The sequence below is a fragment of the Clytia hemisphaerica genome, unplaced genomic scaffold (assembly GCF_902728285.1).
Source record: "Clytia hemisphaerica strain Z4C2 unplaced genomic scaffold, Clytia hemisphaerica genome assembly, whole genome shotgun sequence".
NCBI classification, from domain to species: domain Eukaryota; kingdom Metazoa; phylum Cnidaria; class Hydrozoa; order Leptothecata; family Clytiidae; genus Clytia; species Clytia hemisphaerica.
The window spans coordinates 721,617-865,795 of NW_027103824.1; the positions used below are offsets into that span (position 1 = coordinate 721,617).

A 144,179-nucleotide genomic window follows, 5' to 3' on the forward strand; every position below is an offset into this window, starting at 1 on the left:
AGAATGGGCGATTCCAAAAAATTTCCATACAGGGGGGTGGACGAACCTTTTCAAGTCAAAACAAATTTCTAGGAAATGTGGAAAATTTAAAAAAATTTGCAAAAAGACCCTGCAAAAAATTATTTTCATGTCTTAAAGTGAGGCTGGACGAACTAATATCACGTCGTTTAAACCCTGGAAAAATAAAAAATACTTCTCTAGATCTCCTGAAAATTCTTCTCGGGTTACCCCCGGAAAAGTTTGTCCACCAGCCTATATGGTTATCAAATGGAATACACGTTTTTTTTTATAAGGAACCTTAACTTTTTCTCTGAGCCTGGATTTCCTTATTTTTACAGAGAATTTCAGCCTCAAAGTTCCTTATCGAGTTCCTTATTTACATAGCTGCTTGCTAAGTTTGGATAACCATCTCTTACTGTTCCTTAAAACTTGTTTTCTTTTTCTCAGCCTGAGCAGTTCCTAAACAATTCCTTATTTTTTGGACCATTTTTAGCCTCGAGTTCCTTATAAACGTGTTCCTTATATAAAAAAAACGTGTAGCCCAATATTCGAGCTTTTGTTTAATTAATGCATACCTGTGCTCTAGTCTATAGTATTCACTGATTTTGTAGTATTTAAAAATGTGTTAACGCTTGTGCAGTATCATACCTGATGAAGTTCTGAAAATAGAACGAAATATCGTAAACAAACTGTGTTGATTTTACTTTTTTGTTCACGTATTCTTTACACTGTATGCTATGATCAACTTTCAACTATTTTCTTTCAGCATTATATAACAAAGGTTTTGTATATTTCGATGTGCCGATCAAAGATACAGATTATTTAGTCGGTGAGTCCCATTAGGGTATCTCTTACCTCTGAAATTTACGTGTTTTTTGAATTAAAGAAATCGAAAATTGTAACGTGTTAAACACAATATCCCAAAACTAATTGTTTTTGCTTTCATCACAAAAAGCCATAGTAAAATCCCAGGTCTCCAAAGTGCACTGTAAGGGTCAATATAAGCGAAAGTGAACTGTAAGGGTGTAAAACGTGAGAAAATTTTGGAAAATCCGACCATTTTTACCCTAAAATGGACTAACATTTTTTAACTGGCAAGGGTGTCTTTTTTGCCCGAAAATACTCCAACAATTTTTTTACAATTAGTACCGCCATTGGAAAATTTCGTGATGAACCGTGTTTTGGGTGATTATATGGAAACCATGCTCTATAAAGTGTTCGTCTCAATCGATGAAGAAACCACCGTCGCTGAGGTAAAATCTTTTTCCACAAGGTTGACTCAAATCGATACACCTTATCAACCCTGCCCCTAAAAAGCCGCCCGTGCCGCCAAGGTTTGATAGGTTTCCACTGTATTTGTATATTACACTTTGACAATAGCTCGTAATAACCGTACCTTAAAACAAATGATTCCACAGAAACTTTCATATAAATTAAATTTCACTCTTAATACACCGGCCGCCGGATTCTCCAAAGCTTCACAAAAAAACACAAACACAAAAATTTGGAATTGAATTCTTGAAACTGAACTTGAACTTGAAACTTTGTGAAACGTATTCTGCCTTCGATGCGTACGGCTTGGCTCCCTGGATCTTTCCTTAGATAGTTTCTTGTCATAGTTTCTTGTCCGTAAATGTGCTAATCGGACACCACTGTCTGAATATTCTCAACTTTATAACATAACTAGTTGACGAATCTGCAACGATACGAAAACCCAACTAAAAAAACTAAAAAAAGTTTTAAAATCAATTACGGATTTGATAGCTTCACCTTAGAACATGTTCCCTGCTCTGTCGTTCCAATTTATGGAGAGTAACCTACCCTTTTGGGTCAGATTTTACTTATGCAACAACTCTATAGGCGGCTTTCAACAGCTTAGCTCTTCTTTTGTCATAACTTTTATTTTAGTTGGTAATTTTAAAAATTAATAGCGTCTAGAATGTTTTTTTTACTGACTCGTTAGAACGGACGTTTAAGAATCGTATTACATAATCGATAGTTTCATTATATTTTATCGATGTTTTTGACACACCCATATGAAGCAAACATTTTATGTACAATAAGTTTTGAAAGTTTTAGTTTTTCGTTTTCCTTTCACAGCTGGCACAAGTTCTCGAAATCGATCTTCGCTTAGTTAAGGTATGTTTACATTTACATTAAAGCCTATTTCGAACTGTAATCTTACGGTTAGATCACAAAAATCCTTTATCCACTCTCGAAATTTCCTACCTACAACCGACTCGTGTCGTTGATCCCTTGTCGCGTCAATCTATTTGCCTTTCGTTTGACCCCTCGATATGTTTGTTACATTGGGTTTTTCCTCCAAAAAAACTTTTCAAAAAATTTTCAGTATTTTGATAAGAAATTTTATGTGCTAGATAACAAAAGATAAGATCCCCTTAAATATGTGAAATACTTTCTGGGAAAAGCCCATTGCAGATGCAAGCCCAGCTTTTACTCTTAGGTTCCAAATAAACGGTCCCCCCACTTGTAAATTTTCGAAAATTTTCCAAGCCCCTCAGGACTCCAGGACCCCCGTTTATTAATTTTTAAGAATATTTTCAGCTATCAAAGATAAGGCCCCTTATTTTGCTAGCCATAATAGCCTGATTTTACCATATATTTACCTTATTTTTGGGTTTTCAGAAGTACAATTTCCAACCTCCTCCCCCTTTATTTGGAACCTAAGAGTATATACTTCTTTTGATTTCTTTAGACTGCAGTCTCTTTATTTTGTCGACTTGGCATCACACAAAAGAAGAATGATGAACAGGACGGAGGTGGGGGAGGGAGACAAGCTTCTAATTTAACCTTAGATGTCAGCTCTACTACTAGAAAGTAAGTCACTCTGTTCATTATAAGACTGGAGAATGAAATCTGAACTTTGAAGTGTAAAGTGGACAATCTTTCTGCACTTTTAACTGAAAAATAGATTATGGTTGTTGTCATCAAATATCCATTCTGAGCTTTAATGAAGATAAATTCTAAATTAAAAATCTAAATATTAAGTCTTTCCACTAAACTGGTAAACTAAGCTTAGAGCTCTTGTTATTATGGTGTAATTACATTTGCTCTAGTTTTGGAAGTGCACCCAATTTGCTGGATCTCGATGATTTTGGATCGGACAAAGAAAATGGAAGCATATCTCCAAAATCGAACTCGAACAATGATTTTCTTATCGAACCAGCTGAATCTGCAGGTAAAAAGTTTCGACTGTCAAAGGAATATTATAACTTTTGCGACCGTCTTCAATTCCTACTAATAAAACGAAATATAATGGAGGCCAAACTTAAAAATTAATGCCTTCTTTAATAACTGTGATATTTTTATTATTGTCCTATTAGTTCGAGAGCTGTCGGCCTTTTTATTAGGTCATAAGCCTCAGAATTTTAACCATCCTCAACGTGTTCGCCGTATCGAAAACTGTCAAAAAAGTTTTGTCAGATCGAATACTAGCGGTCTCTTTGATCTCCACGAGCCCAAAAAAGAGGTCAAAAAAGGGCTTAAATTTAGTCAGATCGAATACTAGCGGTCTCTTTGATCTCCACGAGCCCAAAAAAGAGGTCAAAAAAGGGCTTAAATTTAGGTCATAAGCCTCACGGCTAAAGTTTTACAGGTGATTAGTACAACCCTTAAGGACAATGAAAATCGAAAATCTAACCAAAAAATCCGGTTTCTTGACCTGGTCAGATGCCCAAAAAAGAGGTCAAAAAAGGGCCTAAATTTAGGTCATGAGCCTCATGGCTGAAATTTTACAGGTGATAAGTACAACCCTTAGGGACAATGAAAATCGAAAATCTAACCAAAAAATCCGGTTCCTTGACCTGGTCAGATGCCCCTGAAGTTGAAAAATTTGTGAATTTTCGGGGGGTCGAAAATGACCCCCCTCTTGGACGAAACTTTCTATAGCGTTTGATCTACTAAATATTTAGCGATGAAATTTGGACAGTGTGTCCATAACATCCAATTACACTTTGTGGGAAATTTATGTCATTATTTGATGACGTCATTGTGTCATAATTACGTCATCAGTTACTCAAAATGGCCAAAATTTTAAATTTTTCTTACTTTTTACTCATTTTAATTCAATTTTTTTATATATCTGATGCTCCCTTTTTCATTCTCCAGTGTGTCCATAACATCCAATTACACTTTGGGGAAAATTAATGTCATTTTCGATGACGTCATTGTGTCGTAATGACGTCATCGCCTGCTCATCAGTTGCTCAAAATGGCCAAAAGGGGAGTTTTTAAGTTTATCTTATTTTTTACTCATTTTTTCATAACAGATACCACTTTTTCGTTTTCAAGTGTGTCCACAACATTCAATTACACTTTGTGGGAAATTTATGTCATTATTTGATGACGTCATTGTGTCATAATGACGTCACCAGTTACTCAAAATGGCCAAAATTTTAAATTGTTCTTACTTTCTACTCATTTAATTCAATTTTTCTATATATCAAATGCTCCCCTTTTCATTCTCCAGTGTGTCCATAACATCCAATTACACTTTGGGGAAAATTAATGTCATTTTCGATGACGTCATTGTGTTGTAATGACATCATCAGTTGCTCAAAATAGCCAAAATGGGGACTCCTTTTAAGTTTTTCTTATTTTTACTTATTTTATCTTTTCCATTCTCCTGAAATCTTTGAAATGATAAATAACAGGTTGTTTGCATCGTTAGATACGGATACTTTACGGAACAGATCATCAATTAAAGTTTCAGAATTTCACGGGTTAAGACCTATGATCGTGAGAGCTTCTTATCATTAAGGTATCTGTAAATCTTAGTCGTACAATGAAACAATTTATTATGATGTGCTAAAAATTAGACTTCGAAAATTGAAATATCAGACTCGAAGCCATTCCCTTAGCTCGCTTTTTTATGATTCCGATAGCGCTCACGATTGTACCAACGTCTGTCGTTAGTAAGTGCCCTAAATCAAGATTACTTTAATTTACTTCAATTCGAGGCCCGAAGGGCGAGTAAGAAATCTCTTAGGTTGGAAAATGAAGCCACAAATTTCAAATCTAAAGTGCGTGACCCGCGTGGATTTCAGACAAACGCTGGGTTGATCCCGACAAACTACAACGTAGATCTTAAGGCGATCTAATGGCGATATAATGGTGATCTGTCATCTCAGTGTAAAATTCATACACCGTGATATTCACGGCAAGTTCTTCTAGTTCTTCGTACTCATAGATTGGAGTACGTCTATAATTAAAAAGCTATATACTCTAGTTAGTCACTCCATTAGTTACTCCACGATGACTTGAAAATGCTGTAACCCAGAGATGTATTACACCAATCCTAGTCTCATTTTCAAAACGCTCCCATTATTTACCTTAAGTGGAGAAATTTTCATGGAAAGGAATTTTCACGGAATTTAATTTCGAGTTTCACAGCTCAAAATTCGGAATTTTCGCGTAATTTAATTTCACGGTTAAGATAATTTTTGTTTACAATATGGCCTATTTTCTCGTTAAAAGACCAATTTTAGAGGTGATTTTTAAGTCTTGAGGATATTAGTGTTCGGCGGAATTTAATAACGTGGATTTGTCAAAAAACTGCGAAATTAAATTCTGCAAAAATTTCTTCACTTAAGTAGAGGTTCTGCATAAGGAAAGATTTCAATATTAAAGAAAAGAAACAGGTAAGAGAAAAAAAATACTGAATCACTGATTCAAAACTCGTCTGGCGTGTAAGAGGAAACCCAGAGCACCACTTCGTCTTTCAAACAGGCTATTTTTTACAAGCCCATAGAGATAACAGGAGAATGAAAAAGGGGTATCTACCAAATAAAATAGGTAAAAGTAAGAAAAACTTAAAAATGAGTCCCCTTTTGGCCATTTACTGATGAGCGACTGATGAGCAACTGACGACGTCATTTTAACACAATGACGTCATAAAAAATGGCATAAATTTTCCCCAAAGTGTAATTGGTTGGATGTTATGAACACACTGGAGAATGAAAAGGGGAGCATCTGATATATAGAAAATTTGAATTAAAATGAGTAAAAAGTAAGAAAAACTAAAGATTTTGAGCAACTGATGACGTCATTACGACACAATGACATCATCAAATAATGACATAAATTTCCCACAAAGTGTAATTGGATGTTATGGACACACTTGAGAATGAAAAAGTGGTATCTGTTATGAAAAAATGAGTAAAAAGTAAGATGAACTTAAAAATGAGTCCCCTTTTGGCCATTTTGAGCAACTGATGAGCAGCTAATTACGTCATTACGACACAATGACGTCATCGAAAATGACATGAATTTTCCCCAAAGTGTAATTGGATGTTATGGACACACTGGAGAATGGAAAAGGGAGCATCTGATATATAAAAAAATTGAATTAAAATGAGTAAAAAGTAGGAAAAATTCAAAATTTTGGACATTTTGAGCAACTGATGACGTCATTACGACAAAATGACGTCATCAAATAATGACTTAAATTTCCCACAAAGTGTAATTGGATGTTATGGACACACTGTCCAAATTTCATCGCTAAATATTTAGTAGATCAAATGCTATAGAAAGTTTTGTCTAAGAGGGGGGTCATTTTCGACCCCCCGAAAATTCTCAAATTTTTCAACTTCAGGGGCATCTGACCCGGTCAAGGAACCGGATTTTTTGGTTAGATTTTCGATTTTCATTGTCCCTAGGGGTTGTCCTTATCACCTGTAAAATTTCAGCCATGAGGCTCATAACCTAAATTCAGGCCCTTTTTTGACCTCTTTTTTGGGCATCTGACCAGGTCAAGAAACCGGATTTTTTGGTTAGATTTTCGATTTTCGTTGTCCTTAAGGGTTGTACTAACCACCTGTAAAACTTTAGCCATGAGGCTCATGACCTAAATTTAAGCCCTTTTTTGACCTCTTTTTTGGGCTCGTGGAGATCAAAGAGACCGCTAGTGTTCGATCTGACAAAACTTTTTTGACAGTTTTCGATACGGCGAACACGTTGAGGATGGTTAAAATTCTGAGGCTTATGACCTAATAAAAAGGCCGACAGCTCTCGAACTATATCCATCTGTCTCTAAACCTTTTTTATACTAAATTCGATCTTCGCGCCTCCTTTGTCTGGTTTAAAATCGTGCCTTCCGAGAACCTGAAGTTGATTAGATTATTCGCTATTTTGTACGACTTTCACCTTTTTTAGACATGACAGCTAAGAAGAGAATTGCTTTCCTGTTCGACTCAACTTTAACAGCTTTTCTGATGATGGGAAATTTATCACAGGTATTTTTTTCACGACAAATATGCGCCATATTTCTAAGAAGCCGGCTAGAAAGAATCGAAAGACTGTCTGAAAAACTTAAGATTACTGGACTCTCCATGTAAAATATCGACTATATTCTATCTATCCAAATCAAATTGTAAATTCTATTACTATTTGGTCATCAAGTCATTCTCGATATTATTAAAAAAAACTTTGCTAGGCTGCATTTGGATCAAACAAAATTTCAAGGAATATATTTTTCACCGTAGGGATTGAAACGGCACGCGGTCACCATGTTTGAAGTTGGTAAACTCTCTGATGAAACCATGGAAAACTTCGTCAGTGAATTGGAAAAGGTACTTTGACTTTGAAATATAGCTTCAATAGAATTATCCGATCTAATTGGTTCTTTTGAATGCATTCTTGCCAACGCACGAGAAAGATTGTTTTACTTAAATGACGTAAAGTTAAATGACGAAAACTTGAACAATTTTGAAATCGCATTTTCGAAAAACTAGATAACCTGTGCCGGGCTATTCTTCGGGGAGAAGACACGCGAAGCACGATACCATAGCCCGTAAGCGTTCGGAGGTGGTGCAGACTAGATTAATAGTTTATCAATTATTCATTCCTGACCACACATGCACTCTTTCTTTCTTTTCTAGATCGAGGAAGTAGCGAATGAAGGAGAAGCTCAACGATACTTTGACCATGCTGTGGTGTTGAAGAAAACGATACAATTCATCAGAAATAATACTGATTTAACCATCGATAGTGAAAACCAATCTCCAGGGCTAGGTAAAGTAACAAACTCTTTTGGCAAGAAAATATGTTACGGTTAGACACCATTCCTTGTCTGAGACATTATAAGCAATTTCAGAAATCAAAAATCGGTCATGGTAGGGGTGGGACATGGCCGGTAAAGTTTAACATTATTTTTTCCGATTTTCCGATCCGTAATTAAGTTATTTATATTTTATTTTGAATGCGGGGGGGTCAAAAGAAATCTCGGTGTCCCCGCCAGGCAGTTATATTTTCTAAATAAAAAGTTAATTTTTTTCTGAATGTTTCATTTTGTAGATTTAGTACGATGTGAAAGTATGAACAGTTTGGATCCTGGTGTTTGTGCAAGAATCCTGACAAAGAAATACAGGTTTCAAAGAACATTCTTCTGCATATATACTTTAATCGGATTAATTTTCACGATATTTAATTTCGCGTTTTCGCCAAAATAAGTCGTGGGAAATTGCTTGAGAATGCTGACTTGCGAAGTTGTGTTTTTAGCGCCAAAAACTACTCTCAACTCAACTTTCGGTTTGTGGTGATTGTTGGCATTTTTGGCTGACTTCAAGCGAAATTAGATACTCGCTAAAGTCTACAAAACCCCGATTCGCGAACTTGTTTTCAGAAAATTTTCTTTTTATACTATTCAAATTTGGGGTAGTCTTCCCTTGACCCTAGTTTCAGAGTGAGTTGCCAATTTCTTTGAATACCGTCACTTAAAAGGTTTTCGAAACAAGCAATCGTATTTCACTTCTTTTTAGTCTGCTGATATCGATGGCACCACTGAGCAATGAAATACGACCCATATCCAGCTGTTGGCCTCCACACATAGGTCCCGCAATTCCCGAGGTAATTGAGATTGCAAATGATGCTGTTTTTCGGTTCTATTTATTTATTTTACATTTAACGCGCTTGCAAGCTTGGAAGAGATATAGCAAAGATGTTTTGTTTTGATGAATAAACGCTGTTAAAGATCATCCCTGACATTTAGTCTTTCCCGATAGAACGCTCCTCCACCTATTTCTAGAAAGAATTTCCCATCACAAACATTCTAATTAAGTACCTTCTTTACCCCTCCCCTTATCTATTATTTCTTTATGTAATATGTTTTCAGGTCAACTCGGTATGGTTCAAGTTGTTTCTGTATTCCAAAGTAAAGAAGGGGCCACCATCTTTGCTGCTGGTCAAAGGAACACGTCTCTCAAGATTACCCAAAATATTTAAAGTACGTCTACATTTTGTTACTACATATCTATGGTAGCTCAGTCACTAGACAAGTTGCTTTTTCTAACTAAGGGTTGTTGGTTCTCAGGTTACTGTGAACTAATGTGTACTCTCACTTTACTCATTTTACATACGGAAACTTCAGCCGTTTAATCCCGTTTTCAAAACAAAATTTGAATGGTTTACTTTCCTAGTTTCGAGTACAATGCTTATTTTTTGCGAATTTGAGCCTCAGTATGCTTGTAAGAAAGAGTGTAACAGAGATCGATTAGTATAATCCATGCAGTAAGTATCGGGGAGCTGAGGGTTTATCTACTGGACTGTATCACATAGTAGCTCTCATCGTAGTCTAGACTCAAGTTGGACCAACATTCCCGATTTGAAAAATCAGGGCATAGTGTCCTCCAGGGTTTGTTCCCCCCACCAAATTCTTGATTTTTTTAAATCACCCCCCTCTTTTTTTTACCCCAATGACTTTTCAGTTTTTTAGTTTCCCCCTCTTTTTTGCTTTTTCCCCAGAAAATTCTGAAAATATCAGTTGCCCCCATATACCCGTATAAATTTCTTCAACCTGACACAAACGTAAAATTTTGCTGCAAACTAGACAAAATAGAACGAAAATTGGTTAATTTTTCAATCATGATCTAATCACATGATATCATTTGGACTGACCTTGGTTGCTGAGATAAAGTTGAAGTGATTTCATACCCTCCCCCCACCAAATTTGCCAACTATCGATGTTTTCCCCCCTCTTTTTTTTCCCCCTTTTACTATTCAAATTTTCATTCCCCCCCCCTTCACCCATTCAAAATTGGAAAATTGGTCCCCCCCCTTTATAAAGGGGGGGGGATGACACTATGTCAGGGTATGATTTTCTCTAGTGAGAAGGTGTCAAAAGTCTACAGTACCTTAGTTTCTCTTACATCTTATTTTCCTTTTGTAGAAATACGATCGTTTGTTGATCACAACGTGGGGACATGATCCAGCAGTTGTGGCCACTTCAAATGTTTTGTTCTCACTTAATGATGCTCTTACTCATTCACCAGTACTCGTGCAGGTAATTGGATTTTTTTTAAATGTGCGCTTCTTTAGCACTGCGATCTAGTGACCAAGGGAGTAAAACTTGGGTCAACCGATCCCATACGAGGATACTATGTATAACACCCCTGTGACCCCAGACCTCACTGGAAAATTTGTCCAAAATTTTGTCCCTGGTGGAAAAATATCCTAAAATTTTAGCCCCACTTGGAATTGACTCCCCACTCGAACTTCGATTGAAAAAATTGCACTCCAAATACATCCCCACAATTTTTGAATCCCCACTCAGAACAGAAGGGGGCCTTTGTTGATGCAATTTGTCTTCTAAGTTCAACTCAAAAGTTGATCAAAACTTAGAATCAAAAGATTTATAAACAAAATTCTTCTTATTCTCTTTATACACCAGAGGTTTCCTTCTTGTTTTTAATACCATAAGAAGATGATTAATAATTTTTTGATTTTTCCACTTCAGGCTCACGGCTACTTTTGTGAAGGAGAAACGCAAACCATTTCGTTTCCTTTCGATGACAAATATTTAACAAAAGATTCAGGTATATATTTCCCCTCAAACTCGTCCCTGTCTGTCGTCATTCCTTCTCTCGGGTACCTAATAGCCGTCCCCGCTAATTAAATTTTCGAAAATGTTCCACCCTGGACATACTTATTCAACCCCCCCCCCCATTATTAATTTTTGGGAAAATGTTTTTGAAAGCTCCCTCTTTTGTCCTAGCCTCCTTTAAAAAAACTTTCCAGCCAGGACATTCTTATTCCAACCTCCCTGCTTATTAAGTTTTGAAATTTTTCCAATGCCCCCTCCCACTTATTTCAACCCCCGGTCATTAGGTACCCGAGAGTAATATATTTTCGGAATAGTTGAGTAGATTAGCCCTGGATACCTCTAATTTTTTAATGTATGAAAACTTTGTAATGTATGATCATTACATCAGCTAGAACCAGGCTATTTAGAACAATTCAGCTTGTGATTGCTGAAAATATTTTCAAAAATAAATAAACGGGGGTCCTAATAAGAATGTGGGGGGGGTCCAAAATCAACATGTGGGGGGGTGACCTTACAGTAGGTGACCGGTGAAGGAAGGCTTTTCAAAGAACTTTCATTTTTGATTTTATGCGCTGATAAATAAACTAAATATTTTTGACCAATTTAGATTTGGAATATACAGAGACGATACAAAATATAAACCAGCAATTCGACTTATCATGTTCTTGCGGCTACGTCACTCTCATAAACACCGCTTCGTCAAAACATAGTAAATCGAGAGGCAGTATCGACCGTTTGAATAGCGACCCGGACATTATTGATCTCTCCCCTAACGATTCTTTTGATAACATTCAAAGACTAAATAGTAATAGTAGTAGTATTGATAACTTACTGGTGGAAAGTGTGGCGGTGAACGGGCTAAATAATGCAGACTGGATACCGTTGGAGTTGTGTTACGGAATTCCACTGTTTGACGACGAGCTAAATATTGAAGTCACTAGGAAGGTATTATGGAATGCTCTTTATATTTCCTGAGAAAATGAATTCGAAAAACACTTAGACCTTATTTTCTAAGCCAAAGATTTTTGAAATGATCTAAGACGTCATCTTTTTACAATATTCTTGAAAACTAGATCTGCTTTTCCTTTATGTAGCTTTCAAACCAAGATGCAAAGTTTCCTATATCTTAAATATTTCTTTTGATTTTCTCATTTCATAGATGGTCAAATCAGGCATTTGTCAACAGAAAAGGTATCACTTCAGTATCTGTATATATGGTTTTAAAATTACTTTGCGTTCAAACCACGCACGCTTACGTTACAAACTCTGTTCCGTTTCGTTCCCATTGAAATGGCATTTTTTGGCGAGATTTTGCGGAAACAAGTCTCTCCATGGATTGAAAAAACGTCCAAATTTTTAAAGATTAAGTCTCTCTAGGGGTAGATTTTCAAACGCTTGTTATAACATGCTCATAAATTTACCCCTCTAGGGTTTCACCGCTATATCACTCAAACATTATAGTTTCTCACTTCATAATATCACATTTTGTAGCACGTTCTTTCTTCTTTTACAGCTTGGATAAAATGACAAATAGTAATCGAATGCTTTCAATGGAACTTCTCAATTTTATCACGGAGTGGCAGGTACGAAAATGCAGTGTTCCATCTTTTTTCTTATACTTATTCGAAATTTTTCTGAAGCAACTCTTCGTTACTTTCATTGTCTATCGGTAAAGTAATCGCACACTTTTTAACGTTGTTAGCAATGATTGGGACTCTTTGGGAGCCTGGTTTTCAACTATTTGGAACACTTGCAAAAGACTCCGACTGCTTAGTTCGATATTTTTATTCTCCAGGAAAAAGTGTTACTGAAATTTTAGAATAAACTTTTACCTCCTGGAAAAAGGAAAAAAACTCGCTTAGACCCCCTGGAAATTCTTCTCTGATTACCCCTTTGAAATGTCCCTCCAACCTCTTCCCCCCCTGTATGGATATAAAATGGAATGGCCCATTTTTGGACCTACCGGGAGGTCCTTTAATTTGACCGTTGTCCGTTCGTCTGTTACAAGCTTTTCTCGGGATTGGCTCATTAGTTTTTTTTAATTTTTTGCACAATGATACAAAATGGCAATGCCTGAAAAGTGATGGAGCCCGATTTTTGAAAACAATTTTTGGGGGGCAAATTTGGGCCAAAAACTACCTAAAAATAAGGTTTTTTGGACTTTGTGTAAAATTGCTTCATTAGTTTTTCCTGATTTTTGGCAGAAAGATAGAGTGCAAGGTACCCTAAAATGTGGCTGAAGTAATTTTTCTCGGAAAATTTTTTTTCGTCGTCAAATACGGATTTTCGCAAATTTGGGCCAAAAACTACCTAAAAATAAGGTTTTTTGGACTTTGTGCAAAATTGCTTCATTAGTTTTTCCTGATTTTTGGCAGAAAGATAGAGTGCAAGGCATCCTAAAATGTGGCTGAAGTAATTTTTTTCGGAAAATTTTTTTTCGTCGTCAAATACGGATTTTCGCAAATTTGGGCCAAAAACTACCTAAAAATAAGGTCATTTTTTGGACTTGGTGCAAAATTGCTTCATTAGTTTTTCCTGATTTTTGGCAGAAAGATGGAGTGCAGGGTACCCTAAAATTTGGCTTAAGTAATTTTTCTCGGAAAATATTTTTTTCGTCGTAAAATACGAATTTTCTTTTTGGGGGGAAATTCTGTTTTACCATTTTCCTGTTAGCAGCTTTTCTCGGGATCGGCTTTTTATTTTATTTTTTTTCATTTTTTGCACAATGATACAAAATAGCAATGCCTATAAGTGACGGAGCCCGATTTTGAAAAAAAAATTTGGGGTAAATTTGGGCCAAAAACTACCTAAAAATAAGGTTTTTTGGACTTGGTGCAAAATTGCTTCATTAGTTTTTCCTGATTTTTGTCAGAAAGATAGAGTGCTAGGTACCTTAAAATGTGGCTGAAGTAATTTTTCTAAGGAAAATTTTTTTTTGTCATAAAATTTTCAAAAAAAGACGACCAAGTTACACAATGATAAAAGAAAATAAATCAGACGTTTTTGCATTGTTCTAAAACTTATTGTGTTTGCTCAATACCAATAGTAAAATATGTAGAATACCTACTTTTATCTGATATTGATCAAGGTAGGTCCATTCAGCATGTTGCTTGCTATTTTTTGAAACACTTACAAAAGACTCCGACTGCTTAGTTCGAAGTCTTAACTCAAAATCTTTATACTCTCCAGGAAAAAGTGTCGATTCCAGATAGTAGTAGTGGAGAAAAAGAACAACCAGTTACCTATCCAACGAAATGTATTGTATTCCAAAATGGTACCCTCGCCGCGTGGTCTTGACAAGACTAGAAGACCCCTGTCACATCACAAAGATGATGATGCAAAAATGACAATTTTACTTGAGACAGTAATATGATTATTTTCTTTTTTTATTGCGAAAAGAATTTTTACAAACTATTTTTTATTACAATGAAACGGAAACTCAAGCAGCAGATAATTTTAGCCCATCACTTGAAGTTGATAATTTTATTTAGAAATTGCTGATATTCTTAGTCTTATCTTGCCCCTATTATTTTAGCATGAAAATTTTTCAAATTATTGGGAAGTAAATAATAATTTTATATATTTTTTATTTGTTTTTGATTATTATATATAAAACCAATTTACCTGGTTTCGCTTGTTTTCGTTAGTTGCCAAAATATTTTTGTTCACCTTTCAATTCCGAAAAATCGCCTCCAATCTTAGTAAATAAAGATTTGAATATATTTTAGGACAACACTTTTCTCTCTGTCTTACTTCTCAAAAAATAAATTGTCTTCAATTTAAGATGGTCGGACCACTAATTTCGTATTACCAATACATTGCAGATTTTGTAAGCGATCGGATGTATTCCTCTCTTTCAATTCCCATGGGGGGTCACTACTGACCTTTGTTATGATAGACAAAAGTTTTCAAAAAATGCACTGTAAGGGTCTCCTGCGCCCAAATCTACTTAAAATTGGTTAAATTTATCAGCAATGTAAGGGTCCACCTTGATTTTTGTCCTCAATTTTTGTAAGTTTTTGAATCGAGCGCTTTCTCCCGTCTCGGACTTAATTGATGAGTCTTTAAAGGAGCGTGAACATTTTATGATCCTTCTTAAGGTCGCTACCCACTCAGCATTTTATGGTCGTCGAACAAGGCGCGCGGCTTAATTATTGCATAAATTACATAAATCAAGCCTTCAAAGGCTGTCGCCTTGAACGCAACAAGAGTTGAAACTTTTCAACTTTTTTCGCTAGGCTGTGCGGCTTCTTTATTGTTCTTTTTTAAATAGCCAATCAAAAGAGAAATTTAACTCTCTTGTACCGTGTGCAAAAAGATATCAACAATAGAAAAAGAAAAAATGTGCAGCATATCTCCCCTTTATTTTGGATCAGTGGAACGGGAAAAGCGTTCAGCGACCAAAGCGCCCGAGCTGTGCGCCTTGTTCGCCGACCATAAAATGCTGAGTGGGTAGCGGCCTTAAGGGAGTGTAATAATTGTTATTGAAAAAGCGATTTCACCGAATATATATTTTTCTTATATTTAGTTGTATAGTTACAGAAAGCTCGCTTTTTTAGGTAAAATATGACATGTTTATAGCATTTGAATGAATAAATTACTAAAGATAATTTCAAGTTAAAAAGAATAGGTTTTTAGTTATTTGAATGCAATCAGGCGAGGCCAATTTAATTTGTTGTTTTACGGGCCAAGCTGCCCAAAAAAAAGTCGGTCGGTGAAAAAATAAAAATAGAATTAAACCTTCAACAAGATCTCCCAAAAAGGCAGCAAAGACTACTACATCTTGATAAAAATGCAAAATAGAAAATGAAAAGGTCGAATTCATGGATAAAATGAACAATTGAACATAATATTCTCAAAACCTTGGAAAAACTACCAAAATTCTGAAATTTGGCAGTCTGTAAAGCAATGAAAATAAAAATTTATTACCAAAATCAATTTTATTTTTATTTCGATTTTCGGAATTTCAGGGTCGGTCCGGCCCGTAAAACAACTAATCAAATTGGTCTCACCTAAAAAGTTTCACTTTTACCTTAGGAATAAGAATAGGTTTTGGAACAATTTGAGGCTAAAAGTGTTGAATATAAGAACAGCGGAGTCTCGACAAACATTTAAAAGTGGCTGTCCCGGTCTATGAGTTTTAGGAGCTCGAATTCAATTATTTTTTACAAATTTCAACTTACAGATTTACAAAGGGAATTTTAAAAATTTTAGAGCATGGTTTTTTGCTTCCATTTAGTCGTCCAATATTCTTTTGTTTTTGAAATGTCACTTTTTTTCAAACAAGAAGAACTGTCCTATGGAAATCAGTACTTATCAGTTGATGATACATCGAAGATAAAATAGGAACCCTTTTGAAACAGTTGGTTTTTCTTTCATGATGTTTCATTAATGATTTATTGCATGGCCTAAAATAATGTTTACGATAGTCACATATAAATATCACAGTTTCTCCTCTATATGAACTGAAACATACGCTCTTTGAGAACTATATTTAGGGATTTTAGGAAATTTATAGACATTCTAAGATGTAAATTTGAGGGGTATAACACCGTTAGAAGGTGTTTTAGCATGTTTTACCAATTGAAGATCGTACAAATTCTAGATTTTAGATTTATTTGACTTCATACGTGCTTTTATAAGACATAAATATAGCTAAGCTACTGGCATCTGCTAACGAAATCGTGTTCCTAAACAACTTGTGGCTTTGTAGAGGTCCGCGATTCAGATTAAAGTGTATCTAGTTTTCAATGAGTGTCATGTTACGTCCATCCAATATGACGTTTTTATTGGTTTTGGAAGGATTTATTAGATTGACGTTAACTGTAGTTTAATATCCCTTTATATATATTCCCCCTTTTATTCTTTCTACTACGAAAAATCATTTTTCGGCTTTGAAAGTCAACTTATGCAAATTGAAGTGGGAATATTACATGCAGTACCTACGAGTAAGGGGTATATATGATATAGTAATAAGGGTATACAAATACAAGAATAGTGCAGTGTTTAAAGAAGCTGAATTTTAGTTATCCTTGGAATGAATGGATGAAGCCTAAAATACCTCGATTGCTCCTAGAATAGATAAGGCGAGGCAAAATTATTTTTTTTGTTTTACGGGCCAAGCTACCCTTTTGCTATCTTGGCAAAAATGCGAAATAGAAAATGAAAAGACACAAAAATTTGGGTCAAGCTAGAGTTTTTACAAGTTCTTTGATGACTCTGTTGGTCGTTAAATGTTGAGACAAACGATTTTATTACTTTTTCTAAAGAACGCGTCATCCCTTTTGTTTAAAAATAACCAATTAGTTAAGCATCTTGTAAAAACTCCAGCTCATCCCAAAAATTTCGAATTCTTGGATAAAATTAAAATTAAATATAATATTCTCATAATCTGGAAAAACTACCAAAATTTTTAAATTTTTTTGGCAGTCTGTAAAGCAATGAATGAAAATAGAAATGTACTACCAAAATAAACTTTATTTTTATTTCGATTTTTGAAATTTTAGGGTCGGTCGGGCCCGTAAAACAACTAATTAAATTGGTCTTGTCTAAGAACGATTTGGAGTCTCAAAGTACCATCAAAAGTAAGAACTGCCGAGTTGAAGAAACTTGTTTTTATAAAAAATGCATAATTGAATTCCCAAATGACTTAACAACAGAAAGGATTACAAAAACCATGGGATACATATCCCTTGATGGTAACATCATCTCAAGATGATGGTCAAAGAAAAATGAACTGAAAAGCTTATATTTGGATGAATGTTGTATATGCTGTTTTTTTTCATGGTTAGTTTATGCTATGGACCTCAGTTCGTTCAATGTTTGAAGGTCAGGTGGTGAAATGAACTCGGGAATTAACTGTAAAATTAGTTCAGATTTTGTTGATTTAGTTTGTCAATATGTAAGTATAAGGACTTAGCAGGGATTTGTTAAAACTTTAAAACAGTGCTAACTTGTGCTAACGAGCTCTTGATGAAATATTGGATTAACAAATAAAATGCTCTCGTAAAATAAATAAAAAGTGATCGAGAATGACTAATATATTTATCCGGGGGGGTACTAGGGCAAAATGGGTTACGGGGATGCTTCGCTGGTCAGGGTACCTTTTTGAACCTCCACGAGTCCCAGGTAGGATCGCAAAAACACCAAAATAGAAAAATCAGTCCCTCGTAGGGTGCCTATTTTTGGAAAATTTGGGGAAAAAGTAGAAAATTTTGGAATTTCAGTCCCATTCAGGGTCACTTTTTTCGCAAATTTCGAGTCACACGTAGGATCTATTTTTCGAACCCCAGCGGAGCACCCCCGTCGGTCGACAAGTACCCGGGTACCCCCCCCCCGGGTATTTATCTTGATTTTTGTGATTTGATTATTTTTAGCATTTTCGACTGAAAACAGAAAAACAAGTATTGACAATAAGTTGCAGCACAGAGCAGCGTTAAGCTAACATGTACCTACACTTAAGAAATTTGAGAGATCAACAAAAATAGGACAAACATAGATTTGAAAAGAAATATTTTGAACATTTAAATATGCGGGGTATATGAAAGACAGTTTAGTGAATAGTATCACGATAAGAAAAGGTGTCAAACTCTTGAATGTATTTTTATTTTGATAAGGAAAAAGGCTTTATGACAAAAAAATGGTTGTTAGTGACTTGAGAAAAAATAACATTAGTCCACAAGTGGGACGTAATAAGAAAAGTAGTTTGTTATTATCACCAAATTCTAAAATGCTCTCAGTGTCACCTAACGGCTCACCAAAAATGATTCGACAAAAAAGTAGCAGTTCACCTAACGAACTCAAAGTTGAGTTAAACGATTATCAATTGTATGGTTATCGACGAAATTCGACATATTTTACGAATGGTTCAACAAGTTACGAGAATGATTTCGAAGATGGCCAACCTGACTATAAGGAGCAATTTCGTCAGACAATGCTTCAAATGTATGCGGAAACTGGTCGACGTCGGAGCGGCCAATATGCTGATTTAAAGCAGCGGAAATTCGAGCAGCGCCTACAACGAAATGAATTATTGGAAGGTAAAGAAAATCAATCCAAGTTTTATTTCTTCGTCAAGTACATGGTCACGGAACATGAACATATTTTACAGTTGTTGATCTTTCTACCGTTGATATTGACTTCATTATATATCGTTTGCGTGGAGGAAAAACCCTTGTTTACAACTTGATTTACTTTGGCTGTTTGATAGAATTTACGATGTAGATAAAAAAAACTGAAGTCAAAACTTCAAGCTCCTCGTTTTCGGACTACAGTATATGGCCCCCAAAACGGAGACGGCCCCCCAAAACGGAGGTCATCATTAAAATGAGGATTTTGACTTGTAGATTTATCAGAATTAAACGATTTTTGTTTATTTTGAAAGAATGATGGTTAAACTTAAAAATGAGCAAATTTTTGCTGGTTTGAGACGGATTCAAAACAACATATTTGCGTCTAATGGAAATATTTTAACACCAAAATTAGATAAAAATTGCATATAACTTACTCTAGCTCCTTGGATATTGAAAATAAGTTATGAAAACTGGGTATAGGAAACTTTCTACACCTAATGCCGTTCAGAAAATGCAAATACATCTGTGACTTTAGAGGCTGGGACAAAAGATATAGCATCTTGAAGGTCAACCAGTATTTTGGAGCCCTAGAATCAGCATCGACAAAACCGAAAATTCTAAATATGAGAAAAAGCAAAAAATCTTGGAATTCTATTCCTATCAATTAATAGTTTATAACAAAAAATTGACATTATATATAAAATGTTTCGCTGAATCAGCAAAAACGGCAAATTCTCTCATTTTTTTGCAAAATATAGGAGAAAATATCTTTAAAGCTAAATTTTTTCAGTTTCAGTTAACCTTTTTTCTAAAATTTTCACAGCTTATTCCATACATGAATGGAACTATTTTCAAAAGAGTTTTGTTTTCAAAAACTTGATTAAGACGTTGTTAAATCAAAATTATCATTTTGAAAATTTCTAAATTTTCAGTTTGGACTTTGCAATATCGAAAATCTTGAAATATTTCATAAAAATCATAAATTTTACATCCATCGGGTCGTAAATTTAAGGGAGAACACAAATATGTTCATAGTTTCCCCCCCTATTACCACCGGGCTTAATAATTTGATTTTAGCTACACCTCCGTTTTGGGGGCCCCAAACCTGCATTTTGACAACCAGGGGTATACTGTAAAAATTTTATCAAATAAATTTATGCCCAAAACCCTCTAAATCATATTTCAAAACTATGGTCAAAATTTTGTATTCATATCTTAAAGATATCTCGAGAAATCGCTAAAATTTCAAACCTCCGTTTTGGGGGCCATTAGAAAAAAGTTACCTATCTTTAAGCGATTGAAAAATATTGTTGAAATTGAAAATTTTGAAAAAGAACTTCCAGGAAATAAAGTAGAGATGTTAAAGTTTTTGTAAAATCTCTTTTCCCCTAGATTTGAGAGAAATTTCAAATTTGATCACCGTTTTGGGGGCCACATACTGTAATTGGGAACTAAAGATTTAAACAGACAAGACTTTTGGTAGATTTATCGCATTTGTTCAAACTTATTTATGCTTAAAGCATCTTATAACTGTAAGTGCAATTCATTATGTAATTCATGTAAATAGAAAATCTGTTCTGAATTTGATATTGTAAAGAAATTGAACCTTAAACTAAACATAGTATTATTTTTGTTGTCCCTTGCGTCGGACAGTTGTTACTGTTTGTTTTTTTTATTTGATATTTCTCGCAGTGGAGGTGGAGTAATTCGATCCATTAAACAATTTTTTGATGTCGCCTTCTTGATGAAGCTTAATTTATGGTCAAAAAACTTACAAAATTCAGATTCCAAAGGCTAACCTGAGATCAGATCGTCATTGTTTTCTTCACACCACACTAAAGCTCTTAAGGGATGGGTGAAAACATAACAATCTGACGAATATGCAATCTCATTTTCTTGTTGAGGTCCGTGCATCGCCAAGAGTAGGCTGGGAACAACAACAAAGTAAAATTTAGTTTTTGACATTTCCGGCGCACAACAAGATTCTTGTTGTAGAATTCTCCGCGGAATGATTATTTTCCTCAGATGTTTAATCTTCAAGGGCCTTCAGTGGTTTACCGTGCCCGTAAGACAATTATGATCAGCTGTTATCAGGTTACCAAAGACCCAATGTATTGGGCCATTCTATTTTATATCTATAGACGGGGCACATTTCCAGAGTTCCCTAAAGAAGAAACTCCACGGGGGTCTAACGATATTTTTCCAGGGAGTTGGTAGCACAGATATCTGTAAAGCCCGAAGGGCTAGATTTGCAGCTTTTATCGAAAAGTGAAGCCTATGTTTGGAAGGATTTCCTACCAAAGTCACGTGACTAAAATATGCAATTTCACCGGTTTGAGAGATGTGAAATAGCGCTTACCGCCTACTTTTTTTGATCTCGTGCTCCGAAAACAATTAAAATGCTAGATCCTATCCATCGGCACGAAATTTAAAAAGTCAAATTTTAGCTTCACTTTTTTTTGCTGGAGAAAGCTTAAAGTTGCTTATCTAGCCCTTCGGGCTTAGATATCTGTGGTTGGTAGTCTGAATTGTAGACCTCTACAAAACCGCAGGTAGTATAGTATAAGAAGCACGAATTCGTTAGAGGGTGCAAGCAGCACCAACTCCCTAGTTGGATTCTTTAATTTGAAAGTTCCTGGGAATATCTGTATAATCATAAATTGGCTTGAAAAGGTTCGTCCAGGTCCAACTCCCTCTATGGTATTTAAATGGAACCAAGAGTTTGAGTCACTAAAATGGGGTAGGGTGAACATAAAACTATGCCTTTTGATTTAACAAATATCTTTTCTTCCCATAAATATAAAAATCTATCTGGAAATGGCTTTAAATAAAGCTAATAAAATTATTTCCTAGGTGTGGTAAAAATGTTAAAAATTCTGAAAAATTCACTAAAAACACCAAAATGCGTTAAATTCCCCGTAAAAATATCTTTCATTAGATAAAAGGAAAGATTTAGCCAATACAAATAAATTGTTATCCTAAAATTTCATTTTTCAACACAAATGAAAATAAACCTCATTTTAGTCCAACTGATATGTCAAGGTTAAAAAAATTCTCGTTTTTCTACAAGCAAAGTCAGAGCTCTGCCAAAAGAAATCCTTCACCATTCAAAAATATGACAATATTGTAATAATTAATTATTCATCTTCATTTATTTATTTTTCTTTTTGGATTGACGTTTTGAAGCAGTTTTCTCATTACCCTCGCCTGTCGACTTTGGAGCACAAATACAGGCCAACACGAGCAACCCAACACCCAAACCAATCAACGTCACGATCAATGTATCTTTTTCTGGCAATCTTTTCTCTTTGTAAGCAGCCTGAAAAAAAAAAAATCGCGAGTTATGGTTTGATCCACGTAGTATATAACTACTACTAAAGAATATTTTAGACGTGTCAACTTACAGGATTTCAGTGTTTTTTTTACCTTTTTTTGCAAAAAAAAGCCTTTGAAAATTGGGCTTTTCCAGAACAAAAATTTACCCCCACTGTTGAGGATATTGATATTTCGATATATTTCCACTCTAAAAAATATGCTCAACCCCCTGGATATCCTCTCTTATAAAGATGCTTACCCCTGGATATCGTATTTTTTACTTGAAAAGACACTTTACCCCCTGGATATCCGCTCCCTTGTAGATATTCAACTCCCTAGATATCCACTTTTGAACAAAAATCGTTGACCCACTGGATATCCGATATCCTCAACAGGGGGGCACGGACTATTTCTGGAAAAGCCCATTCTTAACAGGCCTATTCCAGCCTATTCACAAAGGTTTATGCTCGCGAAAAATTCAAAACTAAAAAATTTGTAAAAGTCTAAAAAATATCCTATATTGGTGGTATTTTTCGCTATTTTGTTACTTTCTACACCCAAACTACCGTCAGTTGCACAAATTTAACGGTAATGTTATGTCTAACCTTTTTGATAAAATTTTGACAATAAAAAATAAATGACCTTCATTTCTTTCACGAAATCCTCTTGCCACGCATCACTGCAAATAAAATGAGAAATTTAAGTGGTACAGGTACAGTATTCGTAGAACTACACCTCTGTCTCAGCCACTCGGTTAGAATTTCTTAGCAATTTAGAGATAAAATGAAGAAGCAAAAATTATAAGGGAGTTTGTCAAATCACCTTTTTCAATGGGTGGGAATTTACAATTTTGTCAACGTTTTAAAAAATTATATGGATCTAATTTCATGAAAGGACCTGAACTTAACGGAGAAAAATGACCCTGAAGATGCAAACTTTAAACAAACATACGATTTTGAAAATTTCGCGAGTTAGCATCGCAAAAAGGCAATTTAAAAATAAAAACTCTTACATAGCATCGATAGGTTTAGGAGGTCGATATCCAGTTTGGGATTGATATCCACCAGTGATAAAATTAGCGATATTGGATTGAGCTACCATTCCTTTGTACTCCCATTGAAAACCACTTCGAAAGCTGAAAAAGAAGAAGAAGAAGAAGAAGATCATATTGGAGTCATAAACTTCTTGAAAAATAAAAGCAAGAAAGAATCTTTTCAACGTTGGTATTGGTATTCTTTTCTTTTAAAGGTTGATAAGAAATCTTCCATAAAATGAAAATCACTCACAATTTAAGAACAGGTGTTTTAATTTTGAACCTTCTTTGAGTCACTAAAAAGTAAAACAATGACATTTAGATTCAATATCAAATCATCAATAATAAATCATAATTGATATTGTTAGACACTAGTTTATCACTATTGGTAGATACCAATCCCAAGTTAGCACACTGCCACGTGGGGCTAAGCTTACCGCAAGTCGTGATTTTCTGATTTTTGAATTTGCTCATTTGCAAAAGTCTCATCCTTAAATTAATTAAATCATAATTGTCATATAAAACGTATTTTTTATTTTAATCTTTTAAAAATTGCCCCACTTTCCTCTACCTTGAGGTAAACAAATGTGATACTTACGTCTGGAGTGGTCACGGTCTAAAACAGCAATGTTGATTCTGCCTCGAAATCTATTGTTCAAAGGTAAATATATAAACATTACCAAAGAATTAAAGTTCAAATTGAAAACACTGGAATGCCAAAGCGGTTCAATAACCAAAACTTAAAAAATGCAATTGCTTCTTGTATTTTTCTATCTATGGATTACTTACTCAGTTGAAAGTTGTTTCAATATTTTTTCTATCCCTGCACACTTTTTACAATCTCCCTTTGGTGCCCTGGAATAAAAGAAAATTTATATTGTAATGGTTAGTAACAAAGTCCACCATACAAGATACTGCATCCACAACTCAACGGACTCGCATATTGCAACCTCGTTAAGAAGCTAACAACCATGCATTGAAAAAAAAAAAGTGAAAATGATGAGATTTAAGTATTCAGTCAAGGTATTGGCCACTTCCTAAAATAAAATGCGAAAAGTCAAGACCTCCCCCATGAAAATTCAATGGAAATTCAAAACTCCCACCTTTGAGCATCGCAGTGGAATTTCAAATTTTACCCACGCTCAAGGGAAACCAACCAATTCTGTAGCACGGCCTCCTCTTTGGTGAGAGGAAGACCAAAAGACCCCCCATTTCAGGGTAGAAATGTCTTCAAGTATAAACATGGAACGAGATTAAATAATATAATATTTGAATCTGGTATGGTGAATGACGAAAATTAAACAAAATTAGAAATTGGGAGATGTGCCAGTCAAACTTACATCAAAATAAACCAATCGCCTGTAGTCATTCCAGTTGAGATTTGTGTTTTATGTTCAAAATCACTATCATTCAACGTAACCACATAGTTCTCATCATTTCCATCTTGTTGTCCTTGTGTTGTCCTCAATATGAGGATGACAAATAACATCAAGATTTGTTTGATCATTTTTATTTATTGTTTTCTTGCTTAAAAATACAAAAAGAAAATGTATCATACTTTTCCTTCTAAAATTTCATTGACTAAAAGGTAGTTTCAACTCAAGAGTAGTTTGTTTGAAACAAGAAAACACTTTTTAATATAAACGCTTGTTAATATAATTTTAACCTAATATATCAAAATGAAAGCTTTATCTTTTTTTCTATTTTCGCTACCAAATAATTACAAACGCATCTAATTCCCAAGTATAAAAATAAATTTACAAAATACAAAAAGACTAATTCTAATAAATTATCATATATTATCTTGTGTGTTTTTATAAAAAACTAGTGCTTCATTTTATCATAAACTTATATCTTACGATATTGACGTTTAAAATGTTCTGACATGACTAAATTGATTAATTTTTATGAATCTTTCAACCTTCTCTAAACTTCAAAACCAATAAAATCAATAATCTACTTCTAATATAACTTGAATAAAACCAGGGTCAGATTTGAGAATTTTGTAAACACAAAAATTTGCTCTTAAACTTCCTTAGAGCAAGAGAGTACATCAAGCACTTGAAATACAACTATCTTAATTTGAAAACCACACCATACAGTCTGTCAGGAAAAAAGCAGAATATATTTGATATAAAGTGAAGTCCTCAATACTTATTACCACACAAGAGTTTACAATACGAATAGATACTCAATTCCCAAAGTAACTAAAATGTTTTTTGTAAAATTTGAGTAATAAAGCTGTAACAATTCCTATTGATTATGAGAATTTTCTGTTCTGTTTTTTTTTCGAGCACACTGTATATCTAACAATCTTAAGCTAAGATTCGCCAAAAATTCTATAATGCATATCAGTAAAAAAGTAACAGCTCAACGAGCCTTCATTATAATCTCTATAGAGTGAAGTCAAAAACAAAACTGCGAACATAGACAATGGTCCAAATATAGTCCAAAAGGTATCCGCTCTTACAGCAAGCCCAACTGTAAATGCTATCAAGCCGATACACAGATAAATCAACAGGGCAATCTCAATACAACTCTTTTCTTTGAGCCGGTGAAAATATCCAACAACGTTTATAGTTTGACTGCGACCATAAGATGCAACACAAGAAGTCTCATTTGAAGAGCATGCTTTTACAATAGCATCTACATTCATCTCTTCATTTTCAGATTCCTTGTGTTCGTTGAGTTCAATGTCTTCATTTTGTTTTTGGTGCTCTTCAAAAGGTATTGTGTAATCCATAGGGTCATGCATTGTTCCATATGTTTGTGTCTTCTTCTTGGGAACTGTTGGTCTTGGATACCAAAGAACCTAAAATTGTGAAGAAAAAACTCCAAATAATTATTAAATTATAAAGTGACATGACAAAGTACTCTAAGTATGAAAATGTTTCTTTAGAAATTAAAAACCATATCACCAGCTTACCTTGCATTGGGCTTTTCCAGAAAAAATTCGTTCATGGGGGATGGAGGATATATTATTTTTTCTGTGATCTACCCCTGGACATTTCGATTTTTCACCCCCTGGACACGTGTTTTACCCCTGGACAAGCATCAAGTTGACCCCCTAGACACAAATATTTACCCCTGGACATCGCAGATTTACCCCATGGACATGGCAGTTTTTCAGGTTTTTTTCAATACCCCTGGACAATATATCCTCCACCCCCCATGAATGGTTTTTTTCTGGAAGAGCCCATTACACAATGATTTTAAACTTTTAGAAGAAACGCTGACTAAAGTGGTATAGATTTTCATCACAATTTGAACAAAGATGAATTAATCAGTAAATAACCATTTTTACCTGGATTGCATTCATGTAAGCCAGAGACGAGGACAAATAATACATCATTTGAAATTGTAAGGGCACTTCCAACAAACAGATGGAGAGGTAACCAAAAGAAGACATCAAACAATACAACAACACTGAAATGGATGATTGGCCAAACGTTGTTCTCAACCAAATGTTCAACATCAGCTAAAAATATAATCAGAAAATGATTGATAAATCAAATATTAAATTAAAGTTTCATCATAGCAAATAAACATAAATAAAATCAACGGAAACAGAATTTACCCAATACTTATAAAAAGAAAAACATGTACTTCATGCATGGTAAAATAATGAAATAGGATAAATCAAGCATGTAAAAAAAATAATCAAATTTCCAATCCTAGGGAATCAAGAATACATATTTTTTTATAAGCAAGTGTCTGCCCCTATATCAGGCTCTCATTATGCTTAGCATTATATTGTTCTTAAACAACAGAGCCATTGCTTAAATTCCAAAAAACGTTATGCTTATAGAAGAAAAAACCTGTCATCAATGAAAAAACAATTTCTAACATGGTGGATTTAGAAATTATTTTACACAAACCTGTGGTAGGATTTTGATTGAGTAGAGAATAACATTCACCCATTGCAGTTTCATCGGACCATCAGGTACAGTGAGTTCAACAACCAAAATACAAGCCCATACAATGGCAATAACAGCTGTAAAAAGTAATCTCTTTTGTGGATTCTTTTTATTAAAGATCCAGAATTCAGCCAGGAATAGAAAATAGACAATTGGAAAATATACAGCAGAAGCTTTAAAGAATGCTCTCTTTTCAAAATCAAAAACATAAAATACTGCCGTCAAAGATGAAGTGAATAGTAAAGTTGGCCACAAAATGTGTAAGGCATCCACTGATTGATACATCCATATCTGGTGAATTTGTGGTAGAATTGCTGCAAAACCAATTAGTTGTGTAAACAAATAACAAATGTTCCCAATATTACAGTAACCGTAAGGTATGTCATCTCTACAATGTGTCTTTAGAAATGATTCCATTGTGGTTGGTAAAAAAGATGTTTGATTAGAACATATTAAAATCGTTGTCTTTGAAAATATTCTATAACAAATGACATCATTAACTCTCAGGTTCATTTTTATAAGAATAAAAACTTTGATTTTTATACATATTTATTGTTGTTCTTTACAAATCAGAATGAAAGTAATATTTAAAAACCCTATCCTAGTGGTGAAGGTCATCATCAGACTGAAAGAAAAATATTCACACCATTTTATTTATAAACACTTGGATTGCTGTTTTTTGATAATTGACTTATTACCAGCGGTGGAGTGTGTTATATTTAAGCTCAGAAATTCTTGAAGATGTCTTGTAGCCCCATGTTTTCTGTAAGTCATGTAATCATTCAAACCAACTCTCAATAAAAATGAAACACGTTTGAAAAATTCACAAATTTTTCTTTACATTTGACCTGGAAATGTTGCAGAGGACAGTCTGGGAAATCCTCTCAATTGCACGCTTATGTTCTGAGGGCGTAAGCGCGCAATTGCATGGTTATAATTTACGCTCGCTCCTGCCCCGGTTGAAATTGCTTAGGGATTTCAAGAGGTTCAGAATTCTCTAATTCGGGCAAAGGCATGGTTTAACGGGCAATCCATTTTTACGGAATCTTCTTTTACGATAAATTTTGAGTAAAACTGCACTAGGCTTTTGAAATTCAACAGAGCTTTCAGAAGGAATTGCGTGTCAAAAATATAGGAAATTTTAAAGCGTGTCACCCGTCAATCTTGCTTAACACTTAGCGCCCGTTTCAGAACAATTTCGATAAAAATTCTGCCATTTTGATAACTGTGCAATTGCGCGCTTACTGCCTCGGAACATAAGCGTGCAATTGAGAGGATTTCCCAGGCAGACTGGAGGAAGGATGATGAAGACCAAGTTTTGTGAGCCTGTACTCATCAAGTTCATCATGCAATTGGTTTGTTTGGGTTTTACCTTGACTCTTTTTTAATCAGTCTTACAAGTAATATTTGGTGCATCAGACTTCTTACATGGAATTCTTTTCCAGATGAAAAATTCAGAAGTGAATGTCGTAAGTTTGTACGCCTGAAGTATTTGAGTAAATCTCTAAAGTCTTCCTGGACCGTAGCAGTTGTCGGGGTTTCGCGGGGTTTGTATTTACGAATTGATTACGAATCTTTTTTAAAATCACAATTTCTAGTGCGTGAACCTATAAATATTTTGCTTGCAACTTGCGAATCGAGTGACTTGAGGACCCTGCCGACGCACCGGACTTAATGAACACCGGACACGCGAAAGTCCGGTGTAAAATGAGAATTTTTTTTACCACCGGACAATTTCTACACCGGACTTAAGGAAGTCGTATGTCCGGTGTCAGAGCAGGATATTTTTTCCCACCGGACAATCAAAACACCGGACATGACCAGTCCGGTGTGCGTCCGGTGTTTCTTAATTTTTTGTTTCATAAATGTCCGGCGTCCAAAATTCCCTGTATGCAACACCGGACTGACACCGCGACTTATTGCGTCCGGTGTAGCGAAAGGATACTTTTTGCCACCGGACAAATACACCGGACAGTCCGGCGTCGGCAGGGTCCTGTGACTTGCCTGGCTGGATCGCTTCGCAATTCTTATACATATACACTAGTATTCTAGCCAGCTGTCAAAATTACAGACCAGAAGAATCTGCTGCTGTGTTTACTATATACATACCACAGACATGCACTGGTTGTCTGCTGATGGTTTTCTGGTGGTCTGCTGATTTCGGTGATCAGTGATTGATACGCTTCGCTATCGCATCCTGTCCACTGACCTTTATATAAAGGTCAGTGACTTTCAAGATGGCGACGGCACGGATGGCGGCAAAAGTCAGAGAAAGATGAGCGTGAGTTTTTGCATTCTAGTTGATTTTCCTGCCTTACGGATCCATTCAGGTAAAGTCTTTGCTAAATCCTGCCTTTTTATTGAAATTGATTATCTAGCTTTGCGCTTTTGTATTCTCTTGTGGGGTCTGTTACAGCACTGGGCTAGGGTCTTGTGTTGTAGGGTGTGCGTGTATGCGTGTGTGGCGGACAGGTCAGGGCAAAATTTTGTCCTCAATTTTTGAAAACCAATGCCAAACTAGTTTTATTTGAAAGTCTGTACCTTCGTGAGAAAATTCAGGGGTCATTTATTAAAATTGGTTAAGTATTTCCAAAGACAGTATAGACCTAACTCTTCACACAAGAATTACGGGAAACGCATGTTTGGACTTTGTACCCTATGCTGCACTCAAGCACTTAAGCCAAAGTCCCGCAAAGGCGGGACAAAAATCAGTTTTTTGAAGTTTGCAAAAAAACGCCACATAGAAGATCTTTCAAATTCAGTATGTGAATAGAGAAGTAAAAAATACAACTTTTCTATTTTTCCTTTTTTTTGCAAAAGTTCTAGGAATGAAAATAAAGGGATATGATAATTGAATACTATCCATTGATGACCCGCGGCACTATCGTAAAGCTAGAATCGCTTCGTGTACTCTTCGCTTGAGAAAATGATTGACAGATTGAAGTTTGGCACCCGCGCAGGAGTTCGCGGAGCGTTCTCGGCTCAATCCTCGGACCGCGCTAAAAATGGTAGACTGAGCTGTGATAGATCATTTCGATGGAAGTTGTTGGAATGTTTACAAGGCTCTTGACAAAAAATTGTTTGCTTCATTGTCAATGATGACAGTGCGGTTATTAATTTTGTTAGATCTGACAAATTGATGTTTGTAAGTGCACTTTATAGTTTTGATTCCCATTGAAGAATCATATTCTGGTTTTCATGTTATTAGATGCTGCTTTAGAGCTTTAGGTCTACACTGAAAGAGGACCCTGCCGACGCACCGGACTGTCCGGTGTATTTGTCCGGTGGCAAAAAGTATCCTTTCGCTACACCGGACGCAATAAGTCCGGTGTTGCATACAGGGAATTTTGAACGCCGGACATTTATGAAACAAAAAATTAAGAAACACCGGACGCACCGGACTGGTAATGTCCGGTGTTTTGATTGTCCGGTGGGAAAAAATATCCTTCTCCGACACCGGACATCCGACTTCCTTAAGTCCGGTGTAGAAATTGTCCCGTGGTAAAAAAAATTCTCATTTTACACCGAACTTTCGCGTGTCCGGTGTTCGTTAAGTCCGGTGCGTCGGCAGGGTCCTTTCCAAAGTTATTCCATTTCAAAAAATCACTACCAACAGCAAGGCAAGAAATAATTAAGGGGCCGTCGACAAACGACTTTCCTTTTTTTTAACGGCCTGAGGCCGCTAAGGTTCAGACCCCCTCCCCCATACGTCTTAGCGGCCAAGAAAATTCTTCAAAAGTAAATACTTTCACTGGTCCATGGCCGCCATGTTCTTTCGATTCGTAATCCTCAAAGTTCTTCTTTTCGCACGGAAAAAACATGTGGTTTTGAGCCGTGACCTTTCAATTTTGAAACTCCAAGCCTCGCAGCAAGTCAGGGCGGGATGGGTGGAGCAAGGAGTCAACTGAGGCGGAGGGAAAAATTGCCGACTTTCTTCACGTGACCAGTCATTTTTCTCGTTGAAGCATTAATTGGTGACCGGGAATAAGGTGAATGTCGTGTGGTTGCTTTGGTCTTAGCCTTTCTTCACATGTTTTTACTTTTTGGACTGATGAAATTTGAAAGTGAGACTTTCCTTTTTTTTTTTTAACTTTTTTTAACGGCATTGCAGTGACCCCCTCCCACCCCTTACGGCCAGAAGCCGTTAAAAAAAAGGAAAATCGTTTGTCGACGGCCCCTAAGAAATAAAAGCACCAAAAATGGCGTATGAAATCTACTGTGAAGTCGGGTAACTTGCATCAGAGGAATGAATGACCTATTTGGTCATTAAAATAAAAGTTTTTTGAAGTTTGCAAAAAAATGCTACTTAAGAAGATCTTCCAAATTCAGTACCGTAAGTTGGTCTAATATCGCATTGACATCCCTTGTCTAATTCCGACACCCTTCTTTAGAGACAGAATAACATGAAACTGATTGAAAAAGGATTATTCCTCTCTGACTACTAAGGGGTCACTCACACATATTGATTCTTCCCACGACTAGTGTCAAATTGACGCTAAAATTTGAAAACCCCTACCCCCACCTCTTATCTTAATGGACCATTCCAGAATTTGTCTATAACAGGGGGGCGGACGACACAGGATTTCCAAGGGCAAAAGTTTTCACCAAAATTCGAAATTTCCAAGCTGAGAGAAGGAAATATATGAATTTCTAAGGCAATTGAATTAAAAAAAGCGAAAAAGAATGGAATTTCCGTTGCATTTTGCAAAAGTGCATGAATTTTTATCGGATTTTCCGACCACCACTGGAAAAGAAAAATTATTTCCGAGGCTAGAAAAAATTTTAAAATGCACGTCATCCGATGGGGGGTAACAAAAATTTTCTGGAATAGCCCAATAACGTCAAAGTTTAAAAATTATCAAAAATCGATAAAACTCTCTCCTTCACTTTCATTGTTGTTTCGTCAGCTATCTTTAATTTTGCTACGGCTTGCTCAGTTTACATTTTAAAAATAATGGAGATAATTTCTAAACTTTTTTTCGGAAAGTTACCGAAATTAATTATCTCCGCAATCATAATCAACAGAATAGCGACATTTCACAAAAAAAAGATCGACCATCAACGAAATTTAAGGGCCGCGCAGACCGTCTAAGCAAAAGGAACACAAACATGGGGCTGTTTGTTTTGGTTAAAATTGTTCTTTAAAATAGCGAAGCGAAGGAATACTTAGGTATATATATAAAATGAGGAAAAGAAATATGGAAAGTACAGTAACATTTGTCACGGAATAAACATCTCAAAAATCAATATTTCTGGTGAAATTTCTTAGTGTCACAGACTCTAACCCCCCACCCCTTCGCGTCAATTTGACGTTAGTCGTGGGAAGAATCGATATGAGAGTGACCCCTAAGCAAAGAAAAACAGTTTCAACCTTTCTATCAATTTCAGCTGATAAAAAGGGTGTCGGAATTAGAGGAGGGATGTCAATATTAGACCAAGTTACGGTGTAATCAGTATGAATGAATAGAGCAGTAAAAAATACAACTTTTCTACTTTTCTTTTTTTTTTGCAAAAGTTCTACTGTAGGAATGAAAATAAAGGGATAATGATAATTTAATACTATCGCCTGATGATCCTTGGCACTATCCTAAAGCTAGAATCGCTTGGCATACTCTTCGCTTCAAAAGATGATTAAAGATTAAAGTTTTTCACCCGCGCAGGAGCTCGCAGGCCTTCTGTTGTGAGCGTCAATCCTCTGATCGCAATAAAAATGGTAGACTTAGCTATGACAGATCATTTCGATGGAAGTTGTTCAGGGGGGCCAGGGTTCAGGATACTAACCCAGAGCCCAAAAACCTGACTTTTGTATTAGGCACGCCTAGATCCTTTGTAACATAGCCTATGATGAATGTTATGTACAGAAAAGCTTTATCACGACTAAAAAAGTTCTAATAGATTTCTAGTTTTGAATGAATTTTGGTTGATTGAAAGGATTGAGAGCAGCAAAAGTTAAATAAAAATTTAATTTCAATTATAGAATGAAGAATGCTTTTATATGGAATCAGGGTATAGTGTAAACAATTCAAATAAGTTTTTATACTTACATTGTACAACATTTTAAGTCAGATACCAATTTCAAATTCAGCAAAAAATTAAAAAAAGGGGGACCCATCCCCTCATTTTGGTATCGATACCAACTTAAAGATTCCCTAATTTTCAAAAAAAGGGGACCCGCCCCCTGATTTTGGTATCGATACTAACTTGACTTTTTGTAATTTGAAAGAGAAATTGACACCACCCCAAGCCCTGGGTTTGGTATCTGGATCCTGACCCCCCTGAGTTGTTGGATTGTTTATATACAAGATTCTTGGCAGAAAATCCTTTGTTTTATTGTCAATGATGACATTTATTTATTTTATTTATTTCATTTATTTCAAGTTAGTTTACCATAGATAAATATCTAATTTACACCAACAACACAAAAAATTTGAAAAAATAGAGTTCAGTAAATTTTGCAAATATTACAAGTACATAGATCTAAAAGTTTAAGCTTAAGCAAACTAGATTTAAACATGGAAATATTTTTGGAATTCTTAAGCTCATCTGAAATTTTATTCCACTAGATACTAGCTCAAAATGGGAAAGAGTTAAAGCCATGGTGTACCGTCAAGATTTTTGTTTACGAACTGAAAGAAGATTTTTTAGAACAAAGGTGACGTTCGATCTTCCGGGACGGGAATAGCCATGACATGGGAAGACAGGATTTCCAAGATTCTTAGATTTGAAGACTTCAAAAAGTAATTGGCGAAGGTGTAATTCATGAATAGTCATGGGATTTCTTAAAGGCACATCCTCTGTTTCAGGAGATTGAATTGAGAATTTTGGCTCCTAGTGATGTCTGGTAGTATATAAAAACACTTCAGATGGTGATGAAAGCATGAAATTTGTTGCTCTTTCTGATTCTGATGTTCAAATTGAATTAAAAGCTTTAAATCCTACAGAATACTAAAGCTTAGATTTTAAGATTTACAAGGCAAATTAACGCAGTGTTCTCTCTATAGGAACACAGTGTACAACCGACTAATTTTATTGGATGTTTTAAAGCCTTCGTATGTCGTTTAGACTTAAGCATCAGAAGGAACTTCGAATTTTGACATGGATTCATGTATAAAACACCAAATTTGTTCAACTAGTTCTGTTAGTGCGGAATTTTTAGGTTTTGCCTGGAAAAGCTTATGATGGCTTATGATTAAATTTTCAAGGCATGTTTTATTTACTTTAATCGTAGAAATTTTAGCGAGACTAATTTTAGCGTATGTTAGCGAGTCAGAAAAATCTAGATTTTTTTGGATTTATTTTAGCGAATCACGATTTCAAAAAATTTCGCGGGGATAAATTTTAGCGAATACTCGTATGACATTATTGATTGAATTCGTTTTCTAGCATTTCTTTGCACTGAAACCCTTTCTATTGAAGATAAAAATGTATCAAGGCAATATAACCAGAAATTTCGCGCGGATAAATTTTAGCGATCTGTCGATTCGGCGTGTTTTAGCGAGATTTATTTTAGCGAAAATAGGGAAAACTCGCTAAAACGCTAAAATTAGTCTCGCTAAAATTTCTACGATTAAAGTATACCTCGATTTTCATCAGCATTTCATGCTCTTTCGGCTGGAACCATCACATTTTGAATATTTTCAAAAAAATATTTTTTTACTCAGCTACCTGATGACGTCATCTGGCATGTGGCCAGACGTGGCAAATTTTGGTGTTACTGTTTAAAATTAAGTTTGAGACCATCTAAGTATCATCTGTGCCAAATTTCATGCTTTTATCACCATCTGAAGTATTTTTGTGCTAACAGACCTCACTATCCACGCTCAAAATCTTCTGAATTTTTGGACCTACCCCGGTGGGGTGGAGGTCCTATAAATTAACCTGTGTTAGTCCGTTCGCCCGTCCTCCCGTTCGTCTGTTACCAACTTTTCTCATTTTGGTTTCTTGGTGTGTTTTTATAGAAAAACTGGCCAAATTCGATATTTATTTATAAGCACATTATCAATTACTTAGGTATTAGCTTTTCTCGAGATTGGCTTGAGAAAGTTTTAGCCCGACTTTGGGCTAAAAAACAGGTTTTTTGGACTTTGTGAAAAGTTGGATTGTTAACTTTTTCTGATTTTTTGCATGAAATTAGGATGCCGTCATAGGTCAAAAAACGCATGTTTATCTATAAGAATCACTATTAATAAGCGTACATCAATGTTCTTAGCCAAATTACTCAATTTTTTGATGGGATAGATGTTTTTTTTGCTCACAAAGTCTTGAATATAAAAGAATATTTCAAGAGCATGAAATTTTGGTTTCTAAACTTTTTTTTTATAAGAAACAACTAATTTTGATAGATCATCACTATTTGTGTTCTGAATGATTGTTTAATGGTCAAGCTCACGTAGATATCAATTATATATGTGTTAAATGCATAACCAGGTAGGTCCATAAAAGTATCACTTGTTTTTACTTATTTCCCTGATAATTTCTGATTGATTTCAAAAAAAGAATGAATAAATTTGGATGATTTAAAGGTAAGACAAGTACTAATGGTAAATTTTGGTAAATTCTTCCTTGTTCCAAGCAAAAAACCCCCACGAGTGAGTGTGCACCCTACTAGTGTATCGTTCGGTTGTGGCTTCTTTGTATGGGTTAGAGTAGATCTTGTATTATCTTTGATCTGGAGTTTTATGGAGTTTCTTTCTATGAAGTTAGACTTAGTCATTTTAAAAGAGTTCAACTTTGATATTTCAAAATTTGCCATTTGGATTCAAACCCACATGAAACCCATATGAAAAGTACCTTGAATCAGAAGCTCTGTATTTTACCATTAGACCACAAAGCCACAGCACAATTTTGAATTTAGAATCTATCTATGTATAGTTTCTATTTTACAGACTTTTATTTATGTTATAGCATACCAGGCCAAGGTTAGCACCAACCCCAATGGTTGCCCCTACCAGGGCGCCTTGAGCCCTATCTCATTGGAACTAATTTTCCTGGGAACTAATAATTGTGGTAAAAAAAAATCAGAAAAATTGCATTTTGATTTTCTTGGTTTTGCTCAAGTTTTTGTAGTTTTGTCAAAAAACCGCAAAAAACGCTAAACTTAATTTCGCGAAAATTAGTTTCAATAAGGTATATTTTCCTACCAATACTATTCCCAACCCTATTTTGACTCTTGAGCTTCAATCCTGACCCTAAACTATACAAACAATTGTTACTCGTAGGGATTGCAAAATAAAAAATCTACTTTCACCCGTACAAAGAAGTCAGCACTGTACCGTACTTGCATTGTATAACTATCAGTAACTATCCAAAAATTCATAGTTTGAGTAAAGAAAACTATTTAAGTTAATTTCATACTCAAAGTTTCATGCCATCCAGGATGGCAATCTTCATTGAAATAAACGTGCTATAAAAATCTACAATTTAATGTCTTCAAAAATTCTGCTGTCAATTCAAAATAAGAATTATTCGAAAGTCTTAAAGAAAAATTTTCGTCTGTGACCAGCTGTGACGGCATTTTGCAATGATTTCAGTTTGCTTGTTTAACAAGTTCCGACCCAGATAGGTAGCAATCTCAAATTTCTCCTGTAAACATAATAAGCAAACTAGTATAAAGTAATTATATAAAGCTCTGTTATCATTAACATTGGGCACTGTTATTGGTTTTGGTTAACACAAAGCATAGATATATCCAAAAATCCCCTTAACAATCAAATCGGTCTGATAGGTTGAAACTCAAAATTATGGTATAATTGACCTAAATGAACCAATCAAATAAGTGCTTGGATTATAAGCGTCTGATTAAAGCAAGGCAAGTACGATGTAGCTATATGTCGGGTTGGTCTAAAAAGCAGGTAGCCAATAGTCGTTTGGGAGAACGCCACAGTCTTTTGAATAACTAATTACTCCAATAATGATAACACCATGTAATTGATTTGTCCTTTACAACACAGCTATTACTAAGGTACAAGATAATTTATCCTACCTAATTGTATGGCTGGAGTAATTTGTTATTCAATAGACTGTCACATTCTCCCAAATGACTATAGGGGAGTAGCCAATTGGGCTAGATTGTGGGGTAGCAATATATTTCACAGACCAGAGTACTGTACTTTTAACCATAAAAATGGCCTGGTCTGTAATTTTTCAAAGTGTGAGAGAACGGAAGACAAGATGGCAACCACACTCAGTAAACAGAAGTAGATTTTAGTACTTTTTACAAAAATGACTACAGTAACTAAAAAAGCTATGTAGCAAATTTAAACCTGGTCTCATTCAATAACCGTCAAAAGGTTATATAGTATTGTATTTTCACAATTTAAAGCACTAGGCTTCAAAATTTTAGACAAAAAGGGGTACCCCTCAGCCTAGCCAATTTAACCCCTGCGTTTTAGACCAACCCCTAAACCTCCAATATAAAGAACTATTAACAGAGCTTCAAAAATAAATACAGCATACATTACTGTTGTCAGCCAGAGCTGTTTTGTAAAAGACCATGTAGAAAATGAAAGTGACTAATACCTTGTGTGTTTTTATTTGCGTAAAATTAGATAGATAGCTGATGTCTTTTTCCCATCGAATCAGGACTTTCACTTTATCGATATAGATCTTTTAGATTTTCATCCATCATTTTGGATTATATGTACTAGGTGACCGGAGACAAGACAAGCAAGCAAAGTCAGTAGCTAAATTATAAAGAGAGTTGGGAAGAGGGGAGAGGGAATAATACTGCAGTAGCGCAAGAAATATAACTTTTTTGCAAGATATTTTTTCAAATCCCAAAATTTTTTAGCTTTTTGATTTTAAACAAAAGGAGAAGAGAAAAAGTAAAGAAGGAAAACTAGAAAGAACGTTTCAGAGGAGCAAAGTTAATGAAAAGGTAAGAGTTCTTGGTTTGGAAATAATGTTACAATTTGTAAAAATACAATTCAATTTATTTAGAAAGATATGAACAATACTGGTGCTGGTTGGCCAAAAAATATGACAGAAATACAACAAAATTACACTGCTGGTGACCAACAACAGTCTCCAAATATGGAGCGTGCATTGTACATTTATCCGTTAAGTAATTATACTTTTGGTACAAAAGAAGCTCTTTATGAGAAAGATTCTTCTGTACAAGCACGCTTCCAACGAATGAGAAATGAGTATGATTCTCTTGGTATGAGAAGAAACGTGGAAGGCTGTTTGATTGTTCACGAGCATGGTCTTCCACATATTCTATTACTTCAGCTAGGCACCACTTTTTTTAAATTGCCTGGTGGTGAGCTAATGCCTGGAGAGGATGAAGCCGAAGGTTTGAAGCGTTCAATGTCTGAGATGTTGGGTAAAACAGACATGACTGATCAGATTGAATGGCAAGTTGAAGATACCATTTCAAATTGGTGGCGACCAAATTTCGAAACACCAATTTATCCCTATATACCAGCTCATATCACCAAACCTAAAGAACAAAAGAGAATCTTTTTAACCCAATTACCAGAGAAAGCTATTTTTGCTGTACCACGTAATTATAAATTAGTGGCTGCACCACTTTTTGAACTTTTTGATAATCCACAAGGGTATGGACCAGTAATTGCTACATTACCTTGCCTTTTGAGTAAATATAATTTCATCTACATGTAAGATGGTTGATGGCATATATTTGATTTTATCAAGGAATGGGATATAAATATACATCAATATAAACCACTATTCTGGAGGACATTGCATGAAGTATCATTGGGATGGGAACATTTATGATAGTCTAACTGGCTATAAGACATTCAATAGGCTTTTTTATGAAACTTTATCAAAATCAGATAAAGTGATGTATCAATAATTATTTTACCCTTTTATGAAAGAGAGGTTTATGTCTGGGCTGCTGCTAGTTTTTATCTCATGGTTAATTGAAATAGCATTTATTATTTTTTATTTGATTGTTTTTTAATAGTGCTATCATAATAAAGATCAATTTGTCTTCATTCCTCTTGATAAATTTTGAAAAAGCCTTAACTATCTTTAGTGCATGTGTCAAATCTATTAGGTCTTAAAAAAGAGATTTACCGTTAATGATTTTAAACTCTTTCTACAAGAATCGAAACAATTTTTAACCTATAATATAATACAAACGCAGCCTTACAAAGTCTCAACTATTTAATGCTTTATAATGATTGGTGCAATGTGGACATATTATGTATGCTACATTATGCTATCGAAGTGAATTTTTTCTTTATTACTCTTCCTAGATTTTTTTAAAACTTAGTGTGTTTCTTACAAGAAATGTCTCTTCTTGTCTGTTCATTAAAGTGGTGTGTTTTGTACACTTACAACCTACACTCAGTCGGCATATTTCATTGCACAGTTTCCAATGTTTAGTGTGCTATTAACAACTTTGAAAGTGAAAATAGTACTTAAATTGAAAGTGAAAGTAGCAGGATTTCTTTCTATAATGATGGTAATATGATCTTTTATAAACTCCATGCAAAAACATTATGATTTAAGTGACCACAATAAATCCTGACCTCATGCTAAGTCAATCCAAAACAAAAATATAAAAAATTACATGCTACTTTCTCTCTCTTAAACTATAACGTTATTTACTAAACACTTAGACTGCAACTAACTCTGTTTTAATTTCGTTCATTTCCTTTTAAACTTAAACATACTCACATTTATGTTTCTTTATTACAAAGAAAGCTAATTGAGATTGATTTAAAATTAATAATGAGAAAATATGGTGCTCAGAAGCCTTGTTACATCTCTGCTAAACAAATACCTTGGAAAATATGTAAAAGATATTGATAGTGAAAATCTCACTATTGGATTATGGAGCGGTAAGGAAAATTTCATTTTCTCTTCACTATTTTCTCACTGTATCTTAGTAATCTCTAAGGAATAACAGACATTTTCAGAAGTTTTCGGCAAATATCGGTCCTTATGAAACCTTGAAACCTTTTTTTCCTACTGATCATTCAAAGGAAGAAATTTTTGCATGAATTCAGGATTTCAGATTTAACCTCAAACTGTGTATGTTCTAAATGCTAAAGAATAATAAAGCAATTTGAATTGTAATTTATTTTAGGAAAAGTTTCACTTTCAGAGTTGGAACTCCGAGAAGAGGCACTTGTAAGATCTTATCTTTTGCTGTTTTAGTTAATCCTTTCAAAAGTAAAAGTCAAACAAATATTTTCTTTACCCAAAAGATTTATTTGAAAATTGTCAATAATGTTAGGCCAACCAATAATGATATTCGAAACTGCTTACTGTTTTTTCTTTTTCAGGTTGAATTAGATCTTCCTATAGATGTCAATGGAGGGTATATTGGTATGACAACACTAACTTTGTGTCAGACTCTTATACATCAATCTTTGAAAGAAAGAAAATATAATAGAATTTGATGCATGGCTCAACTTTCAGAAAAAAGAATTAATATTTGAACTCGTTTTAAAGTTCACCCTGTTTATTAAAACATAGATCAAAATTCTTTCCGTCTGTAAGGTACAAAAAGAGGCTTTTCTCTCTCACAAAATTTGTCAAAATACAGTAAAATCTGAATAATCTAGGCCAATCCTTTCAAGTTTCGTCTGACACAAAAAGCTTTGCTCCAATCCCTCACTGTTATGTTAAAAAGATGATGAATTAGCTCTAGTTTAGACGGCCCGCTTTTTGCCCTGCCTATTCTAATTGCGAATTAAAGAGGGCATAAAGTGGGCTGTCTAAAGTGATGCATAGCCCTCTTTTGACGTCAATGCAATGTCTTCTTTCAAACCTTTCCAAGCAAAGGTTTTAACAACCAACTTTGTGCCCTCTTTCTGCCTACTCTAACAATTAGAATAGGCAGGGCAGAAAGTCGGCCGTCTAAACTAGAGCTTACATTACAATTGATCTAATTGCTAAATTGTTATTTTTAGAATTTTTAAGTAAACCCTTACAATTCTCATTTCTAAACGTACTCATTGTTTTCTATACAATAACCGATATTTTATTATTCATACAGGGCAACTTTCAGTTAGTATTCCATGGACCTCAATTTATGTGAATCCAGTTGAAATCGAAATTGATGAAGTTTTCATTCTTACCGGACCATCAGTAGGTAGGGTATACTCATATCCCATTTTATTGGAAATTTTCATGTCTAAAAATTAATATGCCACACTCTGGCACTATTTTGCTCAGAATTCCCAAAAAGAATTATCAAAGCCTCACGATATAAAAAAAATTTTAATGCAAAAGTGTACCAAACTTTAAAAGTCGGTCATAAAACCCAGCCAAAATCTTGAAAAATCACAAAATCTTTTTAAAATAGTCATTTTTTAAACCATATAACTTCAAAGTTCCACAGGTTTTGGATAATGCTAATATATTTCAAAATTTAATTGTCAAAATGATGACGTTATCAATTATGACAGCATCAAACCCTAATTAAATTACTCATATTCAGCTTTTATTTGAATTGATGCTACAATAAAAACACACCAATCCATGAAGATTTTTCCTACCCAAGGAATAACGAAGCACACTTCTTGTTTACTAAAAGCTAGAGTGCTATTTCTGATATAGGAAACTGTGTTTATCCATTTATCCATTTAATAATAGATTTTACTTAGTCATGCAATAAATACCATTATGTTTCATAGAGAAGCCTTATAATGAAGAGAAGGAGAAAAGAAAAAGTAATGCTGCCAAACAAAATCAAATCAAAGCTTTGGAGAAAAGCAAATCAATCAGTGAAAAAACAGAAAGTCCTGAAAGTGAGTTATAATGTTTTTTTTTGTGTCGGTTTCAGTCTTTATGTATTCTTTTCTTCATTAATATCCCATCCCCTTTGGTTATGGCAGGTTGTGTTTAAAATCACCAAAATTGTTCAAAAATTAAACTGGAAGAAATGAACAAAACCCTGAAATTCTAAAACCCTACAATTGGTTCTTATAACAAGAAAGTTTTGTTGACCTTTGCCTTTGACGATTCGAACATTTGCTTTTGAAGATATTGCAAAGTGTTTTTTTTCTGGTTTTATCATCAGGACATATAATTTGCTTCCATAAAATATCAAAACAAACAACAAGTTTGCGATCGTTATAATCAATACACGAGCAACAATTTTGATGCTTTTGTCTTTTTGAAGAAATTGAAATGGAGAGTATGTCATGTATGTCACAATACTAGTATGTAAACGACGAATAAATGATTGGTATTGCATTGGCCATTTAAACGAATGAAGGAGTCCTGGATTAGTGTCTTGAAAGTTTCGATTCGACCCTTTGTCTTGATAATTCGAACATCTCTTTTTGTAGATATTCACGAGTGTTTCTATGAGGTTTCCTAAATATAATGTAAAGTTTATTACCATAAAATATCAAAACAAATAGCAAGTTAGCAATCGTAATAATCAATACACGAGCAACAATTTTAATGTTTTCGTCTTTTTGAAGAAAATGAAGTGGAAAATAGGTCATGTATGTCACAATACTTGTAAATGACGAATAAACGATTGGCATTGCTTCATTGAAAGGTCCAGGAAGATTACGACCACGATAAGCTTGAATGGATGATATGAGGTGCAGGATAATGTTCAAAACTATTTGCACAGTCATATGCGATGTTGTGTTGCAGTGGTAGACCTTGGTATATGTGGAGTGGTTTATTTTAACATCCAATTTTGTTGGCGTTCGATTTAAACTTAAAAACAATGCCAATAAATCAAGCAATATCAAAATCATCACAATGAAGATTTGGGACATGAAAGTCTGTCGTTTCTGTTTTTCTGTCAATCTTAGCTTCGAATTAAAAGCAGTCAATAGATTTTGACATTTGATGAAAATCAATGTCTGAGGAGAAAATGCCAGTATTGAGGTGACTATCAGGTCCATCAAGCAAGTCATTTTTGTTGATTCGTTAGAAATCGAAAATGGTACAGGGATAGTGGAAAACAAAAGTAACATTAACACAAAATGTAACATTATAATTGGAAAATTGGATCCACGGACTATAACCGTGTCCCTTTTTCTAATGAATATGACGATAGTTGTGATGATAAATACAACACCAAGTGTACACAATACAGTAGAAATCATCAACCCTTTCTGGTTTTTGAGCTTCAAATGTATTGTCGAGTATGGATCATAACAAGAGTCTCGTTTCGGGGAAGATAATTTATATTTTGGACAAGGAGAGCAAGTACTGTATAATTGTTTATCGTTGGGTTGGAAATGATCGCCAGAACATTGTTGGCAACTCCAGCCATACGATGAGCTACTCCATATTCCACGGCTTTGTGCAGGTAGTATGTCAAAAACATTTTCACTACCTATTCTGCATTCTGGAACAGGACATTCTTGTGTATGGTATCTAACAACACTATACCCAATAACTGGAACAAATGCTCTCTTGCTTGTCTCTCGGACTTCGATTTTGCCATGAACATAATACATAAATCTCAACTGACTTTTATTCGAATTACTTCTCTTTATCAACGCACCTTTAAACCTGTCAAAAGTCATGTATCTAAATATGTTCATTGTTCTATAGATTTGTATCAGTTGAGCCATTTTTAAAAGATGTGTGTCCATTGATTGGATACAATTAAAGACTGTCAACTTTTCCTGTACCCTCGATGTTATCGATAATTTCTTTTCAATATGAGTTAAACCAGCCTCATAAAAAATCACTTTTTCAGAACTCATTGTGCTGAATGTAAAGAGATCAATGGTGTGCCAGTGTTCAGTGGAGGTTGAATCTTGATGCATATCTAACAAGAAGACATTTAATTTGAGATCCAAAAACATGAAGTGAATACTATATCTAGTCATGAATATATTTGATTGGTTTATATCGCCCAGAACCATAATGATCTGCCATTGGTTGATCTGTTCTATTACTTTGAAAAGTGCTTTCGTATCGTTTTGACTATTCGACAATGTTATGGTGTAAAACTTAGGACAAAGTCCCAACTCTGGAGTATATTCTTGAATCACTTTGTAAAAATGTTCATAGTCCAATTTGGTGAAAGTTAAATTGCTCTCAAGGTAAACAATAATGAAATTTTTGTGTTGATTTATATTCATGTTCCAATAGCCTGCAAAACTTTGCAGATCAAGGTTTCTGTTAGCCTGATTGTTGAAATAATATAGGAAGTTTCTTGCATTCACATCAAACATATTAGCGTCACTGTGCAGGTTTTTTCGTTGTAACGACACCGGAATTATATCTTCTATATTAACAAATCTGACTACAAAGTCTTCACCGAAAAATATTTCTTGTAACAGTTTGGAGATTGTTTTTGGTGCATGTATAATAACAAGAATAATTCTTGAAGTATATTGCCAAGACTTAATGTTCCTTTTGTTCCATTTGGGAATTTGATGTTGTTCTTTCTTGGTGACCATATAGCTTTCGTTAACTTTCAAGTTCAACGCTATTTCCAATGCTTGTGTTGTGCTACAAAAGTTGATCACTTGATATTCAATATCATTATCATTCATTGTTAATAAGTTGCCAACCTTATTAAAATCCTTATTTCTTAAGAATTGGAACCACTTTGACTTCTTATGTTGGTACGCGTAATCAATAGCATTTTTACAAATATTTGATTGAGTGACATTTTCATCTCCTGAACACTGATGGTAAAGTCCCACAATGAGCATAGGATTACCACCTGGTCTTAGAGTTGTAGATAATGATACTTTAGAAAACAAGATCTTCAAAATATTGAGAATGAGAAGTTGTTTCATCATTCAATCGCTTTGTCTCTTATACTACCACGTCTAGCGATATGTACCTTTGAGATTTTTATATTTCATAGCTACCAAGAAATTTTGGTGTTCTCAAAGTATTTTCTTCTTACTCTTTGGCTGAGCTTAAAAGTCATCCATGCAGGTGTATTTTTAAGAGAGAAGAGAGAGAGAAAAAGAGAAAGGTTCAAACCCTCATTATAATATTCAAGAAAAACCTTTAAAATGAAAGTTTTAATATCTTGAGACTATTAGTTTTGACTCATGATAATTAAAAATGTCAATATGTGTCTATTAAAAAAACTCTTTAACTCGAACCTCTACAACTCGAATGCTTCCTTAACTCGAATAAGTTAAACCTTACTCAATACATAACTGAAAATATCCTCATCTTGAACAAATTTGTGTTCTCTTTATTAAGGCTCAAACGTAAAAGAAGTTCTGATTTAATTTAATATATCCTTTCCATTTCATTTTAGATGGGACTGCTGCTGATGACACGTTAGCAGAAAAGTTGCAGGCTCAAATCTTGAAGAACTTACAGGTACCATAGTCATAATATTTAAGTATTTAGTTTCAATTGAAGGCCTCCTTTTATAGCTTCTATGGAATTCGCTTCTATATTTAATTTTTCAATGTCCCCTCCCGCTTTTTAATAAGAATATACTCCCAAAATGGAATAACTATTTTTTTTTGGTCGAGACTGATAACATATAGGGAAGAAACAACCAGATGAACCATTTTAAGAATGATTGTATTGTAATTTTTCTTAGGTTCGAATAAAGAATATCCATGTTCGATATGAAGATAAGGTACATGCTTGATAATTACTGTTAAGGTTATAATTTATACTGATCTATATTATATTTCTGCCACTCTGCTCACTGGCATTTCTTTAATTCGTGCACTTTTCAGATACAATTTTGACAATTTCAAAATTTAATTTTCCTCAACAACATTAATGGAATTGAATTTTTATTTAGACGACGATACCTGGCCAACCATTTTCAGTTGGTGCAATGTTGTACAGTGTCACTTCAGAGGTATTTTATTCTTGAAACTGGCAAAATTAAAAAGCTGACTGGGAAAAACCATTGAGTTTAAAGCCCGAAGGGTACTAATGTAACATTCCAAAGGTAGTTGAAACTGTAAAGGTGAAAAAAAAAGAATATTTACCTTTCAATGGGTACCTTTCATAATCAGTCCAAAAGTTGATGCATGCACCTCAAAAACCAAAGAGATTCGTTGGTTTTCAGGGCCATCTTTGTTGTTTTGAAAATGAAACGCAGAAAAAAAGACTGGGCCCAGACATCTGGAAGAAGCGGGAAAAAAGCAAAGGAGATAAAGTTTTGGTACTATTACTATTATTTGTACAAAAGTTGCAATTTTCATAAAACTATTCTACATTATAATACTCAACACATAGATTATATTCTATTAAAATAAGAAATTTATGAAACAAATACTTCAAATAGTGCTAAACTAATTTTAACCCCATCCAACACGAAGCAAAGTCGATATTTCGCCATCCCACCGGCTCATTTTCAGAAATTTTCGTACATATACAGATTTTTTTACGCCACGCGCAGATCTAGAGAAAGGATGCTACACTCCCTATTCGGGCGCTTCGCGCCCTCAAAACGGTCGTTCCGCAAAAAGCTGACTGGGAAAAACCATTGAGTTTAAAGCCCGAAGGGCTAGAGTTCAATCTCTAACCTTTCTTTTCTCAGGCAAGAAAAAGTGAAGTGATATTTTTTTCAGATTTAGCGGTAAATTTTAGTTTCAATCTGTCATTTGTGTAAAAACCAGGCGAGCCGCTCAAGGCCGCGCAACTTTGGTAGGATTTGTTGGCTTCAAATCCTACCAAGGAGATTGACTTCTAGCCCTTCGGGCTTATACTTCATTGGGGAAAACTTGAACTCAAATTAAAGATAAAGTGATTACGAATCAAAGTTTCGATTTTTTTGTTTTAGACTACCACAGCCAATTGGATACCAACAATTATCGATGGTTCTGTCAGAAAGTTTTATAAAGTACCATCTTATTAGTTTTTTTTATACTTTCATTCTGAGTACACCTGCTGCTTGTGTAAGCCTATACTTGTGATAAAATACATAGTGCTGCTCGAAAATATTATATAAAGGAGGGCCTGCTCACATTTCAAGTTGTAAGCACAGATATCTGTAAAGCCCGAAGGGCTAGATAGGCAACTTTAACTTTCTCCAGAAAAAAAAGTGACGCAAAACATTGTAAATGAAACAAGTAAAACAAGTTGTAAGTAGCCCCACCTCAATGCAACACATTCTTACATTTTTTAGCAGCAGCTTTTGCTGACAATTAAAAAAAGCAATAATTTTTATTCATGATATGCACCACTGAGAGTCTTTTGAGAACTTTTAAAATTTTCCACTCAATACGTCACTTAAACAATAGAAAAAGTGACGTATTGGGTGAAAATTTTTGAAAACTCTTGGAGACTCTCCAGTGTTGCATATCATGAATAATGTGTTTAATGTGATTTTGAGAGAAGAGTAAAGTTGAAGATCAAACATCCTTTTCAGATGGTAAACCTGGATTCCCTATCACTGTACTGGAATTCCAACACTCAATTTTCGATGACTTCGAATGAAAACTGGAAGGTATTATAATTAAATTATCCGTCTGAGTGACCGTGTAGTGCGATGGTAGAACTTTCGGCTACGATGCGCAAGGTTTTGGGTTCACTAAAGACTTTATACTAAGTACAACAAATTGCACTTGATGCTTCTCTGCTTGTAGATAGCTATTGAAAGAGGGACCTTTGGATATGCCGACTGCAGATGCGTTGCAAACTTACTTAAAACTATCCATCTGATATGGATGAAAATCATGATTGTTTTTACCATTCATCAAATTACGATTATTCATCATTTACAATACTACAACTAAAAGTTTTAATATGCTTCCATCGCATGTTGTTTCACTTTAGGCGCTGATGAAAAGTCAAGTGACAAATCAATCTTCAAAAACTCACATTGATTACAGTAAGGATCTATCTGATATACTTAAGACAAATAGTAATACTTAATAAACAAGAAGCATGTCTGTTACTGTGCTATCGTGTATCGATTTCACAATACACCGTGGATGAGAGAAGAGTGCACTGATCTTGTTCCCCAGTGGTTCGCGCTCGATTAATGCACTTGATATGAAAAGCTGCGTATCAGTGTCTGGCAAGCTGGTTGGCAGTATAAAATACAACGTAAGGTGGTTCTAACGAGATGACTCCCTAGACCGCTCAATATAGCGGGCATCTTCTGTAAGGGGAAGCCATACATCAATAGTAAACGTCGTGTTCAACTCAACGACTGAAATGTTGAGATAAAGGAGGGTTATACTTATCAGATTTTCTAAACTTAGAAAGGATGACTTTCATTTCTCTAATAATACTTACGATATCGTATTTTGACGAACACAATATTGAAGTTTGATATCTCGAGTCTTTATACAATCTCTATTCGGCAATTTTGGACTCGTTTTGTGTTTTTTATTCATTTTTCCTAAATGTTTCATAGTCCTTGAACCGTTGTCATTGGCAGTACACATGGAAGTTGACCAAGATGCTCGAGTATCCATGGAATACCCAAAAGTATGTTTATCACATCAATAACTTTATAGTTATGGACTTAATTTTTTAATCTGTGATTTTTATATAACTCGTACTTGCATTAATGGATTGTCTTTTATTAGGCTTAAATGATGATGGTTAGTTCTTAAAATGTTTCAAAATTCAATAAATGTAACATCTTCTTTCTCTTTTAGTTTCTGATGCAAGTTATTTTGAAGGAATTGACTTTGAGCCTTTCTAAAGAGCAGGTATAAAGTCTATGTTTTTGAACATCTTTAGCTTTTCGATTACTCTTAGGTTCCAAATAAACGCCCCTCCCCCCGCTTGTTAATTTTTCGAAAATTTTCCAACCCCCTGGACCTTATTATTTTCAGCTGTCCCTTATTTTTCTTTAAATAGCCTGATATTTACCTTATTTTTTGGTTTTCAGAAGTACAATTTTCCCGGCAATTAGGCCCCCCGTTTATTCGAACCCCCCCCCCCGTTTATTTGGAACCTAAGAGTAAAGAACAGACTTAGGAATCTTTGCTATTACATAAACTCTGAGGGTTGCTGATAGATTTTGGCCTTGAATGGAACTTTGTGCTTGTCATAAAAACAAAGTTCTTGTGTCAACTGAAAAGTTGTTTAAATTCGACTTACGATTTTAAATCCTTTGATTTTTCACACGTATAATTTAGCATTTAACTGTATTATTTAATAGTTCAATGGCATCATGAAGCTACTGGATTCATTTATGTTGATGGAAGTCAATCAAATTTATCGAAAGTACAAACCATTAAAAACTGTCAAGGAAGACCCCAAAGCTTGGTAAATAAATGATGTGCTTTTCAGCCATTAGAAATAATTCTTAAAAGTTTCGAAAAAAAAGATTCAGATTCATGTATAATATGATGCAGTTGGCTTCCTCCAATTCGATCTTTCAAATTTTTCTTTAATTATAGAAGGATTGGAATTACAGGGAGTAATTTATACGACTTTTGAGCTGGATTGGCCAATACTTAAGTTCGAATTACAGAAAATTCGAATAGAGGCTCGAATTATAAAGAGTTGGCTGTATATTTTTTGTCAGTTGTCTTTGCTGACAAGGAATGCATTATTTTTTTTGTTTTTGAATCGAAGACGTCATGACAACGTCAATCTCTTTACAAATAAAGGTCTACCTGAGAATTAGTTTTTCTGAAACATAAAGCTATACTCTACTTTTATCATCTGTTTGCATTTTAGGTGGCAGTATATTTTGAAGAGTTACACAGAGACTTCTTATAAACAATGGACTTGGGAATACATGAAGTCACACAGGTGGATACACATTATTGATTTTTTTTTGTTTGATTTTTAATATTTTTAGATATTAAATAGTTTTGCTTGTGATCGATGTTGCTGAGTGCTCGGTGAAACCAGAGCCAAGTAAAAAATTAAAATGTATCTTTCATCACAACAGAAAGTAAAAGAGTATACTATTTAGAGTTTCGTGCTACTCTACTGCACTCTTGTCAAATGTACAAATAAAATTTTATGTGTACATTTGTATTGACAAGAGTGCAGTAAACTCTGAATAGTGTACTTTCTGTTGTGATGGAAAATATATTTTAATATTCTATATATTCAATATTAATGTACTTTTTTTGGAGTAATATCTAAGTGGTTAATGTTTTCCATCAGCTTCGACCTTCACTTCTCTATATTTCATGCAAACGGATTCAATGATTCGATGCAAACGAATAAAGTAAAGCAAAGTCTGTAACGATTTCATCTATATTCTATCTCAGAGAGCTTTACAAAAAGTATGTTAAGCTTTACTACCAGAAATTGTGCTTGGGATTCCAAAAAAACCCAGACCCAAATCATCTTGCTGTTATCAAGAAACTTATCAAGGTAAGAAGTGATGAATTTGTTCTTAGGTTTTTGGACCTACCTAAGGTAGTCCTTTAAATTAACCCTTGTCCGTTCGTTCGTTCGTCCGTCCGTTCGTCCGTCCGTTCGTTCGTCCGTTCGTTCGTTCGTCTGTTGCCAGCTTTTCTCGGGATCGGCTCATTAGTTTTTTCTAATTTTTTGCACAATGATGCAAAATGGCAATGCCCAAAATGTGACGGAGCCTGATTTTCGAGAAAAAAAAATTTTTCCGGCCGAAAATGGCGAAAATATGCCGGAAAAACTGGTTTTTCGGCATTTTCTGAGATTTCATCATTAGTTTTTTCTGATTTTTTGCTCAAAGATGCGTATTAACAATGCCCAAAACATGGCTTAGTCCGATTTTTGAGAAAAAATTTTTTCCGGCCGAAAATGCCGGAAATATGCCGGAAATCGCCGTTTTTCTGGATTTTCATTGGACTTTTCCATGTAATTGGTTGTTTTTTTCATTCAAAAACATTATTAATAGCAATGCCCACCATCAAGCATGTTTCAATATTCAATTAAATTGATTTTTGAAGCCGGAACTTTCTAAAAATCGCCGGAACAGCCGATTTTCGCCGGAAAAATGGTATTTCTTGAATTTCTTGAGCTGTACTATATATTTTTTTCATGAAATTTTACACACTGATGCAAAATATCAATACCTAAATTGTGACGGAGCCCGATTTTCAAAAAAATTCATTTCCGGCCGAAAATGCCGGAAATATGCCGGGAAAACTGGTTCTTTGGCATTTTCCCGAGATTTTATCATTAGTTTTTTCTGATTTTTTGCTCGAAGATGCGTATTAACAATGCCCAAAACATGACCGAGTCAGATTTTTGAGAAAAAAATTTTTTCTGGCGGAAAATGCCTGAAATATGCCGGAAATTGCTGCTTTTCTAGATTTTAATTGGACTTTTCCATATAATTGGTTGTTTTTTCATTCTAAAACATTATCAAAAGCAATGCCCACCATCAAGCATGTTTCAATTTTCAATAAAATTGATTTTTGAAGCCGGAACTATTTTAAAAGTCTCCGGAACAACCTATTTTCGCCGGAAAGACAGTATTTCTTGAATTTCTCGAGCTGTACTTTATATATTTTTATGAAATTTTGCACACTGATGCAATATGACAATACCTAAAATGTGACGGAGCCCGATTTTTGAAAAACATTTTTTTCCGGCCGAAAATGCCGGAAATATGCCGGAAAAACCGGTTTTTTGACTTTTTCTCGAATTTTCATTTTTAGTTTTTTCTGATTTTTTCCAGAAAGATGCGTATTCGCAATGCTCAAAAATGACCGAGTTCGATTTTTGAGAAAATTTTTTTTCCGGTATTGCCGGAAATCGCCGTTTTTGCAGATTTTCATTGGATTTTTTCCTTGTATTTCTATGTTTTTCACACAAAAATATTATTGATAACAATGCTTCACCATCAAGCATGATTCAATTGTCAATAAAACTGATTTTTGCGACCAGAACTTCCTATTTATTTTTTCCCTACAACCCTTCTCTCTCCCCCCATCAACAATCAATGATGAATTTAATGTGTTGTGTATTTTCGCTAAATGCTATATTTTCTGACTGATTTTTTTTCATTTTTCTTTTCGCATTGCTAACTAACTTTCATCATCAGGTAGGTCCATTCAGCATGTTGCTTGTTTATTTTGATAAAATTTCTATATGTCATCCATTGATAAAATTTATATCAATCAATCAATATTTATGTCATCCAGTCTCTAAACTATTAACTAAACTATTATTTTTCTATGGATTATTATAATATACATTACACATGAGGGGGTTTATCTAAAGAATCCCAAATTTACTAAAAATAGACAAAAAAGAACGACAACTTTCATAAAAACTGAAAACTTTCATAAAAACCGACAAATTCACCGTCAACAACCCCGACCTGGTTAGTTTGTCCACCCCTGCAAAAACATCCCTCTTTGTTTATCACGGAAATTAACTACATTTGGTGCAGGATGCTTTAGAGGACAGACTGACATAATAGACATACTTTATCTTTAAACACCTTTAAAATAAGTGACCACGTACGGTACGGGTACTTTTTCGATATCCGTTTGTATTTAGGATGGCTGGAAATGATGATTTTATAACAGTTAAGAAAACTTTTATCGCCCTTCCAAGAGTCTAGATATCAAATAATCTCAAAGTAGTCTACAAGTATCAAATGTCTCTTCTTTTTAGGAGCAAGAGGAGAATTTAGATGTGATCAATATTCTTATTGCAAGAAATCAAGCCACGAATGAGGTGAGATGCTTACATAGCTTTATAAATACACATGCCGATTTTATTGGCCAACGCAAAGTCTTCAATTCTCAACTTCAGTTGAGCTAGAATCTGAGAATGTCTGTGTGTGCGTGTGTTTTTATATGTCCCAAAATTTTGCGACTGTCTGAAGACTTCAAAAATGGTCGGATTCGGCTGAAATTTGGCACTCAAGGAGCAACCTTGGGTGAATATCTGAGTTTTATTTTCATTTATCAAGAATCTCAATTTTTGGAGCCTCTGGGGACGATTTTTCCGCCAAAACGAGGCTAAAACTTAGGAGCAGCTTGGAGACTTCAAAAATGTTCGAATTTGGCTTCCTATGGGTCTGCTTTGTTAAAATATCTAGCAGTGATATTTTTCGTTTAAAATTTTTCAATTTTCGGGGCCTGGGCACTAAAATCTTGTTGTTTGTTTTGCTACAATCGGGTCCATGAATAATCTGAAGTTATTGAAGTTGAGCCCAATGCGTTGTGCAAGTTTGACTATATTTTTCATCGAATAAAGGAACAATCTGTAAAAAATTGCACATTCTGTTGAGATTCTCATAATAATTTTCTACTCAATAATAATGAAGAAGAAGATTTAATAGTTTCAAGTTTGTTTTTAACGTTGAAAAGTTCTAATGAATTTCACAAAAAAACAAACTACAATTCCAGTTATGATTCGAAAAAAAATAAATTAAAATAAGATTTAGGTCATCAATAAGCTAACTTTAATTTGCAGTTTTTTGTCAGGTATCAAATATACCAACTACTTCTAGTACAATAAATTATCATGACAAAAATTAGCCTTCAAATACGGTATATAGTTGCCATTGTTTTGATCTATTAAATCGAGCTGTTATGCATTACATTTCACAAGTTTTGAGAATTTTCTGGTTTGTTGACAGTAGTGGTCATTGTGTCAACTGTGTACGGGATGGTACCTCGTTTCTCGAGCAAAACTTGATCTTGTTCATAATTTTGAAGTACAGAAATGGATTGATGATGGAATTCAAAGCAGCCAAAGGGACAAAATACATTTCATAAACAATTGTAAGGTTAGCAGATGATCTCGTGGCAAAAAGTGTAGCAAAGATGGCAAAGGGAAACCAACATACGACAAAAGCCAGTACGATAGCAACAGAGAGAACGATAAATTTCCTCTCTTTTTTGTTTCTTCGAATTTCACATGGACTTAAAGATACATTGTTTTCCTTGTTCCTCAGATTCTTTTTACTTTGTTTCATTTTATACCATATCAAGGAATAAGCAACAAATAGAAAAAAAGTAGTCGTATAAACCATCGTGGATGTTAATATGTACTCAAAGTCACCAAGTCTTTCTGAACGGTATCCGTATCTGTTAGAGATTTCAGATAAATTGGCTATATTGTTATCCATAAATATGTTTGGATCTTTCATTCTTTCTGCCATGTCTTGATAGGCGTCCACAAATTCAAGCCATGTTAATTTTTCTATAGATTTTATCTCATCCACGTGTCTGTCAAGATAATAGGATGACTGCTTTTCCCACACAGTTATGTTGTAATTTGCTGGATCGAATGGTCTTGTTTCATTTCTATTGTACTCCTGATCCTGACGTTCAGCCGTCAGCCATATTAATTGAGTGTGGGGGCGATCTTTATTAAGAAGAATTGAGTTCACAGTGAAGAGAGCTATCGAAACTACCCACATTGCGAGACAGGCGAAAACAGCATGTTTCTTTTTTATGCAACGATGTTTAAATGGGAAGACCATTGCCAGTACTCGATCAACTGTCAATGCCAGCAAGCTGAAAATTGACATAAGGAGGGTGATTCGAAACCCAATAACCAAACTCAGAAGCTGTAAGCGGACGATTGGAGCTTCCTTACTTGTTAAGTCGTTAACAGCCCGAAGATGTATTGTGGTTGCAGCAAATACGGCTACTGTTATTCCTAGCATGACGTCTGAAGTGGCCAGATTAAGGAGATAAATCTGTGATATATGTAGTTTCTTTTTCATTTCTTTGACAATGAAAATTATCTCCGTTATATTTAAGAGAATAATAAGCACATCAAAGATCAAGTAAAAAATTTGGAAGTAGTTCTCTATTTCGATCGCATGGTATTGAATGTCTAGATCTTCCATATTGTTCATACGTAGAAACCTGAAAAAAAATTCAAGTTACGTTCAACTTTTTAACACTGGCAGTAGAATAAGAATTTTTTATTTCAAGTTTTTTGTTTATATAATTTTTCATATAGATGGAAGTGTCGTTCACTGAATAATATATCATTCGGGAAACGTTAGAATTTCAATCGTCAACGTTGCCATATGGTTCCCTTCTGCTGTTTATAAATTATTGATAATTTGTTGATCTGCTTTATAAGAATAGTTCTCTTTTGCTGAAGGAGAATTCTTTTGTGTACGTTTTCCTTGTAAACTGTGATTTTGATAGAAACCAAGCGGACTTTATCAGCTTCTTTGACTTATTCTTACCTTCAATGTTTTCTTTAGTTCTTTAGTCAGCCTATGGCAACTCAAACGTTACCATACCAGTTGTTGTATTTTTACAAATAACCTAAGTTTATTCAAACTCGCTTCAGCTGATCATATTCTTTTTAGATTATGTATGACCATATATGGTATGTAGTTCAGTAACTCATTTATATACCGATTTTTGCAAAATTGTCTTGACTTGTCCAATGATGATCTTTTCTTTTACCTCCCCAGTCATAATCTACCAATTATGTATAAATATATTTTTATTTCCATGATTAGGCTCGAATACAAAACCTTACAAGGTGTCAATGTGACTAACTGACCTGGTTGCTCAGCCATAAAAATCAAAACCGCGTTACCTTTTGCTTGAAAAGAAAGCAAAAGCGACTGGGTTCTAATGTTTATGGTTAATGCAGGGGGAGAGGGTGGTCAAGCAGTTAGTACAAGACACTATGCCTCCTCTAACACCTCCACCCTTTGTACACTTAGTACAGTTAGTACTAACTGAATTTTGGTTCAAATTCCATACACTACCCTTGAAAATGGCCTTTTGACCACCATAAAATCAACAAGAGGCCCAAGGGCATGAAGGCCCAGAGTCTAAAAACATATCTAGTTTGTTTTTGCTTCCTAAGGCCAGGTTTTAGTCCTTACTCGCACAAATTTTGCACGGTGGGATCGCAAAAATCATGCTTTGAAAAATTTAGAAGGGAACAGGTACAAGAAATGAGAGTTAAATAACAATATCAATGTATTTATTTCTTTTAAACCGAGCAAACTCAAGGAATTCGAATTGGTTGAGTAAGCTGTAAGATGGGTCGAATTCGCTATATAAATCTGAACCGAGTAAACCGAGTAGATGCCGAGTATATCAATATAAGCCGAGTAGATTCAAGTTTAGCCGAGTTTTCCGAATAAATCAGTGTAACAGAGTTAAACGAGTTTGCCGAGTAAATCCGTATAAACTGAATAGATTCCAGATTAGCTGAGTTTTCAAAGTAAATCCGTGAAAGCTGAATAGATGCAAGTTCGCTGATTTATAACTATTGTTGCACTCCACCTGATGATGACGATGCAATGATACCTAAAACAGAAAAAAATTCAATATATTAAATGTATACATTTCAAGATCTTCAATTAAAAGGGGTGTTTTAAAATTAAACAACATTGATTTGTTGATGTGATTCTATGCAATTGAGCCCCCTACTAAGAAAAATTACTTAATTTTATCACTGCCAAGGAGTTCCATTAATTATATAACATAAATATTTGTTATCTCCTTTATCTTCTTTATTTATCTCCTTTATATTTGCATCTCCTTTCTATGAAGGTTTTTATCTCCCAGACCCCCCTCTTTTGCACTTTAAAGTCTCTTTTGAAGGGGCTCAGATTATGACTGACTAATCTTGGGGAAATAGACCAGGCCATGACTCGCTGTCCCAGCACTTTTCAATAGAAAAATTCTCTTAGTGTTTTTTATTCCCACTGATACGTAGAAATCCACAGGGCTGCAAGCCAAACAAAGTTTGGGCCTCACGGGGGTCCCCGGGCTGAAATGGTCAACAAGGGTCCCCTTTACAAACGAAAATTTGAAGGTCTAAAATTCTCATATCTAATATGAGCAACTGGTAGGGCTTGAAGAGTAGATGGAAAAAGTGGCCTCAGTACACTCATAGTAAAGGTCAAATATGTTTTTGGAAAAAGTGTGATTATTTAGAATCACTCAAGCATTTTCTTCCACTTCAATCTGTGAAACTGACAGAGAACTCACCTAAAATTGGGTACCAGTATTGACCTTCTGTTGCCTATGCCTTTAAGGTTGATTGAACTGACCAAGACACTGTAAAGAAAAAAAAAGATTATTAGTATCTGTCTGAAAATAAACCCTCTCCAGGGTGGTCATTTTTTCACTGATTACACCCAACTCAGTTCTCGCCCAAGTTAAAACTTCTCCTAAATTGTTTTGTGCCACTGCTTTTTTTGATGCATCTGGGATTAAAACAAAGGTTCTTAAATTTTAAGGGAAGACTCAAACCCACTCCCCCTCCTGGGTCACTTTTTGAAAATGGTTTGGTGAGAGGGAATTCTGGGTTAAATGATGTAATCTTTCTGGCCTGAGAGTACTGTTGCTCTATTAACACTTTTTTTTTAGAGAAATTGTGACCTGCGTTTTAAACTAGCCAGTCAAATGACAATCAAACCAATAAAATACCAGTAATACTGTAGACCTTTTGATTTTACAGCAACAATATAAAAAATCTTATGCCTCCCCTATTTTGTATCCACGCGATAGATAAGAAAATTTAAACTACTATTGGGGCTGTCCATATTGTATTTGTGCACTGAAAATATCGAAAATTTGGTACCCCTGCCCCTGTTCCAAAGTGTATGCAAATGCCTGCCATTCCAATCTGTAAATGGGAGGGGGGCAACACAGAATTTAAGTCAAAATGATTTTTGAAAAACTTGGGATTTCTAAGACATTTTCTGAAAAATGAGAAAAACATGGAATTTCAAATGCCTCCTCTAAAAAAGTGTAATTTACAAAAGTATTTACATTTTAAGACGGAATCAGACCTATGTGATCAATCCTATCGACCATCGGGATGGCTTGATGACAGAGCGATATGTGATTGATGGATTACTTATCGATCCGGATAGGGCGGCAATCACAAATATCTTCGTTACGCGTCGCCCGACATACTCCTGAAAATTGAGTAAAATTGAGTCGGAGAGTCGGTAAATTTTTCGGACTTTTTGTTTTGATGACGTTTCCTTTGCTCAAAATTTTAATTTTTTTCGATTTTTGTGAGCGATTTCTAGCGCATTCGCAGCATTTTAACTTTGTTTATCATTACACGTGTGCCATTAGGTGTCAAAGGTCACAGTGTTTAAATCTCATAATCTGAAACCACGTAAAACATACACGCGATTGGGCCTCCTGCCGCCTCAGTTAACGCCCTTTTACCTTTTACCGCCTCACAGACCAATTTTAAGAAAACCCGAAAATTTTTACTACCGACCGACCGACAGACTCACTTTTTAAATCCAACGAGGACGCGAAATGAAGATAGTTTGTGATTGCCGTCTAGGAGATTGATAGAGGATTCAGCCATAAAAAAGTCTTGAGTATTGATCCTTTGCTGATTATTTATCAAGCTAGTATTAGTTCAATCAAGTATATCGATTGTAAATCGATAGAGCTCGATCATTAGAAAGAATGGATAAAAATCAATATGATCGAAAAAGATTACTGATGATAAATCGAATGCATAATCGATAATTAATCATAAGCTTATAAAATCTTGAGTATCAATCTTTGATCAATCTCCTATCCGAATCGATAAGTAATCCATCAATCACATCTCGATCTGTCATCAAGCTGTCCCGATGATAGATCCTATTGTATTGAGCGGGGGGGGGGGTCTGGGAAGGAAATTCCAAACCAATGCCCTAATTTTTACGAAAATGTCGTCCGCAGGGGTAAAAATGACAAAGTTTAAAAAAAAGGTCTGAGTGCGAAAAAGTTGAACATGTGCCTGTAAAGTTGGATGCATGTAAACAAACTTTTTTAGTTCCACTTTTTGAGTCTTTTTATGTTTGTCTGCGAGTGAGGTAAATCTATTTTGACGGCCAGAAAAAAAGCAACATACCTTTCAAAAATTAATCCTTATTTTTCATGGCACTTGGAAGCAGGAGAGATGTTGCCACACCACGGTTGACTGACAAAAAGAAATTAAACAGAAATTGTATAAAGGCATCCTTCTTCTTTCTCGATAAGATTTTAAAAGAAAGTTTCGCAGAAATCCAACCAGGTTGTTGAGAGCTAGCCTGGGCATAGGCTGATTTGATTATAAATAACGAACATTGCGGTCTGAACGAAAATCTAAGTTCTAAACAAAACTGATAGTCTTTCCCGAACAAAAAATATAGCGCGAAGCTGTAGATCTCTATTATTGTTTTATTTATCTGTTCAAGCCTCTCCATTATAGCCAAACAGCCTGGATGGTTTTTTACTTTATGACGGAATGCGGCTAATAGCTTAGCGTTACACACGAACACGACTCTCTTTAAAGGCCCAGTACGCTAAAGCTCTGGGCCAATAAAATCGGATAAAACAAAATCTAATATCTTTTAAAATGTTTCAATTGTCTATTTTTCAATAGAAAATAACACTTTTGAATATTTCTAGAATATCGAATTTCTATGACAATCTACCAATCGTTTTTAACATTTTAAAAAAAACTTTTTTACCAAAGTTTAGCAATTTTTTAACAAGGAACCACCCTTTTTGGACCCACCTCCGGGTACCCCGGTGGAGGTTCTATAAATTAACCTATGTCCGTCCGTTCATTCGTCCGTCCGTCTGTTACCAGCTTTTCTCAGGATTGGCTTATTAGTTTTTTCTGATATTTTGCACAATGATGCAAAATGGCAATGCCCAGAACGTGACGGAGCCCGATTTTTGAGAAAAAATTTATTTGGGCAAATTTGGGCCAAAAACTACCTGAAAATAGGGTTTTTTGGACTTTGTGCAAAATCCTGTCATTACTTTTTTCTGATTTTTTGTACAAAGATGGAGGGCAAGATTCTCTAAAGAATGGCTGAAGTGGTTTTTCCCGGAAAATTCTTATTCGCCTTTAAAAACGGTTTTCGTATTTTGGGGGAAATTCCCTTTAACCAAATAAGAAAATATAGCTTTTCTCAATGTTGACTCATTATTTTTTTCTGATTTTTTGCACAATGATGCAAAATGGCAATTCCTAAAATGTGTCAGAGCCCGATTTTCAAAAAAATATATATATGGGCAAATTTGGGCCAAAAACTGCCTAAAAATAGGGTTTATTGGACTTTGTGCAAAATCCTGTCATTACTTTTTTCTGATTTTTTGTACAAAGATGGAAGGCAAGATTCTCTAAAGAATGGCTGAAGTGGTTTTTCCTGGAAAATTCTTATTCGCCATAAAAGAAGGATTTTTATATTTTGGGGAAATTCCCAAAAACCAAAATAAGAAAATATAGCTTCTCTCAATGTTGACTCTGATTTTTTTCTGATTTTTTGCACAATGATGCAAGATGGTAATGCCCAAAATGTGATGGAGCCAGATTTTTAAGGAAAATAATTTTGGGCAAATTTGGGCCAAAAACAGCTTAAAAGGTTTTTGGGCCTGAATGGTTTAAGTGATTTTCGTATTTGGGGAAATTCCTTTTTACCATTTTACATTATTCAACACACAAGCTTTATTTTTCCATTCTGAATTTTTGTACAATTATTGTCACTTTTTTCTTATTTTCATCTGATGTTAATCATTAGGTAGGTCCATTCAGCATGTTGCTTGTTTGCAGTTAGTACACCTAAATACTAAGTGATTTCATCCCATTCACATGGCACACCACCACGGTACTAACCGCTTAACCCCCTGGATAACCATCGCGCCCAAAAGTTAATTTAGTATTTATCCCAAATCTGGATGAAAAACGATCATCAAAGTGGTGTGCTAACCTTGGCAGATTATCTTATTTTGAGTTGATTAGTTTCATGCGCTGAGTAATCAGAAACTGCCCGGAGTTTCTTCTTCTTTATCAGATTAGGGAAACTTGCTACTATTCGATTACTAGACTATGTTATAGTCTAAGACGAATCACTATCAAAGAAAAAAGCCCAAAGCCGAAGAAAATTCGCAAACGGGTTTTTTGCCGAAAAGAGTTTACAGTCGGTAGAGTTGCTAGTCTTAGACTATACGATTTTGGCACAAAATACAAAAACTGCCCAAATCGTACGAATTCGAGTTTCCGTATGCGAGGCCAACTGTGTTCGGTATTCGAAAAAATCAAAACAAAAAAAAAGAGGCGGGAGAAAGAAACTGAGATTCCAAGAAATGATATCTTTCTTTTTGAATGCCCTCTCCCTTTTATTCCTTTTATATTTTCTTGGAACTACAATTTCTTTTCTTAGAATAACAAATTTTTATGAGCAGTCATTTCTTTAATAAGTTTGTAATTTCTTTGCAACAAGGATATCTATCTAAACTTTCACCTTACAAATTTCTTAAAAAACATCAAATCATGTAAAGTTTAATTGTTTGTTGTTGTTTTTTTGCCTGAGGATTATATCCTTATATTTACCCCTTTTATATATTAAAGTCCATGTAAATAAAAAGCTATAGTATATTCTCCCCACCACCATTTTGCTCAAAGACAAAGGATATGTATACAAATCATTGACAGTTTTATAAATACTAGCAATTTCGAATTTGTGACTTTCCTGTTTTGTTTGATAAAAATTTTTACAGTAGTGGATGAAAAATCTTATGATAACTTTTGCAGGGAAAAAGTAAAAAAGTTCCAGCTTGTAAGCTTTGCAGTATGTTGATCTTGCTTTGATTTGAGCTTGAATTTCTTTTTACCCAAAAAGAGACATTAAAAATGAGGATGAAATAGGAGAAAAGTTAAGAAATTCCCAGAAATTAGCTTAAAATGGAAAAATACCGATTAGTAAAAACCTTGAGGCAGATTTAAATGACATTAAATTTCTTATTTACAAAAACTGATAAATAGGTAATTCAATCATGATAAACAAATGATTCTAAACTGTCTTCCAACAATACTGTATTACAGTCTCGACTAATTCCAGAAGGCTGAAGTAAATTTTTCCAAGTCATAATCTTGTCATATCAAATTATATCAGGACGTCAAGTGAAAAATTGCATATCATGATGACATATTTCAGTAATAGTCTCAATTTATACCAGGGCGTTGGTGAAATATTCCAAGTCATAATCTCAAATTGTACGCAGGACGTCAAGTGAAATAAGTTATAATTTCAAATTAAACCAGGACGTCAAGTGAAATTTGCAAGTTATTATAATCTCAAATTCTACCCGGACGTCAAGTGAAATATTCCAAGTTATAATCCCAAATTAAACCAGGACGTCAAGTGAAATATTCCAAGTTATAATCCCAAATTAAACCACGACGTGAAGTGAAATATTCCAAGTTATAATCTCAAATTGTACCAGGACGTCAAGTGAAATATTCCAAGTTATAATCCCAAATTAAACCACGACGTGAAGTGAAATATTCCAAGTTATAATCTCAAATTGTACCAGAACGTCAAGTGAAATAATTCCAACTTATAATCCCAAATTAAACCACGACGTGAAGTGAAATATTGCAATTTATAATCTCAAATTATACCAGGATGCTGTGCCAAATATTTCATTTCTGTATTATGCTCTCTGCAAATTACTGCCATATTTTTTCCCATGCATCCTATTTCTGAATTTCTGATTCTTACCTAGAAAATTTAGAATAATAATCTGATAATTTTTACAGGTACGACTAGGTAACTGAACTTCTCGACAATTCAAATCAAAATGAGAAAATGTGAAAGCGTTCGAACAAAAAGTATGTTAAAAGCAGTCTTTTAAAGTCCACAATTGACAATAAGTACTTTGTTTGACATTTTTCAAAGTTGTCAAAGAACTGCTAACACCAGATGAAAATAACTTTTTAAGAGTGGAGATATGAGGGTATTCACATATCTAATGAAACGCTGCCTGTGATTCATAGGATTCATAAGAAATATACAAACTGACTTACCTTACTTAGTTTCTCTGTGTCTTTTTGCTGTATGTAGACTTGTTGAAAAATCATTTTAAAACAGCTTCTACAGAAGCATACTTGAGGAAAAAGTACTCCCTTAAACTAAGTTATCTTGTAGTCTCGATAAAACAAATGAACCAAGAAGAAAGAATCCATAATGAGCTGGATTTTCACAGAAAAGCCATAGATCCATCTTGTCTTTGTGTCTCTTCCCAGTGACCTGCGTGTTTTGATCGTTTGAACCAAGCTCGGCCTTTAAACTTAGGCGGTCTTCACCACGGAGCGACTAACCAGTCTCACTGGTTAGTCCAAGCAAAACCGCAATTTTTTTTTTTATGCCAAAGAGTTATCGTCCGTTTCTTCGAAACTCTCCCGCCGATTTTTTTTCCGTATACCGCCATAACGCCATACCGCCATTTTTCCCGCCTTTACTATCACTGTAACGGACGATAACATCGTCTATTCGATTACATGATAATTTAATTTTCTATGGAAATTGAGTAAAATAGCGTCGAAAGTATTCTTGCTTAATATAAAGCTTTTCTAGAAAAACTAAATTCCTATAAAAAAATACGAAAAGAATATTTCGTTGATTGATGGACTTTTCATTGAAATTCAAGAAGACTATCCCATGCTTCAGTTTGATAGAATTCGACGGAAATAACAATCGGCCTTATGGTCTTAAAATCAATATCAATTCATATTATACATGTTGTTAAAAATTTCCAGCGTCTTTTGGTAATAAATTATGACACAAGATCAAGTTTTATTCGAAAAATTCCATGAGCGGTCAAAAACATTAATATTATTATTTTTCTATTCGAAGTGATGAAAAGTTAAAATCTATATTACTTTTGCATTTTCAAGCATCTCACTTGAAGAGTTTCAGTTTTTCTTTGGATTAATTTTATGTTTTTTCCAAAGCAATAATGCCAGCGGTTTTTTATCATACTTTGTTGAATTTAAAAGACGATTTATTTTTAAAGATTTTTTATTTGAGCCTTGGCTTAATTGTGGTCCTTTTAAATATAACGGAGATCATTTTCATCGTCAAAGATATGAAGAAGAAACTTCACATATCACAATATTATCTCCTTAATCTTGCTAACTCAGACACCATATTCGGAATAGCAATAACCGTCTTTGCAGCAGTTACAATGCATCTTAATGTTGTTAATGACATAACAAACAAAGAAGCTCCAATCATCCGCTTAGAGCTTCTGAGTTTGGTTATTGGGTTTCGAATCACCCTCCTTATGTCAATTTTCAGCTTGCTGGCATTGACAGTTGATCGAGTTCTGGTAATGGTCTTCCCATTTAAACATCGTTGCATAAAAAAGAAACATGCTGTTTTCGCCTGTCTCGCAATGTGGGTAGTTTCGATAGCTCTTTTCACTGTTAATTCGATTCTCTTGAATCAAGATCGCCCTTACGCGAAAATAATTCGGTTGCTTGGCACAGTGCATGATCCGAATATCACAAGTCAGTGGGACTTATCGAAGCTCAACTTGAGAGTTGTTAAACAAGAGAATGACATTTATGTTGACAGAGTCAAGGTTCTGTTAAGGACAGAAAAAATAACAAATATGACCGAATATATATATGTAGAAAGTTAAATGTATCTTCAAAGAGTGCTCTACCGAAGGAGCATAATATCAAGACCGAATATATAAAAATTTTCGGAAACAAAACGGACTGGTCAGAGGTGGAAGATATAACCAAAGAAAATGCTAAGCAAAGTCCTGGATCAAATCGTTTCTTTGATTCAAAAATAATTAATAAAGCTGAAGCTGAAGCAGCTACCCGATACAGATATCGCTCAAAACAACTCGGCGATTTTGAGTACATTCTGACACCAACAATAGTTTACACAACGGCTTTGTTTCTATTTGTCGCTTATCTATTGATTTGGTACAAAATGAATCGAAGCAAAAGAAATTCGAGAGAATCAGGAGCACCAAGTACACCTTATAATCCATGTGAAATTCGAAGAAACAAAAAAGAGAGGAAATTTATCGTTCTCTCGGTTGCTATCTTACTGGCTTTTGTCGTATGTTGGTTTCCCTTTGCCATCTTTGCTACACTTTGCTCTGTACCGGGATCATTTACTAACCTTATAACTTACTTTGAAATTAAATATTTCTTCCCTTTGGCTGCTTTGAATTCCCATCATCAATCCATTTTTGTACTTCAAAATTATGAATAAGATCAAGTTTTGCTCGAGAAAGTCCATGAACGGTCAAAACCAAAACCAACCAGAACTACTACCATTACACCAAATGGCTCAAAGTACACTTACACACACCTTCCCGCAACGTTACGAAGTGTCACAAATTTCAACGTTTTGTTGAAAAATGTTTATCGTTTCATCATTATTCTTTGTCTCCTAAAGTCATTACGTGTAATGTAATTGCTTTCTCGAGATTTCTAAGCCAATCAAAATGCGAGTACAGAAAACTGCTAGGTCTATCCAAGTGACCAAATCGGTTGTCGAAGCCATCGCCATCATAGGAAGGTTTCCGGGTAAGGCTCAAAGTTGAACTGAGGAACTTGATTAAACAAAATTTGATTATTTTACGTTGAATTAGAAAAAATGGAAGATTTGTATTTTGATTGACCATTTATCATTAATTATTATTTGTTTGGTCCAGTATGGTGGCCCATGAGTGCCAAGTTAAATTTTTTTTGACATTTCTATAAAAAAAATTCAAAATAATTTACTTTTCACATTCATTTTTGCAATAGCTTTTAATTTAAGTTTTGAACTAAATTTTGATTCAAAATTGATTTACTTTCTATTTTCGTTTCAAATTTAAAACAGGTTTGTTTTCAAAAACGATTTCCAACTCAGCCCATCGAGGCCATGTCATTTTAAAATCAATTTTAATTTTTTTTAAATGAATTGATCTGACAGCCCATTGAGGCCATTCATAGAAATGAGTAAATTTCAACAGATAAAGTTTCTTTTGATAATAGAACGAACAAGTTGTTTGTTTTTTTGGGGGGTCACATTGGGGTTTCCTCGGAGCCATAAATATTAAAGCATATGGCGGCAACAAGAAAGGGGTTGGAAGTAAATAAAACTTCCCTCCTATTACACTTTTTTTTATAAGAACCAGTAAATTTTTGCTGAGGCTCGGCTGTTCTTAATTTTTTGGCACTTTAAGCCTTGAATTGTTCTTATTTTGTTCTTATTTTTTCTAAAGTAAAAAACATTTACTTTACTATTTAAAGGATTTTAGAAACCAGCGATTCTTTTTGCTATAACCCTCTAACTTCTAACTTCAGCCTCTCCACTGTTCTTAAATTGTTCTTATTCTTTGGCATTTTTTAGCCTCATTGTTCTTAAAAATTGTTCTTATAAAAATAAGTGTATTTCCTCTCTTCTTAACATTTTTCCTTTCATGCTCGCATGCTGCATATTAAGAAAAAATTCGACTCTTTATTTACACATATATACATCAAAACAAAGGCTCTTCATGTTGCCCATTGTTTGATGAATAATTTTGTCTGCAAAAAGAAGTAAATTTTTTAAGACAAAATACAACCCACCAGCCAAACAATGAACAATAGAAAGGAAAAGCACTGTGACGGACAAAAAATCTCTCATTTATGGTACCATAGAACACTGGAGTAAAGGATATCATTTTATACTCTCCTACACATTTGTAAAAAATGTTTGGGGTTTAAGCACTAAGTTGTTTTGGCCTTGATGGGCCGTGAACTGTAAACAATCCAATAAGTAACCATAGTAACTTCAATCTTTTAAGCCTGTAGGGGTCTGGAGACAAAGCTGTCTTTGGCACTGATGGGCTACGTGAGAAAAGTGATTTTAAAAATAAAAAAACAAAATGCTTTTTAAAATGATATCGAAAAGTAAATGAGAATTAAAACAAAATGTAAATCATTTGTGTGGCCTTGCTGGGTCGTATTTTAAGTTGTTTTTAAAGTCATTTTGAAAACGAAATTACTTTTAAATTGATTTTGAAATGAAAGTCAATTTAAATTATAAAATGAAAGTTATTTTCATTTATAAAAAAAATCCTTTTTTGAGTTTTTCAATAAAAAATTACTTGGCACTTATGGGCCACCATAGTCCAGAGATGATCCATTGTACAAAACAACTGAAACACGCTGTTAAATAGAACCTAAGTATGTCTCAAAAGTATGTGGACACTTTGACAGTCCCTCAGCATATCTTTCTTTGATAAAAAGTTCCAACCCTTTGAAGTAGACCTAAAACGGCCCAAAATAAGAAAAAATAAGAAATAAGAAAAAATAGCAGAAAAATGACCAACTTTACAGTGCTGTAACTTTTATCTAAGAAAGATAAGAAAAATCTGTATACAGATTTGAAATCAGCAAGGTTCAAATATTCTAAAAAATCTTCATTTTTCTTCTTCATTTTTCAACTTTAAGAAATTTTTTATCCTTTCGATTATACTCCTTGGAAATATCTTTCCAACGGTGTATAACTTTGTAACATAGCATGAATGGAAGCTGAGAAAATGTAAAGACAAAGTATCCAAGTAACAGACTTTAATATGTAGACACAACTTTTAAACTTTTTAAAAGTTTCATCGCTCGTGAATAATATGTATTGTATTGTACGAGAAACTCTTACCGTGGAATATTATATGGATAGAGAGAGTCTATGCAGAGATTTGGAAAAAGAGGATAAGAAATGCGCTATTCATCTATTTGAAGCTAGGCTGTAGAATCTTTTGTTTCTATTGAAATGTCTGCGGCCGATCGATTGTTTTCGTTCTGAACCAATCAGAGCGCTTGATTCGTTATGCGCACAAGACTAGAAGTACAAACAAAAAATGGCAGCCGTGATTGATATCGAAAGTGAATTTTTTTTTCTTTCTAAAATCGAGAATTTTGTTATTTTTTATAAGCACTTTTTTTACTTTGGACAAGACTTTGGGTTGCGAGCCTTAAATAGTTTCTCAGCTTTATTTGTAAAAAATATTTTCCTTGCTGGATAATTTAGATACCAAAATAATTGAAATGTGTTGCGTTAGAATACAAACGAAGCTGGTAAAACTAGTTTATCATTATTCTCGGGCTAAAGTTTCTAAGAAACAATACCATAAAGGCCTCTTCAGTAGGGATAGCGAGGTTGAAAATAAAACCTTGGAGGACAAAAAAACAACAACAAATGTCAAAGAAAGAAAAGGAAAAAAGAAACGATGGCCATTCATGATATCAATGCCAGGAGGTCATAAATACCATGAAAGCTTTCTTGTAAGAACTTTATGAGTTCTAGACAACAAAACATAAAATAATCTTACAATACCATTGAAAAAATACAAAAATTATACCGAAGACATCACCAGGGGATTTCCCCAGATATGTTAGAAAAAATATTATAAAAACATCGTAAAAATGAGGTTAAAAAAACTATGCATTTCCATCCAACCCAACAAATAATAGTGTATAAAAATTAAATATTCTTCCACAGTGTATATTATGTATATTTGAATTACAGATTGTCATTGTTAGTTTGTATTTTTTTTCAGTGCATAATTTGACTTCGCTATTTCTCTGAATATAAATCTTCTTTGCAACTGCTGCAAAAGATTAAGAACAAAAAGACTTTTCAGTATAATTTAACTTCATTTATAGGCCTTTAAAACACCTCAAATCAATGTGTATTGCAGAGCATGATGAAAAATAGATCACCGTTGACTTTACTTGAAGTAAAAAGTTGGATATACAATAAAAACGACCAAAGCCTTTCCAACTATGTTCTTGAGTAGTACATTTCATACAGATTTTAAGACTTCAAAGCTGATTAAAAATTGGATTATTGCTCCATGAACACTAAATGCAAAAGGTGTTATGACTCCATGCTAAAAAAATTTAAATCTAAATTTGAAAAATATAGTTTAAAGATAACATCAGACTGAAAATATGAATATAAATTTAAATTATAGAAGCATTTCTGGCTCTTCCTGGTTTGTTTACATTTGACAATTTTGGCCTACATGTTCCCTGATTTGATGACTTGTTTTGACCTGCTTCCCAAATTAAGGGATAGCTTCAGGGCAAAAGCCCCCAAATCAAAATATAGACAAATGAAGTAGACTTATCATCGCAGCACGTATCCATTTCATCTATACCATGCAATATGTATTTATGCCTCAAAATTCAGTTTCCAAGGACAACCTGGATAAAAAACAAACATCGATCAATAAAGATTCCAAAAAGAAGTTGCATCAAAATCCACTTCGCCAGAGAACATTTACATAATAATGTGTATATCGAAATCCCCAATTTTCCATTGAACATTCTAATAATAAATATATCGACATCCATTTTTCAAAGGGCATACAGGTCCAACCGCTCAAATCCACTTTTTCCATAAATATAACATCAAACACCATAGAATTATTATTCCATCCTGCTTCTGTTGAGTCAAATAGATATAATACACGTAAAGTTTTAATACATCAGTTCCCACTCATCTTTTAGCAGTCCTTTTCTGCTGGCACTGCAGAGAACAGAAGTGACCGTCAACATGCAAAAATGTCTGAATCTTGAGTCAATCGTCGTTGCATCGGCAACCTGTACTTGGATGGCCAATACTTCTATGGGACGGTGTTGTTAACAGTATTTCACAAAGAATATGATAACTAGCCTGAAAATATATAAAATGTAAATCTGTATATGAAATTACCCTAATACGGTTTAAATACAAAATGCAAATTCCACGGATTAAACAATATTTTGAGTGTAAAAGTACCAAAGCCTTGCACCTTCTAAATCATAATCCACTGACTAGTCAAAATCATGGCCCTTCAGGTAGTCACAATTTATAAATATCACATGTCAAAGTTATTTTTTTGAAATGTTTTTGTTGTTGAAACCTTGAAATTTCCAACCCAAAAATCAATGGTTTCCCTAGATAAAGCTAAAAGTACAACAGAGGAAATCAAGTATACTTACTGAATCTCAATTCCATTACCATGGGGCAAGTTTTGCTTAAAATTACATTTTTTTATCTAAAAGTTGAAGAAAAACAACAAAATTATCAATTGATTTTGCCCATCTTAAATCAAAATGCCAAGACGTTTTAGAGAGTGCCGGGGTAAACTAATACTTACATGATCACTATCAACCTTCCTACTACCCATAAAAATTATGTCTGCAACACAAAAAATTCATTCAGAGCAATACAAGCCAGAAAGAAATTGGTCCCAATTTTTCAAAATTTCAAGCATGCCTCATGTCCGCCATCTTTACTCCCAGAATATGGAATGATTTTCCTCGATTTTCTCAGGGGAAACCCCCAAAAGATCAAAGATTCACTCCCCAGTCTCTTTTTCACAAAGAACTCACTGGAAAGCTTTATTCAAGGACTTTTTTCTTGAACATTGGTTAACCTGTACGTAACGCCATTTTGTTTCGGCCTTCCTTCTTGCTCAACTATTCTACAGCCTTGCTTCTTCAAAGGGTGCCGAATTCAAAGGGAAAGAATAGGAAAACAGCGAGCGGCAGCGGCGTTTCTTATCCTCTTTTCCCAAATCTCTGGTCTATGCTTATCGTGCTTATAGGAATAGGAATTCAAACCGGTGTCGCGGTAAATTAAGACCCGGGTACAGGTGTCGTGGAAAATTAAGACCCGGGAGATTAGGACTTTAAAGTCCTGATTTCCCGGAAAATTTAGACCCCGCGGGTCCTAAATGCCCGGTAAATTAAGATCAGGGAGCGAAATTAGGACACTGTAAAAATGTTTCAATTCTATTTTTTATTTTTGGGGCCAATGACCATGGCCTATATATTTTTCTTCGCCAGCTCTACAATTCGATATTTACCTCGTGTTTATCGGATAAGGGAGACCTTCCACTATTCGATACGCTCCCTTATTCGATGAAAATCCCATTGCCATTGAAAATCGAATAAGAGAGCGTCAACTGTAGATCCAATAATGTATAATTTTTGTCACGTATGAAAAACTTTTCTAGATTAACAGGGGTGAAATAATGAAGAAATCAAGGATGCACTAAATCATGTTGTATTCATATTTTTAACACAATGGTAAATCTGTATGAATATGCAAAGTGATCTCTCCCATGGGAGTGGGTGGTAGTTACGGGATGCTCGGTATGTGCGAACTAATCCTCCGAACCCTGACCCTAAGAGAGACAGAATTTTTTTGGAAAGGTGACCCTTTGAGACCTTTTCACAGAAATTCCTTCGATTGCCAAATAATTTCTCCGATTCTTGAAAAATAATTCCTACTTTTCGCCATTTGTGACTCGGTTATGTAAAAAAACCCGACCCTTAAGAGAAACTGCTATTGGCGTTTTGGTAACCTTTTAATAACTGACTCTGGGAAGCTGAAAAACCTGAGTGCGCGCACGAGTTGTTTCAGGTTTTTTTAGCAATAGAAAGACTTTAATTAGATTTTAATTAGCGAAGTCATATTTCACCGGGAAAATAGGACTCTTCTACCTTTAAAGATGAATTTTAGTTTGAGTCCTTTATTCCCGTATCGATCTAAATTTCCTGGGAGATCAGGACTCTTGAAGTCATAATATCCCAGCAAATCATGACTTTGAAGTCCTAATCTCCCGGAGTCTTAATTTACCGCTACACCGGGAAAACCTGGATTGTGATGCAGAGGCCTTAAACCACTTGGCAATCGCTCCATAAAGGTCCGTGTATTTGTAAATAATGTAGCTATCAAAATTTGTTTTATTTAATTTTAAATTATTGGTTGGATTGTATTGAATTTCTCTTTATAAAATAATGATAGGGGGCCATACAATATAGTACGTACGCAGTGGAGGGGGAGAGGGGGGTTTAGCAAAAGCGTACATCTATTGTTTAAATGACATCATTTCTATTATTCTCTGCGTACAAGGGGGGAGGGGTATCAAATTTTTGGAAAATCTTTGTGTACGTACTATATGGACGGCCTAGCTCTCATTGAAAAAGAATAAGAAAATCTTCTTTTCTCTAAGTGAAGATAGACCACTTTTTTTTGGACCCAGGTGTAAGTAGGTGTAAACAAGCTTATTGTTAATCTGTTAATTCTGGGTAACCTCCGAAAAACTTAAGACAGTTTCTCGACGTATTGAGGCCAAGAAAATGTCCTTAGAGCTTAGAGCTTTGATATTTTTGAAAATAGATATCCCCAACTAAAAATTTCAGGTCATAATTCTCTGACTAAGAAGCTTTTAAATTCAAAATTATGTCGAAGGTTATCCGTTTATCCGTTAGTCTAGCATGCTAGACGACTTAACTCAGTAAAAAATAGGAAGTAGAAAACTTGACAGGAGCATCAATATAGTCGTCTAGAATATTTTGTGCACAACAAACTTTTCATAAAAATTCTCTTTTTTCATGTTTTTGGATAACATTATCAGGGGGTCTTGTTGGTTTGTTTTGGTTTGTTTTTTTTTTCTTTCACTTAGAAATTCTCATTGGCTGAAATTTTTATTTGTTTATATATTTTGTTGTATATGATTGTTTTCTCACCCCGCAGAAATCTGCGGGTCCTGCTGGAACTCCCGTAAGCTACGGAAACCACCTTAGCCCAGTCGTTTATTTTAACCATATCCCGACATAAAAATTTCCCGCTTTCAACAAAAACGTTATAAACGACTGGATTCCCAGTCTATTTATCCGTTAGCTCCCGATATACGCTCAATATTCATTTTCTTGATTTGCACGCACAAAATATCCATGCTGCTTCCTTTTTAAATATTTTCTTCAGTCCAGGAAATCAGATTTCCATTCCCCATAATTTCATGTTTCTGCTTTTAAGGACCTAGATTCCTGGGTTAGCTTTTTTTTGCTTATTTTCCCTTGAATTTTAGCCAAGATACCCTCCAACAGCTCAAATCCCTCTTAGTTTCTTTAGAATATCTTCACTATTCCCTTATGTATACCAATGAGGCAAATGTAAATTTATGAAGCATCTGAGAGTGTTGTCATGAGGAATTTATATATAGAAAAATACGTAGTTGAATGTGAAGAAGAAAAATGAATTATGGATGAGATCACTATATCTCAACGAGATTGAAAACTCGAGGGATTCTCAACTAGCGCTCGGCCGAGCAAGACCTGGGACGAAGATCACCCAGAGTCACTTGGAGAATCAAGAATCGTGCGAACATAGACTTCTGCGGACTCCGTCCTAGGGACCAGGTCTGCTAAAGCCTACTTCCGCGATCGATCGCAATTTTTCAACGTTTGGTGATGCGCGAACCATGGTCGAATGCCTGTTTAGCAGATGCCCGTGTAGAGGATGCCTGTGGATGGACCACGGAAGCTCAGAGGATGCCATAGAACGGATGATAAATGGAAAGCCGAAGTCAGCAAATAACAACGAAGCTGACATTAGAGAATTGACAAGTGAAATCAACCTATTAAAATATCAAAATGGCAGAAACAAGAATGTTTTATTAACTTGTTGGAGATGTGGTGAATCTGGACACAAAAAGAAACTTTGTAAAAACATTCCATATAATAAGGATCTTAACCTGATCTGTTGGAACTGTCGTGAAACCGGACACCGTGCGAAAAATTGCCGAAACGAGCTCAGACGCGATGAATTTAAACCAAATTAACGATTATACCGTATGTAAAATTTGACGTATAACGTATATATCAAAATGTCTATGGAATGGCACCGTGTTATTTACATCACGAAGGTTGGTGTACCTGAAGAAATCCAAAGCGTTCTACCAATAGGAGAGTTGGAAGTCTCCCGGTCCAACGCCAGACGAATCCGCCTCAACGAATACCGACCACCTCTCACTCTGAAGTGCAGAGTGCGTGTTTGGAAGAAAAAAGAATACGACTAACCGAACTTAACAGCAAGGATGCCATTTTAGAAGATGCTCGAATTGTATGTCGGAAGGTAATCACTAGAAACCAAGTCGCTATCTCGAGATATCGACAACGTCTGGACGCAGACTTATGTATATAAAGAAGTATTAATTTATAGATGAATGTTATTTATCTTAATGGAATTATTTATGTGAAACATGTATTGAAGAAAAACTAATGTCTACTTTGCTCTACTGTCACTCTGAATTCCACTGTATATTCTAGTCCTCCCCGTCTTCTAACGGCGGGTCAGATCTCAAACGCCTGGGGCATAAAAATAAATATTCGCTTATCGAGCCAGAAGAGGACCGCGCACAACCTCTCCCGCGCGACAGTGTTATAAAGGAGAGAAGATTGAGCATGAGAAATCCTTCCAAACCATAAAAACACCCCTGTCTCACAGCCCCGGTGAATTTTTTTCCCACAGCGGGGATAAAATTTTCTATCGAAATCTCAATGATAAATATCCTATTGTTCCTCAGTCGAAAAATCCAGTGGGGATGGTTTTTGTAAGCAATTTTTTACATTGAATTTTGGAATGAGATGAAATAAAAGTGTAGGGTATTTTTCCCACCGGGGACGAAATATTGGACAAATTTTTCAATGGGGCTGGGGTCCCCGCTGGTCTGTGACAGGGGTGTATAAAATAATTCATTCCGTGCTTTCGAAGCCAAAATATAATATCTCGTTTGTCTCTTCAAAGTTAAAAAAATCCTTTATCCTGTTTGCAGTTTGAATCGAAGAAGGAGGACATTGCAGCTGAGAAATCGGAGGTAGGAGGGGAGCCTCAAGGTTGGTTGGAATGGCTTGGTATCACTGGGAGTGGTTCTGAAACTAACATCACACAAGATAAAGAGGGACTTGACTTGTTCAGTGATGAAGGTATATGTTTTCTGCATGGTCATTAGAATAAAAACTACTTGTGTTTAACTCGTACCTCTATTACTCCGATACCTCTATTACTCCAATGTCTCCTTAACTGGAACAAGTTTTATGGCCCCTTAAGTTTGTTAGTTTGCAATGCCTTATAAAACTTACTCAATAACTCGAAATTTCCTCAACTCGAACAAATTTGCATTCCCCGTGCGTATCTTATAGGTAGAAAATAAGTCAGGATTGTTTTCAAACGTCACTCTTCCACTCTCCCGATCATTTTTAACGGGTGTTAGTAAAAGTAAAGGGAAAATTACCACCCCCCCCCCCAATTTAACTTTACCCCGAGGCTTTTTGCTGCAACTCCTTTAACCTGGGAAAGAAACACTCTGATGGATTTCAAGTCAGTTGTACGACAAATATTCAAGACATCTGTGCTTTTGACGATTTCAGAGTCTGCTTTTTCATTGGGCAAGCTATCAGATACAGAGAAAGAGGAATTGTATAAAGCCATTGGATATCTCGAAGAGAAGAACCATCCCACCTATTCCAAATCCGTATGTACACTTTAATTTGAGTATATCCAGTGTGCTCTATGATGGCAATGTTTCTGTGAGATACAGTACTAGTCTTTCTTTTATAAGGAAAGTAAAGTATAGTTTGCATAAGAAGACACTGCAAAGATTTAAGAACATTCAATGTTTTTTATGGGTTTAAATACAACATGGAAATTTTGCTAAGATATTTGGTAAAAACATTGTGGCAAATAAGGTAATTTTGAAAAATAAGATCCAACAACGGTATCATTATTTAGTTGACAATATATATATTTCGATCAATTTGATCATCATCAGGTCTAAAATCAAAAATAAAAAGTAAGAATTAAAATTCGTTTAAGGTTAAAAAATGTTTTCACATATCTACAGTACATACAACTCCTCTTCATACACTCTACAACAAACTAATTAAAATCAAATTCGCTTGAAAAAATCCCGAAAAACATTGCTGACATACTAATTATGTTGCAAGTCTCAAGGGAGACAAAATAAAAGAAAAATGGATTAAAACTTTATTGTAAGCACGTGACTTTTAAATTCATCCCTAGTGTTTAACTCAGGTTTCAATTGGTTGATTAGAAGTGCCTCGAGAGTCATTAAGTGTCTTTCATTTTCTCGATGATGACGCAATGATTTCTACGTCATCAATGGACAGTTCACAAGCGCAAGAATTCATGTGTGAGCCAACTGGAGCCTTCAATGATCGATGTTCCTTTATCCGCGTGATAAGATGTCGGCATGTATATCCAACAAGCACGATTGGCATCGTGAACAGACAATTTTGTAAACCACACAGCTTTTAAAAGGTTTTTGATCTTAGGTTTGAGTGAAGGTAACACAGTTTTAAGCTTTTTTCAGAGTAAAAATCACACGACACGGTGCATCAGTTTAAGCAAAGACTTCTTAACTGGTCAGATATCTTTCCACGATATTCTACAACAGTTTTCTTTGGTTCATCTACCTCATCCTTCTCCTCTTCCGCTAAAGTCGGTGCGTCGATTTTCTTTAAAGTATCAGATATAATTGATTCGACAAATTGATTTGGGTATTGGTTTTTTATTAAGATATCGCGGGCAAGTTTTATACTGTCATCACGATTTTGACGAGTACTGCATGCTCTTGAAATCCTATGTAACATACCTACAACCACTGATCGTTTGTATTTTAAGGGAGCAAGGGCGTGGAAATTCATAAGTAACCCTGTATCCGTAGGTTTCGTGTACCATGTTGATTCCAATTCTTTGTTATTTCGAATAATACGCATATCCAAGAATGGAATCGAGCCGTTATTCTCGCGTTCTAAAGTGAACTTTAAATTGGTGTCCAAATCATTGATTCTGGTCATATGGTATCGTCAATCTTGCACTTTTTAATGTCCCTCAAAATGTCATCCATATATCGACTGTACAACCTTGCGTCATCTTTGATCGAAGAATCGAAAGTGCTCATCCAGCCATTGGCAAGCATCGGTGCAGGTGGGCTCCCCATGGCCAATCCATCATTTTGACGGTAAAATCCATCGTTTGTTAGCATGATTACATTCTTGCTACACATGGTGACTAGCTGGACAAACGTTTCCTTGTCGACAGGTGGTTTTTCATAACGTCCGTCGTAAAGAAGATCCGCACACACTGAGATTGCATCATCAACCGGGACATTCGTATACAGTGATACAACATCAAAACTAACGATCTCGGTATCATCATCAAGTTCAATATCACTCAAACTATCGGCTATTTCTTTAGTAGAAGAATTGATGCGACATTCTGACACTACTGAGAGCCAATCTGCGACTTGCTTTGCAATTTTGAAGTAGGCTGAGCCAGGCATTGACAACACAGGGCGTAAAGGTACACTATCTTTATGTATTTTGGCGAGTCCATACAAGCGTGCTGGCTGACTACCACCTGGTTTTAATTTTTTGAAAATGGTTTCGGTAATTTTATTTTCAGTTTTTAGTTTTTCAAGTGCAGTACAAATAATCTCTTCCTCCTTGAGAATAGGGTGTTTTGCGTTTTTTCTCGGCGGAACATATTTTTCGAATTGAGGTAAATTGTAAATTTGAGCTAATTTTCTGTTATAAGTCTCCTTTTCATAATACAAATTCCTACTCCCTTGTCAAATGGAACTGCTAATAAATCATTTTCTTTCAGGTATTTTTTGGTCAACATGATGTTACGTGAAGATTTCTGTTTTTCACACTTTTTGATATAATTAAGAGTTTTGATATTGATATCGGTTACTATATTATCTGGTATATCTTTATCGTTGCAGAAATTCACAAAACTATCAAGTTCTGCCAAGACAGAGTTCTTATCAAAACGACCAAGCACTGAATTTTTAGGACCCAGCGACAGAGTATCCATCACGTATTGTGGTGGTTTCGAATCTAGTTGATAACAGATGACGGTATTTTTGACACTGAGTAACGGTCTGTCCTGTTCAATCGATAGATGTGAAAGTTTTTTATTAAGAATTGACGAATGTTTCTTTTTGAATAAAACGTAAATCATACCTCACATGTAAAATGACGGAAACTGTTTGTAGAATATCGTGGAAAGATATCTGACCAGTTTAAGAAGTCTTTGCTTAAACTGAATGCACCGTGTCGTGTGATTTTTACTCTGAAAAAGCTTAAAACTGTGTTACCTTCACTCAAACCTAAGATCGAAAAACCTTTTAAAAGCTGTGTGGTTTACAAAATTGTCTGTTCACGATGCCAATCGTGCTATGTTGGATATACATGCCGACATCTTATCACGCGGATAAAGGAACATCGATCATTGAAGGCTCCAGTTGGCTCACACATGAATTCTTGCGCTTGTGAACTGTCCATTGATGACGTAGAAATCATTGCGTCATCATCGAGAAATGAAAGACACTTAATGACTCTCGAGGCACTTCTAATCAACCAATTGAAACCTGAGTTAAACACTAGGGATGAATTTAAAAGTCACGTGCTTACAATAAAGTTTTAATCCATTTTTCTTTTATTTTGTCTCCCTTGAGACTTGCAACATAATTAGTATGTCAGCAATGTTTTTCGGGATTTTTTCAAGCGAATTTGATTTTAATTAGTTTGTTGTAGAGTGTATGAAGAGGAGTTGTATGTACTGTAGATATGTGAAAACATTTTTTAACCTTAAACGAATTTTAATTCTTACTTTTTATTTTTGATTTTAGACCTGATGATGATCAAATTGATCGAAATATATATATTGTCAACTAAATAATGATACCGTTGTTGGATCTTATTTTTCAAAATTTGCTAAGATACTTATACAAAGGTTTAAAAGAACTAGATGCGAGTATACTTCGCAATAAACAAAACTTTACTATGCTCCGTTACTGTGCTGTGCAAGCCACCGTTTGGATGAAGAAGCTTGATCCTGTAAAGTATATGCAACAGGAAAAGAACCCTAGATTACCGATTTAAAAAAAAAAACCATTTAAAAAAATGATTGTTCTTTTTAGTATGTACGAGCGAAATTGAAACTCACTTTAGATACATGTTATATCAATATACTAAAGTCTGAAAGGTAATTTATAACTTTATTTTAGGGCTTAATTATTACCTGAATTCACGATTGTATGTCACATACCCGACCAAACCTTTCCAGACATATTTTACACTCTTTTCATCAAATCTTATATCTCATACCGCAAAACTAGGAGTTTTCCTTGTATTGAAAAGATTCCTTGCAATATAGTGACCGAAATTTTAGATGGGAGAAGAGACGAAAAATGTCATTTACCCCGAAGTTTTTCCCCGGTGAGGTATGCGCTGTACGTGTTCGCAATACCGGTCATTGTTTATTATTCTGTGTTTTTATTTTGATTGCCAGTTTCTGTTAGGTTATTCAACTCTGCTCAATTTTCTAGGGAAAAGATTTCTTTCAACTTGAAGAAGCTGATCGCAATTGCTACAGAAAGACCAGGCTCTGATGGACTGGGGTATGTTTTTTATTTTGTTTGTATCATTTTTTATCTCAATTCGCTCCTTTAGCCTAACATTATCTGTTATAGTTTTAAGAATTATACATTTAGTAAAAAATAGCATGGTTAATTTACAGTTACCCAAAGCCTATACCGGGTGTCCCACAAAAGAGTATAAAAGTTTGATTGTTAACTGTGTTTTGAATGAAGTAAATTCCAATTCTGTTCAGTTATGTTCTTTTAGTTTTGTTTTATTTTGTTAATTGATCAGTGGAGCCTCCATTTAGGAAGTAAGGTTTAAGGGACGAAGAACCTGTTCGAATTAAGGAGACATTTGATTAAGGTTCGAGTTGAAGAGACTTACGGTATGTTAAAAGTGAATTTTAACTTCAAAAGCTGATCTATAAATTTTCTGCATATTTTTTTGCAGGCTGGCTTTACAAATCGAAGACGTTGGTGCTGTGCAGAGTGTTCATCGAGAAGAAATCAACATTGTTGAACCTCATGCTCGTAATCTTCATTCTTCTGTAGCTTTCTTTTTTGAATTTCTGGCCTTTTTGGGTATTATTAAATTGTGCATTGGCCACGGTACCCCTAGATCGCTACCGGTGGTTTCCAGTCAAAAAGGAACGTGACGTAACTTACCTCTTTCCTGAAGATGGCGTTGTAATAGTACTTGCTATAAATTCCCTCAAAGCAACTGATCGCTGTTTGAAACCACTGAATTTAAGATATCTTTTTCCATTAAAGTATTGTGGCTAAAACCTCATTTATCCTTGAATACTTTGGCCTTGCACTTTGGTAGAAAGCTTTTAGAATGACTATTCTTAAAAACGTTAAATATAAGAATGTTTGTGTATCATTTACTTTTTAATTGAAAAGGTAACGATCCGAATCTACTTGTTTGTGATTTTCAAATCAACCCTGTTGATGTCAAAGCATACTATGCTGCACAAATCAAATCGCAACCACTCGATGTTTATTTCCACAAGGTATATGGTGACAACATGCTCGATAACAACACAATAATAGCAGGGCCAATTCTTAAAGGGGTAATCAGACGGTTCGATCTTTAGGCTGTTTATTTCTCCCCTATGGTCCTAAGCTAAATTTTCAAGTTTTTTTGCTTATATCTTCCGAAATCGATATTCAAGTTACAATTTTTTGGCTTTTAGCCCAAAAACAATTATATACGAACTTCGAAAAACAATTGAGGTTTTATTTAGGACCGTGAAAAAGCCTCCGCAAGCAAAAAAATTCGAACAATCTATCGTTATCTGTAATCTGTAATATCGTGCATGAGATGCAATCAAATGTAGTTGATTTAAAAGCAATAAGGCATATGAGACGAATCCTAAGGGTTTGCCTCAACTGCGATGTACAGGTTTTTTGTATTGAATGTTTCTTTTCCTGATACGAGTTTTAGATTTTGTACTTCTCGATGTTGAACATATTTAATATTTTTTCTTCTTTCCTGAAGTTCAATTTTTTTACATTTAACAAGTTTCAATTTTTTTTTTCTCATTGATATATCTTTTCCTTTAGAAAACGGTGGATATTTTGGCGGATGTTTTCACGGTAGAAGACGACCAGAAAATTATGATGGAGTATGTCACCTGATCTCTTAGATAATTATAAGTTTGAAATTTCTATTAAGCTCTTATGATATCGAAACGTTTATGTTGTTATAGTGGAGTTTCCTAATTAGAACAAGCAGGGGGGGGCACCATAGTTTCTACCCCCCTACATTTAGGGGGGGTCTTGGGTTTTGATGAACCAAAAGCAAGGGGGGGTGTTAAAAGTATGACTTTCCTAAGGGGGGGTTGCCAGTTAAGGGGGGGGTCTTCTTACCTAAGGGGGGTCTTCTTAGATAAGGGGGGATTATGACTCTTGTAAAATCGTTTCATTTATACTGATTTTCTAAGGGTGGTGTGAAATTTTAAATGAATTTCCTAAGGGGGGGTTATCACTTAAGGGGGGTCCTCTTACCTAAGGGGGGGTCTTGACCCCTCTATAAACTACGGGCACAAATTTGTTATGGAGTAAGTTTTATTTAAAAGACACTGTTAACTGAAGGGACAAGAGAACTTTTTTGAGTTTAAGGAGGCATTCGAATTACAGAGGTTCGAGTTATGGAGACTCCACTGTATCAGCAACAACCTTTCTTAGTGGGTTAGGGGATGGGATAGGGGCTGTTCTGGGAGGAATCACTCTAATTCATTTGCGATTCAAACCTAAGTAGTTTTTCATCATGTCGTATACCATTTGACGATCTCAAATAAGTAAACGACCTCCCAATCAGCCTACCTACCTTCGATAATCTGGATGACTCTAAAGGCTTTATTTTTACATAAGTTTTCCCATTTCATACCAGACACATATCTCATATCAGGACGGTGTCTGCCTATTGTTATAAAGTGCTGAATAAACAAAGAACTGTTTTTATGAATTCTCTTTCTGAACAATCTTGTCCACATCCGTGTCGATTCAATGTGAAAAAAGCTTGTAAATGAAGTGGAGTAAGCAAACGATATCACTTTTATAATTTACAGAATGCAAAGAGCAGCAACAGAGACGGTAGCTGAACTGAGGAACGCGTCTCGAGCTGGTATTGAGTACACCATCATGAACAATAAGGTTGGCCAGTTATATGTCTGCACGTTTTTTTATAAGAACATCCAAAATTTTTGAAGCCTTTGGATGTCCTTAACTTTTTGAGTTTTAAGCTTAATGTTCTTATTTTACCATTTTGTGAGTAGTTTCGACCATTTTCCTAAGAAATAGGGTGTTTTTGAGTCTGAACAGGTCTGAAAAACCTGAAAATGTTCTTAACTTGTTCTTAACATTTTGTTCGTCGAAGCCTTATATCAGCTCCATTTTTATAAGAACCTCTTGTTGAGGCTCAGTTATCCTTGTTCTTGTTCTTGTTCTTGTTCAAGGCAAAATGACTTATTTAAGAGTCTAGAGCAATTCTTATACTTTAAATTCAGCTATTCTTGGTTCATTTTTCCTAAAATTGCTCTTGTTTTTTGACGTTTTTGAGCGTCAATGTTCTCATAAGGTTTTCTTTATAAAAAACCATTATCATTGAATGGATCCACGTCATCTTATTTTAAGTACACGGATGCTCAGATTCCTTTTCCACACTTAAAAGTTGTATCTTTACATAAGTGTTCCCAATTCATATCAGGCACATGTTTCATATTAGGACAGCCTCTCTCTATTGTTATATTTTGCTGAATAAACAAAAACTCTTTTTGACCTATATTGCTCCACATCCGTGTCAATTCAATAAGAAAAGCTTTAAAATTAGAATTGATGAAAAACAAAACCTTTAATCGCTAACTGATGTTGCTAATGGAAAGTCGACACTTTGAAATGCTTGGGAATTCATTAAAAATCAATAGAATATCTATAACGATGATTTAATTTTTCTATTTTTTATATAAAGGCACTTTATCTGGATTTTAATATGAAGTCACCAACGGTTATCTTCCCTCTCAAATATGCGGATGAAAGGTTTGTTTTTGCTCATAGGTGTTCCTTTTGTTCGATTCTGAATAATTGAACCATGTGTCAAAATCAGTTGACAGTTGATTCCGAGAGTAGTTTGCTAAACATAGGATTTGAGCATGCAACAATTCCCTCTGGTTTTTCTTGTTTTTTCCATTTTAGTCGTTGTTTTCGTTGTTGGTTGTTTTCTTTTCAGTAGCTTATTGTCAGTAACTAGCGTCTTTTATAAAAATACAATATACATACAATGTTTTTGTTATGGAAACAGTTTGGGGGAACGTGAGAGTTCCGCAGTGCGCGCAGCCCTTTTTATATATATTTTTTTGTTTGTTTTTAAGCAATGAAGAAGCGGTCCGTATTTATTTTGGCGATCTTGTTGTCAAAACAGAATTGGAGTCTGAACTTCAAGAGCAGTTGTTAAATGTATGTCAATCATTCATTCCCAAAGTACAGTTGACGCTCTCTAATTCTGTTTCGAAGGGGGGGGGATTGAATTTTTATCAAATAAAGGAGCGTATAGAAAAGTAAAGCGTCGTATATGAGTCTTTCTTGTTGACGATGGCTTTCAATATAATCGAATAATGTAGTGTATCGAATACCTTATCGGGAAAAACTTCGTCGGGCAAAATTTTCGTCGGGGAAAAATTCGTCACTTGCCGGTAGTTGGTAAACGCATTAAGGCCGGGGAAAATTTTCGTCACTTGTCCAAAATTTCGTCACTTTTTCCCCGACGAAGTTTTCCCCGATAAGGTACTAGAACGTCATCTCTATCACAAATCATCTGCATCATTCACAAATAACTTACATGCGATGGGTGCTCTTTCATTATCATTGGCGCTCTAGATATCTGCCAAAACCTCTCTGCATTAGCTAGAAAAAAACCCGACTTTATAAATTTCTTATTCCTAATCTCAGACTTTCTCTTCTTTTTTTAGGAAGTGACAGAAAGTGATTTGGAAATCTTATTTTACCATCATACAGATATCACCGTCTCTAATATTCATATGGCCGTCTCCCGTTTAGGTACGTCAGTAGTCCAGCCAAGACTAGAGCTATTAAGATTAGTGCGAATGCTATCTACTTGCTTATTTGAAACAATAAGAAATAATAATCTCGGACATAAGTTTAGAGACTTTTTTAATTTTAAAGACATAAAAACCTGGGATTGACATTTGAGGTCGAAGTAAAAAGTAAGTCTCTGACTGCAGTCGGAGATGAGCTGAAGGCTCCTCTTTCGACAGTTATCCACACATAGGTTGAGCATCATTCTTTCTCCCTTGATGATTCTCTTAATTGCTGAGCACCCACCAAGCAAAGAGGTATCAAATACCACTTTTGTACTAAGTGCGAAGTCTTTAGTATAAACCCGTCAGGGGATTTAACCCACGACCTTGCGACCTTACGGTTGTTTGTGCGACGTATGAAATAAAACCACAAGTGGATATCTGGCTAAGGTAAATTAAGTCTGCACCCTCCCAGGCGTCTCATCTACCCTGGAAAACTGCTTGGGAACATGGTTTCATTTCAATTGCTTTTCCAAAACGTTTTTTTAGAAGAAGGTTCTCGCTTACGAGTGAACGAGAATACAGACGAGAAGAATTACATCATTCCACCCATCGGATTCAATCTCGACGTCTATCGCTGTTTGAAGCAAGGCTATGCAAATTTCCCTGAGTAAGTTATGTTATATTATATTTATAAGCTTCTTTAAAAAAATTGAAAATTCTTCTACATATTTGTCTGTATAGTCGTGCTATCATACTAGACTAGTAATAAGATTGTACAAATATCTTATCATTGTAAAGAAAGTCAAAATGATGGAAAACATGAGTTAAAATAGCTAGCATCCCCCACATTCCCTTTCGCCTGTATGATTTTTTTTATTGTGCGCAATCACAACAAGAACCCTTGTACTAAAAACTTAATCATGATTTAAAAAGTGAAAAATGAATCAATTACAATGATGAAATTTGATGTGTATCTGCCAGTATATCTTTGGTAATGATATTTTTTAACCATATTGTACAGAGATAACAATTAAATAAATCACTTTTTCAGTTTTCGCATATCAGGAGAAATCCCATCAATCACTATCAACTTGACTGAAGATTATATCGTCTACTTGTATCAGGTATATTAGATTTGAATATTGTTGAATATAATGAAGATTATCACTCAAGAATACTCTTTACGGGTTACTGTTGCCGGTATTCGGCTTTTTACGTTTAGCTGTCTACCCGAAGGTAGGGGAGGGCGCCACTCCTTTCCCTGGATTTCCCCGCTCAAACAAAGGGAATAATAGCTATTCTACTAAAAATGAAGATTGTTCTCTACTTTGAATTAACAAAACAAATCAAATCATGGCCAGCTAATTTTACATAAGCAAAACTATATTTCTAGTGCAACAAGGTGCCGCCCTACGAAACTCATTTTACGTGGTTAACTTCCTTCTTTTTTTTTTCGATTTTTTTTTCATTTTATTGAGAGATTTTTATGGATAGTAAATTTTTTAAAGATACTTAATTTTTTTGGTAGAAACCTAAAAAAGCGAAAGTTACCGCCCTCAAAAGTTAGCTCCCTCAAACGATACTGCTTCACCTGTAATTTCTTTTGCTTTCACTTTCATAGTTGATGACGTATATAACATCGCAAGAGGTGCCGATAATCTGTAACAACATTGATCTGCAGTCCACCACATCAATATCAAAGGTATATCACCATTGTTGTGAGCTATGTTTTGAATTGAGTGTTACTCAACTAACGTGTTTTGTCTACCTCTATAACTCTAACTGCTACTAAGATCTGTCAGATAGCCAAATAAAAAAATAACATCGTGACTTTTAATAGTAAAATATTACGATTCTTTCTATACTGGATAAATTTGCTTTCGCATATAGAGTCAGATAGAGTTTGTCTTAGCCTGGAATGGTAGAGATTATTTTCCTGTTGAGATGGCTCAAAAGAATTACACTCAAAACCTTTATCCAAGGACATTTCATTGACATGTTCGATCATCATTTAACACTGTAATAACAACTTATTTCTTCATTCTCCCTTTTCTAGAATAAAACAACGTCGACGATATCAGAGTTGACTGCCATTCAAGATTTACTGATGCAGTCAGCTAAACCTCTAAAAGAAAGGCTACAAAGTGAGAGACATATATTCAGCATTATTTAAAGGCCTGTGAAATTTTCTATGATGTGCTGATTAGTTTCGAAAAAAGTAATAATAAGGGAAGAAATTTTAAAACAATTCAATTTAGAAATCTTTCAGGCTTTCTTGAAACTTGACATTATATTTTTGTAATAGTAATGATATGACACCGAGGGAAATCAGGGATAAATACCCTAAGGGCTATTTCAAAGTGTTTAAAAATTATACGAGGGGTATTAATCCTAATTTCACGAAATGCCATATCATTACAAGTTAATTATATGACTGATTCTATTATCCATCCGAAATGGGGATTCTGGAAGTAAACAGAAAATTTGCTAAAGAATCATGACGCATTGCTTCAAAACACAAATCATTCCGTATAACTTTCAAATTGTTGCAGATATATCTTACTATACTAAATGAGTTTATGAAAAATGTCTGTAACGCTAGCCCAGTAACATATGTTAAGGTTTCTAAAATTTGAACGCCGCGGCTGGAAAACCTATCCACCTTCGATACAAAAAGTCTCGCGCTAAGTTTGACAAGCGTAGAAAACTCGGATTAGAGAAGACTCTACACTGCTATTTGTAAATTTTTTTTTTTTTTTTTTTTTTTTATTTGTAAAACATACATTAGAATAAATATAAATATTATAAGACTAAATTAGTTAAAAACGAATAATAAGAGGCAAACAAATCAAGTATCACAAATCCACATCATAAGGAAAGTGGCATAACCTTGCGGTCACGCCGGGCGCAAAACAAGGGGTTAACGAGAATGCAAAAGTCTGAAAAAAAATAATCTCAAAATCGACGAATAATAAGAGAGATTGACTAAAAATTTCTCCTAGTAGATTCATGAATTTCAATCTCATTCATATCAATGTTCAATTTCCTAAGAGTTCTCGATCCACGTAAGCATAGGATAGCTGATCGTAGCAAGCAATATGAGAGCTTAGTTCTCAACCAATTCAACATGATACCAAATTCAATGTCTTTTTTGTCTGAGAGCTTCTTTGCAAGGGTCGTGATGATCATTTCCGTTTCTCTTCCTTGTCCTCCGTACGGAGACATAACGAACGGGCTGAACGAACCATGCTCGACTGTGATGATTCGGTTGTTGTTGTACTTCCGCTTTTTTTCTCTTGTTCGTTCGATCGGAATGTGTTTGAAGTTTCTGGTTAAGGTGACTTTTTGCGAACGGATTTGTGATCCTTACGTCAAAGAATGCAAGTTGTCCCCTTTGCCAAAAACTTCTGGCTGACACGTCAAGTCGGGCTTCGTCTGTTTTGTTGGAGCTGTTTGGTAGTGTGATTCTCCAGTTAGAGGTTGTAGGTGAGGTTCGATGGAGACGTCAGTGTGTACTTGTGTGAAAGGAGGTTGGCCAAGAGGTTTCTCATCTCGTCATGGCGTTGGTGGATGAAACCTCCTTTCGGACACGAAAGGGCATGGTCGACATCGAATCGAAGGCCACATGCACAATTGATCGGAAGGTATTTCGGTGTCCATCTGTACCTCAAGCAAAGGGCATCAACAAATTCTCTTTTGTTCAGACAGAAGCCTTCGCTTTCAACCGGTATGATCGTCAACCAGCTTGAAGCACCTTTGCAAGAAGCGAGTTCGTTTGCTTTTCGCTGCTCAACGCTCATCCTCTCCCTAAGTACATTCAACGTATCGTTTTCTCGATCTTCCTTCGACTTGGTGATTTCTCTCTTGACTTTAGCGTCGTCAGGTATGTCGACGTTGCTTGCGTTTTGGTTCTTTATTCGGCTGGACAGGTTGGAAGTTACTTTCTGTGAGCTGGAGAATTCTGTTATTGACCACGTGGTAAAGATAGGGATTGAAAGACCGCCTTTTCTTGGTGGCAGTGATAGTAAAAGGCGCTCATCGGCGGAGCAATGGTGACCATCGGTGATAGCTGGAATGAATATCGTGTCGAGGATTAGGTCGAAAGGTGCAAGGTATTGGTGCATATCAGGGATTGTTCGGATGTGGTATGTGAGTTTGTGCTTGAAGCCAGCGATGAAAGCTACGTAGGCGGATTGCGGTTCGGACTTGGCAATATCACACAGTACTTTTAGCTGAGAGCACCACTGTTGGACAATCCCGTTCACGTATTCATCTTTTCCTTCTGCTCTTCCAATGAAGCCACCAAGGTATTTTCGTCCAGAGGTTGTCAGTTTGATGTCGGTACCTTCAAAAGTTTCACGGGCCTTCTCAAGCTTGCTTTCTTTGACGATGAGCCACGATTTCGAAGGCTCCGGGTAGTAGCCAACGGAGGATGGACCAAAAGAAACGACTTTTTCCCACCAATCTCGGACGCGATCGAGTTTACCTGCACCACCCAAATCGTCAGCAAAGGCTACCTGCTGCACCGACTCGTTGTTGTTGATAGCATCCATAAGTGGTAATATACCAATGGCGTACGATGGCATTGACATTGGGTCGCCTTGCGTGGTTCCTTCAGTTGATGAGATTTCTAGTCCTCCCTGTACAAATAAGCGCGAAGGAACTTTGTAACAGTTCGAAACATATGTTGCCAAGACGGGACAAAGATACGGTATATTGTGAAGAAGGACCTTTCGATTGATTGAATTGAATGCATTCCTGGCGTCAACAAGAAGAAGAGCATCGGTCTCTTCTTCTTCGAAGATCTCCCTCATGGCGTGTACTGCTGCTTCACATCCTGATTTCTGTCCAGCACACAGCTGCAGATCACCAGAGCTTTCGAGGATGTTTGGTTTGATGACAGAAATGACCGCTTTGCCCACTATTCGACGAAGTACTTCACCAATACCAATCGGTCTTACTCCTGGAGATTTGTCGAGAGGGATTAAACGACAAGATGTGTATGCTTCGAGACTTGACGAGGTACCGTCTGTTTCAATATTCTCTCTGCAAAGTTTTTTCGCGAATACCACCAACGTTTTTTGCAGATCTGAACCAAATTTGCCAAAGTTCTTTGAAACCAGCATCCTTCTCCAAGCATCAGAGTCTAAACCAGATGGTCCGCTAGATCCTTTGGTTCGAATGGCAGATTTCACGATGGTAGATTCGTCTATACTTTCGAACATCACCGGGTCGACAAAAGGCTTTGGACCATGGATCAAAACGGATTCGTCTGCTTCTTGTGCTTCTGGGTGTTTTGATTTCAAGCTGTCGATTACATCTTTCGATAGGTTAAGCACACCACCTCCTTCTTGTTTATCGAGCATTTTCAGAGCAGCGTTGATTTTGCCCATGAAAACGAGTTTTGCGAATGTCTTTGAAAATTGTGCGTCACGTTGTTTGCTGGGAAACATCTTGAGAGCTTTTTGGATGGTTCGTGACTCTCTCATTAGTGCGTCAAAATCACCCTCGTCCCATAACCGAAATCTTCTTTCCAGACATAAACTGTGTTGCTTAGCGGTTGATTTGTAGCTGGGTTTCTGGAGAAGCAGTGCGGGCATGACCATTACGACGGTGAGGGCAATATTCTTGTACGACTCGGAATCATCGACCCATCGCTGCAGCCATTTGGTTGTTTCGCCGACAAACCTCTTTCCATTTGCACCACTCGGGACGAGAAAGATGTTTCGTCTCCAAAGCACGATTTCACTATACATGGCTCGGAATATTTGATAGATGTCTTCCTTGGCGTGGTTTCCCCATATATGGTTTATTTGAGGTTGTGGGTGTGGCACGGGATTCGCATGAGGTTGTGACGTCACTTCCTCCACGGTTGAATTTTGCATTGCAGGAGATTCTTCTCGATTCTTTCGTGCATGGGCATTTTCATGATTTGCTCGACCAGTTTTGGAAGAAAAGCTTCTTGTGCAATGTCGACATTGAAACCCCTTTTCTTGTACTGATTGCGAATCAGGAATAGCGACCTTCAGCTCATTTGTTGGAGTTCCCCTTATCTGCTGTTTGTATGGTTTTAGATGAAGAAATGATTCTCCCTTCTTGATCGTGTTGAAGGTGAACATTGGCACTCGATTTCGTGTAAAGTTCAAATTTTCTTCTTCAGGAGAGTTGGAAATTCTTAACTCATCTTTTGCGCATCCATCTGCCATGATCTCGTTGGCAGTGGGGCTTTTAAAAGGTCAATAAGGTGTAACCTAGACTCTTCACTCGTTCGGCGAGACGCGTCTACCTCCTGGCTGCAGAGGATTTTTCTTCTGGCTATATATTCGAGCCAATCAGTCTATTTCAACTGATCTTCTGCACCCTTGACTACAGGCGTCTTTTCTTCGAGGTACTTGTTCGCCCTCACGCTCCGGCTACCTTGACTGCAGTAGTCTTTTCTTCGGGATTTTTCGACCCTGTCTAGCACCTCGACCTTCTTGACGGAAAAAATTCTTGTATGCAAAGAAGTATAGCTATCTGAAGTATCTGCTATTTGTAAACGAAAAAAGTTCTGACGTCAATTTCATGAAAAAGTACTGCGACGTCACAAAGTTTCAAATAAAAAGGTGTGGCATTTTTGTTGCACGATTTCGAATTATTTTATATCAACACACGCAACAAAATCCAACATTGTTGTTTGATGATTAAACTTCGTCTAACATTATTTAAAAAGGTTTCAATGTTGGTTGCATTGCATATGCGCCGGTCTTAAGCTGTCCGTATGCGAAGCCAACAAACAGGAAAACCTTCAGTGCTCAATCGGAAAGCGCGAGCCTCTCCTTCACAACTAAGACTTTTTCTTTCCTAGAAGCAACCCTCTCACCACCTCAGACACCTTTGGGCGTCTGCAACGACGGGTACCCTCGATAATTTTGACAGGGTTACTATGGCATTTCATTGAACACAAACTCCCGTTATCTTAAAAAGACATATCATTGAGGCTTACAGACACAAAATTTTGACTAATGTAGAAAGTTTAGAAGTATAATTTTTATTATTGTATTTGGCATTTTAAGCCAAAACGATGTCAGGAATTAACCCACATTATAGTATTTTAAAGGCTTTTGATGTGCAAGAAAAACCGTTAACCGGCGTTTACGACGACGGGAACCGTCTAGTATCTTATAAATATAATGTCAAACAACAAAATAACCCAAAATAATCCACAATCCAAACAATTAAACTAAATTATTGGATAGAAAATCCTTCATAAAAGTTATATTTTTGCTTCCTTTGCAAAGACGTCTTCGTCGTTCTCGTCTTCGTCCGTTCTGATATCCCTCGATCTGTTCTTTGGTAAGATTTGAACGCCGCGGCTGGAAAACCTATCCACCTTCGATACAAAAAGTCTCGCGCTAAGTTTGACAAGCGTAGAAAACTCGGATTAGAGAAGACTCTACACTGCTATTTGTAAACGAAAAAAGTTCTGACGTCAATTTCATGAAAAAGTACTGCGACGTCACAAAGTTTCAAATAAAAAAGTGTGGCATTTTTGTTGCACGATTTCGAATTATTTTATATCAACACACGCAACAAAATCCAACATTGTTGTTTGATGATTAAACTTCGTCTAACATTATTTAAAAAGGTTTCAATGTTGGTTGCATTGCATATGCGCCGGTCTTAAGCTGTCCGTATGCGAAGCCAACAAACAGGAAAACCTTCAGTGCTCAATCGGAAAGCGCGAGCCTCTCCTTCACAACTAAGGCTTTTTCTTTCCTAGAAGCAACCCTCTCACCACCTCAGACACCTTTGGGCGTCTGCAACGACGGGTACCCTCGATAATTTTGACAGGGTTACTATGGCATTTCATTGAACACAAACTCCCGTTATCTTAAAAAGACATATCATTGAGGCTTACAGACACAAAATTTTGACTAATGTAGAAAGTTTAGAAGTATAATTTTTATTATTGTATTTGGCATTTTAAGCCAAAACGATGTCAGGAATTAACCCACATTATAGTATTTTAAAGGCTTTTGATGTGCAAGAAAAACCGTTAACCGGCGTTTACGACGACGGGAACCGTCTAGTATCTTATAAATATAATGTCAAACAACAAAATAACCCAAAATAATCCACAATCCAAACAATTAAACTAAATTATTGGATAGAAAATCCTTCATAAAAGTTATATTTTTGCTTCCTTTGCAAAGACGTCTTCGTCGTTCTCGTCTTCGTCTGTTCTGATATCCCTCGATCTGTTCTTTGGTAAGATTGCATGCGGATTTTAGGATCATTGTGACATGAAAAGAATTAAAAAATGTGCTGAAAATAGCAAAAATTAAGAAAAAATGTAGATGAAATTGCGAAAAGTCGTAAATCGCGAAATTTAATCCGATTAAAATATTTCTTGTTTTTAGCGCATCAGAACGAAGAGACGAACCATGAAGTGGGGTATGACACAGTTGACGGTGGTCTACCAATGGGCGAATCAAATTATGATAGTGCTATGTCAACTTTCAATCGCACCAAACTTGATTCTACTTTCACCATATCACAGGTTTTCTTTGCTCAGTTTTTTATGGAAAAAAATCTGTTGCACTTGGTTATTGATAAGAAAATACCAGTTTTAGATAATTCAATTTTCTAGATACAGTTGAGTCTCCATAAGGTGAACACTCACGGGAAACACAAACTTGCTCGAGGAAATTTTGAGATATGGAGTAAGGTTTATAAGGCATTGTTAACTGGAAGGACGTGTTATAGAGGTTCGAGTTAAAATGATCGACTGTATCAAATACCCGCCACCAATGATCTCACATTCATTTAGAAATGATTCATTTCTTCTTCTTAGGAGGCGTTGTCTGAAAATGAAACATTGTCTTCGATTTTATTCTCCTAGATTTATATTGTATTTTATTGAATAACCACAAGAGGTTACGTGCCCCATAGTCTAGTATACTAAATAACTCATACAGACAAAGTAGAAAATAAGCAAAAGATAATGGAAGAGACAAATTGTAGTCAATCGGTATTACCACGTGACAATTTTAATATGACAACTATTTTTTACTATATTACATGGATTATAGGGCTCTACGTACCGTATCTCGATATTTCATTTTGCTAATTTCCGTCTCTCTCGCTTTCAGATCGAAGTTGTATACATGATGGAGGACCGGAAGGAATTCTTATTTCATATCAATACGATCGGTTGTGACGTCATCATGCACATGTGGGATTTGAACGTCAACGCACGTGTCAAATATTTTGATTTCGTTGCTGCAGGTATATTACAACTGTCTTTTATAGAGGCCTCCCAGTGGACCTTCAATTCACACAATCACGCAAAATGTTTTCCAAAATTCACGCAATTTTTGTTCACGCAAAGTTTTCCAATTCACGCATTCACGCAAACCGCTGGGGCAACTTTATATACGTATATTAAAGTTTCCATACAACCCTTAGTAGCTCGTCTGCATTCTGCTTGCACTTTTATCCAATTTGCTGCAGCTTATACCTCGGCTTCTACCTTGCCGTGTGCCGACGTAAATCCCATGGGCTAACTGGAATGTCTCCTTAACTGGAACAAGTTTCTAATCCCTTCATTCATGTAACAAAACCCATTTAAACAAGTCTCTAGACACCCAAACTCTCCCTGACGTGAACAAATTTTAGTTATCAGCGCGTGTTCGAGTTGTAGAGGCTCCACTGCATTTTGAAGACAAAATATTCGTGCTAGGAGATCTTGTAAAATGTACTTTAATAATTAAATTACCTAAATGTTTCAAAAGGCACATTCATTTTTTGAAAGGTTCAACGCGTAGTCGACGAGTCCAATTCATTTAGTATTATTGTTCGTACCTTTCCAGTTTCATCCAACGACTTGATTGTCCAGTCAATCACATCTGAAGATTTGATATCATTTTCATTGACTCAGGTATTGTTCCTTTACATTCTTTTTTTAATGATTTTGCGAGTCTTTCGTTAATGATCTTTTTATTACCATGACTATGACCATTAATATGGTGAAGGAATAAGAATTTCTGTCTACTTATATTCACTACTTATATTCAGCAGATTTGGTGGGCAGAGCAGATTCCCTTATTGGGACTCATCAGCACTGCGTGTTGCACCCTGGTTTGCCTGGTCTGTTTAAAAGCTTTTAGAAGAAGTGAATCAGAGACTACTCCCCCTTCAGTTTAAACAAATTAGTCGACATACTGTTCAAAGTTCCTCTTCCTCAATGACGATTTTTTTTTGTCTTTCTAGGCTGACGCGTCTGGTCCTGAATTTAACACGACCTTTAACCAAACGGAGCTATCATCGTCCGTTGACTGCAGTGGTTTCAATTTCTATTTACAAGATAAATCACTGACTACTCTACTCAAAACAATTGACAAAATCAATAGAAGGTTAGTGTTGTATTAAAAGAGGCTGTCAGCTAATATTTTTTATCTTACCGATATGGACAAAAAAACAATTAGTTGGTCGTGTTATTTTCTTTATACGTAAACTTTTCACCTGTTCTTTTTCCTTTGAATATAGCCAAAGAGTAAACTAGTTCTTTCCTTACAAAGCCTGGTTAGGGTGTAAAGAATCAAAACGAAATTGAAGCCCTGGTCAAAATGTTGACCTTCAAAATAAACGAATAGAAAAAGTTCCTTTCAAGGAGATAAAAAAAAAAGATCAAAGCAACGCCAAAATCAGGTTATAAACCAAATTGAACCACGCCATTGGCGTTCTGAATTTCTTTATGATAATATGATTATAGACTTCCAACCCTGGAGGAACTAGATGTTCCATCAAAGCAACCAACCAAAGCTGATCTTCTTGCCAACGAATCGATGTCTCTGAAGAAGAATGTACTGGGGACGATCATTGAGTACCATGATGATGATGAAGAGGACCTGGACGATTTGGATGTCGAAGCCAAAAAATCCATGACTGAACTCGAAAGTAAATTTCATTGGACATTTTCCGCTTTAAATATATTTTTTTCAAATGACAAACCATGCAGTCAGGGTTACCATAAACTTCACTTTTTGATAATTGACCGAATTAAGATTAAGGCACCACTCTTTCTTCCTAGATTTTTCTACTTAACCTGAGTCGTTTTAAAATCTTTTATCGTTGAACATTAAGCAGAGTGGTATCATATTAAGAACCATATTTCTAGTTCATGGTAGGTTCCGGCTTGGACTTGTACATTGTAGCTTTATGCTGAGGTCGCTTTGCAAAACAAAGCATGATTTATTTGAGCTTATTCAAAGTAAAGTGTAAGACTGTGAAAAAATAGCCTTTACTTATTTACGTCAATATTTCTTTCATTTTTTAGGAAAAGTAATGGACAAGATCGACTTTTTGTTGAATTTCAAACTGAAGAAAGTGAACGTCATTCTTGAAGCGAACAACAAACAACTCTGTCAAATTATCGTCGAAGGTAAATGTGTCTGTTTGCCCCTTAAGTAAGCAGTTTTGGTTAGAGTATTGTATATTTATTAGTCATATGTTCATGTACAAGTTTTTACAGGCATGACCCTATTCCTCACCTTCTAAAGGTTTTGTTTTTAAATAAGAATGATATTGTTGCTTACTCATCAATTTTAGCTTCTTGATATTGAATTGACACGGATGTAGAGCAATATCGGTCAGAAATAGGAAAAGAAAAACATTTTTTCTTATGTTAGCATATAATATAACAATAGACAGACATTTTCCTGGTATGAAACATGTGTGTGATATGAAACGGGAACACTTATGCAAAAATAACTCAATCAATCTTCTGCAATCTTTCATAAATTCTTGTACTTAAAATCTTATTTTCTTAGATCTTCATAGTGACGTAAAAACACGTAGCAAGTCAACTGAAATTGATGCCAGGTAGACTATTAAGTGTATTATTTCTTGTTATTTCTTAAATTTCTTATCTCTTAATTTTGTTGACTAGCACTTTCATTGTTGTGTTGTATTGTAGCAGAAACCTTTTGCACTCACCACACCCCCTCCCATCCCCCGCTAGAAGAAAATCACCCCAGCTTTTGTTTTCTACCGTATGCTATACCTACTTACCAGACGAAATTGTATTTATTTGTTTTTTTTTGTTTCAGCCTAATCAAGATCAAAATGATCGATAAGGATCCTGGCACCCTTTACCCTGAGGTAATCTAGATTTTCGCGGAGTTAAAAGTATTGTTATAACATTAGGTCAGGCATCGGAGGTTTTCGATGCTTCATGGAATCTTGGATTTATATAGACGCAATTTTCCGAAAGATTTGGAATTTATTGAGTTTCTTTTCCTTTCAGATTTTTCACGAAGAAAGTGAAAACGTCATCAAAGCCAAGGTATTTTAAAAATAACCATTACGTCATCCTTTACGTCTAAGAAAACTCTGTGTGAAGTGAACTGTAAACAACCCTTTCTTCACTGCTATGCTAGGAGGCTTCCGAGGGTTACAAAATACCGGAATACTGGTAATTTTTTTGGCGTACTGGTCAAAAGTTTCTTAAATACCGGTCAAAAATGTGTCAACGAGCACCCGAATACCGGAGATCTGGCTTTTAAATACCGATAAACGGTAAATAACTTGTTCCAACGTAGAGTAATCAACTAACAAGAGAGAACCCAATTTTAGTGAACACTGATGTTGATTTAGAAAAAAACTTCACCGAACAAATTTGGAGGTTTTATACTTTGTGAAAAGTTCATCCTTCTCAAACGGATTTCCGTCTCAGCGAATTATATAAAGAGACTTTTCCGTCTGAAAATTCTGCACAATTCACCTAAATTTTGAGAATATGCACTAATTTGTTGTGTAAAATTTATTTTCCGTTTCACACGAAAACCTTGTTTTGACCATTGGTTTACTTTGTAGAATTTTTCAAGTTGAAAGCCTCAAACCATATCACTTTCTCTGTCTGAATGAATCTCTTTGGCTAAATAAAAATCTGGGTCGCTGAAAAATATTGAAAGCCAATTTTTGCTTTTTCCAATGCTGGGACGGTTCTGTGTTAAGTCATGAGCACTCCTACGAATGAATAATAGAGGTAATAGATGAGTTTTATTCTTCTACTTCAGATTGTGATGTATAATGAGATTGCCAGATTGGACCTTCAACCAGATATGGATGTGGATATCACCTTCTGTAAAATGAAAATCGTTTGCAACCTCGATTTCTTTTGCGCTATATATGTAAGATCTTAAAAGAGCTTACTTATTCTTGGGATTTTTTATAATCCTTTACGTAATGTTCCTTACAATTAAGCACCTTTATTTTTGCCAGAAGCGGCAAATTTTAAATAACTTTTCTTTAGCTTAAATTTGCCACTGCTGGCAAAAACCGGAGTGTTTCCGTAGACAGCATTACGTCGTGAATATGATGTATTATTTGTTCCTTTGTTATTGGAATATAGTTATATACGATCTTATTTACAAGTTCTTTTAAATTTGGTATTTTGAGTGAATGTCAAACACTATTAAAGGTTTTATTTTTAAATAAGAGTGATATCGTTTGCTCACTCATCAATTTTAATTCACAAGCTTTTTCACATTGGATTGACACGGATGTGGAGCAAGTTTGGTCAGAAAGAGGAAAAAAAACATTTTTTGCTTAAATCAGCATAATATAGCAATAGGGCAGAAACTGCCCTGATATGAAATTATGTGTCTGATATGAAACACTTATGTAAAAATAAAACCTTTAATTATAGTAGGGACCTTCTTTTATTCACCTGTAGTGTTCTAGTTAAAAAAAATAGTGGATTTAAAAAAGTACACATGCATGTATTGTAAAAGCATCCGTCTGTGTTCTATTTCTTCTTATAGAAAATGATATTGGATATCACTTCACCGATGAATTCAAAGATTATACCAGAACAAAGTCAAATCGAGAAGAAAAAGGTGAGGCCATAAAAGATGAGCTCGTTTTTTTTATGAAAAAGGTACCAATGCGCCACTTGCTCTACTAGTGCTTTTTTTCCCTTCAAGAATCCTAACTAGGGTCTTCCAAAGATGAAAGCATGAATAGATTTGAAAAAGTGTAGAATTCCGAGAAAATTTTTGGAAAATTCCAAGTCTCCTTTAGACTATGTTACTGCTTTTTCTTTCAAAAAACGGAGGTTTCTACAATGTTTCGTCTTGCTTTTTTTGATTTGGAAACTTTTCTATGGGTTCAGCAAAAAAATAGTATTTTTAATTTTTTTTCATCAGGAGGTTGCCAACACAGAATTTACGAAAATGTCATTGAAACTCTCACTAGACGCACCATACATCATATATCCTTTACAATGCAAATATCAAGATCACTTATTGATCGATCTGGGTCATTTGAATCTGACCAACGAGTTAAAAATGACAGAGGATGACATTCTTTATGATACAATGCACGTTGAGTTGACCGATGTCAAAATTGAAAGGTATCAAACTCATCAATGGCCTTAATTGGTTAATTCGATGAAGAATTTTCTTAAATGGGGATCCTAAGAGGCCTCAAAAGACAATTATTCAAAAATTTAAACTGTTTATGATTCTTTTCAAATGGCCAAAATTTCACAGTCCACTAAATGCTTGATTACGCTTAAACTTCGCCCATGATCCTTCTATTATATACTTTATTTTGATCGAAATTTGTCATTATTTACATTCCATTTTAGTGCCTTGGAAGATCATTGTGATTTCATTCTGGCTCCTTTCGCCATGCAATCCTCTATTTCAAGAAGTTTGAATGCTGAACTTTATTCTATGGACATTGGTATCATATTACAAGAAGCCAAGGTATTTCACTCTCATTTCCGGCTGTTTTACTGTCGATTCTAACGTTGATTCGCTAGGATTCACTAGATTCAAAAATCTAACAAAATTTGGTAAATAAATTTTTGATGCGATTGTTTTCACATGAACGTCATCAAATCAAGAATCGCGTTAATTCCATTCAAACCACGTTTCAGGTTCGACTGGTTCCCATAGATGTTTCCTTCACGGTTGATCTGATCAATGCTTTGATGAAATCCTTGCTTCTCTTCGAAACGGGTAATCTTTAATTACACTTGAATGTAGCAGCTGTAGATATAGTCTAGTCTGTACACTGACCCGAAATTTTCGGCTGATTCATTGCCGTAAATAATTATCTGATTTTTCAAACCGACAGCTGCGATAGAGTGCGGGTGAGAGAGGGGAGAATACGAGAGATGTGTTGCTATTTATAAATCATACTTCATCGCATAGGTCTCCGTACGTACGTAATTTTTTCATCAAACAGATAATGCGCACCGACTTTATAATAAGTAACTCACACATAAGTGAGACCGTTTATCTTTTCACTATCTGATAGGCTAATAATTTGAAGTCCCGTTCCCTTTGAATATCGAATTTAGGGATGTACTTTTTTTTAGCAATTTTCAGCCTAAAATGTTCTTAAATGCGTTCTTAATTTTTCGGACTACTCTAAATCGACAATATCGTGCAAAATAAAGAGCACCTAAAATTGGTAAAATTTGGAAAATATTTGACACTCGATTTTAGAAAATCCATGACTAACTAAGTTCGGTTAAAACTGCTTGAAAAGAGGAAAAAATTGTAGTTTCTTGTAATATTTTTCCAAACTGAGGCTGGGCATGTTCTTACGATGTTCTTAATTTTTCGACGAATTTCAGCCTCAATGTTCTTATAAACTGGGTTCTAATAAAATAAAAAACGTGTAAGTATTCGGCAAGTTTACTAATATTTTTCTCACTAACTTTTCAAACAATTTTCTCCTTCGTAGTTGGGTTGCAAGGCGAAGAACCTCCTGCTCTCCAAGATTATGTTTTCCATCTCAAAGCAGAGATTGCCAAAGTAAGTCTTGACAAAATTTGAGCGACTTTTTTCGACTTTTTGAGTGTTTTGACCCGCTTATTGGGTGGTTCATCTGATTTTTTTTAAAGAGGTTTATAATAATTCCGAAACGAAACGAAGCTATCTTCGAAGATCGTTACATTTGCAGTCAGAAAGGATCCACTCTGAAGGTTGGGAAGATTATTTTAGAATACCATATACGTTAACCACAAAATTCCTTTTGGAATGATACCTAAATCACCGGAGCATGGTCTTCAGTGTACAGAATTTTGTTTTTAGTTCATTATTGAAGGATTTGACAGTAATGATGAAGAGAACTGTTTAATTCGAATTGTATCCGAAGCTTTCAATTGTGACTATCATCAATATAAAGATATGACTGTCAAAATTGGTCTACAAAATATCTCTATCATCGAAGAACGCACCAAAGGTAGTACAATTACTCAATTTTACTTAAATCTTGACTAAGCTGAATTCTTCCTGAGAAGAAAGTCCTTTAGTCTCATAATACCACGCATAAGTATTTTGTAGGCTCTTTCGTAGTTTCATTTACAAAACATAAAATCCAAGAGGTCGAATGATGTTGGTTATTAAAGATTATTTTGAAAATTCATAGCATGGTTGCTTGATCAAAAATGGGGAGGCAAATTGAACAAAATAATCGAGTTTTAGTGCCCTGTTAGGGTTAACGTCGTTGAAAAGTACGAGATGAAGCAAGTAATAATTTCCTGTCTTATCAGCTTATTTCAGTATTCAGTGTTCGGGTGATAAATTTAACTTAAAACAAGTTAGACCGCTTACAATGACTTCCTCTGTCCAGTATTCTATGTTTGGATTGGTTTTCTTATAGATTCATCGGGGAAGATTATCACAGTTTTAACGTCTGAATCGGAAAATGAAATTGCCCACGTCAATCATTTAATGGTAAGCTATCATTATGCGCAAAAAAGATCTGTTAATTCAAGAAAGAAATGATATTTCAACTTAAGTTATTGGGATCTAAAAATTATATAGCACATTGTTATTGTTTTACACTTAGTCCCACTTGAAATAAATCTGAATATTTATAGTCCTTCCGATGCACGGAACTGGTCTTATCCAGGACAGCATACACTATCCTAGGATTGCGCTTACTGTGCCAACTCGTTCTTGTGACACACGCACGCCCTCTACTCGAACGAATAGAATAGTAAATCTTCAAATGGTCAAACCTGACAAGTATCAGCAGTCACACTATAGAGCCATGCAAATCTCTTGCGCTCTTGTATCATAGCACGGTACCCATCTACCATCATATGTCAGTTTCTTGTAGGAATAGAACCCCGACCTCCTGCTCAGAAGTCAAGGCTGATAAGCACTATGGCGCCACTTGGTTTCCCAGTCAAAATTGATTGAAATTTAACCTGGAATCAATTCAAGAAAAGAATCTTTTTTGACTCATCCGATAGACATCTTCTGTTTTCTCAATTTTACAGAAGGAGAACGGGGACCAGCAATTAACAGTACGTTTCGCGAAACTCAACTTTTGCGCACATGAACTTGCTGTTTCAAATACTGTCGATTTTATCAAAGATATTCTGGAAAGGTAATTCATTCAACCAGATTGTTTATTCTAGTCAGAAGAAATCATTTCTGTATTTCTTGAAACTGCACACTGTTTCATTCGGTCACAGCAACCGAATCATCTGATTTTGATTATCTTTTATTGACGCACAGACAGCAGAAAAATATTTTTTGATGTCATTTGATGGCCCTTTTTTAACTCGAACCCACTTCCTCAGTGGCGCGATAATATGTTTTCTTTCACTCGTCAAGATTCGTTAGATGACTACAAGACCTCTTTGTCAAAATTTTCATAATCTGGTTACATTTCCATTTCTTAGGATTTATGCTTTGGATAGTTTACAACCAGTTCCTGAACAAGTTGATGGTGAAGGACAACCTTGTAAGTGAACCCTCATTGTCAAATTTTTCAGAGAACTGCAAAAAGAACTGTAAAAGATCGACACAAAATTTGTTTTAAAGCAAAAATCACTCGTTTGCGTTCGGGCTGGTATAGTCTTCTTTGATTTATCCTTCGAAATGTTTTGATAATGTTTTCCGATCTTGAAAACATTTTTCTTTTACATTCAAATGCATTTTTAGTGTCGAATAAATTCGAACTCGACTGTTCATTGGACGAATTATCGATCTGGTGGACCCTTTACAGAGAAACGTTCGCCAGTGTCAATATGCATGGACTGAACTTGGTGCTCGAGACAACTCCCACTGTCACCAAAGTCAAAACCAAGTAGGATAATTTTTGTTCGTTGAGCTAAAATCTAACATTACCTGTACATCGATGTGCCTAGTTAGACTCTCTTACAAAAAGGAAAAGATAAGGGAGTTTGAAAAGATGGGACTGTTGATTTTTTTGAAAGCTTGAAACCTCCGTGCTTTAAAAATTGTCCCTTGCGGGTATGTATGATACAATGGAAATAAGACAATATTCCGATCTCCACCGTTTCATTCGTTGCTTATTCAGTGTCTATTGAACATTATATTTTCGCAATTTTAAGGTTGCGTAATCTTTCCGTTTTGGATTTGCGTCAAAATTGCATATACCCAAAAGTAAGTATTTTCATTATTTTTATCTGCATTAACATTTGGAAAAATGTTCTGGTTTACGATTTGGTCTATTTACAATTCTTTCGATAAAGCTCTGACATGTTGCTTTTTTTTTTCTTGGCAATTTCGTGTGCATCCAAAATCACTCAACAACATTTCTTTAACCGAATATTAAGAATCAGCTTAACGTTCTGTTTTTTTCCCCTGATGGTCAATCTGGCCATTTTAAACAATTTATTCCAAGTTTTTTTTCATTCCATCTAGATTATGGCTATGGCTGTAACAGACAAGAACCTTCTTTCTTGCGAGGTAACTACCCTTCTTACTCCTAAACATTCCCCTGAGCCATCTACCCCGGTTACATGGTCTGCTCATTCGTGAAAGCACTCCTTTTTCTTCAACAAGAATTTTCCAAAAATAAGCTCTTTTTCAGGACAAATAAATCTGAAATCCTGAATTAGGAAGACACTAACTTAGAGAATCCCACGGGATATCTTCTTGATGTAAACAACAATCCGTCTTAGGGGTATGTCTTTTATTCCTTTTTTGACTAATCCTAATCTGTTCGAAAAAAACTGCTTGATACGGGCTTGATATTGATTATTTTCAGTTTACAATGCAAGTAGAGAGCGATTTCACCACCTACACTGTTTGGCTACGCATGGGAAGAGTTGAGATGGTCATCCTGTATAAATTCATTACTGAGTTTATGGAGAGTATGAAACCATGGCTTAAACTGCTCGCTCCTACGGAGGATGATGATCTAACTGTTAGAAAGGTATTCATTGGTTTTAAGTATCATGTTTTGTCCACACTAGGATAGTATATGATATGATATGATAATATAACACCTAAAGGACATCATTTAACGTTATCTCCTACCATTTCATTTGCTTACAAAGCATTTTTAAAACAAAAGAAAGAACTACTTTTTCCTCTTTCGGTGCCGCGCGAGCACAAATGTTGAGAAATTCTTTTGCTTATTCTGCTTTATCAGCAGAAGAAGCACGCTTCCTTAATATATCATATAAAAAGGAATCTTTGAAATTAAATGACATAAAAGACGACTCTTACACTTTTAAACAAAAGAAAGAACTACTTTTTCCTCTTTCGGTGCCGCGCGAGCACAAATGTTGAGAAATTCTTTTGCTTATTCTGCTTTGTCAGCATATATCATAAAATATAGTATCTTTAATCTGCTTCCATCCCAGAAATAGTGTATCGCTACAATATGCATCTCTCTGATATGTTTTTCCTTATAATAAAACACACGAGAGAGTATCAATTCCATGAAACATTCTATAAAAGTGGGACGCCTTCTTATTTACTGCTTACTTCAAGGAACGTTTTTTCATCAACGGACGCATATCTGAATACCCCACTTGGTTTTATCGTTTAGAACTAATTAATTACCAATCTACATGAATTTAGTTGTCCAATTTAATTTGAGCAGGTACCCCGAAATAGTTCTATGAATTCGAATTTCTTTTAATCTTCAAAATCTTCTTGATTTTTAGATTCCTGACATTGAAACCACATCAATAACAAGTTCCCAGCGAAAACCTGAACTGCAAAAAGAAGCACCTGTCGTGCTAATTGATCTCGATATTGATATCACTGCACCATTGGTATATGTCCCAGAATCCTCCACGTCAAAAAGATGCATTGCGTTTGATTTGGGTAGAATGGTTGTATCAAACAATTTCACTAAATCTACGGATGGAAACTCTGATGATTTAATGGGTGTTGATTTGATCAAAGCTAATTTAAAAGATGTCGAAGTTTTTGTGTGAGTATCCTTCTACCCTTAACAAACAACATTGCAAGTCTTTGGTTATTTTTTAATGGTACTCTGAACTGAATTTATTTCTGCACCTATCAATCATGGTGTTTCCGACGAACGATTTAGGCTCCCAACGATTTAGTTTTTCTCCTAAGAACTTTTTCTATGGTCGACATGCTCGCAATATGAACAATGATTTTTTGTGGTTGTGGTGTTAAAGGGAAAAGAAAAAAAACGAAAGCAAATTTGAAGTTAGAAAAAATTAAGATGAACAGCCGCCAAAACGGTAAGTATCCCTATTGATTAGCTGAATTTCCGGGGGGGGGGTCATTAGGGTTGGGGGATGGAAAACCGACCCTTAGAGAGGCTGAGTTTTGTTGAAAATGTAACCCTTAGAGAGACTTTTTACAATTTTTTCTCTGGAAGTCAAACGTGAATTTTAACCCCCGACATAAGACTTGGCTCAGATGCCTTTCAGAAATCTTAAGGTGTTGCTGATGATTATTTTAGAAAGATCTCACTTTGCTTTATCAAACTTTCTCGTGTTAATGATGAGATAAATAGATAATTTAATCGTTATTTTTTTCCTCTTTTCACAGAGACATGGATATAGACAACCCGAAGAAGCGTCATCGCATTTCAAAAGATCTTTCGTCAAATTTGGAAATCTCAAGAACAATTTATCGAAAGTCGAATGATATCGAGGTCAAAGTTGTTTCGCGAATATTACCCGTTGTCGTAAGTGAACCAAACCATCATTTACTGCAGTATGTTTAAATTTTCTCGAGATTGGCTCATTAACTTTTTTCTGATTTTTGTCACGAAGATGCAAAATGGTGATGCCAAAAATGTGACGGAGCCCAATTTTTGAAAAAAAAAATGTCTGAAATTCCGGAAATATACAGGAAAAACCGTTTTTTTGGCGTTTCCTCGAGATTCCATCATTAGTTTTTTGCAAAAAGATGCGTATTAGCATTGCCAGAAATATAATCGAGTCCAATTTTCGAGGAAAATTTTTTCCGGCCGAAAATGACTGAAATGTGCCGGAAATTGCTGTTTTTGCAGATTTTCATAGGACTTTTTCCTAATATTTCTTTGTTTTTCACACAAAAACATTATTGATAACAATGCCCAGCATCAAGCATGATTGTCAATACAGTGGAACCTCTAATTAGCGGACACCATCGGGGAAAGGGATTAGTGTCCGCTCCGCTAATTAGAAGTGTCCGCCTTTTAGAAACTTTTGATCTCAGAGCTCCAATTTTGAAATTAGGCCATCCCAGGGTGTCGAAAATACAAAATTGGGGTCTAAAGTACTTATCTGCAGACACTAGGCACCACACCATCTTAATCACGCCAATCAGTGCTCGAGCTCGAGTGACTGGCAAGAGGTTAAATCGAGGTGGTGGGTACGGACTTGAAGTACCAGTGATTTATGATTTCTTTGGCCCACCTAAATTCGTTGAATGGGTCAATTTTGGGTCAAATTTGTAGAAATAATTTGAATAATAAGACTAATAAGTGCTTTCGATTTTGGACGTCTGTGACCCGTTTGATATTAGACCAGCGTCCGAGATTCAAAAAAGGCCTTAAAAATGGTTTTCGTAGGGCACCCCTTAGATCAGGGCAAATTTTTGATATTGTGCTCCTAATAGGGTGTAGAATTGACAAAAAAAATTTGCCCTTCGAATTTCCTGCAGTTTTCGAGTGAATCGATTTTTAGTTAATCGATAGAACTTATCAAGGGTCCCCCTTTACTAACGATTTTTTCGAAGTCTGAAAATCAAATATCTGAGACTACCAACGGATTCAGCGTGAAAAATAAATATAGATATATTCAATGTCCGCTAATTGGAGAGCTAAAATAGGGGTTTTGGCCATTACGTGCGAAAAAACTTGTCCACTAATCAGAGAGTCCGCTAATTGAGTGTCCGCCTTTTAGAAATTCTTTATGAGGACTTGACTAGGAAACGGCCGAGGAAAATTAAATTGTCCGCTACTCAGAGGTGTCCGCCTTTTAGAGTGTCCGTTAATTAGAGGTTTTAATGTATCACTGATTTTTGAAGCCGGAACTCTCTAAAAATCGTCGGATTATCATAATTTATATTTGTTCATAAAATTTTGCACACTGAATTGCAATACCTAAAATGTGACGAGCCTGATTTTTGAAGAAAAAAAATTCCGGCCAAAAATGCCGGAAAATATTTTTTGACATTTTCTCGAGATTTCATCATTAGTTTTTCCCGATTTTTTTCACAAAGATGCGTATTAGCAATGCCTGAAACATGGCCGAAGCCGATTTTTGAAATATTCCGGAAATTTCTTTGGAACATTTTCTTTATACTTCTTTGATTTTTCACTCAATCTTTTTTCGCTACTCCCCTTCCCTCTCCCCATCAACAATCAAGGATGATGTTTAATGCGCTATGCATTTTCGTCAAAAGCTAATTGCTATTTTTCTCTTTATTGCTATATCTGACTTTAATCATCAGGTAGCATGTTGCTTGTTTTTATTGTTTTCAAAAATAACTTTTTTGAAATTTTCATGTTGAAAATAAAAAAACTCCAAATAGAATATTCTTTACCTGGGAAAAACGCAGCTTAATGGATTTACGTCAAAATTTGTTTCCTAGTAATGGAAACAACCCTGACTCTTGAATTTTTAATTTTTAATTTTAGTTCTACTTTCAATAATGATTTTAATAAAATTATTTTTACCACAGACTGTTTTGGTCTGGTTGCGTCGTACTTTTGAAAGATTTATATTCAAAAAATAGGATTTCGTATAAAATATTTCTTTTTTTATTTTAAATGAAATTAATAACATTCCCTTATGAAAATAATTAGACAAAAATATTAATTTTGATCTTTTTAATACACGAAGGCTCTCAGAGCAAAGTAAAACCTATCTAGGGATTACCCCGAGTAGAAAGGAACTGAATATGGTGTATTTGATTTGGATAATTTTAAACGTTTCAGTCCATGAGATTTTGGCATTAAATTACATTGTTGGTGTCTATTCAAAATGTATTATAACACATGATGGAGAAATAGACAGTCATGTTCACCCAAGTGTCCAACGAAGAGCTCTTCTTTATGACGGCATCATCAACCACACATTCTCTATGGTGAAAAGTGATGCTTTGAATCTAAAAGACATCGAATACATCTCATATGACGTCTGTTCAAGCCAAGAGAATGTCGCCAGGATTGCTGAATCGTTACTTCTGGACAACAAATTCCAAGTAGACGTCAACCATAATAAAAGCTTGCAAAATGATATCGTGATGTTCACTTTCATATGCTTGGAAGCAGACCAACAGAAATTATTCTTGGAATTGTTAACTGCTCATGAGCGTTTCATTGTACTATCATTAAACGAACAGAACCCTTTACCTTCATTTAAATGGATACATTATTTTACTGTTGAAGATCCTTTAGATGTTGAAGTTCATATTTTATTGATACATATCAAAGTTTTGAACTGGCAACGTATAGGTTTGATCTTAATCACTGGAGACAATGGAATAAACCAGCAGTATTACAACGAAATGCACAACAGGTTCATCAACAAACTGTCAGCTCAACATAACCACCTTTGTTATTTTAAAGATACAGTAGATTTAAATAATTCAACCAGTGTGGAAAGGATTGTTTCGAAGTTACATTCAGAATTCCAAACTAATGTTTTGATTTTGTTTGGCGTTCCCAAAGACCAAATACAGCTCATCAAAAAGACGAATGTTGATTTCCATACCAAGCATGTATGGTTTACTCACGGTTCTAGCGATCTTCTTTTAATAAAACATTTACCAGACCATTACAACGATCTCTTCGTCATCACTTTCGTAACAAAACTAAGGAGAGAAATCTTGAACAACAAAGATGAATTCGCACTCTTGATAAAACCACAATTTCAAAATTCTTTTGTTGAAAACGGGACTAGAGCTGAGTTGACTTTTGCATTAACCAAGTACATTTTATGGCGGTTTGACAGAATGTTTGGTCAAAATTCTCGTTATACCCGATCCAAAATATATGCTGAGATTAATATAGCACTCATAACAATTCAAGTTGTTTTACTCCGTCAAGATGGAGGTGTAGAAAGGTTTCAACACTATTCAAAACAAATGCATTTTTCGGAAGACAAGTATAAAACTTATCAACACAGCCGGATACATGGGACACTCTGCCATAAACACTCTTGTAGTCCAGGCTGGGAACATGCCCGTGGAAAACTCTTATCAAGCCTTACAAAATGGAGCAATGAGTTTGGTCATACTTGCCAGAAATGTCAAAAAGGCTTCATAAAAGAAACCTACGGTTACGAGTTTTGCCATAAATGTCCTAACTATTACCAAACGAATTTGGACCATACGAAATGTTTTGACCCTTACATAGATCAGTTCTATACGACAAATCGTGTGTATTACGCGACAATCTGCTTCGCCTCCATCGGTGTAACCCTCGATCTCTTCATTCTTGTTGTATTCATCATCTATAGAGACACACCGATTGCTAAAAGCTCTGATTTCATTCTGACCGTCATACACTTGATAACCTCGCTATTCATAAATACTGGAATTTTATTCGTGAGACATTTCAAACCAAACCCTGTATTGTGTAACATCGATGCCACGACTTTTGGATTATTCTACACTCTCTTCATTGCTATAGTGTTAACCAAGTCCCATAAAATCTTGAGAGCTTTCGGCTCATTGCGAAAACTGACAACGAAAAATAAACGTAATACTATTATCCAGCAATATGCCATTATCATCGGATTAATAGTATCAGTCGTTCTCCTGACTTTGGTTGCATTAATAGGGTAGGGCGTCAACAGTCATTTTTGGGGCAAAGTCAGAAAATTCAAGATGTAGTGTTTTTTTATGAAAATTTAACCTATTGTGAGGCATTCTGCGCGATTTTTAAGGTCAGAAGTTCAAAATTGGCCGAACCCCCCTGGGGGTACTGATTCGCACTACAGGCAAAAATTGGAAAAAATGGCATTTTCTGGCCTTTTCAGCCCTGTAAATATGTCATAATTAATGCAAATCTTATTTTTTTCACTTGCTGTACTAAATTTTATGAAGAAACAACAAAATAATCATATTGGATTGAAAATTGTGCCCATTAGAGCCCTAAACGAGCCGTTTTAAGCCAATTTTGGGTAGCAAAATGCTTTTTAAGGCCAATTTTGCAAGCTCGTAAACTTTAAACTGATCGATTCACATGCCTGAAATTTTCAGAGATGGAAGTCTTCAATAAAGTCTTTAAGCAAAATGAATTTCAAGTTTTTCACTGTTTTTAAAAAATCATAATGGCGTCTTCAAAAATTGCTTTTTAGCAAAAAAAAATCATATTTCTCAAAAAATAGCATTTTTTTAAGGCAAGCTTCTACAAACTGAGTTTAAATGCTGACTGAAATGTTTTTTGCAGTGATAGTATACTGGAGATACTCCACGGAAATCAAAATCATTTGCGTCTGGGATGGGTCTATGTCCGCCATTATGGAAATAAAATCCCTGCTAAGAGCCATTTTTCAGGCCAAAAACCCAAATTTGGACTGAAAAAATCTCTAAAATGTCAATAGACATGGGTCCAAATTTTCTTGCAGTGATAGTATCCTGGAAATACTACAGGAAAATCAAAGTCATCTGGGCTTGGGATTTGGGTATATCCACCATTTTGGAATTGAAATTCCTGCTAAAACGCAATATTTCAATCAAAAATCCAATTTTTGACTCAAAAAATCTTAAAAATGGCAATAGACATGAACCTAAAGGGCTACATACACTACACAATATATTGTCAGGCAATATATTGATGATATATTGCTGAATGTCGACAATATATTGAAAAGGTGTCCGCAATATATTGTCAGCTCGATTTACAATACTCCAACAATAAAGGGGGATTGTTTACAGAAAGAAAATTCCTAGTTATAATAGAGTACCAGTTGTTTACTTCGTACATTACGGTCCGCAAACCATATTGTCGAATATTGTTCGTCAATATATTGTGTAGTCTAAGTAGCCCTTAAAATCTTTTTGCAGTGATAGTCTTCTGGAAATACTCCAAGGAAATCAAAATTGTTTGGGTTTAGGATTTGGGTATATCTGCCATTATGGAATTGAAATATGTGTTAAAACTGGCTAAAATACAACGTTTCAAGCAAAAACCCCATTTTTGAATAAAAATTGCTCTAAAATGACAATAGACATGGACCCAATTTTTTTTGCAGTGATAGTCTTCTGGAAATACTCCAGGGAAATCAAAATTGTTTGGGTCTAGGATTTGGGTATATCCGCCATTATGGAATTGAAATATGTGTTAAAACTGGCTAAATTGCAACATTTCAAGCAAAAATCCCATATTGACTTAAAAACTGCTCTAATATGGCAATAGACATGAACCTAAAATCTTTTTGCAGTGATTGTGTTCTGTAAATACTCTAGGGGTAAAAACTATTCAGGTATAACATGCTTCTGGGACCGCAATTTTTAAACTGAAGCCAGTTTTAAAATGTATATAATATTTCAAGCTAAAATTCGATCCTTTTTTGACGAAACAAGTCTTGAAAATGGAAATGTAAGTGGGCTATAAAGAATTGTTGAGTGAAATGGAATTTTTTAAATAATATATTTCAACTAGTATTTCTAAATTAAAGGATTGTAAATTCACATTCTTTGCTTAATATAATATACAAAATATTTAGTCAATTATGATGTATCGGATGGAAATATGTAGCATTTTAACAGAGATTTCACTTCCATAAGGGTGGATGTAAACAAATCTCAGACTGAAATGATTTTGTTTTTCCAGGAATATTCACAGAATACTATCACTTCAAAAAAATTGGGTCCATGTCTATTGTCATTTTAGAGCAATTTTTATTCAAAAACGGGGTTTTTGCTTGAAACGTTGTGTTTTAGCCAGTTTTAACACATATTTCAATTCCATAATGGCGGATATACCCAAATCCTAGACCCAAACAATTTTGATTTCCCTGGAGTATTTCCAGAAGACTATCACTGCAAAAAAAATTGGGTCCATGTCTATTGTCATTTTAGAGCAATTTTTATTCAAAAATGGGGTTTTTGCTTGAAACGTTGTATTTTAGCCAGTTTTAACACATATTTCAATTCCATAATGGCAGATATACCCAAATCCTAAACCCAAACAATTTTGATTTCCTTGGAGTATTTCCAGAAGACTATCACTGCAAAAAGATTTTAGGTTCATGTCTATTGCCATTTTTAAGATTTTCTGAGTCAAAAATTGGATTTTTGATTGAAATATTGCGTTTTAGCAGGAATTTCAATTCCAAAATGGTGGATATACCCAAATCCCAAGCCCAGATGACTTTGATTTTCCTGTAGTATTTCCAGAATACTATCACTGCAAGAAAATTTGGACCCATGTCTATTGACATTTTAGAGATTTTTTCAGTCCAAATTTGGGTCTTTGGCCTGAAAAATGGCTCTTAGCAGGAATTTTATTTCCATAATGGCGGACATAGACCCATCCCAGACCCAAATGATTTTGATTTCCCTTGAGTATCTCCAGTATACTATCACTGACAAAAAAATTTCAGTCAGCAAAAAAATGCTATTTTGAGAAATAGCTTTTTTTTGCTAAAAAGCGAATTTTGAAGACGCCATTAGGATTTTTGAAAATAGTGAAAAATGAAATTCATTTTGCTTAAAGACTTTATTGAAGACTTCCATCTCTGAAAGTTCAGGCATGTGAATCAATCAGTTTAAAGTTTATGAGCTTGCAAAATTGGCCTTAAAAAAAGCATTTGCTACCCAAAATTGGCTTAAAACGGCTCTTTTAGGGCTCTAATGGGCACAATTTTCAATCCAATATGATTATTTTGTTGTTTATTCATAAAATTTAGTACAGCAAGTGAAAAAAATAAGATTTGCAATAGCAATGACATATTTACAGGCCTGAAAAGGCCAGAAAATGCCATTTTTTCCAATTTTTGCCTGTAGTGCGAATCAGTACCCCCAGGGGGGTTCGGCCAATTTTGAACTTCTGACCTTAAAAATTACGCAGAATGCCTCACAATAGGTTAAATTTTCATAAAAAAACACTACATCTTGAATTTTCTGACTTTGACATTTGACGCCCCACCCTAGCATTAAGCAAAGAATACCCTGTTGTTGTTTCTCAAAGGGATCCTCAAAGGCTACTCAAATACATGATCTGCCGAAACCAACTTCCTAAAATCTTTCAGTTTGGTTTTTCCGGGCTCTTACAAATAGCCACTTTCATCATAGCATACAGAGGACGAAATTTGCCGGACATTTTCAACGAGTCCATGTCTTTATTGTATGCTTCTTTTGCGTCAACCATGTTCTTTTTTGTCATGTATATTGTCTTGCTTTTTGGCGGAAAAGAAGATGTCTTTTTGCCGGCAACGATCATATGGTTAGCTATTTCGTTGAATTCGAATATTTACATTTTGTTGTGTTATGGGAAAAAGATATACATTATTCTGTTCAAGAAAGAACAAAACACCAGAAGCTACATACAAAAGAGAACTTTTGAGTTCAAATGATATTTCTAAATTCACTCACTTGGTCAATTCTTGAATATTCTTAACTTTTTTGAGAAAAATCGTCCTATAGTATTCTTACAGTATTCTTAATTTACAATTTCGTTACAATCCGTGAAAATTTACAATTTATAATTGGAAATGCTCTAAAAATGGCATTCTTAGCTTGAGTAGCAAAATTCCATGATGGTGATATTCTTAGCATTATTCTTAATTTTTTGGCCATTTTCATCATGGACTCTTATAAAGTGTATTTCTATAAAAAAAGCGTGTATGTTTTTTTTCTTCTGTCTAACATGCTAGATGATTAAATTAAATAAGAAGTAAGGCGCGGCAAGCAAAACTGAAGGACGTTACAGTACATAAAAGTGTAAAAAAATTTTTTTTTTCATCATTAATTTCTTGATCTCCAAAAGTATATTGGTTCTTCTTATAAGAAGTTGAAATATTTTATGTATATGTTATGTATATAAATGTATATAAAATTCTACGATTCAAACTGATACGAAGTGGACAGCTAAATCATTTATGGAAGCTTAGTGGGCTGGTCGGCTACATAGTATAGAAATATGTAGTAAATCATTGGGCAACCTAATATAGAAGACGCTGAAAAATAGGCTCGAACCATGTGTCATTGAAGAAAACAATTAAAATCACGTGTCCAAAACAAACTTGTAAAACAATTGAAACAATCAAAATCAGCCATATTTGTTTCTATTTTTTATTTTGACATGTGACATTTGTTTTGATTTTGTATCCCGCTGGATACGGTTTGTTTACAAATTTCGAAAGTACTTTAATGTTTCTTTAAACCTTGCTCCATAAATCGAAATTTCCTTAACTCGAACAAATTTTCTTGTCCCTACAGTTAACAACACCTTATAAAACTTGCTCCATAACTCGAAATTTCCTTAACTCTGACATATTTGTGTTCCACCCCGTGTTCGAGTTATGGAGACTCGATTTTATTACAGTTTATACACAAACTAACATTTTCAAGTAACAGTTATTTCATTATCATAGAAACACCTGTATTACTGAATTAATATATCAGATCATATCAGATCATATCAGATACAATATGAGAAAGTTTTTTTGGTATGGTTTGGTTTAGTTTTTTNGGACCTACCTCGGAGGTCCTATAAATTAACCGATGTCCGTTCGTCCGTCCGTCCGTTCGTCCGTTCGTCTGTCCGTCTGTTACCAGCTTTTCTCAGGATTGGCTCATTAGTTTTTTCTGATTTTTGGCACAATGATGCAAAATGGCAATGCCCAAAATGTGACGGAGCCCGATTTTCGAATAAAAATTTTTTCCGGCCGAAAATGCCGGAAATATGCCGGAAAAACTTGTTTTTTGTCATTTTCTCGAGATTTTATCATTAGTTTTTTCTGATTTTTTGCTCAAAGATGCGTATTAACAATGCTCAAAACATGGCCGAGTCCGATTTTTGAGAAAAAATTTTTTTTGGCCGAAAATGCCGGAAATATGCCGGAAATCGCCGTTTTTCTGGATTTTCATTGGACTTTTTCCTTATAATTGGTTGTTTTTTTTTCATTCAAAAACATTATTAATATCAATGCCCACCATCAAGCATGTTTCAATTTTCAATAAAATTGATTTCTGAAGCCGGAACTATTTAAAAATCGCCGGAACAACCTATTTTCCCCGGAAAGACAGTATTTCTTGAATTTCTCGAGCTGTACTTTATATTTTTTTATGAAATTTTGCACACTGATGCAAAATGACAATACCTAAAATGTGACGGAGCCCGATCTTCGAAAAACATTTTTTTCCGGCCGAAAATGTCGGAAATATGCCGGAAAAACCGGTTTTTTGGTATTTTCTGGAAATTGTATCATTAGTTTTTTCTGATTTTTTGCACATAGATGCGTATTAGTGCTGTCGAAAATGCGCCGAAAACCGTTTGTGGAGAAATTTTTTTTTCAGTCTGTAGAACCGGAAATGTTCCGGAAATCGCCGTTTTCATGGATTTTTGTGACATCTTTCCAACTTATTCAATTGTTTATTTACAGAAAAAGGTTCTTAAAAGTAATGCTCAAATTATAGCATGGTCTGATTCCCAAAAAAATATTTTTTGCATGCGGATCTCGTTAAAATTCGCCAGAATAGCCGAAAACCGGCATAAAACAGGTTTTCGTCATTTTCTCAAGCTATATAATTGACGGATTTCACGATTTTTTGCACAATTAAGTTTCAGCGTTAACAGATTGTCAGAGCCAGATTTCCAGGCTATGCGTTTTTTAGCCTAGCTTATCAAAAGGTTCATGAATAGATTTTTGATTGCTTCTCCATCCAAAAAATTACTACAGACAGAACCATTTTCGCGCGCTTTTTACTTAGTAGATGTATTTTTTCTTTTAGGTTGGTAATATTACATAATTGAATGAATGAATAGGTTTCCCGCGTTTTAGCTTTACAATGCAAAGTCATCAATATTCATTGTGTTCGTATTTTTTCTTAGTGTTCTTAACCGCAGTGTTAATCTCTCTCTTCTCTTCTCTCTTTCTTTATCTTTCACGCACTCTCTGTCTCTATAAAAAGATGCATGAAAAATAAGTTCTGCGATGAAGGGTTTGAAGAAAAAATAAATACACCAGTAAAATATTTTGTCTAGCACAAACGTAATGGGATAATATGCACTCTCATAAAAAAGCATTTTGTGTGTCGAAAGGTTGAAAATTGTTAGCTTGTAGGGTGGGTGGTAGCTGAATGTTCGAGTAATAATATTCGTTTCAATGTTTCTTTTTTATACAAAACCAATAAATTAACCGATGTCCGAGAATGTACTTTGGAAATATTTTGTGAAATTCTTACTCTGGAGCTGCACTTAAACATATTTTTAATGATACTTCTCTTTATCTTTAGAATAATAAGCAATAGAAATACAAAATAAAAATAAAAGAAGAAGTCAATTTGATAAAATCCATCAAATACATTTTATCAAGCAATCACTTTGAAAACCCCTGATAGCTGAACTCAAGTTGCAGACACACTGAAGATTCAGTTGAAAGAAGTATTGGAAGTAGCAGCTTAGAAGAACGAAGAAATAGTAAAAGAAGAACTTATTTTATTAGGAAAATTTTGTAAAATACTTATAGAAAAAAAAGTAATAACAGAGGCGGCTAGTTCGAAACGCAGGTCACAGGTCACAGGTCAACAGGTCACAGGTCACAGGTCAGTGATGACAGGTTGACTCTAATCAATGTCATTGCAGAGGAAAATGTTTGGAAAACACAAAGAATTATCAAAAACATAATTCTCAAGCAATTTCATCCATATAAAACCATTTCAAACATCAAAATTTAACCATGTGCTTTTATCGATCTTTCGCAGTTTGCGCCGTGTATAACGCAGACCAGAAAATTTTAAACCATATTATACGTATAACAGGTATATTACATATTGTAATGTTTGTAATGTTATATGATGGTTACATATAATAAAACTCATCGCTCTAAAACTACCTTCTCAGAGAACTCACGAGCTTCTGATTGGTGTAATTTTATATCCAGCCATATTGTTATCATCACATTCGGTATGCAAATATTTTTGGTGTTTTTCTCTTGTAAGACATGATATTTTGTGATTCTGTCAACATTTTTGTCAAAAATTGTCATTAAGTCATTAAAATAACAATTGAATGATTAAATAGTTTCATCCTTCTAAAACCACTCTCTTAGGACCTCACAAGCTTCTGATTGGTGCCGTTTTATATCCATTCACACTATCAACATCACATTCTGTATTATAATATTTTTCGTGTTTTTGTCTTGTTAGGCATCATATTTTATGATTTTGTCATTATTTTTGTAAGTAAGTGTCACTAGGTTGTTATTTTATTCAATTGTCATTTTATAATATCTAAATAACATGTATTACTTTTTTGTAATTTAATGCGTTATGTATTGATGTTATGTTATGTATATGTTATGATCTTATTATCTTTTTTCCGGTCTGCACTTTGTTGACCTTGACCTGTGAACTGTTGATTGTGACCTGTGAAATGCTTTCGAAACTACCGTAAAGAGGCATAAAAAAAGAAGGCCGAGAAAAAGAAAATAAAAATATAAGAAATATAAAAAAAAAAAAATAAAAAAAAATAAATAAACAAAAAAAAAAAAAAAAAAATGCCCACCAAAAGAGCTGATATCAGCCAAAGTCCCCTGAGGCACGACTATAAACGCCACTACGAAAGTCCACTGAGGCACGACTATAAACGCCACTCGAACTTACAATACTTGCAATGCCAAATACAAATAACGAACCCCTTGCTTACGATACAAGTTTTTTGCTAATCACTCGGCTTATTGTAGATGGAGATGTAGAATTAAATCCAGGGCCAATTAACAATGCAATTAAATCTCCAAGAGGAAGACCAAAAAAGAAAACGTGTTTTCGAGGAACCCCAAATAACATAGATAATGATACTGTAAATTTCATCAGAGAAAACAAACCATTAGGATTGAAAAATCTAGGACAAAATGTATGTTTCTTCAATTCAGTTATTCAATCATTATACACTATTGATACCTTCCGTGAATTTGTTAAAACTCTTGATACCAATGACTCCAGTATTTTAGCAGTCAAAGACTTATTTCTACAATTGAAAGCTCTGAATCACCCATAGAAACGTACGAATTCATAAAGTCTATAGAACTTCCAGGCTACGATTATACACAACGAGAACAATTTGATGCTCAAGAGTGTGTAAATTCTATTTTGAACCATGTGTATCAAGTTCATTTTAAATGAAATTCCTGAAGAAAGTTCATTTCGAGTGTCATTTTTGGAATCAGTTTTATGTCAAAGATGCAATAATCCTTCTGAACGGACAGAATACTATAATATGTGTCGGATTCAATTTCCTAGTCCTTTTAGTCCTGATAATTCGATGAAAAATTTGATTGAGAAATTAACTAATGATCCTTACGGCGAACTTATTGAAGACTACGTATGCTCAAATTGCCCAACAAGAACAAATGCCACAAAAAGTAGAACCCTATTTAATGTTTCTCATGCCTTGATCATTCAACTTGTAATTTTTTGCTATGATCAAACCACAGGACGCTTGAAGAAATTAGTTCCAAATTTAAATGTTGAAACAGAAATAGAAAACGTTCTTCTCGGGACACTTGAATTGCAAGCAATTGTTTATCATCACGGTGATACACCTGATAGTGGTCATTATACATCTGTTGTAAAATATAACGAACAATGGTATTCAGTAAATGATGATCGTGTTACCGTTATTAAAGGTGATGAGTTTAACTGCAAAATTAGTGATAAAATAGTTCCATACATATTGATTTACAAGAAATGCAATCGAGAAATTGATTCTTTGCCTCTGAACTCCGATAATAACATTCGTGACCAAACCTCTAGTGAAGATAGCATTTTCATTGAAGTTCAGAAATTCCCAATACTTTCAAAATTGAATCAAAGTTAGTTGAAACCGACAAAGATAAACCTAAAGAGATAAATACAAATGGCGATTCGAATACCATTGATTTTTCTATTGGTCAATCATCAAATATTCAACCAGAAAAAATGATGAAAAATGCCCTCCTCAAAGAATTAGAAAATCAAGAACGTAAAGTCACGGCATCGAAAAACAAGCTAGAGTCCGATATTATTAGGTCTACTCCTTTCAAAAGGAAGCGAAATTTCACAACTGTGTCAAAAAAGACTGCAATGAAAAAAGCCAGGTATAATCTCGATGATGTCAAAAAAGAGCTTTTTAAAGACACTGATAGAAAACGAAAGAACGATATGAGGGATAACCAAGACGAATTTGAGAAAGAAAATGTTCGTAAATCTGATAAACTAAAAAGGAAAGTTGGAGGAAAAATCTAGACGAATCAGACAAAGTAAAAGTTCGAAGATCTGACCAATTAAAAAAGAAAATTTAAGAAAAAATCTAGATGAATCAGACAAAGCAAAAGAACGAAAACTTGCTTCAAAAAGAATGGAAATTTTAAGAAAAAATCTAGACGAATCAGACAAAGCAAAAGTTCGAAGATCTGACCAATTAAAAAAGAAAATTTAAGAAAAAATCTAGATGAATCAGACAAAGCAAAAGAACGAAAATCTGCTTCAAAAAGAATGGAAATTTTAAGAAAGAATCTAGACGAATCAGACAAAGTAAAAGTTCGAAGGTCTGACCAATTAAGAAAGGAAAATTTAAGAACAAATCTAGACGAATCAGACAAAGTAAAAGTTCGAAGGTCTGACCAATTAAGAAAGGAAAATTTAAGAACAAATCTAGACGAATCAGACAAAGCAAAAGTTCGAAGATCTGACCAATTAAGAAAGGAAAATTTAAGAACAAATCTAGATGAATCAGACAAAGCAAAAGAACGAAAATCTGCTTCAAAAAGAATGGAAATTTTAAGAAAAAATCTAGATGAATCAGACAAAGCAAAAGTTCGCGAAAAAGATAAAATGAGGAAAGAAACTCATCGGCTTCTAAATAAATCAGAAAGGAAAAAAGAGTTTGATAAATTACAAGGTAAAAGTATGGTTGACCCATCGATTACCCTAACTAAAGCATTTGAAATCGTTCAGCAAGATTTTGAGTGTGCTATAAAAGAAGGCCCAACAAATAAATGTCATATTTGCATAAAATGGGAGTATAAAGGAAACGGTAAAAGATTTCTCCACAAAGAATATGAAAATTTGACCATGTTTGAATTGTGTGATGTGTGTAATACTGATTGCGATTCTGAAGAAATTTACTGGATTTGCAACTCATGTGATAAAGCCATAAAAAAAGAGCAACTCCCTGTACAAGCACAAGCCAATAATCTCCATTTATCACCAAAACTTCCAGAGCTAGAGGAATTATGCCCAATAGAAATGATGCTAGTTTCCCAAATAATTCCGTTTATGTTCATTGTACCAAAGCATAAAGGAGGACAGCAAGGTTTAAAAGGACAGTGTGTAATGGTACCAGCAAATCTTGACAAAATTCAGAAGGTTTTACCAAGAGTTTGCAATGACGAATTTTTGATTTCACTTGCTCTAAAACGACGTCTTTCTGATAAAAGTTCAGTCAACAAACAAAACATACGACCAGCTTTTGTAACAAAAGCATTGCAAAAATTAGTTGAAGTCAATAAATTTTATGAAAATGTTGCACCAAATTCTAGATGGGAGGATGAAAGTTTACGATCAGACCCAGAATTATGGTCACTTTTAACTGATAAGAATGCTCAACCTCAGGAAGATGAAAGCGATAGTGATGATAACATTGAAGGAAATGATCACAATCTTGAAAGACAAATGAAAAATAGTAACTCCTCTCAACCAACTTTGTTATATGATATTGATGGTGCAACGATTTCTTCAGATAACGCTATCGATATTGCTCACCAACAATCTACTACTGACATAACATCTGATCAAGTCGTCAATATTGCTCCCTGTGAAAATGAAATACCAGTATCATTTTATTCAGAACCTGATTGGGAAGCTCTTGCATATCCAGCCCACTATCCTGATGCAAAAAATCATTTTAATTCTCCGAGAGATAAGAACATAACCCCATCAAATATATTCATACTCGATTGAAATCCTCAGATGATCGATTCGCTTCAGATCCACAATATATTTTTAGTTCGTTGCATTGGATTGAAAGCTCTAATGTTGCTAGTGCAATTAGTTTCTCACAACAAAAGCATTTTCAAAGTGATATATCAGCAGGTAGATTAATGAATCCTAATAATGTTAGGCAAATGATATCGGATGATCAAATTTTTCAAAATTCTTTCAAAAATATAAGAGGAACTCCACAGTGGTGTCATAATATGATGCTAGATGTTTTAGCAAAATGTCGAGTTTACGGACCAAGCACATATTTTCTTACGTGGACTGCAGCATTATTCAAATGGACTAATATTATCAAAGTAGTTGCTACACAATACGGAGAAAATCTAAGTGATGAAGATGTAAATAGGATGGACTGGAGTCAAAAAGTTCAATATTTTAAAAGAAACCCCGTGACAGTTGCCAGACAAATTGACCATGTTTTTAATAAGGTTTTCCCGAAAATGCTCATGAATGGTATGCATCCAATAGGACAAATTTTAAATTATGATGATCGCAGAGAATTCCAACACCGATCAGGTCTAGAACATGTCCATGCTCAAATTCATATTAAAGATGCCCCTGTAATTGACGAAAATGACAGTAGCAAAGACAATCAAGTTATTGATTTTATCGACAGATACATTACATGCTCATTACCAGACAAAGAGGAATATCCAAAACTTTACAATTGGTGAATACTGTACAAAAACATCATCATACAACAACCTGTAGAAAGAAAAGTGGATCAAGATGTAGATTTAAAGCTCCATGGCCACCATGTGAAGAAACCCAAATCATTCGAGGAAAACAAATCGACAAAAACGATTATAGAGCAAGTAAAAAAATCTTAGATAAAGTTCTTGATGAAATAAATAATTGCAATAGTGACCTGCAAGATGTTACCCTTGATGATTTGTTGCGATCATGTGATCTTTCAAGAGAGGAATATTTCACTGCTTTAAACATGGTTCAAAAGAAACTAACAGTGCTCTATAAAAGAAGTCCAAATGAAACTAATATCGGTCCATACAATACTGTCATGATTAGTATCTTACAATCCAACATGAATATTCAGTATGTAACAAACATGTATGCAGTGTTAGCTTATATTACTTCTTACATGTGCAAGCCAGAAAAAAATATGAGTGAACTCATGAAAAAGGCACACAAAGAAGCATCCGGAAAAGATGTAAAAGATAAATTACGTGCTGTTGGCAATGTCTTTCTAACTAAACGTGAAGTATCGACTCATGAAGCTATCAAGCGAACGCTGTCTTTAAAAATGAGAACTTCTAATATCAATGTAGAATTTGTTATAACAGGTCCCAAAGAAAAACGTACGCGAATTCTGAAAAGTCCATCTGAACTAGCAAAACTTGATCCAGATTCCAAAAATATTTACAAAAACAGTATGTTCGACAAGTATCAGAATCGTCCTAACAAATTAAAAGATATGTGCTTAGCAGACTTTGCTTCTATTTATACGTACCCAAAGAAAAAAGAAAATGAAGAAGAAATAGAAGAAGCAAACGAAACAGATGATGAAATAAATGAAACTCTAGAAATAGATGACAATGCTCCAAAAACTATTACATTGAAAAACGGAATGGGAAAAATGAGAAAACGAAGTCGTCCATGCGTAATACGTTATCACAAGGTCAGCAAACTCAAAGAGAGGAACGAATATTTCATGGTACTCCTCCAATTATTCATGCCCTGGGAAAATGAAAATGACTTAAAAGGAAACTGTGATACCTTCGAAGAGAAATTCAATGAAGTCGAAGAGGAAATCAAACCAAATATTCTAAAGCATGATCCTTATTTTGGCAGAATCAATGACGTCGATTTAAATGATATACATGTCTATGACAGTTCTGATTCGGAAAGTAGTGACGACGAACAAGATGATGATTATCGAATTATTCATCCGGATTTGATTGATTTAGATTATGAAAATGATGCCCAGGATGCAACTAATGAAACCTCTTCAGTACCATTTACGACATCTGACCAAAATCCTACTATGTCTCTTGATAGATTCTACAACATGTGCTCCAACTTAAATGTAAAACAGCGAAACTTTTTCAATTTTGTCTTCAAATATGTACTGACTCTCAAATTTTCCGAAAAAATGCCATCAATTGAAAAACCAAATCCATTTAGACTTTTTTTAAGTGGCGGTGCAGGAGTTGGAAAAAGCTTCTTAATAAAGTGTTTGACTGAACAACTTAAAAAGATTCTGAAAGAACCAGGACAAAATATAGATAGAGAACCATCTGTTTTTGTGACAGCATCAACCGGTAAAGCGGCAGCAAATGTTGACGGTACTACTTTGCATTCAGCTTTCGTGTTACCAATTTATGATGAAGGAAGAGGAATAATGCAAAAACGAGATTTAACTGGAAATGCCTTACATGAATTGAGGTTGAAATTCAAATATTTAAAGGTTTTATTGATTGATGAGATTTCAATGATTGGAAAAAGGAGTTTTGACGATCTAAATAGACGATTACAAGAAATTAAACAAATCAAAGAACCATTTGGCGAGGTTGCATTGTTATTGATCGGTGATTTCTTTCAATTACCACCTATTAAACAAAACTCAATATACAAGACAAAACTTGACTATGCTTGGGAAGAATTCAAACTTTATGAACTGGACGAAATTGTGAGACAAAGTGGAGATTCAGAATTTGCTGCATTACTTAACAGGCTTCGAGAAGGAAATCATACGCAAGCTGATATTGAAAAATTCAGTCATTCGAACATACTGATACAACTGAATGGCCTGAGAACTTCATGAAAATGTACATCACAAACAACTTGAAAGACCAACAAAATGAAAAGAGCTTAAAATCTTTACAGGATTGGGATAATAAACGCACTTCAATAGCTAAGGATGAATCAAGACAAAAAGTAACTTTGAATAAATATGTTCCGATTAACAAAACTGCAGGACTTCCAAAAGAATTAATATTATGTGTTGGTGCTAGGGTTATGCTTACAATTAACAAAGATGTAGAGGATAAATTGATCAACGGATCTACCGGAATAGTGAAACATATCCAAGGCTTAAGAGATAACAAACCATGTGGCGTTATTTATGTTCAATTTGACAACCCTTTATCAGGAAATAAATTGAAAAATGCAAGATTGAAAGGAGAATTGAAAACGTGTGTTCCCGTTCAACCAGAAGTAAAAACATTCAAAACATCGAAAAATATTTATGTGACAAGAAAGCAATTTCCATTAATCGTTGCTTTTGCTACAACAATACATAAAGCACAAGGTAGCACATTAGAATATGCCAGTGGAGATCTAGATCAAACGACTAGAAGCGGAAAAGGATTAGCACCAGTTGGACCAGGATTACTTTATACACTTCTGTCTCGCGCAACATCGAGTGACAAGATTCATCTGCTAAATTTCATTCCTGAAAGGCACATTGTTGTAAATTCAGAAGCAAAGAAAGAAATGGAAGAAATGAGGACAAACAAAGTGTTATCAATAGTACATCCACTTGAGGAAATGAATAGTAAAAATTTGTGTCTGTACAATATTAGATCGTGGAATTTACATATCAATCATTTTCTTTCAAATGACTTGCATACATCCAGATGTTATTTATTATGTTTCACAGAGACTGGTAATAACGCTAGAGGAAACATTGAGGATAGTGAAAAACTACGACATTGGAAAACGATTCATCAGAGAACTGCCCATGGCTTAGCAATCAGTTACGATACAAATCAAGTAAATGTGATAAAAGGACTGAACACTGTTAGTGAATTAGAATTACTTCCACTTTTGGTGAGCATAAACGACAAACATTATTTGATTGTTTTGATATATAGACCTCCAACGAGCTCTGTTTCTTTATTTGCACAATCTCTTCAAATTGAGCTTGATAATCTACAAGGACAGATTAATGCGGAAAATTACTCAACCATTGTTCTTGGTGATTTCAATTTACCTGACAACAAAGAAATCGTCAATGAAGCATTACCACCAAATATCTTTCATCAAAGATGCGAACATCCAACACATATTGATGGAAATATTTTAGATCTTATTTTTGACGATCATCGCGAAACTCCAGCTCAATGGATGCCATCACCATACAGTGATCATTTTTTTATTTTCATTGATATCTGACTTTCGAAGATTAGAATTTATATTTCTTAAATGATATTCATTTTGACAAATAGAATTTTAAATGAAATTAAAATAGATCTTCTGCTTTTCAATTTATGTAAATAATTTTTTTATGCAATGTACCATAAAACTTGTAAATATGTAAATACTGTAAATAAATATTGTATATAATGTGAATATACAATGTAAATATTAAATTATTATATTCACTCCTCTCCCAACCCATTCTTCCCTCATCAACAATCGATGATGAGATATTTAGACTAATGCATTGATTGCATTAGTTCTATAACTGATTGTTGTTTATTTTTTCCTGTAATACGATCATCAGGTATATATCTAATCAAATTTTGTATCCAGAAATCTTTGAAAATTTCTTCTATAGTCTGATTTTTGGACCTACCTCCGGGTACCCCGGTGGAGGTTCTATAAATTAACCCATGTCCGTTCGTCTGTTCGTTCGTCTGTTCGTCCGTCCGTCTGTTACCAGCTTTTCTCAGGATTGGCTCATTAGTTTTTTCTGATTTTTTGCACAATGATGCAAAATCGCAATGCCCAGAACGTGACGGAGCCCGATTTTTGAGAAAAAATTTATGATTTTTAAGGAAAATTTTTTTGGGCAAATTTGGGGCAAAAACAGCTTAAAAGGTTTTTTGGGCCTGAATGGTTTAAGTGATTTTCGTATTTGGGGAAATTCCTTTTTACCATTTTACATTATTCAACACGCAAGCTTTATTTTTCCATTCTGAATTTTTGTACAATTATTGTCACTTTTTTCTTATTTTCATCTGATGTTAATCATTAGGTAGGTCCATTCAGCATGTTGCTTGTTCTAATACAATAATGACCGGTTAGTGAGGGCTGTACTGAGAAATATTGCCCGAGGTCAAGTAACGACCGAGCTTGCGAGGTTGTTGCGTTGACCGAGGGCAATATTTTCAGTACAGCCCGAAAAAAACCGGTCATTATTGTATTTGTTAACCGTTTCCTTCAGCTTCGATTGATTTTTAGCGCTTTATCCAGGAAAAATAGCGAAATAAAGCGAAAAAACAATTGAAAAGAAATAAAAAATTGTTATGATTTCTGACGTCAGAAATAAAAAATGAGAGAAATGATGTCAACGCATTGTTCATTTTCCTTTGAAAAAGTGACGTCACAATGAATTTTCCTAACAACGGGCAACTCTGGACAATGTAGGCCCGTCGTCATGCGAAAAGAACCAATTGCATTGCGCAAAAAGCCGTGTAGCACGCTTCGAAAAAGTAACCGGTTAACAATTATTATTATTGCCTTTCTTCTGACGTTAATCATTAGGTAGGTCCATTCAGCATGTTGCTTGTTTTTTATTTTTTGCACAATGATACAAAATAGCAATGCCTGAAAAGTGACGGAGCCCGATTTTTGAAAAAAAATTTTGGGGGGCAAATTTGGGCCAAAAACTACCTAAAAATAAGGTTTTTTGGACTTTGTGCAAAATTGCTTCATTAGTTTTTCCTGATTTTTGGTAGAAAGATAGAGTGCAAGGTACCCTAAAATGTGGCTGAAGTAATTTTTCTCGGAAAATTTATTTTCGTCGTCAAATACGGATTTTCGCAAATTTGGGCCAAAAACTACCTAAAAATAAGGTTTTTTGGACTTTGTGCAAAATTGCTTCATTAGTTTTTCCTGATTTTTGGCAGAAAGATAGAGTGCAAGGTACCCTAAAATGTGGCTGAACTAATTTTTCTCGGAAAATTTTTTTTCGTCGTAAAATACGGATTTTCGCAAGTTTGGGCCAAAAACTACCTAAAAATAAGTTTTTTTGGACTTGGTGCAAAATTGCTTCATTAGTTTTTCCTGATTTCATGCATAAAGATGGAGGTCAAGGTTCTCTAAAAAGTGGCTGAAGCAGTTTTTTTCGGAAAATTTTTCTTGGCCGTAAAAATCGGATTTTCTTATTCGGGGAAATTCCCTTATATCATTTTTAGGGAAAAAGAGCATTTCTTGCGATTGGATTGATATTTTTTTCTGAATTTTTGCACTTTGATGTAAAATGGTAATATTTGAACTCTGATGAAGCCTGATTTTCAAAAAATAACTTATTTGGGCAAATTTGGGCCAAAAAGTGCCTAAAAATGGGATTTTTGGACTTTGTGTGAAATTGCTTCATTAGTTTTTTCTGATTTTTTGGACAAAGATGAAAGGCAAGGTTCTCTAAAACGTGACTGAAGTAGTTTTTTTCGGAAAATTTATTTTGGCCGTAAAAATTCGGATTTTCTTATTTGAGGAAATTCCCTTTTGTCATATTTAGGGAAAATGAGCATTTCTCGAGATTAGCTTGGTATTTTTTTCTTATTTTTTGTATAGTGGTAATTTGGGTAGAAAAGTGCCTAATGTTTGTTTTTTTTAGACTTTTTTGACTAATTTGAGCTCTGATACTCACGGTAATCTATTCAAGCTGCTCACTACACTTTCTTATTCCCTTGCTTTTTGTCCTATTTTTTTCTGATTTTGATCGACAGGTAGGTCCATTCAGCATGTTGCTTGTTTTGTAATAAAATCCATGTTTTTACAAGCAAACGGAAAAATGCAACATACGGCACGTCATACATATCTGCGCATATAACAGCCTTTTTATCAAAATAGAGAAAGTGATAGTTCAAAAATGATCTTGTTTGCTTTATAAACAGATTTTTGTCAATTATATTGTCATACCACGAGATCTTCATTAATTATTTTTTTTAATAAGGTCTGTTTTTCATAAGAACAAAAAAATATTATATTAAGATAAGGTTTCGATTACCAAATTAACAAGAAGAAATTAAAAACATTTTAAGGCTTTGCGGGCTCTAAAACAAAAATACTTACAAAATGGTGAAAATAACAAGATGTTAAGAATATTACATATGAGACCGTCTTTAAATGACAAACTAGACTCAAACCGATTAATTCTTTTCCGAAATGGAGTAACTTAGCCAATTATTTTAATTACTTTTTACATATTCTCTTAACATGCATTGCCTTTTGTATTTTATGATGTTTCTTTTATCCAGTTTTTTACTACATTTAATTGCTTTTAAACACATAAATTGTAACTTTTTTGATTTCCAATTTTTAACATCATTTGTAGCACTGAAGATGATTTTTAATCGAAAAGCTTTTGCTCAATTTTAAAAACATTGTTGTTTTTCTTTAAATTTATGTTAAGAATACTTTTACCCTTAAAACTCAAAAAGTTAAGAACATTTGGAGGTTTCAAAAATATGATATTCTTATAAAAAACGTGTAGTAAGACATTAAGATATTTTGGGGTTTTGTTTTCCTTTATAAACCGAACAAACAAACAGAATTTTTTTTTTCAGGAACATGTTTATAAGAAACTTTATAGGTTGGAAATGGTCCGAGAAATAAGGAATTGTTAAAGAACTGGTCCGACTGAGAATAAGAAAACGAACAGTAAAAGAATAAGTAAAGGAACAGAGAGTTAAACTTAAATTTACACACATTCACAAAAGCCTAAACAAAAAGATGACAAAGTATTGACGAAGCAACATTCAATAGATGTCTTTTTCTGTACTTTAGCCCATTTTATACTTATACATATACTTAGCAAACCTAATTTTGGCAGTTAAGTAAATAAGGAACTCGATAAGGAACTTTGAGTCTGAAATTCTCTTGAAAAACTCCAGGCTCGAGGTCAAGTAAAGTTTCCTTATAAAAAAAACATGTAGCACTTCTATTCCACTACTCTCATATCACAAGATGGTACAAAAGACTTTAATATGCTATAATAACATTGTCTGTGGTTTCCAATTACTACATACCTTTATAATTTATGTTATAAGTAAGTTTTTTTTCTCGATAAGAACACAATATATTTATTCCTAAGACTTCGAGGTCAGAAATATGAGAACACTTTAAGACGTAACGGGCACTAGAACATATTTCTTCCAAAGTTACTCTAAATACTCGTATAAAAATAAGAAATTTAAAATCATGTTTTTAAGCTTCAGTCTAAAATTTCGAGAACACCAAAGGCTTTGACATTCTTATAAATAATGTGCGTAAGAGGATCTTTGTTCTTTTCTCTTGTCCTTTATCTTTGGCTCTCTGGGCTTCTCCGTTTACTTTCAAATTTGGGATGTGAAATTAACCTAATCAGTTTTTGTCAATTTTGACGATGACGTCATTATTTGGGCCCTTTTTGGTACTGGAATCCGGGTTCCTTTACATGTTTTTTTTTATAAGCAAGTGTATGCCCCTTGGTCCGGCTCGTGTATGCTTAAGTTCTCAAAGCATCCAGGCATAGATTATGCTTATTATATGCTTATGAGAATCATGCTTACAATTCACCCCAAGCCAAGTTTTAGTGAAATTTTAGAAATTTTGTAAAAATTAATTTGTTCAAATTTGTTCAGATTTGGGAGCAGTGGTAGCCGTGGAATGTCTTTTTTTTTACTTGACCTCAAACAAACCATTTTAAACTGATAAAAAATGACAACTTAAAAAATATTTCAGGCTGACACATATGCTTATGTTATGCTTAGGAATTCTACAAATCTGAGCCTTCATATGCTTATAAGCATGTATCACGTGGCCGGCTTGTGCATTCCCTTTCAAATTTGTCATGTGACACCTTGCCATTAATGCCTTGAAATTAACCTAATCAGTTTGTGTCAATTTTGACGATGACGTCATCATTTGGGCCCCTATATCTCGTGACTGGCTTGTTTGTTTGTTTCCCTTTTTTCTCGTTTTAACCCTATTAACCCCAAGCTTTTTTTATTTTTGTAGCCTCAAGCGATTTTAGCTGGATTTTATGTCATGTTTCACAATAAAGTAATAAAACCCGATCTGAACGACCTATGACCCTAAAAATTTGCACAAGTACTCTTAATAAGATTTTATTAGAATTCTTTCAGAGGTTTTTTTTTCTGCCGGATATACACAAAAGAAGACCAGTGTTGAAGATCCTAAACCCCCCCCTCCCCGGAGGCTAACCGAGTTGACTCTCTTGCATACCTCTCCGTTGCACTTTTATCCCCTCACGAAGGGCCACTACGAACAGAACAAGAACGGTAACACAGTATCTTCAAGAACAGGGTTATCTTTGCATCTTTGAGGGAATAGAGTTTACGAAAGAATGAGTGTTCTCCTTTTTCACCGAGCTCCGATAAAACTAATCCGAAAAGCCATTTTATTGTTGAGTGGGATGGTTGGTTTTGTTTTAGCAAGTTTTCGACTTCTTTTTTAGCATAATTTAACGTCTGGAAATCTCAAAACAAAACTCAAACAAGACGACTTAAAGTCGAAAATTTCGCCTAGAATTTAAACTACATAGAAAAAACAAGAAGTAGAGATTGAAGCCAATTTGAAATCTACTTTACATCGAGCCTTGACGAAACAATTTTACAAGAACAAAGCAAATGCTTGTATAAGAAAAATGAATATGCTCATATTGTGCGCCGTCTCTTGTTTACACGTCTTTTTTTTTTTTAAGAAACACACTTTTAAGAAACATGAGGCTCAGAATGCCTAAAAACTAAGAAACATCTAAGAAACATGCTGAGGCTGAGAATGGGAAAATAACATTTTTTAATTCGGTTTTTTATAAGAACCTTTCAATCAAGGCTAATTATGTCAAAAAGTTTAGAAGCATGTAAGAAACATTTAAGGCTCATAAGGCCGATTTCTTAAGAAACATTGAGGCTGCTTGGTAAAACTAGTTTCTTAAAAAAAAAAAAACGTGTATTTTGTAAGAGCTAATTACCGAAAGGTATATTACCGTCTATCAAGAGTTATTGATTTGATTCTTATAAAGTAAATGCTTATAAGAAAAATAAGTAAGCTCATATTGTGCGCCATCCCTTGTTTACTTTGTAAGAACTAATTACCGAAAGGTATATCACCGTCTATCAAGAGTTATTGATTGGATTCTTATCAAGTAAATGCTTATAAGAAAAATAAGTAAGCTCGTATTGTGCGCCATCCCTTGTTTACTTTGTAATAACTAATTACCGAAAGGTATATTACCGTCTATAAAGAGTTATTGATTTAATTCTTATAAAGTAAATGATTATAAGAAAAATAAATAAGGTCATATTGTGCGCCATACCTTATTTACTTTGTAAGAACTAATTACCAAAAGGTATATCACTGTCTATCAAGAGTTATTGATTTGATTCTTATAAAGTGTATGCTTATAAGTAAAATAAATATGCTCATATTGTGTGCCATCCCTTGTTTACTTTGTAATAACTAATTACCGAAAGGTATATTACCGTCTATAAAGAGTTATTGATTTAATTCTTATAAAGTAAATGATTATAAGAAAAATAAATAAGGTCATATTGTGCGCCATACCTTATTTACTTTGTAAGAACTAATTACCAAAAGCTATATCACTGTCTATCAAGAGTTATTGATTTGATTCTTATAAAGAATATGCTTATAAGAAAAATAAATATGCTCATATTGTGCGCCATACTTTGTTTACTTTGTAAGAACTAATTACCGAAAGGTATATCACCGTCTATCAAGAGTTATTGATTGGATTCTCATATAGTATATGCTTATAAGAAAAATAAGTAAGCTCATATTGTGCGCCATCCCTTGTCTACTTTGTCAGAACTAATTACCGAAAGGTATATTACCGTCTATAAAGAGTTATTGATTTAATTCTTATAAAGTAAATGATTATAAGAAAAATAAATAAGGTCATATTGTGCGCCATACCTTATTTACTTTGTAAGAACTAATTACCGAAAGGTATATTACCGTCTATAAAGAGTTATTGATTTGATTCTTATAAAATATATGCTTATAAGAAAAATAAATATGCTCATACATATTGTGCGCCATACCTTATTTACTTTGTAAGAGCTGATTACCAAAAGGTATATCACTGTCTATCAAGAGTTATGGATTTGATTCTTATAAAGAATATGCTTATAAGAAAAATAAATATGCTCATATTGTGCGCCATACTTTGTTTACTTTGTAAGAACTAATTACCGAAAGGTATATCACCGTCTATCAAGAGTTATTGATTGGATTCTCATATAGTATATGCTTATAAGAAAAATAAGTAAGCTCATATTGTGCGCCATCCCTTGTCTACTTTGTCAGAACTAATTACCGAAAGGTATATTACCGTCTATAAAGAGTTATTGATTTGATTCTTATAAAGTATATGCTTATAAGAAAAATAAATATGCTCATATTGTGCGCCATACTTTGTTTACTTTGTAAGAACTAATTACCGAAAGGTATATCACCGTCTATCAAGAGTTATTGATTTGATTCTTATAAAGTATATGCTTATAAGAAAATAAAGGAAAAATCAAAACTGTGGAGCTAAAGACACAAAGACATATGACGTAATCCAAAGAAAACCCGCGAAAATCGTCCGTGGTTATACGAGCGTATAATTTGTAAATTAAATTTAGTGAGTTCGTCCACCGTATCAAGCACTTTCGTTTTCTATTTTTTTTTTCCGATGACACCGCCGCCGCCGCCGCAGAAAGGCTATCGTAATACTTTCGCTAAGCGAAATTAATAATCAAAAGCTATTTCATGATGATAACTAAGATTTAGTTACTAAGATTAAAATAGTAGATTAGTATTTATTTTACAGTTTCTGTTACCTTTGTACTATTTCATCTAGTCAATTGCAAGCTGTTTTACCAGAATAGTTAGAAATATTTACCCAAAAGTATTCCTGATTTCAAACGATAATCTTCTTACTGTATTAACCTTCCTATAGATGCACTTTTATGTGTGCACTTTCTGTTCTAAAAACAAAGTGGCGCTCGAGAAATATAATTGTCATTTCAGTACCGTAAAGGACCCAAATGATGACTTCATCACCAAAATTGACAAAAATTGATTAGGTTAAATTCAAGGCATTATTGTCAATTTGTCACATGACAAATTTAAAAGGAAACAGACTAGCCAATCACGAGATAGGTGCCCAAATTGTAAACCTAGCAATGACGTCGTAAACCTTAAAACAATTGACTGGTTTGACTCGTTACTTACTCGTTACTCATTACTCGTTACTTCTCGTTACTTCTCGTTACTTCTTGTTCCTCCTTTCAGTAACAACCCACAACTTTTCAGTGTGAACAAGTTTTGTATCCATCTCTCCGTCTCACCAAAATGATTCCATATATTCGACCCTCTCTCTTCCTCTTTCACAATAGACAACACGATACAGTTCAAGCAAGGTGCACAGAGTTTAACCGCCCAGGATGAATGGTATTTCTCTTGTGTAGAACAAGCTATTTCAAAACAAAAGTTAAGCGAAAAATACACAGACATGACTGAAGTGTCAAACGTAAGTTTAAATTGGGCCATTCCATTTTATATTTTATTTCCCGGGGGATAATCGGAGAAGAATTTCAACGGAGTATGAAGGAGTTTTTTTTTCATTTTTCCAAGGGGTAAAAGGTTGTACTAAAATTTCCAGGGGGTAAAAGACTGATCGTCCATCGTCCAGGGAGCGGTATCGAGACATCTCTAAGAATATTTTTTGTCTTGTAAAGGCTCGTCCAACCTCCTGTATGTTAATTACAGCCTATTTGATGATACACGCTTTTTGGACCTACCCCGGTGGGGTGGAGGTCCTATAAATTCACCTCTGTCCGTCCGTCCGTTCGTTACCAGCTTTTCTCGAGATTGAATCATAGGAATCATTTGATTTTTGGTACAAAGGTGCAAAACGGTGGTGGCCAAAATGTGACGGAGCCCGATTTTCGAAAACAAATTTTTTTGGGCAAATTTGGGCCAAAAAACGGCTAAAAAACGGGTTTTTTGGACTTTGTGAAAAATTGGATCATTAATTTTTTCTGATTTTTTGCATGAAAGTAGGGTACCATCATAGATAAAAGATGGCTCAAGCAGATTTTTGCAAAAAAATTTATTTGGCTTAAAAAACGCATGTTTATCTATAAGAATCACTATTAATAAGCATACATCAATGTTCTTAATCAAATTACTCAATTTCTTTATGAATAGATGTTTTTTTTGCTCACGAGGGCTTACTTTTGAAGAATATGTGTGTTTAGACATGAAATTTTGGTTGCTGGGCGTGTTTTTATAGAAAAACTGGCCAAATTCGATATTTTTTTATAAGCAAATTATCAATTACTTAGGTATTAGCTTTTCTCGAGATTGGCTCTTTCATTCTTTATGATTTTTTGCACAAAGATGCATAACTATAAACCCTCGAATGTGACTGAGCCCGATTTTCGAAAAAAAATGTTTTTAGGCAAATTTGGGCCAAAAAACGGCTAAAAAAAAGCGTTTTTTGGACATTGTGAAATATTGGATCGTTGTTTTTTTCTGATTTTTTGCATGAAAGTAGGTAAAAGATGGGTCAAGCAGATTTTTGTAAAAAAAACTATTCAGCTCAAAAAACGCATCTTTATCTATAAGAATCACTATTAATAAGCATACATCAATGTTCTTAGCCAAATTACTCAATTTTTTGATGAAATAGATGTCTTTTTATGCTCACGAAGTCTTGAATATGAAAGAATATTTCAAGAGCATGAAATTTTGGTTTCTAAACGTTTTTTTTATAAGAAACAAACGACTAATTTTAATAAATCGTCACTATTTGTGTTCTGAATGATTGTTTAACGTTCATGCTCACGTAGATATCAATTATATATGTGTTAAATGCATAACCAGGTAGGTCCATAAAAGTATCACTTGTTTGTAATAACATCTGAAATTTTTTAAGCCTTCGGATGTTATTTGCTTTTTTGAGTTTTAAGCCTAAAAATGTTCTTATTTTGACCATTTTGTGAATATTTTTTACCATTTTTCCTAGTAAGAAATATGATGTTTAAGCCCACAAAGCCTTCAAATGTTCTTAACTTGTTCTTAACATACTCTTATATAGTTTGTTCTTATAAAAAAACGTGTATATCAAACGATAGCGATATAATCTACAATAGACTACTTTGCCCTAAGGTTGCGTTAGCATGAAAAACCATATAGCAAATTATAGTTACCTTATTGGAACTAATTTTCGCGGGTTTTAATTTTAGCGTTTTTCGCGGTTTTTCGTCAAAATCGCGAAAATTTGATCCCGCGAAAAATTTTGAGAGTTGAAAACCGCTAAAATTAATTCCCGCGAAATGCAATCTTTTGGATATTTTATTTCGACCGCGAAAATTAGTTCCCGAGAAAATTAGTTCCAATAAGTTAGTTCTTTATTTCTTAACATGGGTTCGATCAAAGTGGCGCCTCTTTGAGAAAAATCTACTAAAGTCTATCCAGATATAAGAATGTCTGTAACTTTTGATAGTCAAATGTAATTGTGAAAAATTTTTTTTGCTTGTTTTAGAGAATCAAAAGCACTATATTTGAATGTATTTTTGGTTGAAAAATTCGCGATTTTTAGCGGTTAAATTTGCGATTGCAAAAATTGAGTCTTTTTTTACATATGCTAAAACGTTCATTTTTACACCAGTGGTAGTTTAACCTTAAGTTAAGAAGGTTGTCAAATTCCAAGGCAAACAGAAAGGTCCTTCGAAAGATATGGGACCGAAATACCCCTGCTGCTTTTCTGTGAAACATCAAAGTTCCAAATTTTTAATGAAAACGGTGGTTATATTATTATATCAACGGTTAAAAAACAAATGCCATTATGACGCATGTTCATTTTGACGTATACGGTCTAACAATCTATAGTTTAACTCTCCTCCGCTTTCGTTTTTAGTTGATATCAGAATTGAAGAGATTGTTCTCATTCTGGCAACCATTCATTATTGACTTATACGAAGTTGTTCGCCGAAGCCAAGGAGAAGTAACGTTCACCGACCAAAGGTTGCTTCCTCATACCTCTCTTTCTTTTTAAAAGGCTAACATGTAGTTAGCATGTTTAAGACCGGTCTCCACTTTCGCGCGAAATTAGCGAAAACTTTAAAACGTTTTTGTAAGTTCGTTAGTCGGTTGAAAAATAAATCATAGTGTGTGCAGGGGGTCCAGCCCCCAGCATTTTTCAGGGGGGGGCTAAGGAAAATAGCTCCCAACTGAATTCTAGAAACATAGCCCCCACCTTCACAAAGCAAAATATAAAAAAAAATTTGCATGGATATTTTCGATAAATCAATTTCGCCGCAGGCAAAAAAAAAATTTCAAGAGGGATAAAACCTTGGATTTTTAACATGATTTAAAATATCTTCAACTCTGCCCCCAGTTCTATTACACAACAAAACAAAAATACAGCCCCCAATCAAGCAAAAATGATTTAGCTCAGGGGGTGCATTCTATGATAAAGCAATTCAATTGAACTGCCTTCAACTTTAGTTTTCTTCGCTCGAAACTTTTTTAAATGACGCAATCTTTTCTGCAGGCTAAAAATTTTTGCTCATTTTCGCGCGAAGTGGAGACCGACCTTTAGGTTTAGAATTAAATGCCACAGTATCAGCAACAAAAGACGTAATCTTTTTTTCTGATATATGTAGATACAATAATTTTTACAGAATTTTATTGCTCCGGCCTAGGAGCCTTAAATTCTCTCTCGTCCGACGAGACGACGGTCAAGACATTTTTTGTTTGTTTACAAATTCCGATTTTCCCGATTTTAATAACTCGTGGTATCGGGATATGAATTGCGTTCGATGCGCTAAAATGCTAAAATATTGCATCAGCCACATTTTATCTCCCTTATAATGCGCCACTTTTACCGAAAAACTGAGTAAGAAAACATTGAATTTGAATTAGTTACCTAATAGTTGGCCAATACTGTTTCGTGTTTCGTATTGACATCGTGGCTTGCTGGTTTGTCGCAGTTCGCTTGTACTTTCTTCCAAATTATTGGGTAAGACAGAGCTCTCCAAATCTTTTTAGTTCCTTGTATATTAGTCATTTTAAAAAACGAAACGATAGCAGCAAGTGTACACTGGTTAATTAACCTCACTTGTTGGTTATCAATAAAAGATAGCATAAGCTTGTCTGTGTTATATATCAGACAAGCAGCTACACCCCAGAGGTTGCATGCGAGCTCCTTGCTTCCTCTTGTTAAACTTACAAAGCTTACTTAACTTACTCAGCTTACTAAACCTACACAACCTACATAACTTGCACAACGTGCATAACTTGCACAACCTGCATAACTTGTACAACCTACGTAATCTGCCATTTGTTCTAGTTAATTTTGAAAGCATCAACCTAACATTCAACAAGAACTTAGCAATTCAAAATACTAGCAAGCGTCCCAAAATGCCAGCGTATCAAGTCTCAAAGGCTGTTTTAGGTTCATTTAACCAAGCAAATGAGGAATTGTTTGGAAATACGGCTGGAACACAATGTAGTGTAAATTGTCTGTATGCTCTTTTTTGGTCAAATTTTCGACATGTTTCTAATTGGAAGACAACAGACCTTGACAAAATCTTAATTGAAGGAGATAAGTTGTACAAACAATTAAACACTAATTCTTATCTTTCTGTTGATGAAATGCCGCGATTCATTGAAACAAACGGCATTGTAACTGACATTAATTTTTTGAATTTTACAAATGGTGAAGCTAAACTTATTGATGGTTATCCACTACTTCGTACCCCTTTTAGTTTCTCTGAAAATCTAGATTTCAATGCATTAATGATTATTAAAAATTTCACTATAGCAATTATGAGTCGAACTCAAGGCTATTTCATCTTTGACTCTCATAGTCGAAATGAACGTGGACTGCTTCAACCATCAAATGGAAAGTCATGTCTATTAAGATTTGATAATATTTTCGAACTTGAAAAATATATCCAATGTTTTTATTTAGTAGAAATGGAAAATGAGAGTGCTCACTTTGAAGTCCAATTTGTTCAAATTTGCGGTTTAAGAGAAGAGCTAAAAAATATATTGCAGCAAGACTTTTCGGCATTCTTGCGAAATTGTACCCGCAAAAGGAAAAACGATTGTGGTGATGGAAATCATTCTACTAAATATCAAAAAACACGTAAAGAAACAAACAAAACATATTATCAGAAAAACCAAGAAGTGCTTATTGAAAATAAAAATATTTATCGTTCCCAAAACAAGGAAAAAATTCAAGAAAATGACAGAAATTATCGTTCCCAAAACAAGGAAAAAATTCATAAAAAAGACAGAAATTATCGTTCCCAAAACAAGGAAAAAATTCAAGAAAATAACAGAAACTATTGTTCCCAAAACAAGGAAAAAATTCAAGAAAATAACAGAAACTATCGTTCCCAAAACAAAGAAAAAATTAATGAACAAGGTAGAGTTTATTATAAAAAAAACAAAGGTAAGATAGCTGAAAGTAGAAAGAAAGTACACAAAGAAAATTTAGTGGAAAAATTTATAAAACTTGTTAATGAAGGTCCATTTTACATATGTGTTTGTTGCAATAGATGTCTTTATCGACAAACTGTTATCAAATATTCTGCTGATAAGTATGACATGCCAGAAGAAGATTATTATTCTGAAGTTGTTTCTTTTGATGGTCAGTTGTACATTTGCAAGACATGTCATAACAAGCTTAAGAAAGGAGACTTACCTTGCCAATCTGTCAAAAACAAGCTTTCGCTTGACGAATTACCAAAAGAATTTCATACTCTTCGCAGACTTGAAAAGATTCTCATTTCGCGCAGAATTTTATTCAAAAAGATTGCAATAATGCCTAAAGGCCAGTTTCCAAAACTTAAAGGGTCTATTTGTAATGTGCCAATCAATGTTGAAGATGTTGCTAATACGTTACCAAGAAGTACAAGTGATAACGGTCTGCTCATCGTCAAACTGAAAAGAAAACTAGAATATAGAGGACATGTTGTTTTTGAACCAATCAGGCCTGATTTCATTCAACGTATACTCAGTTATTTGAAAGAAAACAATCCTCTCTATCATGATATACAAATTGATATTAATAACATTAATGACGAGTCAATGGTAGAAAATGCTACAAATATTATGGAGGAAACAAATTCTGATGTAGATGAGGAATCTGATAAAAGTGTCTCTGGTGAAGATGCAGATGAGCCTGTTGGAGAACAAACTGATGATTTAGCCTCAGATGATCTTGAAACTGCTATCAACCCACTTGATGCTCACCGTTCAAGCGCAAATGAAACAACTCTTATGCCCGACACTCCAACCGATGCAGAAGTTGATAATGAGATTTTAACATTGGCACCTGGTGAAGGCGAAACACCTATTTCAATTCTGTACGATGAAGATTGTGAGATGCTTGCTCATCCTCATTTATTTCCGAAAGGCAAATTTGGTTACAAAGTTGAGCGTGATGTTAAACTTAGTCCGTCCAAGTATTTAATAATCAAGGCTTTTGAATGAAAAGCAAAACTTTGCATCTGACCCAGACTACTTTTTTTATGCCTGTTCTGTCCTTCAGCAACTTAGACTATCAAATCAAATTAATATAGCAATGAAAAAGGTTTCTGCCTCTAATTTAAGCGCGGGCATGTTTAGTCAAAATTTCAAAGAAACAGTAAGGCAATTTATTGCAAATGATAAGGCTTTTGCTTTCATGAGTACTATCAAAGGAACACCAGCTTATTGGAAAAAATTTCAACAAGAAGTTTTAGCCATGGTTAAACAACTAGGTCCACCAACTTTCTTTAATACCCTGAGTTGCGCTGATCTTAGATGGAACGAGCTGATCTCTATTATTTACAAACTTAAGGGTCAAAATGTTACTGATGAATTCATAGACAATCTTTCCTATCATGAAAGATGTGAATTGTTAAATAGTAATCCTGTACTTGTGGCTAGACATTTTCAATACAGAGTTGAAGTATTTTTTAAAACAATCATATTAGATGGCCCTCTTGGTAAAACCACTTTTTACGCTATCCGTGTCGAATTCCAAGTTCGTGGTAGTCCTCACATTCATTCATTTCTTTGGATCTTAAATGCACCAGTACTAACTAAAGAAACAAAGGTAGAATACATAGAGTTTCTTGATAAGATAATCAAAGTTGACTTACCATCTCAAGAAGAAGATCCTGATTTATTTAACCTTGTAAAAACTTATCAATTACATCGCCATTCAAAAACATGTCGCAAATATAAAAATACTCCTTGCAGATTTTATTTTGGTAAATTCTTTTCTGAGAAAACAATAGTATCTGAGCCGTTGCCACTAGAATTGCCGCACGAGGAAAAGGAAACCATACTTGCATTGCGTAAAGAAGTCTTATCTAAAGTAAGACATTATATTAACAGCAACCTTAATCCAGACAAAAGAAACTTTTTCAACCCGGATGAAGAAAATTACAATCCAGTTCCTAGCATAGATGAAGTACTGGCTCAATTAGATATTCCAAAAAGTGATTATGAATATGCTCTCTCAGTGTCTGAAGATGAAGACTTTCACATTTACTTAAAGCGCGATACAAATGCATGCTTTGTAAACAACTACTTTACTGAAGGACTCAAAGCATGGCAGGCAAATCTAGATATTCAGCCAGTGTTTAATTATTACAAAGCTGCAACTTATATGTGTGCATATCTTTCTAAAAGTGAAGATGAAGTGTCACATGCCATGACTCAAGCTGTTCAAGACGCCTTTGAAAACGGTGGTGATAAGTATGAGCAAATGAAATCTGTTGCGCACGCATATGTTTCAAATCGAGAAGTATCTGTGCAAGAAGCTGTCTATCTTACTATGCCAGAATTATGGCTTCGAAAACTTTACCCTGGTGTAACCTTTGCAAATACCAATGTCCCAGAAAAAAGGTTCAGAATGTGTCTCAGTGAAGATGAAATCAGCCAATTACCCGAAGATAGCACTTCAATCTTCAAAAAGAATATGCTAGATAGATATTGTGATAGACCAAAAGATACAAGTGGAATTTACAAACCCGTTGCTGAAATGTGCTATGCAGAGTTTTTAAGGTTTTATACTGTTGTCTATGAGGAATGCAGTGAAAATGATTGTCAACCTAATCAGCTTGAAGATAATTTGGTAGAATCTAATCATCCGTCAAATAATTATCCGAAGAATATTAAATTAAAATCAATGAAAGGTAAACTTAAATGTCGCAAAGTTCCACTAGTCCTTCGCCTTTATGAACCTAATAGAAACAAGAACCCAGAAGATTATGCACACCATCTCCTGATGTTGTATTTGCCATTCCACGATGAAAATGAATTGCTGTCAGAAGTAGAAAAGACTTACACTGCAAAGCTGCTAGAACCTGGTGTTATTGAAACTATCGAGAGGAATAGAGCTTTGATCCAACCATATGCCGGTTTGGTAGATGATGCCTTAGAACGATACAGAACTGACTTGATACTCAATATGAATGATTATGAGCAACAGGAAAATGACGATACAAATGCAGAGCTTCAAAGTAGAAATCAAAACAATGAAGATGAGTCAGAGGATGAAAGTAACAATAACACTTCTGGCCTTAGAGCGGCTATTCCAATGGAATCAATTTTGCTCCCAGACAACGAAATCAATATGCGCATAAGATCTTTAAATCATCAACAAAGAGAAGTATTTGACTTTGTAAAGAACCTTTCTTCAAAAGTACCAAGAAATATTGAGCCATTTCATATTTTCTTAACCGGCGGTGGAGGTGTAGGAAAAAGCCATTTGCTCACAACCATTTATCATTCTTTGTCTAAACTTCTAATGTACAGAGGAGGAGAACCAACTAAAGAAAGAATTCTAGTGCTTGCTCCAACTGGTGTAGCAGCAATCAATGTGAATGGAACTACTATTCATACAGGATTGATCATTCCTACAACAGAGTTTTTTTCATTGAGTGGTTCATCTAAAGCAAATTTGCAAAAAAAGCTTGCATGTGTTGAAGTAATTATGATTGATGAAATTTCTATGGTGCCTAATCGTTTGTTCAGAAAAATTGATCAAAGGTTGCGTGATATATTTAATGTGAAAAAGCCATTTGCTGGAAAGTCAGTCTTATTATGCGGCGATTTATATCAACTTCCGCCTATTTTTAAGGATCCAATTTACAAAGTTCCTATTCTCAAAAAAGATCCCAATAATGGCAATGAAAATAAGAAACGTGAATCCCATGATAGACCTTCTCTTATGGATGAATTATACGGGTTTGAACTGTGGAGAAGTTTCCAAATGGCTGAATTAACTGAAGTTATGAGGCAAAGAGCTGATATACATTTTGTTGACCTTTTGAATCAAATTCGTGTAGGTGAACTAGATGATGAAAAAGAAGAGCTTTTGAAATCAAGATTCATATCTAAGGACAGCCCGAATTACCCAGCAGACGTGACTCATATTTTTGCAGAAAACAAACCGGTTGATGCTTACAATTTGAAGAAACTTAATGAGCTATCAACTGAAACGCATTTGATTACCGCACAAGATGAGGTGCCAAAACATTTGACAAATTCAGATATGAAGTTTATCGAGAGTGCTAAAGCAAGAGAAACAGGTGGTCTAGCTCGTGTGCTTGAATTGAAAGTTGGTGCACGCATTTTAATTTCCAAAAACATTGATATAACAGATAGACTGGTTAATGGTCAAGTTGGAACAGTTATGGGTTTTAAATTTGATTCAATTAATAAGATATCAGGTATCTATGTTAAACTTGATGATACAAAAGCAGGTAAAAAAGGATCAAATTTAGATCAAGTATGTAGAGAAAACAGTTGGACTTTGATTGAAAGAGCAGAATGTACCTTCAACACAAGAAAACAAAGGAATAAAAGAAGTAAAGAAAAACCTTTAATGGTCAGAAGAACACAATTTCCTCTAGTCTTGTCTTATGCCTGTACAAGTCATAAAGTCCAAGGATTAACACTACAATCTGCAGTAGTAAGCTTTGAATTATTTGCTCAAAAAGCTTTCAATGAAGGCCAAATGTATGTAAATTTATCCAGAGTGACAAATATAAATGGGTTATTTCTGATTGGTGAATACAATAGAAAACATATCCGTGTTAACAGTGAAGCAGGCATTGAATATGAACGATTAAGGAGAGAAAGTTCTTTGCAAAAAGTTGAAACTTTTTCACCTGCTTTGACTTCCAGTAAACATTTGCACATTTCACTTTTAAACGTCAGATCTTTCAAAAAACATGCCAATGACATAGTTCATTCAGATACTTTGATCAGCAGTGACTTCATATGCCTTACTGAAACTCAACTGTCACCTTCAAGTGAAACAAATGACATTGATCAATCCTTGCAAAATTTCAAAATTGATTACAATAATAATTCAGTCAATAGATTTCAAAACACTGCATGTTGTGCAAATTCTTCAATAGAAATTTTAGAATGCCAAAAAGCAGCTGGTTATACACAGATAATGTTTAAAAAAGAGACATTTAGTGAGCAACCTATTACACTTCTACTCTTGTACAAGCCACCTAACTTTTCAAGAAATACTTTTCTTGAAGAACTGAGAACACTTTTATATGATGAAGTACAGATTATCCTGGGAGATTTCAATATCGATGCTTTGGATGCTGCAAATGAAGACCTTGCTGATGTGCTCTCATCATACAAACTGATAGTGAATGAACCTACTCATTTGGCAGGTGGTCTTCTTGATCATGTGTATTTGAAAAAGACTTACTTAGATCAAAAAGAAGTACAATGCTTTGTAAAAGATATATATTTTTCAGATCATGATGGAGTTTGCTTCACTCTATGGAACAATTCCTAAATATTCAAACATGCATAACCATATAGCTTACTTAGCCTGCTTATCTGGGGAGGGAGGGGGTGGGGGTAGGCCAATGAATTGAAGCCGAAGGCTAGAAGTGAATCTGTGTGGTTGGATTTGAAGCAAGTTAAATCGTACCAAAGTTATGCGGCCCGCATGCTTTTTATACAAGATTAAATATTCACTTCTAGCCGTTAGCTTAATTCAATGGGATAAGCAATTGGGGTGTGAGGGGGATGCAATATTCCTTTTGACTCGATTAGGCATTGCAGCTCTCACCTTGTCTGTGTATGTAAATTTTTAGTTGATTAAAATATACAACAAAGGCAGGTTGATTTGTAGCAAATAATTAAAAAATAGGTTTTCATGAACTTCAAAATATATTTTTAACACTGAAAATTTACATACAAAGGCAATTTGGAAAAACAAAGAGTTTTTTGCATCAAAGATTATTTTGAATATTTCGAAGCAATAGAAAAAATTAACTCTTCAGTACTTTTCTCTTTTAAAGTCACTTTTTATGATATTTATATAATCAGATATAATAAATAGCTTCTTTTTTTATTTTTGGATTTGAAATTTTTATATAATTTTATGCCATTTATTATTTTTAATTTTTTTTATAGCATTTTGTAGATAGACTTAAAAGTAGCATTTTTTATATTTTTGGATTTGAAATTTTTATGTAATTGTATGCATTTATTTTTTTTACAAATTTTTAGCGATTTTTAGTAGCATTTGTAGATAAGATTTAAAATTATGTTTATTTTTTTAAATTTTATACTTCTGTTATTTTTCTGTTTATTAATTTTACAAAATCATTTCATTTAACAACTCAACTTTTAAGATACAAAATATTTAAAATAACATGAACAAAAATATTAAAATGCTGGACTATTGAATTGATTTATAAGTATTGTAATGGAATTCTTCTTTGTCAAAATCGTCAATTATTTGTGGTTAAGTATTGTTATTGGTGTCATTGTGATAGAATTTACGTTCGTGAAATGATTGTTAATATGGATTTATTGCTAACCATCTAAAGAAGCAGCCAGTTAATTTGAATCATCATTGGTATCATGCATAAGTTGAATTTGTCCAAAAATACTAAATCAAAGTATTATACAGAAGGAAAAAAACACAAAAACAGGTTAGTGCATCGCAAGTCTTTTGAACAGCAACAAAAATATACTGTATTCTTTCCTCGCTCAATCGTATCAGGCTTCATGTCGATTTTTTGTCAATATTGACGAGTCTCTTTTACAGAGCTATTTAGGTGTTATAACCTGTTATAATTGATGAATTTTAAATAGCATTTATTCATGATGTGATATCTCATAGTTTAGCACAAATAAAAGTGAGTACACATTTTTTTATTAGAACACCAAATCTTTCGGCTAGATGGGCCTATTTTCTTGCAAATTTCCAGCCTAAAATTTGAGCTTGTTCTTAATTTCTTTCCAGAACACTTAAGGTATGTTCTAATAAAAAAACGTGTAAGCTAGCCTGTCTATGTAATTGCATAAAATCAT

The 144,179-nt window shown here is 34.7% G+C and overlaps 7 protein-coding genes and 2 long non-coding RNA genes across 9 annotated transcripts in view; 6 read left to right on the forward strand and 3 right to left on the reverse strand.

The window, feature by feature from the left end:
• LOC136806697 (protein FAM91A1-like) overlaps nucleotides 1-14,990 on the forward strand; it is a 30,774-nt gene extending 15,784 nt beyond the window's left edge. Inside the window, exons 8-24 of the mRNA XM_067063291.1 lie at nucleotides 767-829; nucleotides 1,147-1,253; nucleotides 2,101-2,139; nucleotides 2,717-2,838; nucleotides 3,078-3,199; nucleotides 7,173-7,252; nucleotides 7,502-7,588; nucleotides 7,898-8,030; nucleotides 8,313-8,385; nucleotides 8,777-8,864; nucleotides 9,130-9,240; nucleotides 10,183-10,296; nucleotides 10,750-10,828; nucleotides 11,444-11,781; nucleotides 11,996-12,027; nucleotides 12,350-12,419; nucleotides 14,026-14,990. Of these exons, the coding sequence (XP_066919392.1) occupies nucleotides 767-829; nucleotides 1,147-1,253; nucleotides 2,101-2,139; nucleotides 2,717-2,838; nucleotides 3,078-3,199; nucleotides 7,173-7,252; nucleotides 7,502-7,588; nucleotides 7,898-8,030; nucleotides 8,313-8,385; nucleotides 8,777-8,864; nucleotides 9,130-9,240; nucleotides 10,183-10,296; nucleotides 10,750-10,828; nucleotides 11,444-11,781; nucleotides 11,996-12,027; nucleotides 12,350-12,419; nucleotides 14,026-14,133 (1,766 nt within the window). The 3' untranslated portion in view covers nucleotides 14,134-14,990. The remainder of the gene's footprint in view (nucleotides 1-766; nucleotides 830-1,146; nucleotides 1,254-2,100; nucleotides 2,140-2,716; nucleotides 2,839-3,077; nucleotides 3,200-7,172; nucleotides 7,253-7,501; nucleotides 7,589-7,897; nucleotides 8,031-8,312; nucleotides 8,386-8,776; nucleotides 8,865-9,129; nucleotides 9,241-10,182; nucleotides 10,297-10,749; nucleotides 10,829-11,443; nucleotides 11,782-11,995; nucleotides 12,028-12,349; nucleotides 12,420-14,025) is intronic.
• Nucleotides 14,991-21,672: 6,682 nt separating this feature from the next.
• On the reverse strand, nucleotides 21,673-24,794 carry LOC136806698 (thioredoxin domain-containing protein-like). The gene is made up of 7 exons (XM_067063292.1): nucleotides 24,597-24,794; nucleotides 24,046-24,111; nucleotides 23,855-23,904; nucleotides 23,510-23,552; nucleotides 23,236-23,358; nucleotides 22,866-22,902; nucleotides 21,673-22,227 (listed from the first exon to the last, which is right to left on the reverse strand). Exons 1-7 carry the CDS (start codon nucleotides 24,761-24,763, stop codon nucleotides 22,060-22,062), a joined length of 654 nt encoding a protein of 217 aa, XP_066919393.1. The 5' UTR covers nucleotides 24,764-24,794; the 3' UTR covers nucleotides 21,673-22,059.
• Nucleotides 24,795-24,963: 169 nt separating this feature from the next.
• Nucleotides 24,964-27,681, reverse strand: LOC136806700 (uncharacterized). The gene is made up of 3 exons (XM_067063293.1): nucleotides 27,135-27,681; nucleotides 26,561-26,734; nucleotides 24,964-26,068 (listed from the first exon to the last, which is right to left on the reverse strand). The coding sequence occupies exons 1-3, from the start codon at nucleotides 27,588-27,590 to the stop codon at nucleotides 25,577-25,579; spliced, it is 1,122 nt and encodes a 373-aa protein (XP_066919394.1). The 5' UTR covers nucleotides 27,591-27,681; the 3' UTR covers nucleotides 24,964-25,576.
• A 10,403-nt stretch (nucleotides 27,682-38,084) lies between these two features.
• LOC136806701 (cleavage and polyadenylation specificity factor subunit 5-like) lies at nucleotides 38,085-39,117 on the forward strand. Its single transcript, XM_067063294.1, has one exon. It carries the CDS (start codon nucleotides 38,118-38,120, stop codon nucleotides 38,793-38,795), a length of 678 nt encoding a protein of 225 aa, XP_066919395.1. The 5' UTR covers nucleotides 38,085-38,117; the 3' UTR covers nucleotides 38,796-39,117.
• A 717-nt stretch (nucleotides 39,118-39,834) lies between these two features.
• Nucleotides 39,835-104,469, forward strand: LOC136806714 (intermembrane lipid transfer protein VPS13A-like). Its single transcript, XM_067063306.1, has 57 exons — nucleotides 39,835-39,985; nucleotides 40,234-40,277; nucleotides 40,433-40,475; nucleotides 41,149-41,244; nucleotides 41,789-41,902; nucleotides 45,361-45,425; nucleotides 45,655-45,693; nucleotides 45,865-45,924; nucleotides 46,855-46,914; nucleotides 47,443-47,520; nucleotides 47,850-47,904; nucleotides 48,436-48,509; nucleotides 48,683-48,736; nucleotides 49,192-49,298; nucleotides 49,716-49,790; nucleotides 50,261-50,366; nucleotides 52,602-52,664; nucleotides 74,333-74,483; nucleotides 74,928-75,031; nucleotides 78,506-78,570; nucleotides 78,914-78,985; nucleotides 79,398-79,477; nucleotides 79,850-79,959; nucleotides 80,513-80,574; nucleotides 81,520-81,604; nucleotides 82,419-82,486; nucleotides 82,819-82,903; nucleotides 83,416-83,503; nucleotides 84,034-84,154; nucleotides 84,539-84,611; nucleotides 85,109-85,189; nucleotides 85,544-85,631; nucleotides 91,890-92,029; nucleotides 92,622-92,757; nucleotides 93,342-93,409; nucleotides 93,742-93,884; nucleotides 94,244-94,428; nucleotides 94,808-94,912; nucleotides 95,301-95,352; nucleotides 95,580-95,631; nucleotides 95,777-95,815; nucleotides 96,549-96,662; nucleotides 97,296-97,370; nucleotides 97,680-97,885; nucleotides 98,123-98,243; nucleotides 98,417-98,498; nucleotides 99,232-99,302; nucleotides 99,582-99,732; nucleotides 100,153-100,226; nucleotides 100,778-100,887; nucleotides 101,186-101,247; nucleotides 101,448-101,592; nucleotides 101,861-101,912; nucleotides 102,174-102,218; nucleotides 102,520-102,687; nucleotides 103,427-103,698; nucleotides 104,292-104,469. Exons 1-57 carry the CDS (start codon nucleotides 39,886-39,888, stop codon nucleotides 104,467-104,469), a joined length of 5,412 nt encoding a protein of 1,803 aa, XP_066919407.1. The 5' UTR covers nucleotides 39,835-39,885.
• Nucleotides 67,921-70,290, reverse strand: LOC136806702 (uncharacterized). Its single transcript, XR_010846591.1, has 2 exons — nucleotides 69,708-70,290; nucleotides 67,921-69,399 (listed from the first exon to the last, which is right to left on the reverse strand). It is a non-coding gene; the product is annotated as an uncharacterized lncRNA (long non-coding RNA).
• Nucleotides 104,470-132,185: 27,716 nt separating the features above from the next.
• The window catches only part of LOC136806704 (uncharacterized), an 18,507-nt gene continuing 6,513 nt past the window's right edge, over nucleotides 132,186-144,179 (forward strand). Inside the window, exons 1-2 of the mRNA XM_067063296.1 lie at nucleotides 132,186-132,339; nucleotides 134,734-134,840. Of these exons, the coding sequence (XP_066919397.1) occupies nucleotides 132,322-132,339; nucleotides 134,734-134,840 (125 nt within the window). The 5' untranslated portion in view covers nucleotides 132,186-132,321. The remainder of the gene's footprint in view (nucleotides 132,340-134,733; nucleotides 134,841-144,179) is intronic.
• Nucleotides 137,176-142,718, forward strand: LOC136806706 (uncharacterized). Its single transcript, XM_067063298.1, has 2 exons — nucleotides 137,176-138,292; nucleotides 138,357-142,718. The coding sequence occupies exons 1-2, from the start codon at nucleotides 137,433-137,435 to the stop codon at nucleotides 142,645-142,647; spliced, it is 5,151 nt and encodes a 1,716-aa protein (XP_066919399.1). The 5' UTR covers nucleotides 137,176-137,432; the 3' UTR covers nucleotides 142,648-142,718.
• The window catches only part of LOC136806703 (uncharacterized), a 1,665-nt gene continuing 893 nt past the window's right edge, over nucleotides 143,408-144,179 (forward strand). The window contains exon 1 of the long non-coding RNA XR_010846592.1: nucleotides 143,408-143,797. This is a non-coding gene — a long non-coding RNA (uncharacterized lncRNA). The remainder of the gene's footprint in view (nucleotides 143,798-144,179) is intronic.

Coding starts and splice junctions, on each gene's coding strand:
- LOC136806698 (XM_067063292.1), bottom strand. CDS start 24,763: ATGATCAAACAAATCTTGATGTTATTTGTCATCCTCATATTGAGGACA. Junction 24,112..24,596: donor GGCGATTGGTTTATTTTGAT/GTAAGTTTGACT, acceptor CTTTTATTCCAG/GGCACCAAAGGGAGATTGTA. Junction 22,228..22,865: donor ATTTCGTGAAAGAAATGAAG/GTCATTTATTTT, acceptor TTTTTTTTTCAG/GCTGCTTACAAAGAGAAAAG.
- LOC136806700 (XM_067063293.1), bottom strand. CDS start 27,590: ATGGAATCATTTCTAAAGACACATTGTAGAGATGACATACCTTACGGT. Junction 26,735..27,134: donor CAATCAAAATCCTACCACAG/GTTTGTGTAAAA, acceptor TTATATTTTTAG/CTGATGTTGAACATTTGGTT. Junction 26,069..26,560: donor CTTACATGAATGCAATCCAG/GTAAAAATGGTT, acceptor TCACAATTTTAG/GTTCTTTGGTATCCAAGACC.
- LOC136806701 (XM_067063294.1), top strand. CDS start 38,118: ATGAACAATACTGGTGCTGGTTGGCCAAAAAATATGACAGAAATACAA.
- LOC136806714 (XM_067063306.1), top strand. CDS start 39,886: ATGGTGCTCAGAAGCCTTGTTACATCTCTGCTAAACAAATACCTTGGA. Junction 45,925..46,854: donor TGTACAGTGTCACTTCAGAG/GTATTTTATTCT, acceptor TTTTTGTTTTAG/ACTACCACAGCCAATTGGAT. Junction 97,371..97,679: donor GTCAAATCGAGAAGAAAAAG/GTGAGGCCATAA, acceptor TTTTTTCATCAG/GAGGTTGCCAACACAGAATT.
- LOC136806706 (XM_067063298.1), top strand. CDS start 137,433: ATGCCAGAAGAAGATTATTATTCTGAAGTTGTTTCTTTTGATGGTCAG. Junction 138,293..138,356: donor GTTAAACTTAGTCCGTCCAA/GTATTTAATAAT, acceptor AGACTACTTTTT/TTATGCCTGTTCTGTCCTTC.